General features: G+C 46.8%; 2 protein-coding genes, 2 long non-coding RNA genes and 2 gene segments (V, D, J or C); 5 read left to right on the top strand and 1 right to left on the bottom strand.

The window, feature by feature from the left end:
* Window positions 1–11,168: 11,168 nt before the first annotated feature.
* LOC119567280 lies at window positions 11,169–12,094 on the top strand. Its single transcript, XR_005227227.2, has 2 exons — window positions 11,169–11,320; window positions 11,809–12,094. It is a non-coding gene; the product is annotated as an uncharacterized LOC119567280 (long non-coding RNA).
* Window positions 12,095–38,823: 26,729 nt separating this feature from the next.
* LOC102941070 (trypsin I-P1) lies at window positions 38,824–43,391 on the bottom strand. Its single transcript, XM_037911654.2, has 4 exons — window positions 42,775–43,391; window positions 41,238–41,481; window positions 40,161–40,297; window positions 38,824–39,058 (listed from the first exon to the last, which is right to left on the bottom strand). The coding sequence occupies exons 1-4, from the start codon at window positions 42,805–42,807 to the stop codon at window positions 38,861–38,863; spliced, it is 612 nt and encodes a 203-aa protein (XP_037767582.1). The 5' UTR covers window positions 42,808–43,391; the 3' UTR covers window positions 38,824–38,860.
* Window positions 43,392–65,212: 21,821 nt separating this feature from the next.
* Window positions 65,213–66,817, top strand: LOC114021505 (T cell receptor beta variable 11-2). Its single transcript, XM_027830875.3, has 2 exons — window positions 65,213–66,007; window positions 66,504–66,817. The coding sequence occupies exons 1-2, from the start codon at window positions 65,962–65,964 to the stop codon at window positions 66,815–66,817; spliced, it is 360 nt and encodes a 119-aa protein (XP_027686676.2). The 5' UTR covers window positions 65,213–65,961.
* A 12,168-nt stretch (window positions 66,818–78,985) lies between these two features.
* LOC119567278 lies at window positions 78,986–83,697 on the top strand. The gene is made up of 3 exons (XR_006290869.1): window positions 78,986–80,339; window positions 80,967–82,996; window positions 83,344–83,697. It is a non-coding gene; the product is annotated as an uncharacterized LOC119567278 (long non-coding RNA).
* A 4,395-nt stretch (window positions 83,698–88,092) lies between these two features.
* Window positions 88,093–89,149, top strand: LOC119565644. The segment is given in 2 exon segments: window positions 88,093–88,339; window positions 88,836–89,149. Coding segments are annotated over 2 exon segments (360 nt in total).
* Window positions 89,150–99,426: 10,277 nt separating this feature from the next.
* On the top strand, window positions 99,427–100,527 carry LOC114021500. The segment is given in 2 exon segments: window positions 99,427–99,562; window positions 100,208–100,527. Coding segments are annotated over 2 exon segments (351 nt in total).
* Window positions 100,528–108,006: the final 7,479 nt, after the last annotated feature.

The following is a 108,006-nucleotide window of genomic DNA, read 5'->3' as shown; positions in this document are numbered from 1 at the left end:
GCTATTGAGAAGCCATGGTTCCCAGATGAAGTGTCCGGAATATCTGGGTTGTCTCCAAAAGGTCTGTTAAGAACCCCAAGAACTGCCATATCAAAGCACTGGCTCATTCACACAGTTGGTTTCAAGGTTCGGGGGTTTCTCTCCATTTCCCTCTTTTTCCTTTCCCAATGACTTTCTCTCCTTTCTCTCTGTCTCAGTGCTCTCTGTTATTTTCCTTCCTCTTTTTCTTTATTCCTTCAGATTTATTCCCCTATCGAGTCACTGAGCCTATTCCACTCCCCTGCAATCACACGGTGGCCCTATATGACCTTCTCTCTTGGCTGCAGTGGCTGTGACAAGTGCCCTGGTGTGTTGTAGGGGGATGGCTGCTGTCTCTGGAGCTGAGTGCCTCTCCCATTCCCTCGTATCTGATCCTATACCCACTCCTTCTCATCTCCGGGGTATTCTGGGGCATCCCCTGCCTTCTGAAGAACACAGCATATTATTTCATCTTCTGTGACTGTCCGGCAGTGGGGATCATGCTGATATTAATTCAGATATGCAGTCAAACACATGTGACCCCCTCAGATAACTACACAATCGAGAGGTATGCGTGCATTCGGTGCCAGGCGCTCCTGGCCCTCAGACACCGTGTATGGGCTTTGGAGACCAGAGTGGCTGAACTGGAGGAACTGAAGGAGACAGAGGGAAACATAGATGATTATTTCCAGGACACAGTAGAACAGTCCCATCCCTGGTCTGACAGCCTCTGTGCTGTTGAGGAGGATGAAAGTCCCAGGGAAGGAGAGCATCTAACTGGAGCAGAGGGAAACAATCCCATAGTTGGGACCCTCTTTCCAGATGATGTTGTGGTATCCTTTTGCACTGAGGATACCATTCCGGGGGAGGGAACTCCAGTTATTGAGGAAGAGACAGGTATTACTAATGGATGATTTGATCACTAGAAACATAGATAACTGGGTTTGCGATGACCAGAAGAACCGCATGGTGACTTACCTGCCTGGTGCAAAGTTTGCAGATCTCTCGAGACATCTAGATAGATTTATGTGCAGTGCTCGGGAGGAGCCAGTGGTCGTGGTACACGTAGGTACCAAGAATATAGGGAAGGATAGGAGAGAGGTCCTGGAGGCCAAAATTTAGGTTGCTAGGTAAGAGATTGAAGTCCAGGACCTCCATGATGGCATTCTCTGAGATGCTCCCGTTCTACTCGCAGGGCCAGCTAGACAGGCAGAACTGCAGAGTCTCAATGTGTTGATGAGATGATGGTGTAGGGAGGATGGAAAATAATAAAATACAGACAGGGTCTGATCAGAAACAGTCAAATAAAAAAGAGTCCCATTCAATCACATCATGTAATAGCAGATAGCTAAAAGGAGACAAGTTTTTAAAGTGCTTATATACCAGTGCTAGAAGTCTAAATAATAAAATGGGTGAACTAGAGTGCCTCTTATTAAATGAGCATATTGATACAACAGGCATCACAGAAACTTGGTGGAATGAGGATAATCAATGCGATACAGTAATACCAGGGTACAAAATATATCAGAAGGACAGAACAGGTTCTGCTGGTGGCGGAGTGGCATTATAGGTGAAAGAAAGTGTAGAATCAAATGAAGTAAAAATCATAAATAAATCAAACTGTACCATAGAATCTCTATGGATAGAAATTCCATGCTCTAATAATAAAAATATAGCGGCTGGGATATATTACCGACCACCTGACCAGGATGGTGATAGTTTGAATAAAAATAGATTGAATAAAAAACTCAATAATAATAATGGAGGATTTCAATTATCCCATATTGAATGGGTACACGTCACCTCAGGATGGGATGCAGAGACAAAGTTTCTTGACACCTTAAATGACTGCTTCTTGAAGCAGCTGGTCCTGGAACCCACCAGAGGAGAGGCAATTCTTGATTTAGTCCTAAGTGGAGCACAGGATCTGGTCGAAGAGGTGAATGTAGCTGGACCGCTTTGTAATAGTGACCATAATAGAATTAAATTTAATATCCCTGTGGCAGGAAAAACACCACAGCGGCCCAACACTGTAGCATTTAATGTCAGAAAGGGGAACTACACAAAAATGTGGTTAATTGAGGAGGTTAATTAAACAGGAATTAAAAGGCACAGCGCCAAAAGTGAAATCTCTGGAAGCTGCTTGGAAACTTTTTAAAGACACCAAAATAGAGGCTCAACTTAAATGTGTACCCCAAATTAAAAAACATAGTAAGGGAACCAAAAAAGTGCCACCGTGGCTAAACAACAAAGTGAAAGAAGCAGTGAGAGGCAAAAAGGTATCCTTTAAAAGTGGAAGTTAAATTCTAGTGAGGAAAATAGAAAGAAGCATAAACACTGGCAACTGAAGTGTAAAAATACAAGTAGGAAGGCCAAAAAAGAATGTGAAGAACAGTTAGCCAAAGACTCAAAAAGTAATAGCAATTTTTTTTTGAAGTACATCAGAAGCAGGAAGCCTGCTAAACATCCAGTGGGGCCACTGGATGATCGAGGTGCTAAAGGAACACTCAAGGATGAGAAGGACTTTGCGGAGAAACTAAATGAACTCTTTGCATTAGTCTTCATGGCTGAGGATGTGAGGGAGATTCCCAAACCTGAGCCATTCTTTTTAGGTTACAGATCTGAGGAACTGTCCCAGATTGAGGTATCATTAGAGGAGGTTTTGGAACAAATTGATAAATTAAACAACAATAAGTCAGCAGCACCAGCTGGTATTCACCCAAGAGTTCTGAGGAACTCAAATGTAAAATTGCAGAACTATTACTGTAGTCTGTACTCTATCATTTAAATCAGCTTCTGTACCAGATGACTGGAAGATAGCTAATATGATGCCAATTTTTAAAAAGGGCTCCAGAGGTGATCCCAGCAATTACAGGCCTGTAAGGCTGACTTCAATAACCGGGCAAACTGGTTGAAACTATAATAAAGAACAATTTTGTCAGACATAGAGATGAACATAATTTGTTGAGGAAGAGTCAACATGGTTTTAGTAAAGGTAAATCATGCTTCACCAATCTACTAGAATTCTTTCAGGGGGTCAACAAGCATGTGGACCAAGGGGATCCAGTGGATATAGGGTACTTAGAATTTCAGAAAGCCTTTGACAAGCCTCATCAAATGCTCTTATGCAAAGTAAGCTGCCATGGGATAAGAGGGAAGGTGCTCTCATGGATTGGTAACTGGTTAAAAGATACGAAACAAAGGGTAGGTCAGTTTTCAGAATGCAGAGAGGTAAATAGTGGTGTCCCCCAGAGGTCTGTTCTGGGACAAATCCTATTCTACATATTCATAAATGATCTGGAAAAAGGGGTAAACAGTGAGGTGGCAAAATTTGCTGATGATACAAAATTACTAAAGATAGTTAAAAGAAAATGTATGTGTATGATAATGTGTATGATAATCAAGGTGGGCCATTTCCAGCACAAATCCAGGTTTGGTTGCTGGTGAGTATTCGTTTCAGGTTGGGGGGCTGTCTGTAGGCAAGGACTGCGTTTGTGGGGGTGGGGGGGGAAACCTGGATTTGTGCTGGAAATGGCCCACCTTGATTATCATACACATTGTAAGGAGAGTGATCACTTTAGATAAGCTATTACCAGCAGGAGAGTAGGGTGGGGGGAGAGAAAACCTTTTGTAGTGATAAACACCCATTTTTTCATGGTTTGTGTGTATAAAAACATCTCTGTATTTTCCACAGTATGCATCCGATGAAGTGAGCTGTAGCTCACGAAAGCTTATGCTCAAATAAATTGGTTAGTCTCAAAGGTGCCACAAGTACTCCTTTTCTTTTTGCGAATACAGACTAACATGGCTGTTACTCTGAAACCTGTAAAGATAGTTAAGACCAGGCAGACTGCAAAGAGTTATAAAAGGATTTCTCAAAACTGGATGACTGGGCAACCAAATGGCAGATGAAATGTAATGTTGATAAATGAAAAGTAATGCACACTGGAAAGCATAATCCCAACTATACATATAAAATGATGGAGTCTAAAATAGCTGTTACCACTCACGAAAGAGAACTTGGAGTCACTGTGGATAGTTCTCTGAAAACATCCACTCAATGTGCAGCGGCAGTCAAAAAAGTGAACAGAATGCTGGGAATAATTAAGAAAGGGATAGATAATAGAACAGAAAATATCATGTTCCCTCTATATAAATCCATGGTACGCCCACATCTTGCATACTGTGTGCAGATGTGGTCACCCCATCTCAAAAAAGAAATATTGGAATTGGAAAAGGTTCAGAAAAGAGCAACAAAAATGATTAGGGGTATGGAATGGATTCTGTATAAAGAAAGATTAATAAGACTGGGAGTTTTCAGCTTGGAAAAGAGATGGCTAAGGGGAGATATGATTGAGGTCTATAAAATCATGACTGGTGTAGAGAAAGTAGATAAGGAAGTGTTTACTACTTCTCATAACACAAGAACTAAAGGTCACCAAATGAAATGAATAGGCAGCAGGTTTAAAACAAATAAAAGGAAGTATGTCTTCACACAATGCACAGTCAACCTGTGGAACTACTTGCCAGAGGATGTTGTGAAGGCCAAGACCATAAAAGGGTTCAAAAAAGAGCTAGATAAATTCATGGAGGATAGGTCCATCAATGGCTATTAGCCAGAATGGGCAGGAAAGGTGCACCTAGCTTCTGTTTGCCAGAAGCTGGGAATGAGCAACAGGGGATGGATCACTTGATGATTACCTGTTCAGTTCATTCCCTCTGGGGCATCTGGCACTGGCCACTGTCAGAAGACTGGATAGTGGGCTAGATGAACCTTTGGTCTGACCCAGTAAGGCCATTCTTATATTCTTATGTTCCTCCCTCAGTATCTCTCCCTTATTTCTTTGTTCACACAGCCACTCCTCAGGGAGCAGGACAGTTATCCGAGGGGAGGAAGACTCCTGCTGCAAATGGCATAATGTGCTGGAGATGGGCCCCAACCACTAGCCGAGACTCAAATCAGCACATGAGTAGCAAATCCCCCCACCTTCCTGTGTCAGGTCTGCCTCTTTGAAAGACCCAAACTCCATCACTGAATCTGAACACAATGGAAGTTCCGGGAAGTTCCGATCCAAATGTAGATCCAAACTCTGCAGGATTGGTCCCATTTCTAGGTTAAACCAAGATGGAAGAACTATTTCTCATTTCATGTTGCACAACAAATTATGTTCATCACAGCAGTTAGCTCTGGGAATTAAGAACTGGGCCAAACAACATTTCACATCTCAGGCCCTGCTTACGTTAAGGAAGTACATACGGGAGTAACCAAGTTAAACATATTACAGTAAGATTTAACACTGTAACCCTTGTTTTGCATCAGCGCAGCACTCTGTATTAGGGATGTGCATCAGTGTCATTGCATCAGTGTAGCAACACCTCTGCAAATTGCCCTCATGAAGAGAGAGCCTAGGCCACAGGTGTGTGGAGCAGCAGCTACTGTTGTGATAGGGTGTGGAATGAGGTTAGACAGTTCACATAGTCACCTTCATTTAGCCCTGGTCTACACTACGAGTTGAGGTCGAATTTAGCAGCGTTAAATCAATTTAATCCTGCACCCGTCCACACGACGAAGCCCTTTTTTTTTACTTAAAGGGCTCTTAAAATTGATTTCCTTACTCCACCCCCGACAAGGGGATTAGCATTGAAATCGGCCTTGCTGGGTCGAATTTGGGGTACTGTGGACACAATTAGATGGTATTGGCCTCCAGGAGCTATCCCAGAGTGCTCCATTGTGACCGCTGTGGACATTACTCTCAACTCAGATGCACTGGCCAGGTAGACAGGAGAAGGTCGGCGAACTTTTCAATTTCAATTTCCTGTTTGGCCAGCGTGGCAAGCTGCAGATGACCATGCAGAGCTCATCAGCAGAGGTGACCATGCAGAGCTCATCAGCAGAGGTGACCATGATGGAGTCCCAGAATTGCAAAAGAGCTCCAGCATGGACCGAACAGGAGGTACGGGATCTGATCGCTGTATGGGGAGAGGAATCCGTGCTATCAGAACTCCGTTCCAGTTTTCGAAATGCCAAAACATTTATCAAAATCTCCCAGGGCATGAAGGACAGAGGCCATAACAGGGACCCGAAGCAGTGCTGCGTGAAACTTAAGGAGCTGAGGCAAGCCTACCAGAAAACAAGAGAGGCGAACGGCCGCTCCGGGTCAGAGCCCCAAACATGCCGCTTCTATGATGAGCTGCATGCCATTTTAGGGGGTTCAGCCACCACTACCCCAGCCGTGTTGTTTGACTCCTTCAATGGAAACGGAGGCAACACGGAAGCAGGTTTTGGGGACGAGGAAGATGATGATGATGAAGTTGTAGATAGCTCACAGCAAGCAAGCGGAGAAACTGGTTTTCCCAACAGCCAGGAACTGTTTCTCACCCTGGACCTGGAGCCAGTACCCCCCGAACCCACCCAAGGCTGCCTACCGGACCCGCCAGGCGGAGAAGGGACCTCTGGTGAGTGTACCTTTTAAAATACTATACATGGTTTAAAAGCAAGCATGTTTAATGATTAATTTGCCCTGGCATTTGCGGCTCTCCTGGATGTACTCCCAAAGCCTTTGCAAAAGGTTTCTGGGGAGGGCAGCCTTATTCCATCCACCATGGTAGGACACTTTACCACTCGAGGCCAGTAGCACGTACTCGGGAATCATTGTAGAACAAAGCATTGCAGTGTATGTTTGCTGGCATTCAAACAACATCTGTTCTTTATCTCTCTGTGTTATCCTCTGGAGAGTGATATCATTCATGGTCACCTGGTTGAAATAGGGTGCTTTTCTTAAGGGGACATTCAGAGGTGCTCTTTCCTGCTGGGCTATTTGCCTATGGCTGAACAGAAATGTTTCCCGCTGTTAGCCATGGGGAGGGGGGAGGTGCTAGCCATGCACTGGGGGGAGGCAAAATGCGACCTTGGAACGAAAGCACATGTGCTATGTATGTAATGTTAACAGCAAGGTTTACCATGAAAGAGTGTACCCATTGTTCTATAAAATGTGTCTTTTTAAATACCACTGTCCCTTTTTTTTTTCTCCACCAGCTGCATGTGTTTCAAGGATCACAAGATCTTCTCCTTCCCAGAGGTTAGCAAAGATCAGAAGGCGAAAAAAACACACTCGCGATTAAATGTTTTCTGAGCTCATGCTGTCCTCCCACACTGACAGAGCACAGACAAAAGCGTGGAGGCAAACAATCATAGAATCATAGAATATCAGGGTTGGAAGGGACCTCAGGAAGTCATCTAGTCCAACCCCCTGCTCGAAGCAGGACCAATCCCCAACTAAATCATCCCAGCCAGGGCTTTGTCAAGCCTGACCTGGCAGGAAAGTACAAAATGACCAGGAGGAGAGGTGGCAGGCTGAACAGAGTAAGTGGCGGGCTGAAGGGAGGGTTGAAGCTGAAAGGTGGCGGCAGCATGATGAGAGGAGGCAGGACTCAATGCTGAGGCTGCTGGAGGATCAAACTAATATGCTCCAGCATATGGTTGAGCTGCAGAAAAGGAAGCAGGAGCACAGACTGCCTCTACAGCCCCTGTGTAACCAACCGCCCTCCTCCCCAAGTTCCATAGTCTCCTCACCCAGACGCCCAAGAACGCAGTGGGGGGGCCTCCGGCCACCCAGCCACTCCACCCCAGAGGATTGCCCAAGAAACAGAAGGCTGGCATTCAATAAGTTTTAAAGTTTTAAACTTTTGAAGTGTTGTGTCACCTTGTCCTTTCCTCCTCCGCCACCCCTCCTGAGCTCCCTTGGTAGTTATCCCCCTATTTGTGTGATGAATTAATAAAGAATGCATGAATGTGAAGCAACAATGACTTTATTGCCTCTGCAAGCGGTGGTCGAAGGGAGGAGGGGAGGGTGGTTAGTTTAAAGGGAAGTAGAGTGAACCAAGGGGTGGGGGGTTTCATCAAGGAGAAACAAACAGAAATTTCATGCCATAGCCTGTCCAGTCATGAAACTGGTTTTCAAAGCTTCTCTGATGCGCACCGCGCCCTCCTGTGCTCTTCTAACCGCCCTGGTGTCTGGCTGTGTGTAACCAGAAGCCAGGCGATTTGCCTCAACCTCCCACCCCACCATGAACGTCTCCCTCTTACTCTCACAGATATTGTGGAGTGCACAGCAAGCAGTAATAAGAGTGGGAATATTGGATTGGCTGAGGTCTAACCGAGTCAGTAAACTGTGCCAGCGTGCTTTTAAATGTCCAAATGAACATTCTACCACCATTCTGCACTTGCTCAGCCTGTAGTTGAACAGCTCCTGACTACTGTCCAGGCTGCCTGCGTACGGCTTCATGAGCCATGGCATTAAGGGGTAGGCTGGGTCCCCAAGGATAACTATAGGCATTTCAACATCCCCAACAGTTATTTTCTGGTCTGGGAATAAAGTCCCTTCCTGCAGCTTTTGAAACAGACCAGAGTTCCTGAAGATGCGAGCGTCATGTACCTTTCCCGGCCATCCCACGTTGATGTTGGTGAAACGTCCCTTGTGATCCACCAGTGCTTGCAGCACTTTTGAAAAGTACCCCTTGCGGTTTATGTACTCACCGGCTTGGTGCTCCGGTGCCAAGATAGGGATATGGGTTCCGTCTATGGCCCCACCACAGTTTGGGAATCCCATTGCAGCAAAGCCATCCATTATGACCTGCACATTTCCCAGGGTCACTACCCTTGATATCAGCAGATTTTTGATTGTGTTGGCTACTTGCATCACAGCAGCCCCCACAGTAGATTTGCCCTCTCCAAATTGATTCCCGACTGACCGGTAGCTGTCTGGCGTTGCAAGCTTCCACAGGGCTATTGCCACTCGCTTCTCAACTGTGAGGGCTGCTCTCATCTTGTGTCTCAGGGCAGGGGAAAGCAAGTCACAAAGTTCCATGAAAGTGCCCTTATGCATGCTAAAGTTTCGCAGCCACTGGGAATTGTCCCAGACCAGCAACACTATGCGGTCCCACCAGTCAGTGCTTGTTTCCCGAGCCCAGAATCGGCGTTCCAGCACATTAACCTGCCCCATTAGCACCATGATGGCCACATTGCCAGGGCCCGTGCTTTGAGAGAAGTCTATGTCCATGTCCTCATCACTCTCATCACCACGCTGACGTCGCCTACTCGCCCGGTTTCACTTTGCCAGGTTCTGGTGCTGCATATACTGCTGGATAATGCGTGTGGTGTTTAATGTGCTCCTAATTGCCAAAGTGATCTGAGCGGGCTCCATGCTTGCCGTGGTATGACGTCTGCACAGAAAAAAGGCGCAGAACGATTGTCTGCCTTTGCCCTGACGGAGGGAGGGGTGACTGATGACATAGCTTACAGGGTTGGCTTACAGGGAATTAAAATCAACAAAGGGGGTGGCTTTGCAAGAAACTGAATGGCCCCCTCAAGGATAGAACTCAAAACCTCAAGGATAGAACTCAAAACTGGGTTTAGCAGGCCTTTGATTTCACAGCGGGAGGGAGGAGAAAATGAATACAAAACAAATCTGGTCTATTTCTTGTTTTGAGCCACTTCATCTATCTTTATACATCTTGCTGGCAGCAGACTGTGCAGTACGACCGCTAGCCATCATCATCTCCTGGGTGCTCGGCAGAAGACGGTGCAGTATGACTGCTGGCCACCATCTTCTGCTGGCTGCTGATTAAAAGACAGTACACTGCCGGTAGGACTCAATCACCATGAGACAAAACTTAAAAGGGAAATCACCTGGCTGAGTCACTCCCATGTTTGCCCAGGCACCCCTGACCTCATTGAGGTCGGTTAAAAGAGCACCCAGGACTATGTTGACGACGGCTACGAGTCATGCTGCACTGTCTGCTGCCAAAAGGCAATAAACTGCTGCTGTGTAGCAATGCAGTACCACGTCTGACAGCACCCAGGAGACATACAGTGACGGTGAGCTGAGCAGGCTCCATGCTTGCCGTGGTATGGCGTCTGCACAGGTAACTCAAGAAAAAAGGCGCAAAACAATTGTCTGCCCTTGATTTCATGGAAGGAGGGAGGGAATGGGGGCCTGATGATATGTACCCAGAACCACCCACGACAATGTTTTAGCCCCATCAGGCACTGGGATTTCTACCCAGAATTTAAATGGGTGGCGGAGACTGCGGGAACTGTGGGATAGCTACCCACAGTGCAATGCTCCAGAAGTCGACGGTTGCCTCGGTCCTGTGGACACACTCCGCCGACTACATGCACTTAGAGCATTTGTGTGGGGACACACAAAATCAACTGTATAAAAATGCTTTCTACAAAACCGACTTCTATAAATTCGACCTAATTTCGTAGTGTAGACATATCCTTAGCAATGCAAGGCTTGGAATATTGCTATGATCAGAGAGCTCCCTCACAGGCACACACAGGACACCAGTCAGGTGTGCTCTCCCCTATCTCCCTCACCCTCTCATCAGCTCTGCCAGCCAGTCGCTAGAGGGAGCCATGATCACATGCATTAACCCATGTGTTACACTGACATGCCCCAGACTTCTTAGTATCCTCATCACTTGATGAATAATTTGCTCAGAGTAATAACCTTGAACGAGCTAGGTTTTTATTTAGGGATTCTGGGAAACTGACTGGAATAGCTATTCCAGAATAGCTCCCCGTGAGAAGACTCTTATTCCAGGATAGCTATTGCCCTTCAAATTCACACTCTACTTTATTCTGGAATAACTTCTGACAAAACCTTACAGATGATCTTCTTCTTCGTGCTTTATCCTAATTTCCAGGAAACAGACCGAAGGACTCTAGTACTAACACACATTCATAGAGAGATAATATAAACCTATTCTTCTGATTATCACAAGACTGTATTAAGCAATAAATATAATTCACATTCTGTCCTTCTGTGAATAATCCTGCCTCAGTACCTGAAACCCATTAAGCCTCATGGGGTCACTCTAGTCACCTGTCAGGAGCTCCTGTCCATATCTTCTAGGATATGTTGTGCTACATGGCACAAGTCCTCTCCTGTGATAGCATCTTCTCCCTCATCATTCCTGAGGAGAAATTCTCATCTCTGTGTTAGTGGCAAGAAGGCATCATACAGGCAAAGGGGACAAGACAACAGTCTCCAAGGGATTCATGAAACTGGCTTTCCAGGAAGCAGAGAGAGAAGAAGATATAGACAGCCATAACTCTCTCCATAAAGGGACACCACTTTGTTTCTCCTCCCACTGAGGAGCATATTTGCTCTTCAGCTCGCTTTCAACTTGAGGTGCAGAGAGGAGGAAACCCACAGTGTGGTGGAGACAAAGCAGAGGAAAGTTACTAGCATGTGGCAATATCTCGTGCTCTCAGCACTGCTCCTCTGGGTCCCAGGTACAGTCTGAGTGACCAAAGGAATGGGGTGGGGCAGGTAGGCCCAGAGTCCCAAGTTGATCCCAAGTTGAGGGACACATTCTCGTCACTGAGACAGGTATGAGGGGATATTTGGAGACCATGTCTCATCTGCTTTGAGATGCTGGGAGGAATGGAGAGAATCACCAAGGACCAGAGATTTAAGAGTTAAAATACACCCACCTGAGACTGTCAGAACCAAGAGTGAATCCCAGATGGGAGACTCCTAATGCACGTAAAGTCAATTCAGTCCACAGGGAAGGCAAATCTCAGCCAAGAATATTGCACAAAGATCCCTGTTTGTTTGCACAGGCAAGGTCTTTTCCATTTTCTGTCTTTTTCTCCTTCTCATTTTTCTCTCTGTGTTTCTCTCTTTCAAACTTTTTTTCTCTCCCTCCCCCACCTCCCCATTTTCTGCATTCACGCGTCCCTCATATTTCTGTCAAGTTTTTTTAATGCTTCTTTTCCAGGTATGGGGTCAGCCTATGTGGAGCAGCAGCCCTTTCTCACAGGGGCTCAGGAGAATCCGAAAACCCTGCAGTGTACATTGAAACAAACCAGCTGCAACTGGATGTACTGGTATAGGCGACGGGAAGGCAGGGAGCTGGAGGGACTCTTCAGCTCTCTAGCAAGTGGATCTGGCACCAACTTCACAGCTGAGCCCATGACAGCCCTGAGGAACAACACAAAATGGGACCTAACATGGAGAAGCCTTTCACTGTCAGACTCGGCTGTGTATTACTGTGCGTGCAACACTGCACAGTGACACAGAGCCCTGAGACAGCCAGCAAAAACCCAGAGAGATGGGAGGAAACGGAGTGCACACAGCTATGAATCAGAAGGTTATTGCAGGGCCATGGTTCCTAGTCAAATTGTCTAGGATACATACGGTGTCTCCAGATGGGCTGTAAAGATCCCCAAGAACTGCCATGCCATACATCTCAGGTTATGGCTCTTTCTCTCTCCTGCCCTCCTTTTTCTTTCCAAATGATTTTCTCTTAGTCCCTGTCCTCTCTACTATTCTTTCTTTCTTTCTTTCTTTCTTTCTTTCTTTCTTTCTTTCTTTCTTTCTTTCTTTCTTTCTTTCTTTCTTTCTTTTCCCCAATCCAATCATTAAGCCCATTCCCACTCCCCTGCAATGCTATCCCGTTCTGGCCCTCCCTGACCTCCTGTCCTGGCTACAGTGGCTGAGACAAGTGCTCTAGTGTGTTGCAGGGGGGTGGCTGCAGTCTGTGGAGCTGCCTTCGCATCTCCATGGGTTTCTGGGTGTCCCCTCTCTTCCGATGGACAGTATGTATGACTTCATATATTAGAAGAGACAGGCACTGGAAGGGATGCTGGAAGTCCTCTTCATTCCCTAAGAGGTGCAGACAACACATCACATATGACCCCAGATAACTACACAATCAAGAGGAACACAACAAAGCCCTTCATCCTTGTGATTCCCAGTTGCACTTACATCACATAGCCCTGTGTTGCTGGGCCTGCAGCCGAGGAGGGCAGTGAATAAGAGCTCCAGAGAGGTGCAGCAAAAGGAAATGGAGAGAAAGAGAGGGATAGGTATCTACATAGAGAGAGAGCAGCTCCCCATCCCAGTCCCTGGTGGGTGTCTTTTCCTCCTGCTTGTCATCACTGTGGAGGGAGAGGAACAGATTTGGTGGCACCCTTCTTCTATGCCCTAATGAGGCCTCTGTCCATCTAACAAATCTGCAATGTGACCAGCAGCAAATGAGAGTGGTGTCAGTGGAGAGGAAGTTCCATATAAGGGAGAGCGAGTGTTGAAACTGAGCCTGCAAGGGTATTTTCATCAAGAGCTTCAGGGGACCCTGACACATCAGACTGTCAGTGTCACAGTCACCAGCTCATAGACAGACACAGTGAGCGTGGAGGGTGGCTGGCTAAAGGCAGTGCCATCCTGAACTCCAGTGGAGTTAAGATCCCTTAACAATTGAGCTGAATCAGAAGTTTAAGAAAAGAAATGGTCAGCTGACTTGGGGATGAGTGCGCACAAACACCACTGCTGTGTACCGCATATGAGAGAACTGCCTATAGTGTTATTTATGCTATAGCAGTCCGTCCTTGTGAGCTCAGTAACGGTGTCTTCCTGTTGGGGTCCCAGGGCATGGCCACTAGGTAAGTCGAGGGGATGGAAGGCCATGAGTGTCGAGGAAGTCTCTTTGCTCAACCCCCCTTCACAGAATTCAGTCCTGGCTGGTCTGAGAAAGCCCTTGTACTCCCAAAGTAATGCTGCAGCTGCTGATAGAGTTGTTTTGTGTAGGTTTTGCTGGCGCCATGTTAGGATAATGGCAGGAATCAGCTACAAGGCCAAAGCCGCTTATTTGCCTCATTAATCGCAAGGCTAAGCAGGCTGTGCTGTTGTTTTGAATTGCTAAAATGCTCGTTAAAGGTTGCCGGAAAAAGTATTGTTGTAACCCATATAAGGCAAAGCAGTTTTACTTGGCTGATGTGTAATGCAATAGAGATAAGGAGTATAAAGGTATGTGACCCTGCCTGCTCAATGTGCAGGATTTGAGATTCTATTCTCCCTGTACCTTCTTTGGAGCTCCAAATAAACATTTCTGCTTCTCCACCCCGTTGTGTTTATTGGGTGACGCACACGGGGCAACGAACCCCTGCTGTTGCTTGCCTCCGGCACTGGGTGCCGGCAACATTCCCATTGGTGCACACGGTGTTGCAAATTCAGTGAATAGTTGCAGACAATATTAGATCTCAAGACGCTAGGCCACAGGTGTGTGGAGCAGCAGCTATAGTTGTGACAGAGCGTAGGGTGTTGCTGGAGAGTTCAAAGTCTCACCGTCACAGAGAAATGTCGAGATAACTCGGAACTGGAAGGCTGCTGTGATCAGAAAGTTGCTGAGAGCAGGCACGGTGCTGTCAGGTGAATGTAAAGTTATTAATGAAGGCATTTATTTGTTTAACACCAGTTCTTCTTGTGTGCATGTGGAGAATAACACAGCAGATTCCAGTCCAGCTCTGGTAGAGAACGAAGCGATTCCTAGCTGCTGACTGTTCAGATCTTGTGTGATATGAATGGGCAGATCTCAGGGGCATGAAAAATGTGATAAGCCCATACAACAAACTCGAAGGTATGCTGTGTGATCTCTCTGTAGCTTGCATGTTTAGTGGGAGTCTGGAGAGAAGAGTGAGGAGGAGAGAAAAAACTGCTTGGCTCTCTTGGTGGCTCTTTCCTCCAGCTCCTAGTTCTGTTACTGAACTGAAAACAAACACCCAAAATGCCCCTACTCCTCCACACAAATACCCCCACAGTAGCAATTAGGATCATACACACAGCTGTGTATGGGTCGTATCTCCTGCTAACATGTATTACAGTGATTCAGCTGCTGTCTCACTGAATATTCTCACTCTGCCTCCCCCCCCCGCCCCGAACAAAACTCACTCTCTCTCTCTCATCACTTCCTGTCTCACAGTTTCTGCCAGCTCTGCCAGAGGTTGGAAGTTCTGATTCAGGCTCAGGCTGTGTGTGTCTATGCAGCTGTCTCAGAGAGATCCGCAGCCAGACGTGCAGGTACCCAATGGTTCCCTCTTTGCTCTTCATGGTTGTCCCGTCCCCTTGGGGTAAGTGAGCACCATTGAAATCCATTAAATTAACCAACAGCTCATAAACGCGTGTACAGATCTGTTTGCTCTTATCAGAGACAGTAGAGATGGGACAGTTTATAGAGGGCATTTTTTCCATTTCACACAGTCCCCAGCTCCTGTGGTGTGGTTTCCAATGTTATATTTTCTAAGGATGTCTGCAGTGAGGTTATAAAATGAAGGCGGTAATCAATCTTCCACCCCGTGGTAGACCCCTCACCTTTGGAAATGTTTCCTGATCTCTAGCCAGAAATCCCATTAAACCCTCATCTAATTTAATTTCCATTTCCTTACAGGATGGGCCGTCCGTCAACCCCCAGACACAGTGGTCAGTCAGGGACAGCCACTCACACTGAACTGCTCTCTATCAACAACCCAAATCACGACCATGTACTGGTACAAGCAGGCTGTGGGGAAGGACGCAAAGCTGCAGCTGGTGATGTTTTCTACAGAAGGTTCCAGTGCAAATGTTGAGAAGCCATTTGAAGGTCACTTCCAGAGCAGTGGGATAAAAAACAATGTCCTGTCTCTGTCTGCAGAGAGAGCCCAGGTGCAAGACTCAGGCATATATTACTGTGCTAAGCAAGATCACACAGTGACTCAACTGCCGAAAGTTCTTAGTATAAACCTCCCGGCAAAGGGAAAGGACTTCCCTTCCCCCACACGCACACACACCTTTGCATCTTGTATCAGAAACACTCCTTCCTGCTCTAACAGCTTCATCTCTACTCCACTCACTTCCCTCTCTATCCTCCTCACTTGTCTCCTTTCTCCTGTTTTTCAGCACCTCTCCTCTATCCCTCCTTATCTCTTCTACATCTTCCTCTATTTTCCTGTTCCTCTCTCCTTCTCATCTCTCTTCACCCTCACTGAGTTCTTTCGTCCTTCCTTTCTCTATTCGATTCTCTTACTTTTCATGTCGCTTCTCTCCTTTTCCCTCAGTTTACTCATTGTTTTCTCCTTACTCCCCTCTCCCTTTTCTGTTCCGTAATTTCTTCTTTCATTCCCTCCTCTCTTCCTCCTCCCTTCAATGGGATGAAATTGATCAATCGGAGTCATTTCAGGCTGGATGTAGGACATAATTTCTCCCTTCTGTGCTCTTCTGCTTTCTCCCCTCGCTGCTCATTCCTCTCATTTCCCCTCTTTTACCCCTTTCCTCTCTTCACCTCGCCGTTCTCATTCCCCACTTTTCTTTTTTCTCCTTTGCACATTAAGGCCCTGGTTGGAACAACTGCACACCCCTAAGGCCACTGTTCCTCAGAGCACAATTCCAGCCCCAGGGACAGCACCACCAATTTCTGCCCTGCTGAGAGCCATAGCTCAGTAGGCACAGGAGATAGCTGTAATGTCAAAAACTGCTACAAGACATAATTTGCTGCTTGGCTTGCACTGAGCAAGCACATATGGACTAAGCATGCTCAGTAACATATTTTGAAGCCATTGCCCTTTTTCTGCCTTCACTTGTAAGTAAAATCTGCTGCCTGCTGTTTACAGGGGTTAAAAGGGGGCAAAGAGGGGCAAATTGGAGCAGGGGGAAAGGCAAAGTCTGTGCAGGAGGCAGAAACGGACTGTGCAGGGGGCTCAAACAGCTGGAGGGAGGGGCAGGAGAGAGGTGAGGGGAAAAATCAGGGAGTGGGGTAGGAGCTGGGGTTAAGCCCAGGGGTGAGGCACTGCTAGGATTGCCAGGCATCTGGTTTTCAACTGGAACACCTGGTCAAAAAGGGACCCTGGCAGCTCCAGTTGGCATTGTCGACTGGGCCGTTAAAAGCCTGGTCAGCGGCGCAGCGGGGGCCCGGGGCTAAGGCAGTCTCCCTGCCTGCCCTAGTTCCACGCAGCTCCTGAAAGTGACCACCAGGTCCCTGCAGCCCCTAGCTCCACAGCTTACATTGGCCGGGAACCGCAACCAATGGGAGCTGCGGGGGTGGCGCTTTTGGGTGTGAGGGCAGCGCACAGAGCCTCCCTGGCTGCCCATGCATCTAGGGGCTGCAGGGACCGGGCAGCTGCTTCCTGGGAGCTGTGGTAAGCGCTGCTGGGACCCTGTACCCCATGCCCCCTCCCACACTCCAAACCTCTGCCCCAGCCCAGAGTCCCCTCCCACACTCCAAACCCCTCAGCCCGAGCCCGGATTCTCCTTCTGCACCCCCAAACCTTCATCCCCGGCCCCACCCCAGAGCCCGCCCCCCCCCCAGCTGGAGTCCTCATCCCCCTCCCGTACCCTGACCCCCTGCCACAGCCCGGAGACCTCTCCTGCACCCCAAAACCCTCATCCCCGGTCCCATCCCAGAGCCCACACCCCCAGCTGGAGTCCTCATCCCCCTCCTGCACTCTGACCCCCTGCCCCAGACAGGTGAAAGTGAGTGGGGGGAGGGGAGAGCAAGCGATGGAGGGAGGGAGCATGGAGTGAGTAGGGGCAGGGCCTTGGAGAAGGGATGGGGCAGGGGCAGGGATTCGGGGAAGGGGTGGGGCAGGGCAGGGCTGTTTGGGTTGTGCAATTAGAAAGTTGGCAATCCTAGGCACTACCAGGTGGTGGCAGAGGGCAAAGCCCTGGCACAAGGAGGCACAGAGTTACCATGGTGGGATGAGCCACCTTCCATGTTTACAGATATAGGGTGGAGGGCAGAGGAGCTTTTTTATTTCCCCTCTCACAAGACAGTACGTCTCAGCACCTGCTTCCCAGGGTTGGGTCCTTAAAGACATCCTAGTGCCTAGACACAGCAGCTCTTCCCTTTCTGATATAATGTCCTGAGGCGCTAAAGGAGACCTGATTCAATGAAATATTTTACGCCCCCTTCCCAAAAAAACCTGTGTGTCACACATTTTGAGTATTTTAAAGATTCCCTTATCAATTTATACACCTGCATAAAGTCTCCTAGCAGTTCACAAATTTGTCTTTGCTGCTGCTGTGATTCCCTGAATTGCACTCCCTTTCTTGCAATCCATTTTAAAAATCGTCTTGCTCCTTGTTTACTTTTTAAAATATTTATTGATTATTCTTATTAGTTTTAGCACTTCCACTTTACCTTTGTCAACATTGTGCAGAGGTCACATGGCATGGCTGGTATGTAGAACTTGGTTCCAAAGTATTCACTAAGGGAAGTATACTATCTCATAATAAAGGCAAAAATCTACTGTAATTTTTACTGAACATAAGAATGGCCTTACTGGGTCAGACCAATGGCCCATCTAGCCCAGTGTCCTGTCTGCCGACAGTGGCCAGTGCCAGGTGCCCCAGAGGGAATGAACAGCACAGGCAGTCATCAAGTGATCCCCTGTCGCCCACTCCCAGCTTCTGGCAGTCAGAGGCTAGGGACACCTAGAACATGGGATCATTGCTCGTTCTGGTGGGGAGGGACTCAGGTACTTGGCAGGAACTTGGACGTCCAAGCAGCCCTAGTTAGGGGTGGCCTGCTTGCTCCAATCTGGGGAAGGTTCTAGAAAAGATGGGCTAAAAAAGCATCCTTCTACCTTCTTCTTTCCAGGCTCTCAACTTGTTGGAACATTTGCATTATGTTAACTGGACTTGAACTGAAAGACTATGAACTTCAGAAGACAGACATAATTGATAGAGAATTACATCATTTTGCATTTTACATTTTGCAGCCCTCAGTGAGAAGAGGCTTTTGGAAATTGGAAGAGAATGGAGATGAGCTGCGGGTAAAGAGAAGGGAGAAATTACCTCTTTTCAAGAAAGACGTGGTGGAAAACTTCCAGTTCCAGTTCAAGCGGAGCCCCAAGGGCTGATTCCTGCATGGGTGGCTAAGTTAAGTGCTTTGCTAGAGAAGCATCAAGAAGTCTTTTCTAAGCATGAGGTGACTAATTTGGATGACTGGGTTTTAGGAGAAATATTTTGGTTTTCTTGGAATTGTACAGCTGGAATATAAATGAGTAATAGAGAAGTTTAATTGTAATGTACATTTCAGTCAAGAAAAAAATGTTAACTCTGTATCTAAAAATATGTTTAGATGCTTGTTTTTGAAAAAAAGTTGAAATGTAAAGTAAGCTATTTTTACAATATATTATACTACAATAATAAAGTTTCCAAATTTTGAAAAATATCTCTTTTTATTTGTGTCCACATTTAAAATAGAGATTACAAAATTCTAGTAAATTGTGACAGGAACAATCCAGTCTGTCACCACTAGCTACCCCTGGAGCAGAGGGCAAGAAAGGGGAGAGGTAGCAAATTGTGATGGATGGGCATATTTGCCACCTCTCACCTTTCTCATACTCTGCTCCAGGGGTAACAAATTGTGACATGTGGTTGACTTCCTGTCAAGAGTGTGTTACACTGGACCAAAGGATGGGAAAGATGGAGAGGTAGAAAATTGGGACAGGGCAGAAAAAGAACATCCATAGAGGCCAGTAACTGCTACTGGTAGCAAAATATGTCAGTAGCGGTTTTTGACATTACTTTTGCAGAGGAAACTTGTACATACCTGAGCAGCTACGACTAAGGCTACATTTATGTCACAGAGGTCATGGAAGTCATGGAATCTGTGACTTCCAGAGACCTCTGTGACATTTCTGCTGGAGCCCTTGGAGCTGCAGGACTGGAGCTGGCAGCCAGCGGGGCCCCAGCAGGGTTCCAATGAGAGGCAACAGCCTCTTCAGGATCCCCCTGCAAGGTTCAGTGACAGCCTCCTCAGGGGGCCCTCCTACAGGTTCCAGCAAAGGGCAACAGCCTTGCATGGGGTGGGGGCGTGGCAGGGACTCCACAGCTCCCAGCCACCATGATGGTGGGGGAAACAATGGAGCCACCGCCACAAAAGTCATGGACAGGTCACAGCTTCTGTGAACTTTTATCTATTGCCTGTGATCTGTCCATGACTTTTACTAAAAATAACCACGACAAAATCTTAGCCTCAGCTATGACATATCTCTTGCGGCAGGGGGCAGTGGTGTACAGGTGCACAAGCCAAAGTACAAAATGGGTTCAACCATCAAAATAACCCCTATACTCCTGCTGAGACTGGCTTGCTTATGGGGACCAGGAATGGAGCCCACAGCCTTTCACCCCCAGGTCACAGATTTCACCCAGGCTGGGAGTTATTGAAAGTTGTTTCTATCAATGGCTGTTTGGTAGCCTGTGAGAAAGGAGTTTGGTGACCTCTTGCTTTTTCTGTTAGAGCAGGTGTTCCCATCACTCAAATCACCAGCACAAACACTGCCCCATTAGCAGTCTCAATATGCTGTCATATGCTGAATGGGTCATGGAGAGATTTCTGTGAATTGAGGGAGAGCAGAGGAATAGCAGGGGGAGTAAAAGGAACTACTGAGACTTGTAAAGGTATGGGGGTGGGGGGCATCAGGCTGGGAAGCAGCATCCTGGTAGTTCCTACTGCCATTCTTTTGGCAGTTCCTTGGCAGCTGGTGCCCTGTGGACCACCCCCCCCCCCCTCGGCAGCTAGTGCCTGGCACCCTGTGCCCCCACCTTCCTTGACAGCTGGTGTGCTGAGCACCAATGTCCACCTGCCCTGCACCCAGGCTGGTGCCCTGACCCATCCCCTACCTGACCCTGACTGCTGGTGCACATGCTCCTGCTCCTTCATAGAATCATAGAATCATAGAATATCAGGGTTGGAAGGGACCTCAGGAGGTCATCTAGTCCAACCCCCTGCTCAAAGCAGGACCGATCCCCAACTAAATCATCCCAGCCAGGGCTTTATCAAGCCTGACCTTAAAAATATCTAAGGAAGGAGATTCTACCACCTCCCTGGGTAACGCATTCCAGTGTTTCACCACCCTCCTAGTGAAAAAGTTTTTCCTAATATCCAACCTAAATCTCCCCCACTGCAACTTGAGACCATTACTCCTTGTTCTGTCATCAGCTACCACTGAGAACAGTCTAGAGCCATTCTCTTTGGAACCCCCTTTCAGGTAGTTGAAAGCAGCTATCAAATCCCCCCTCATTCTTCTCTTCTGCAGACTAAACAATCCCAGTTCCCTCAGCCTCTCCTCATAAGTCATGTGTTCCAGTCCCCTAATCATTTTTGTTGCCCTCCGCTGGACTCTTTCCAATTTTTCCACATCCTTCTTGTAGTGTGGGGCCCAAAACTGGACACAGTACTCCAGATGAGGCCTCACCAATGTCGAATAGAGGGGAACGATCACGTCCCTCGATCTGCTGGCAATGCCCCTACTTATACATCCCAAAATGCCATTGGCCTTCTTGGCAACAAGGGCACACTCTTGACTCATATCCAGCTTCTCGTCCACTGTAATCCCTAGGTCCTTTTCTGCAGAACTGCTGCCGAGCCATTCGGTCCCTAGTCTGTAGCGGTGCATGGGATTCTTCCGTCCTAAGTGCAGGACTCTGCATTGTCCTTGTTGAACCTCATCAGATTTCTTTTGGCCCAAGCCTCTAATTTGTCTAGGTCCCTCTGTATCCTATCCCTACCCTCCAGCGTATCTACCTCTCCTCCCAGTTTAGTGTCATCTGCAAACTTGCTGAGGGTGCAATCCACACCATCCTCCAGATCATTAATGAAGATATTGAACAAAACTGGCCCCAGGACCGAGCCTTGGGGCACTCCACTTGATACTGGCTGCCAACTAGACATGGAGCCACTGATCACTACCCATTGAGCCCTGCAATCTGGCCAACTTTCTATCCACCTTATAGTCCATTCGTCCAGCCCATACTTCTTTAACTTGCTGGCAAGAATGCTGTAGGACACCGTGTCAAAAGCTTTGCTAAAGTCAAGGAACAACATGTCCACCACTTTCCCCTCATCCACAGAGCCAATTATTCGTCATAGAAGGCAATTAGATTAGTCAGGCATGACTTGCCCTTGGTGAATCCATGCTGACTGTTCCTGATCACTTTCCTCTCCTCTAAGTGCTTCAGAATTGATTCCTTGAGGACCTGTTCCATGATTTTTCCAGGGACTGAGGTGAGGCTGACTGGCCTGTAGTTCCCCGGATCCTCCTTCTTCCCTTTTTTAAAGATGGGCACTATATTAGCCTTTCTCCAGTCATCCGGGACTTCCCCCGATCGCCATGAGTTTTCAAAGATAATGGCCAATGGCTCTGCAATCACATCCACCAACTCCTTTAGCACTCTCGGATGCAGCGCATCCGGTCCCATGGACTTGTGCTCGTCCAGCTTTTCTAAATAGTCCCGAACCACTTCTTTCTCCACAGAGGGCTGGTCACCTCCTCCCCATGCTGAGCTGCCCAGTGCAGCAGTCTGGGAGCTGACCTTGTTTGTGAAGACAGAGGCAAAAAAAGCATTGAGTACATTAGCTTTTTCCACATCCCCTGTCACTAGGTTGCCTCCCTCATTCAGTAAGGGGCCCACACTTTCCTTGACTTTCTTCTTTTTGCTAACATACCGGAAGAAACCCTTCTTGTTACTCTAAACATCTCTTGCTAGCTGCAACTCCAGGTGTGATTTGGCCTTCCTAATTTCACTCCTGCATCCCCGAGCAATAATTTTATACTCTTCCCTGGTCATTTGTCCAATCTTCCACTTCTTGTAAGCTGCTTTTTTGTGCTTAAGATCAGCAAGGATTTCACTGTTAAGCCAAGCTGGTTGCCTGCCATATTTACTGTTCTTTCTACACATCGGGATGGTTTGTCCCTGTAACCTCAATAAGGATTCTTTAAAATACAGCCAGTTCTCCTGGACTCCTTTCCCCCTCATGTTATTCTCCCAGGGGATCCTGCCCATCAGTTCCCTGAGGGAGTCAAAGTCTGCTTTTCTGAAGTCTAGGGTCCGTATTCTGCAGCTCTCCTTTCTTCCCTGTGTCAGGATCCTGAACTCGACCGTCTCATGGTCACTGCCTCCCAGGTTCCCATCCATTTTAGCTTCCCCTACTAATTCTTCCTGGTTTGTGAGCAGCAGGTCAAGAAGAGCTCTTCCCCTAGTTGGTTCCTCCAGCACTTGCACCAGGAAATTGTCCCCTACACTTTCCAAAAACTTCCTGGATTGTCTGTGCACCTCTGTATTGCTCTCCCAGCAGATATCAGGATGATTGAAGTCTTCCATGAGAACCAAGGCCTGTGATCTAGTAACTTCTGTGAGTTGCTGGAAGAAAGCCTCGTCCATCTCATCACCCTGGTCCGGTGGTCTATAGCAGTCTCCCACCATGACATCACCCTTGTTGCTCACACTTCTAAACTTAATCCAGAGACTCTCAGGTTTTTCTGCAGTTTCATACTTGAGCTCTGAGCAGTCATACTGCTCCCTTACATACAGTGCAACTCCTCCACCTTTTCTGCCCTGCCTGTCCTTCCTGAACAGTTTATATCCATCCATCCATGACAGTACTCCAGTCATGTGAGTTATCCCACCAAGTCTCTGTTATTCCAATCACATCATAATTCCTTGACTGTGCCAGGACTTCCAGTTCTCCCTGCTTCTTTCCCAGGCTTCTTGCATTTGTGTATAGGCACTTAAGATAACTAGCTGATCATTCTGCTTTCTCAGTATGATGGAGGAGTCCTTCCTTCTTTTGCTTCCTCCTGGTATCCCACTTCCCCACTTACCTCAGGGCTTCGGTCTCCTTCCCCTGGTGAACCCAGTTTAAAGCCCTTCTCACTAGGTTAGCCAGCCTGCTTGCGAAGATGCTCTTCCCTCTCTTTGTTAGGTGGAGCCCGTCTCTGCCTAGCACTCCTCCTTCTTGGAACACCATCCCATGGTCAAAGAATCCAAAGCCTTCTCTCCGACACCACCTGCGTAGCCATTCATTGACTTCCACGATTCGACGGTCTCTATCCAGGCCTTTTCCTTCCACAGGGAGGATGGACGAGAACACCACTTGCGCCTCAAACTCCTTTATCCTTCTTCCCAGAGCCACGTAGTCTGCAGTGATCCGCTCAAGGTCATTTTTGGCAGTATCATTGGTGCCCACGTGGAGAAGCAGGAAGGGGTAGCGATCCGAGGGCTTGATGAGTCTCGGCAGTCTCTCCGTCACATCATGAATCCTAGCTCCTGGCAAGCAGCAGACTTCTCGGTTTTCCCGGTCGGGGCAGCAGATAGATGACTCAGTCCCGCTGAGGAGAGAGTCCCCGACCACCACCACCCACCTCCTTCTCTTGGGAGCGGTGGTCATGGAACCCCCAACCCTAGGACAGTGCATCTCATGCGTTCCAATCGGAGGAGTCTCCTTCAGTTCCCTTCCCTCAGATGTCTCATCTAGTCCACTCTCCGCATTCGTACCTGTGGAGAGAACATGAAAACGGTTACTTACCTGTATCTGCGTTGCTGGTACATGGACGCTCCCCTTTCTTCTTCTGGAGGTCACATGCTGCCAAATTTCTTCCCCGTCCTCCTGTCCCCGCTGTGCAGCCTGCTCTGAATCTTCAGAACGTTTTGCCTGTAGAAGCATATCCTGACGTCTGTCCAGGAAATCTTCAGTTTCTCTTATGCAACGCAGGGTCGATACCTGTTGCTCCAGACCTTGAACTTTCTCTTCCAATATGGAGACCAGCTTGCACTTTGTACAGAGAAAGTTGCTTCTGTCCTGTGGAAGAAAGACAAACATGGCACATCCATGTAGGTCACAACTGCTGAACACCCCCCATCCATATTACCTTCCTTCTACAAGCTTCCTCAGGAGTTGTAGTAACTACTCAGAGAAGCCGGCAAGGTGTAAGCCTAAGCGGGCTCTCCCCAGGCGAACTCCCAGGCAAACTCCCTCTGTTAGCCGCTCTGCTGTTCGCTGCTCAGCTGGTTCGCACCTGACTGGCTTTTTATACAGTTTCATTCATAGATTCATAGATATTTAGGTCAGAAGGGACCATTATGATCATCTAGTCTGACCTCCTGCACAACGCAGGCCACAGAATTTCACCCACCACTCCCACAAAAAAACCTCACACCTATATCTGTGCTATTGAAGTCCTCAAATTGTAGTTTAAAGACCTCAAGGAGCAGAGAATCCTCCAGCAAGTGATCCGTGCCCCATGCTACAGAGGAAGGCGAAAAACCTCCAGGGCCTTCCAATCTGCCCAGGAGGAAAATTCCTTCCCGACCCCAAATATGGCGATCAGCTAAACCCTGAGCATATGGGCAAGATTCATCAGCCAGATACTACAGAAAATTCTTTCCCGGGTAACTTGGATCTTACCCCATCTAAAACCCATCACAGGCCATTGGGCCTATTTACCATGAATATTTAATTACCAAAGCCATGTTATCCCATCATACCATCTCCTCCATAAACTTATCGAGTTTAATCTTAAAGCAAGATAGATCTTTTGCCCCCACTACTTCCCTCGGAAGGCTATTCCAAAACTTCACTCCTCTGATGGTTAGAAACCTTCGTCTAATTTCTAATCTAAATTTCCTAGTGGCCAGTTTATATCCATTTGTTCTTGTGTCCACATTGGTACTGAGTTTAAATAATTCCTCTCCCTCTCTGGTATTTATCCCTCTGATATATTTATAGAGAGCAATCATATCTCCCCTCAACCTTCTTTTAGTTAGGCTAAACAAGCCAAGCTCCCTGAGTCTCCTTTCATAAGACAAGTTTTCCATTCCTCGGATCATCCTAGTAGCCCTTCTCTGTACCTGTTCCAGTTTGAATTCATCCTTCTTAAACATGGGAGACCAGAACTGCACACAGTACTCCAGGTGAGGTCTCACCAGTGCCTTATATAACGGGACATGCAGTGGCTGGAAGGCAGGAAAAGGCTGGACCGGGACTCCTCCCTGGTACCTGGTGGCCAGCCTGGTCTTGTGTGCCATGAAAGCCATTCCAGCCTGATCTCCTGGTCCAGCTCTCATCTCTGCTCTTCATCATGCATGCACGTGGGGAAGAAGCATAATGGGGGTCCCGTTCTTGCCGCTGTGAGATACTGGGGGGGGGGGAGTGGAAAACATCGTGTGTGTGTGTGTGTAAATATAGATTTCCCCACAAGGGGCAGAGCAGACTGCAACAACTATGGCGGGATATCTTTGCTCAGCATGGTCGGCAAAGTGCTTGCAATGGTCCTGTTGAAAATACTCCAAGTCCTTGCTGAGAGAGTCTATCCTGAGAGCCAATGTGGGTTCAGATCTGGATGCTCCATGACTGATATGTCCTTCACATTATACTAGTTGCAAGAAAAAAAGCCATGAACAACAGGCACCTATGTATGTAGCATTTGTTGACCTACAAAAGGTCTTCAACATGGTTAGTGTAGGAATGGCATCTATAAAGTCGTGTTGAAAACTGGCTCACCACAAAAGGTGCTCTCCCTATTCAAAAAGTTCCACAAGGGAGTGAAGGCAACATCCAGTATGAAAATGAAACATCATCCGACTTTAGGATTGATACTGGTATGAAGCAAGGCTGCATCTTAGTGCCCAGTGGCTTTGGCATCTTCTTCTCTGCTCTTTTTAAGTATGCCTTTGGAAATGATCAATCTGGCATACTAACTGAATCGAGGATGGACGGCAGCTTAACATCAGACAATTCCAGAGCAGAAGGCATGTTACCCAGCTCACTATTCAGGATCTGCTTTTTGCAGATGATGCTTCATTCATCTCTAATTCACCTGATGAACTTCAGGTCATGATGAACAAGTTTTCCAGTGCATGCACCAAGTTTTGCATAGTAATCAGTACGAAGAAAACAGTTGTCATGTCACAAGGTACCAATATTCCACCTAAAATCTATGTCAATAATGAAGTTCTGGACAACATGGATCACTTCTGATATTTTGACTCAATTATCACCAGCTCACTTAATCTTGATAGGGAAGTTAATGCTAGAATCGGCAAAGCTTCTGTTCCCTTTGGCAAACTTACTTCACGTATTTGGAACAACAAGTTGCTAACCCTGAACACAAAGGTGTCTTGTTTATCCAGCTTGTGTCCTTAGTACCCTTCTTTAGAGTTGTGAAAGCTGGGTTACATACTCCAAGCAGGACCAGAGATTGAACAGTTTCCACCTCCACTGCCTTAGAAAAATCCTTGTTACTTGGGACCAACAGATCACCAATAATGAGATCCTTGAGAGAACTGGCCTACAGTCTATGGAGACTTTGCTGAATGTTCACAGTCTTCGCTGGTTGGGACACGTGGAACACATGCCTCAAGACTGTCTGCCAAAGGCTGTGCACTATGGCCAACCTGGCTGCTATGCAGAGGAAGGCCAAACCTCCGATACAATGACAAGGTCAAGCAAGGCCTCAAGAAATGCAGCACTCCCACTGACCACTGGGAAAATGCTGCACACAATCATTCAGTTTGGAGAAGCTGGGTTAAGACTGGTGCAGTCACCATGGAGAGCCATCAGAGAGCCAGGCTGAGGGTCACAAGCGAGCGGGGAAGCAGAGCTTCAACTTCCATCTGGCGAGTGGGCAGGTGGGAAGGTTTGCCACTCATGCATCGGGCTCTTTTCCCATACCATTGCTGAGCCCTACTGATGGACTGACTTTGTCGCGTCTCATTGCATCTGTCAAGAGGTTGGAGAGCCATGAGCAATAGGTGGTGTTAGTATTGTACACTCAAGTGATGGCACTCTTCCCTCATCCATACTGTGCTGCAGGGAGTGTTGAGGGAGAGTCAGGAGGGGGAGCTCTTGCCTCAGAGTCAGCATTGACCCTGTATTCTAGCATGATACTAGTGAGTGCAATGCTATAGGGGCTACTACTTTCAGATAAGACATAAAACCAAAGCTCTGAGCATTCAGAGTCATAAGAAATCCCACAGCACCTTTCATAACCAGAGGGGGATTAGCCCTGGAGAGCTGGATATATTCCAACTCAGATAGGTCCCTTTTACCACTGTATGATGCCTGCTGTATGTGGCAAAGTCAGGCTGGATGGCTGCCGGAGGGTCTGGGAAAACAGGTATGTTAGCCCAATAATGCTAAAGGCCCTTTTTCCTACAAGCTGGTAAGGGTTACTGTTAGGATATAGATATTCAGGCCTGTCTGTAAAGGCCTGTACTCTAAGAATGTAGGTATATGTTTAGCATTTAGCTAGTAATAGAGGTATACAAGAAAGAATCTGTGTAAGGGCCTTCTGTCACTGTGACAGTCTGAGGCCCTGTTCTTAGGCCAATGCCTTTGGCTAAGCAGCAGAGGCAGCCATACGCTGGGAAGCGAACGGTCACATCCTCGCATCCCAAACTAGTCAATATGGGGCTGTTAGGAAGGTGATCCGATCTATCACCTCCAGAGAAAGGGAAGAGCCTAGAAGATGTAAAAGGAAATTTAGGTTGATAGTTTTCTGTCTGATAAGAACTCACTTATCAATAGACACAGCTGGGAAACCCTTATGTCTTTATAGATGTAGTTGTGAAATCCTCACTTCTGTATTGTTTTGTCATTATAGTTCCCACTTTGCTATTGTTTATTTGTATGGTCTCTGTCTCGTTCTGTGATTGTTTATGTCTGCTGTGTAATTAATTTTGCTGGGTGTAAACTAATTAAGGTGGTGGGATATAATTGGTTAACTAATCATGTTACAATATGTTAGGATTGGTTAGTTAAATTTCAGTAGAATGATTGGTTAAGGTATAGCTAAGAATATTACTATATAAATTAGGGGCAAACAGGAAGTAAGTTGGGATTCGAAAATAAGGAAAAAGGAACTTGGATTTAAACTTGCTGGAAATTCACCCCAATAAACATTGAATTGTTTGCTCTCTGTTCATGCGAGAAGGACCAGGGAAGTGGGAGAGTGAAGGAATAAGCTCTCTAACATCTTGGTGCCGGGACTTGGGTACATCGCATCAGATAAGTGAGTGGCAGCCTGTAAGTCCCTCTCCCCAACAGCCCGCACAGCTACTTGGAGGGGGTATGGTGAACTCTCATGATGGTAGTTGCGGGTCCTGGAAAGCTGGGGTAACGGATTTTTCGAACAAATGGATAAGGAAGAATCAGGGCCCATACCTGGTGCAGGGGTTCACCTGGGATGAGATTGAGAAGGAGATGGGAGAGGTTTTGGGAGACCACAAGGGAAAGGAGTGTAGGAGAAAGGGAATGGTATTATAAGGTTTGTGTGCTGGGATGGCATACTGGGTAAAAAGGGAAGCTGATCTCCTCCAACACATTAAGGATTTGGAGGGGATTGTGGATCAGCAACAGATTTTAACAGAAAAATCCATGTTAGCAGTAGAGGTAGCAGATTTGAAGGCACGGGATGCTGCACAGACAGAGGAGTCTTGTGAGGCAATCCGGAGAGAGAGGGACGAACTGCTGGGGAGAGTAGGAGACTTAGAGGAGGAATTGTATCATTGTAAACAAGGGGGCAATGGACTTGGGGACCCCAAACCATCCGCCCCACTAATGGAACTGAAGGAGACACCTCCACCACCCTACCCTGAAAAAACACTGTACCCACCACTGCCAGTGGACGTTGTAAGCCGGCGATCCACAGTTACAGCTCCTGAGAAAGAGGCTACCTGGGAGGAACTGCAGGAGACAGGAATAGTGGCCCCGGTTGCGGGGTGGGGGAACTATGGCCCACAAGTAGTAGAACAGGCAGAAATCTGCCCCTTGTCCCTGAAGGACCGGGAGGCAGTACTGGGCCGTTTGGGAAAGGTACCCCGGAATGATTGGGATCAGTTTGTGCTGTGGCTAGTGGAGGTGGGCAGGGAGATGGAGGGTCTAACTCGTGAGGACCAAGTGATCTTATGGCGTAGTCTTTTGGAATGAGGTACCTTGGGAATCAATGTGGCAGGAGTGGCACACCCATTTCTAATCCCCGGACAGGTGGCAAAACAGTTGTTTGGGGTGTACTCTCGTACTGCGGGGATGAATAAGATGAAGTGAATCCCTGGGGAAACAGGGCGGGATACACTTAATCTCATACAGGCATGGGCACGGTGCTGGGTGGATCCCCTGGACGGTCCATGGGTGATGCCCCAGTCAGGGGCACCGGGACCTGGTGGGGGTGTGGAGCAGGGTAGGGGTGTGGAATTGCTGGAGAAATGGTTGGAGCTGAGCGATCCGCAGTTCATGGGGCATTTAAGGTTGCAGCATCCTGAACTTGCTCCGAATCAGCTACCCCAGTTTCTGGAACAGGCAGATGTGTGGAGGCAGATGCGTCAGGGGGAAGAGCCAGTCCATGCTATTATTGGGGGGGATCAATACAAGGTGGAAAGGGGTGGGTCAGCCTGGAGAGGAGGAGGTAGAGGGAGAGTTCGTGGCTTTGGGAGGGTAGTCAGGGACAAGCGGGCAGCTATAGAGCAACAGATCCAGAGACTGCAGGCTAAACTGACTACCCAGGATCTTACCAGATCAGGAGGAAAGTGGCCCCGGAGGCCAAGGGACTGGGACTGCCTGAAATGCCAGACACACAATTTTGCATGGAGACAAGAATGTGTTCGGTGCCAGGACCCCCGGTCCCCCTGTGAACCAGTGGGAGGAACAGAGGTGGGTGCTGCAACTTAGAGGTGCCCTGGGAGGCGTCCTGTCCATGCTCTCAGTTTAGGACGGGATGCATCTGGTCGCCCCACGCTCCGGGGGCAACCGAAGGGAGTCCCATGAGGGATTTTTTGATAGACACTGGAGCAGCCATCAGTTTAACCACATGGGGGCAGGGGAGACCCTCAGAAGGGACTGTGACAATTGTAGGGGCAACGGGAGGGGAGACACAGTTAACCCTGAGGCGGGGACAAATCAAAGGGATCTGGGGGGAAGGGGAGATTATGTGGGGTTGTAATGATATGCTTAATCTGTTGGGGGCAGGAGATTTATACAAACTGGGACTTGTACTGGGTTTAGCCAATTGGGTGTGTTTACCGAGGCAAATGCAGGATGGTCAGAGCTATACCATTCCCATGGGGATAGCCACTATGACTATTAAAGTGGCACATGTCCTCCCACCACCCCCAGCTGGGTGGGAACACATCCCTGTGTGGGCTAAGGATAACCTGGATTGTGGTAGGGGCAGCATGGAGGTACTGATGGAGGGAGGGGACCCTCCCCCACAGAAACAGTATCCTATTCCTCGGGAGGCATTGGTAGAGGTGGGGGCAACTATTGGGGGATTGGAACAGAGGGGACTGATTAGAGCAGTTGCATCCCCTTGTAATGCTGCTGTGTGGCCAGTGAGAAAGCCTAATGGTACCTGGTGCCTCTCTGTGGATTACAGGGCACTAAATGCTCTGGCCAATTTGCCAGCCTCAGTGGTGGCAGCGAACCCTGAAATGTTGGCCCATATTGGACCCCAATTCCAAATTTTCACTGTTTTGGACATAGCTAATGGGTTTTGGTCTCTGCCACTAGCTACCTCGTGTCAGTATAAAACTGCATTCACGTGGGAGGGCCGATAATTCTGCTGGACAGTCCTACCCCAGGGATATAGGGACTCCCCTGCAATTTTTCACAGATACATGAGACAGGCTCTGGAGGGGGTGAATTCAGCAAGGTGCATACAATAGACGACCTGTTGCTAATGTCAGGGACAGAGGAAGAAGACAGGGAACTAACCGAGCAGGTCCTGCAAGCTTTGGCAAGAGCAGGATTGAAGGTCAGTGGGAAAAAGGCTCAGATGAGACTCAGATAGGAAGGGAAATTGATAAGGGACGGGTGCAACTGATCCAGTCCCTGCCACTGCCTACGGATGTTAAAAGCTTGCAAAGTTTTCTGGGTCTAACTGGATTTTGCAGGGATTTTGTGGCCAATTATGCAGAAATAGCCCAGCCTCTATTTGACCTAACCCGAGCCTCAACTTGGGAATGGTCAGAAGAGTGTACTGAGGCAGTAAGAAAAGGAGTACTTGTGGCACCTTAGAGACTAACAAATTTATTTGAGCATAAGCTTTCATGAGCTACAGCTCACTTCATCGGATGCAATGAGAATGCTAAAGGAAAATCTGGCCAGTGCTCCAGTGCTGGCCTCCCTGGATGGGGAGAAATTCTTTTATCTGTACCCTTTGGTATCAGACACTACCATTGGTTGTGCATTAACACAGGAGTATGGAGCAAAGGACCGACCTGTGGCCTTTGCCTCTCGACTTTTGAGTGCTGTGGAACTGAAGTATGGATGGTGTGAAAAGGTGCTGTTGTGCTCCTACTGGGGGATAGGGAAATTCAAATACCTTACAGGAATGCAGAAAGTAATAGTCCGATCTCATCATGACCCCCTGTGGCTTTTACACAGGCACACTATCTCACAGGGACAAGTGAGTGGGCAGCGTATTGCTAAATGGTTGCTGGCTCTATAGGCAGAAAACATTAAAGCAGAGGTGTTAAAGGAACCCATAGTCTGGGTAGCTGGATTACATCTGGCTGGCACCCCACACCAATGTGAAGCCAGCCCAGGTAAAACCCAACATCAGGTGTTTCGGGCGGCTAACCCCAATCAGGTAAAGGAGGGGACACTGGTATGGTTTTTGGATGGAAGTTGTAGGTATCAAGGGGGACAGAAAACTGCAGGCTTAGCTGTTGTGGGAATCAGAGGCAATGAGACAGTCAGCACCATTGGTTTCTCACTAGAAGCAAAGTCAGCTCAGGAGGCAGAACTGGCAACCTTGCTAACAGCTTTAAATGAAGTGGATCCCAAATTTGAGCCAGGATGTTGGGTGGTGGTAGATTCAGATTATGTATTTCGTGGTGTCACATTAATGCTGAGATGGTGGGCAGATAATCATTTCAGGGCAACAGACAGCTCCACAATTAAGCATGCTACCTGGTGGAAGTGAGTGGAGGAACTCAGTCACTGTTTTACACGGATCAATGTGGTAAAGGTAAAGGCACACAAGAAAACAGGATCCCTAAGCAAAGGAAATAATCTGGCTGATGTAGAGGCCAGGCGGGCTGCAACAGAGGCACCCCCATGGCCCTGGGAGCCAGAAGAGAGTGTGCCTGTAGCAGTGTTAACAAGAAGCGGGGTGGATACAGATCGGGGAGGGCAAATTCGAGAGTTGCAAGCATCTGACCCAAGACTGGAAGGCATCATGAAATTTGGGGACAGGCATGTGCCAAAGGTGGAACTAATGGAAGGGATTTGGTGTGTCTTAACAACTGAGGGACCAGTAATGTTGTGCCCTCAGGGAAGTCAGACAGCTTTCTTAAGCTGGGTGCATGGAAGCTTGGCAGGGGGACACCCCGGGTTTGAGGAGGCACTGGGAACTTTAAAAAGGTTGTGCTGGTGGCCAGGAATGGCAGCTGATTTAAAATCACATCTGGAACGTTGTTTGGACTGTGCCAGGCACAGCCCACCTCACAAGATGTTAAGGGGAGAATTAATGAGACAAGCCCCAAGGGGACTGTCATAAATATAAAGGGAAGGGTAAACACCTTTAAAATCCCTCCTGGCCAGAGGAAAAATCCTTTCACCTGTAAAGGGTTAAGAAGCTAGGATAACCTCGCTGGCACCTGACCAAAATGACCAATGAGAAGACAAGATACTTTCAAAAGCTGGGAGGAGGGAGAAAAACAAAGGGTCTGTGTCTGTCTGTGTGATGCTTTTGCCAGGGACAGAACAGGAATGGAGTCTTAGAACTTAGTAAGTAATCTAGCTAGATATGTGTTAGATTATGATTTCTTTAAATGGCTGAGAAATTAAGTTGTGCTGAATAGCATGAATATTCCTGTCTGTGTGTCTTTTTTGGTAACTTAAGGTCTTGCCTAGAGGGATTCTCTATGTTTTGAATCTAATTACCCTGTAAGGTATTTACCATCCTGATTTTACAGAGGTGATTCTTTTTACTGTTTCTTCTATTAAAATGTTTTCTTTTCAAGACTTGAATGCTTTTTTCATTGTTCTAAGATCCAAGGGTTTGGGTCTATGGTCACCTATGCAAATTGGTGAGGATTTTTACCAAACCTTCCCCAGGAAGTGGGGTGCAAGGGTTGGGAGGATTTGGGGGGGAAAGACGTTTCCAAACAATGTTTTCCCAATAAACCCAGATAAACATTTGGTGGTGGCAGTGGAAGTCAAAGGGCAAAGGGTAAAATAGTTTGTACCTTGGGGAAGTTTTAACCTAAGCTGGTAAAAGTAAGCTTAGGAGGTTTTCATGCAGGTCCCCACATATGTACCCTAGAGTTCAGAGTGGGGAAGGAACCTTGACAGGGACCATGGGAAAGAATACAAATTGACAACACAGGACCCCTACCACCAGATCACAGGAAAAACCGATTCATGTTGGTAGTAGTGGATGCTTTCAGCAGGTGGGTGGAAGCTTTCCCCACAAAGTATCAAACTGCCCGGGTAACTGCTGAAATACTGGTAAATGAGGTATTCACTGGCTGGGGGGTCCCAAATGTGATTGACTCAGACCAAGGAGTTGCTTTTCGGTCAGATCTGTTAGGGGAGCTATCAGCCCTCACAGGAATCACACAGTTGTTCCATATTGCTTATCACCACAGGCTGCGGGGCAGGTGGAACGCATGAACCACACCATTAAAAGTGACCTAAGAAAGGGAGTGGAAATGGGAGGGAAAAACTGGTCACAGTTACTGGCCCTTGTCTTAATGAGAATAAGGGCCCGAGAATCAAAGGGCACAGGATTTTCTCCATATGAAGCTCTCATGGGAAGGCCCATGGAACGGTGGGAAAATCTAGTTACCCCAGTACCTGGGGAAGTCACTATACACGGCTTAACACAAGAATGGATTTTAACTCTAATCGAACATGTAAAACAAGTACAGCAGGTGGTGGCCTGGTGAGACGAGCAAGGAGCAGTAAGAGTTAAAGCATGGTATGACCTGCCTGGGGAGCGTAATCTACCCATGGTGGGAGATCTAGTGATGTACAAGATTCCAGATCAACACCATCCATTCCCAGCTCCTAAATGAAAGGGCCCCTATCTTGTCCTTGACCAATTAGGGCCCAGGTCTGCTATTAATGGGTACAGAGAATGGAGGACGGGAGTGGGTTCACTGCACGCAAATAAAAAGGTACAAACAGGGGATTGGGAAAGGGGATGTGTAAATTTTGTTATGTGTGTATTACATGTTAATTCAAAAAGGAGAAAAGGATGAAAATTCCCTGGCCCTGGATGGAACAATTACTAGTGCTAATCACAATTGTCACATTTACAAATTCTATTCAGATCCCATGATGTGAAGTGTCAAAAGGAGGAAACACATGGACGGCTACACATGCAGCCTGTGGTAATAAAGCTAATGAAGACTATGAGAATCTCCCCATAGAAAGATGTACCACTAATACTCCAACAGGAATTTGGCAGTGTCGGTATATGGTTTATGGATTAGATGGGGGAATCACAACCAGGTGGAGAATATCAAATTTATCAGGAAATATCGCATGGTACTCCCTGGGTACTGCCATGATTAACGATATTGAAAAACACAGTTACCCAACTATGTGGTTTGTTACAGAGGGTCCAAAGAATATAACCCTCTGGTCTCCTGGAGCAAATGAACCCTCTTGGGAAAATAGGGTCCCACATTTAGGGTGTGATGTTACCATATGTAACCACAATGGTACTTTCATGGAAGATAATACCCGAAGGTGTGATTGTTATGTACATGCTACATTAGGCGTAAAATCCCCTTTGGGATGCTGGATGTATGATGAATTAACCATTTTACAGAATGTAACCCTACAGGTGATATGGATGCCAAGTTGGAAGAATCCAAATTTAAAGTGGCCACAGCCTGGAGCCGAGAATATTCCCCGACGAGCAAATGTATGGGAGCCATTGTTGGAGCAGGTGCAGCCAGCACTTTTTAACGTGTCCTTTCACTCTGTTACATGGGTGGTACGCCCCAAGGAATGGTGGGTGGACCAAATCCATCCTAATTGTAGTATGTACATAAAAGGATTGAAACAACAATTCAAGCGGTGGGTGAGGGGACACACCTGGAATCGTCGACGGAAAAGGGGATTGTGGGCAGCGGAGAACATTATACTGGGTACATGGAATCTGCGGGACGAGTGGGTAACCGAACAATTAGTAAGCCAAAATACGAAATTTCAACAATAAATTAATGAATTAATGGCACAGCAACTATCAGCAGTTGCCACAGGGCAGAGGACAGCAGTGGAGGTAAACTTGCAGTTAACTCATTGGGCAGGGGACCTGGTGACATGGGTAGGGGATGGCTTCAGAAGACTAACATGGGGAGAAGTGTGCGTAGGTATTCAAAATGCTCAGTTAATAATGTTAATGGATATTATGAGAGATGCTTGGTCAAAACAATGGCCTTCAGTATTAAATTGGGAGGCTAGCCCATATTTATCCACAATTGCAAAAACATACCCATCTACCTGGAAAATAACATCACCAACCTGTGGGGGCAGTTCTTGTGTAATTGTTACTATGATACCATGGGAAGGAAATGCAAATAAGGTGGTTCCCTTGAACCCTATGGGAGTAAGTAGGGAAGGGGGAGCGCGTTGGGAGCCACTAGGAAATAGGTGGGGGTGGAATGGGGTAAATTGGACTGTCATCACATTAAGCAGTTGTATATCCAGAGGAGGAATATGGATGTGCCCCTCTCCTGTGACTATGGAGGAGCAGGATCAATGGCCTATTGCAAAGGGGGGGCATTTAGGGGTAATGTATATGGGGTACGGTGTATTCTGTTGGGAATGTATGCAATCCTGCAATATAACACTAGGAGGCAAAATCCTTCCAGTATATGACCAAATTATGAACTTCTATACGCTGCCACCTGGACTATGGTGCACCAATGGATCAGTGGACTTAATCGTTGTAAACAATCGAACCGGCACCTACTACCCCATACCGTACCAAGTAGTTGAATTGGTTTGGACAATACCAAATTTCACTGTGGATATTCAATGGACACACAATAAGGACAAAAGTACACAAAGATTACAAGAGCAACTTGCTGCAAGCGCCAACAGTTGGACACACTTACAATACATACTACAGGATGGCGCTGACAAAATTTTAACCTTATCAAAGGAGGAGAAGCAGTGTTTTTGGTGGTGGCCAGGATGTTGGACCATACTGCAATGGTCAGGACTCTCGGTGTTGCTGTGGATTATCATAGCAACTGGTGTATTGTTAACTATATGTGTGTTACACTGCATATGGAAACGATCAAGGGGGGCACAACCCCCTAGAGAACAGCCACTAATTATAACCTATAAGTAATGTAGTAAGCCCCCCCACCAGTGTACTAGACAATCCGGACCCAACCTTCTCGGGCCCACTATACTGGGAAGTCTGGAACACTAATTGGAATAGGTGTAGTATGCCCATACGAGAGAAGGTGCAGGGCGTGGTACTACACAAGGGGCAGTGGGACAGATGGAGCATCGACACCTTCCACCTTGATGCCTGGCCTTACCAGAAAGTGTGTCGCCATATGTCCTATGCTTTTCCAGGGATACCTGGGCAGGAGGATCCCAAAAGAAAAAGAAAAAAAAAGGGGTGGAGTGTTAGGATATAGATATTCAGGCCTGCCTGTAAAGGCCTATACTCTAAGAATGTAGGTATATGTTTATCATTTAGCTAGAAATAGAGGTATACAAGAAAGAATCTGTGTAAGGGCCTTCTGTCACTGTGACAGTCTGAGGCCCTGTTCTTAGGCCAATGCCTTTGGCTAAGCAGCAGAGGCAGCCATACGCTGGGAAGCGAACGGTCACATCCTCGCATCCCAAACTAGTCAATATGGGGCTGTTAGGAAGGTGATCCGATCTATCACCTCCAGAGAAAGGGAAGAGCCTAGAAGATGTAAAAGGAAATTTAGGTTGATAGTTTTCTGTCTGATAAGAACTCACTTATCAATAGACACAGCTGGGAAACCCTTATGTCTTTATAGATGTAGTTGTGAAATCCTCACTTCTGTATTGTTTTGTCATTATAGTTCCCACTTTGCTATTGTTTATTTGCATGGTCTCTGTCTTGTTCTGTGATTGTTTCTGTCTGCTGTATAATTAATTTTGCTGGGTATAAACTAATTAAGGTGGTGGGATATAATTGGTTAGCGGATTGGTTAGTTAAATTTCAGTAGAATGATTGGTTAAGGTATAGCTAAGAATATTACTATATAAATTAGGGGCAAAACAGGAAGCAAGTTGGGATTCGAAAATAAGGAAAAAGGAACTTGGATTTAAACTTGCTGGAAGTTCACCCCAATAAACATCGAATTGTTTGCACCTTCGGACTTCGGGTATTGTTGCTCTCTGTTCATGCGAGAAGGACCAGGGAAGTGGGAGAATGAAGGAATAAGCTTTCTAACAGTTACTTCAGGTCAATTAGGGACAGCTGAGTCCAATTAAGGGCTGCCTGAAACCTGTTAAAATCTCTCTCCTGGTGCTGGTGCTGGTGCTGGTGCTGGTGGGTGGGGGGACAAACTGCTGCAAGGCCGGAGGCAGCAGGAAGATAGGCTTCTCCAGTGTGAGAGACTGCGCTCCTCCCCATAGGGGAGACACCCAAAATCCAGTGCTTGTTTAGGGGAAGGACTGACACCTCGAGGCCAGCGACAGGACAACCCCTTCCCACAGTGAGGGGGCCAGGGAAAGATATTCCCCTTTTGTTTTGATGCGTTCTAGACTTTTCCCTTTTGTTTGGCAGAGGAGCACTCCTCAGGCCTGCTCTGAGGCCTACCGGGAAGGCTCTGAGAAACAAACCCTGAACAGGGAAGACAGACACGCTCTAGAGTGGGGGCTGATTTACCCCAGGCCCTGTCCCTGCCAGAGGAGGGAGCGCTAAGTCTGGTGAAGAAGAAGGGGTGCCTTGCCACATCTATTTTCACTTGGATAAAGTTTTCTTCTTCAGCTGTTCTCTTAACAGTTGTGCCGCATTAATTTGACTGAGTGCTGTTAAACTGCTTCTGCATTCCACTCCAGAAGTGGTTGCACTTCAATACTGGCTGAGTGAATCCTAGAAATACAGACTATAAAGTGTTTTGAGACCCTTCCATCTGGAAGGCACTGCAAAAATATGTGATTACTTTTGTTTTCAGTAAGGTTACCTGTTCCCATGCAGTATACCTAAGCAGAAAAATAGCCAAAGAACATTTATACAAACACAATGTTGCATCAAACTCTATTTATTCCATCGAGTTGGAAAGTCTCATATATGGCTGAGGAAATGGGGTGTGCATGTCACATGGCATGAGAGCATCTCAGTAGCGATGGTATTTTGGATCCAGGAGACATAGCTGCACACTTTAGTGTAGACCCCGGGGTAGCCTTTCTGTGCACAACCAATTCCCCAGGAGACAATCCCCTGGAATCTCCCATTGCAGACTACTGGGCCACCGGAATCCCCCTGCAACAAAGATTGTGAAATGGTGTTTAGCAGGCATTACAATCAAGAGGGGATTCTGCCTTTTTGACAAAGCAACAGAGATACTAAGTCCTTTTGGTGGCTTATGAGAAAGTCTAGTAATGAGAGGGGCAGTTTGATAGTGCTGATCTCATGTCAGCCTTGATATCACATTTTAAGTGAAAGGTGCTAGATGAAAACCCCACAGGATGGGAATGCTCTGTTTATTCAGAGGGGAAGTATGGCACAGACAGCTTCACACAAATCCACCCTGTCTCATATTAATGTGCTGTGGCCTGGAGACACCATATCTAAGTGCCAAAAGGGAATTTGTTTTTCATGGGTTAGAGACAAAGGACAATCTGCAGGTTACAGGTACTTGGCTGGGATTCAGGAGAAGTGAGTAGTGCTCATGTCTGCCAGGAACTTCACAAGTCATCCACATACTGATTTGCAAGCTCCCATTGACCCCAAGATAAATTGAGCTGAAAATTGGGCTATCGAATCATCCTGTGTTTCAGTGTCCCATCAGTACATATGAATTCTGAGGATCAGTCCATTCATGTGTTCTGTCGGGCTTGAATATACATGATGATACGTCCCTCAGAACAACCCACAGAGCCAACATTTCTAAAGTGGGCATTGATTTGGATATCTCCACTTTGGGGACCTACCTCAAGACACCTTGATACTGATTTTAACATATGTTAAGCCATCTGCATCTATTAAGGGCTTGAGTTGGAGCAGCAGGTGTTCACCGCCTCTGAAATCCAGGGCCAAGGAGTCTCAAGTCTGGCATCAAAAAACGGAGGCATTCAAAATCCATGACTAACACTGAAAATTTTAGTCTAACTAAATAAAAATCAGTCCTTGGCCTCTGCTGAGACTGCCAAGAATGAGGCCAAGAAGCACCACTAAAAATGGTTCATTATGAGGTGAGGACAACTTTCCAAATAGGAAACAGACCAAGAGTCAGCACCATATCAGCCACCAACAGATTTCAGTCCTTCAGGCAATAACTAACCATGTGTGATGCCTATTTTGCAGAGGGTTGAGTGGGGGTGGAGGGTAGAGACAAGTGAGAGGTGTGGGGGAGCTATTTTACCTGACAGGAATTTTTGCCCCCCTCCAGGTATCCGATACAGATCAGGTTACTGGTGATTTGTCCTGGATAGGCACCGCTGCACTTGCTGGAGGACAGGACAGGAGCTTTCAGGCACTGCAGGAGGTCAGGGTAGTTAGCTACAAGAAATGGGAGACAAATTAATAATGGAAATCCTTGAATTCACTGTGAAATTACAGCTGCCCTTTCAGTAACTGGAACAGTGCCCTCTCTCTAAGTAGCATTTCTATCCCCTTGGCTTTTTCTCCAGCAGCTCCCAGCTTTCCCACAGGATCGTTATCATTGCATAGGGATTCCCTTCCTCCAGAGGGATCAGAATCCACAACTGGGGATTTGTTCAGCCTGATCCATTGCACAGTTAATCTCTGGATTCCAGAAAATCGGCAGCCAACTGGACTTAGAAAAGAGCATCCCAAAGATCAGAGGAAACCAGTGGCTGGAAAAGACCAGTTGGATCACTCTGAGCCAGCTTCTGCACTGGAGTCATGGGTGATGTGTAGCCTATGGATCAGTAGCCAGATACCCTAAGTGGATTTGGCTCATTCTGTCCATCCCTGTTCCTGCTCCCTAGGCTAGTGCAGGAGTTATATTGTAAAAATGGAGTTCTAATGTAATAAACTTAAATTTGAAATAAAATATTTTCCTCCATCCTTAGAGGTGTGGATAACCCATTGAGTTCACTGATCTCAGGGGTAACTGTGAGTGCTCAGCAACTCTCAGGATCTGGCCCATTGAATGCCCCAAATAATGGGGATGGAGGACTTCCTCCTGAATATCATAAAAAAACGTGTTTGATGCTTCAGCCTGCCCCATGCCAATAACAAAGAACAAGAGAAAATCAAGGATATTAGAAGAGAACATATTTAAATCAGATAAAAGGCCCCTGCTCTCCACAGGCTTTTCCCTTTGAGCCATAATTCCCCACATGGGCTCTCTCTTCAAACCACCTCCCCTACAAGTGCTCTCCCTTCCCCATACTCTCTTCCCTGGGGCCCACCACTGGGTCAATAAATGTCTCCAGTGTCCTAGAGAAGCTCTACACTCCCAAAGAGCACTTACTGCCACTGCTGAGGGTGTTGCCCCAGCCAGAGATCAGGCACTGGGTGCCAGTGACCACACAGCTGGTCGGCAGGGCAATTGTGTTGATGTAGGGGTTGAGGGTAGCTGCACTGGCCAGCTTGATGAGCATGATGTCATTGTCCAGCATCTGGGGGCTGTAATTCTGGTGACGGATGACTTTGGCTGCATTAATGAACTGTTCAGTGCCTTCCCTGACTGCCAGGTTGTGTTCTCCAAGCCTCACCTGGATAGAGCTGAAAAAGAGGACGGAATAACAGCATCCTCACCAGCACTGTCACCATCTTTATTCATCATCATTATCATAACAACCCTCACCATCACTATGGATATTACCACAACTACAGTTGAGGTCAACACCAGCACTAAGGTCTCTGTTGCTCTAGTTCAGTGGGTAGCTCTCTGGCGTCGAGTTCACACACCAGGATTTAGCTTAGTACCCAATCCACAGTGCAGGGAAGTCCTGGGAGTACTGCTTTGGCTGAAGCACAACATGGGGAGCGGGGAGAGGAGACCTGAGTGATATTCTGGTTGGCCTACGCCCCTCTACACATGTCACAGAACTAGTGATGGTCAGTTAGGGTGACCAGATGAAACAGACAAAATATCAGGATACATGGGGGAAGCAAAAACAAACAAACAAACAAAAAACACTGGAGCGGCCAAAGCCGCAATATCGGGACGCGGGACAAAGAACTAAAAATCAGGCCAGTCCGGATTTTATCGGGACGTCTGGTCACCCTATGGTCAACACGCGGGATGCCCATTTTGCTCTGCTTTGCTATTCATTCATTCATTCTTTGTAAGTCCATCATTCCACTTTTTGCAACTTTGCTTCATGATCCAACTCCCACAAAGCCAGTTTCCTCCCTAAGGCAAAAAAGAGACTTCCAGAAACTACTAGACCACTGTAGGGCACTTTGATCTGGAGGGGTGATTCCAAGCTCAGGGAGACATTCTTGTGCTAGCTCTAATTGAGCAAGCATGCTAAAAGTAAGAGTGAAGCCATGGTGGTGCAAGTTGTGGGAGGTACTAGCAGCCCCAAGTATGTGCCTGTGGGCTCGGATGGGTAAGTGCTTGGGGGTGGCTAACCCTTCCTACCACTCACACTGCTACAGCCTCACTCTATTTTCAGCATGTACATCTCCTTGAGTTGGGAATCACGCCTCCAGCTCAAAGTGTAGACATATCCATTGATGGTCACCATGACAGGTGCCTCATGCTAGGGAAGATTCAGTACTAATGCAGAAAAAAGGTCACCCAGTACCGAATCATCACCTCATGCAGCAGGGCAATTGTGCCAGGATGCTGGAGCACTGCAGTCAGTACTGACACAGAAACCAGAGCCTCTCCTGAGCCTCTCCAGAGCCTCTCTCCACTTCTTGAAGGACTGAGGCATTCCTTGACAGTCTCTCCTGACCCATGCTTAGTTAATCAGATGTGACACTCTCAGAGCCAACAGGGGCATTAGGGCTGCAGGGGAAGCAGTAGTTTAACAGCACAAATATTTTCTACTCACGATTTGTAGCAGTGAGTGGCTGAGACGACCCATCTGCTGTTAATGAGGGCACCTCCACAGAAATGGTACCCGATGTTCAGGGATGCCTGGTAGAGCAAAGAGTTCTTTGGGCAGGTGTAGCCTCCCACGATCTTGTCATCATCAGTGTCATCAATGGGGAAGGCAAATGGGTGAAAGAGGAAGAAATAAATTAATATCCATCATGGGGATCATGGAGCCAGTCTGGATGAGGGGATTGGGAATGGGATATGAAACCTCTCACTTGTAGGACGCTGACTTTGCTTCAAGCTCAAGCTGGTGATGGCCAAAAGGTCTCCACAGCTGATGGCTCTTTGTTGGTTGCTCTATGAAATCAGGCTGTGGGACTCAGTCAGTCCAGCTTCCAGTGCCATGTGTCCATATTACAATGAAACACTTTGACAATTAGCCCGTGGCTGATAGTCTCAGCAGGGAGGTCAGGATGTATGCATGTTTGGAGGTCAAGGAATATTGCACTAGTGTTGCCTTGACAATTTCGGAGATAAAACGGGACTTCACCCTCCAGCACTACAGAACCTGGCCCTTTTCATCACATCTAAACTTCACTGTAAAGTACAATAAAAAATGAACTTACCAGCTGCTCCCAGAAAGGCTACAACCAGGATGTATTTCATGGTGTCATAAATATAAAGGGAAGGGTAAACACCTTTAAAATCCCTCCTGGCCAGAGGAAAAACCGTTTCACCTGTAAAGGGTTAAGAAGCTAGGATAACCTCACTGGCACCTGACCACAATGACCAATGAGAAGACAAGATACTTTCAAAGCTGGAGGGGGGGAGAAACAAAGGGTCTGGGTCTGTCTGTGTGATGCTTTTGCCGGGGACAGAACAGGAATGGAGTCTTAGAACTTAGTAAGTAATCTAGCTAGATATGTGTTAGATTCTGATTTCTTTAAATGGCTGAGAAAATAAGATGTGGTGAAAGGAATGGATATTCCTGTTTTTGTGTCTTTTTGTAACTTAAGGTTTTGCCTAGAGGGATTGACAGAACAAGGAGTAATGGTCTCAAGTTGCAGTGGGGGAGATTTAGGTTGGATATTAGGAAAAACTTTTTCACTAGGAGGGTGGTGAAACACTGGAATGTGTTACCTAGGGAGGTGGTGGAATCTCCTTCCCTAGAAGTTTTTAAGGTCAGGCTTGACAAAGCCCTGGCTGGGATGATTTAGTCGGGGATCGGTCCTGCTTTGAGCAGGGGGTTGGACTAGATGACCTCCTGAGGTCCCTTCCAACCCTGAGATTCTATGATTCTATGATTCTATGATTCTCTATGTTTTGAATCTAATTACCCTGTAAGGTATTTACCATCCTGATTTTACAGAGGCGATTCTTTTTTACTTTTTCTTCTATTAAAATTCTTCTTTTAAGAACCTGAATGCTTTTTTCATTGTTCTTAAGATCCAAGGGTTTGGGTCTGTGGTCACCTATGCAAATTGGTGAGGATTTTTATCAAACCTTCCCCAGAAAAAAGGGGGTAAGTTTTGGGAGGATTTTGGGGGGAAAGACATTTCCAAACGAACTGTTTCCTAATAATAATAATACCTGTGTTAGACGTTTGGTGGTGGCAGCGAAAGTCCAAGGGCAAAGGGTAAAACAGTTTGTACCTTGGGGAAGTTTTAACCTAAGCTGGTAAAAGTAAGTTTAGGAGGTTTTCATGCAGGTTCCCACATCTGTACCTAGCGTTCAGAGTGGGGAAGGAACCTTGAGGTCTTCCTATGGATTTCAACACAACTCTGTAGACTAGAGGAGGGAATTGCTGGGTATTTATCTTCCTGAACTGGCCTTATCTCCAGCCCAAGGATTTCACCAAAGGAAAATACACAATGGAAAGTTTGAAAACCCAAATTTAGGCGTTTATCAGTCACAGGTAGCAAAAAAGTAAAAAAACAAAAACAAAAAAACCCAGAGTTAATCATAAACTTTTCCTCAATTGCACAGCTATTTTTAAAATGATTAAAAAAGTCAGCCTTCAATTTAAAAATAAAATGGGAGCTTTGGACAATTCTTCTTTGATTTTATTCCAGGTTTTGTTAGTGCACTATTTACCCAGATCAAAGCTCGAAACCTTTTGAGATTCATCTGCCTTTCTAGAATGTACATTTTCTTTCCAGTAGTTAAAATTTCTCCATGTGGGGTTTAAGATCCTATAAATCAGAGTTGGAGAAGACCTTTTATTAGGTTGTCTCTTGTCCATGTCCTCTTCCTGGTCAATGCAGGTTTATTTTTATATAGTAGAACCTCAGATTTATGAACACCAGAGTTACAAACTGACTGGTCAACCACACATCTCATTTGGAACCAGAAGCACTCAATCAGGCAGCAGAGACAAATAAAAAAGCAAATACTATACAGTACTGTGTTAAATGTAAGCTATTTTAAAAAAAGGGAAAGTTTAAAAAAAAGATTTGACAAGATAACAGTTTTTGTGCTTGTTTCATTTAAATTAAGATGGTCAAAAGCAGCATTTTTTCTTCTGTATAGTAAAGTTTAAAGCTGTATTAAATCAATGTTCAGTTGTAAACTTTTGAAAGAGCCATAACATTTTGTTCAGAGTTACGAACATTTCAGAGTTACGAACAGCCTCCATTCCCAAGGTGTTCGTAACTCTGAAGTTCTATTCTAATATACTGTCCCTGTGGTGGTGGTGGTGATTTTCCCACTTCTAATGGTAAATGACCCAAATTATGGGGCTTTCACAACTTCACTTGGGAGACAATGCTTCACTCTAATAAATCTCCCTGGACTCATCAATCTAGCCAAGTACTGCATCTCAGGTTTGTTTGTTTTTTGTTTTGTTTTGTTTAATTTTGGCATGTTCCATAGAAATGTAACATTCCAATAAAAATATAGAACTCCCAATACAATAATGATAGTGATAAATTAATGAATGAGTAGGGAAGGTCAATCAGGTCCACCACACAGCACAGAAGGGAAACTGAAGGCAATGCCTTTTAAATTGATAAAAGGTATTTTTAAAATAATTAACTTGTGGAACTTTCTATTGCAATGTATTCTTGAAACACATGGGTTAGGGCCCAGTGCTGCCACCTTAATACCCTTTGAGTAATATCTTACTATGTGAGTAGTCCCATTGATATCAGTGGGAGCTGCTGCACTTTTGAAAACCAGGTCACTAATCTAGATGCCTAAGTATGGATTTGGAAGGTTAACGTTTGTGACCATTTTTGAAAATCTTGGTCAGTGTATAACTTGAGACTCAGCATGTGCTTAAATGGATTTAGTAGGGTGTATAGGTAATAATAAGACCCCCAAATCCCTGACTGAGGTGAGAGCTCATTTCTGCAAGGACACTGGCCACCAAAGATGAAAGTGTTTGTTCACGCAGCTGCCAACTATACTGAGTTAGTGTCTGACTACCATGGGATGACAACAGGTGGTTGTTGGCTCAGGATAATCCCAGGTGGTTGTATACCTGGCCACACTGAATTTTCATAGGACACTGATAGTTCTGCTTTACTCTTAGTCTTCTAGTCAGCGCTGAGAGACCTGGTCTGGGGAAGGTATTTGGGAGGGAGGGGAGTTTACGTTGGAATATTCATAAGCCCCTAAAGTGAGTTAGGAGCACAACTTCATTGTCCAGATGGATGGCTGGTCCAAGATGAGCTCATCCTATGTTTTGGATTAATTGTGTAAGGTTGTAAATTTGTACCTCTGCAAGGGGTTCCCTATGGGCACTTTTTAAATCTAAACAAACAGAAAAGGATGAGAAGATTTTATTAAAAAAGAAAAGGTTCTGTATCGACAGTAGCCATGATAAAAATTACCTGAGCCATCTAATCTCATGCTGCAAGGTCCATGCTCATCATCAGGCAGGGCAGGTGCTGAGGCAGTTGGGAAAGGAAAGTATAATATTGTCCAGTTTGATCCATTTGGGAGGCTTTATTCCCTTCCCACTGAAACAAGAGGCATTGGCACAGGAACAGGATGCTGGAAGAGATGGAAAACTGCTCTGTTTCAGTGAGGCTCTTATTTTGTATTGGGTGTCTCCTGCACTAAAGAACTGCTCCAGTAGAAAAGGTGTTGGGGGAACTGGGAAGGAGGAAGCTATTTGTGTACATTGAACCAAACTCACCCTTGGTGTAGGTTCAACTTCTTTGACTTGGATAAGTTTTGCTCCTTGTGGCTGAAGCCTTACCTTATACTGGTTTGAAATCAGCCAAATATCCCTTCAGATCAGTCTGCCTTGATAACTCCTTAGAGTATCTTTATAAATGCTCAAGTGAATCACTCCTCTTCCTTCTGGCCTGCGTTCTAACTTTCCTCATTTTGAGACTGTGCTTCTCCAATCAACTCTTTGGGGTCTCCTACAGAGATCCGAATCAGTAGAGTGAAATTATATTTGTTCTTTCTTTGTTATTGTTTTTTTTTTAATCTAAAGTAAAAAAAAAAATCACTCATATTGAAATTGGACTGGACTTTGTGAACTGGAAAAATTTAACTCCAAGGGCTGTATATCCAGCAACTCTCAAGAACACTAAAATTCCTTATTAGAGTAGAGATGGAAGGGTATATCCCATTCTGCATTCTCTTTGTCCTAGTGTCTTCTCTTGCAGAAGAATTTTAGGTCAGTTTCAAATTGGCATTTATATAGTCTTGGAAAAATTTGATTTTTAATATAATTTTGATGGATAATATTGGTGTTTATTTTAAAGCATATTTAATGATTTTTACTGATTTAAATTGTTACAGTTGTGGAAAATTATGGCGGGGTCAGACAATAATATTTTAATGAGAGTTGATGCTGAGATTCAAACATTAATGCTTTCTACTCATTAAAACACAAACTGTCAAGATCACATGTCAAAACATACAGTGTAAATATCCTAAATCAAACTCTAATATATTCTCAAGCAGCATGTTTCTCACTTTGCCTATCTGTAACTTTTAATTATTATCACCTTGTCAATCGGTCCCTCAGCCCTCATCTAGGTTGCGCTGATCACCACACATCTTACCCTTGCCTTCCTTCTCCATGTACGACCATCCCATGTCTTTTCATGATGAAATCTTCCCATCTCTTTGGAGGTCAGCTGAGTGGTTGTTTCAGTTCCTGTGGGTACCACTCAGCGACAGGTGGCAGTCCATTGATTGTCAGTGAGCCTTGCTATATGCCCAGCACACCACATTTTACTATACCTGCTTTCAACAACGACAACCTGCATGCCTCTCTGCTGTCTGATCACTTCATTGGAGACTTGGTTGCGGATTGAAATCCCCAGAATTCTTCTTTCCATCGCCCTCTCCATGACAGACAGTTGCTGCTCCTCTAGCTTCATCAGCGCCCATGTTTTGCTGCCATACAACGTTGCCAGCAGTGCTGTTGAGTTGAAGAGGTTGGCGTGTGTTGCCTTTGATTTTTCCTTGGAAGACATCCTTGATAGAATTGAATGCACACTAACCAGCTTTCTTTCTCTGTGAGAGTTCACCTTCCTGATTGTGGCAAATGTTAATTTTTTTGGCCCAAATAGATGTATTGCTTGACTTCGTCCATTTGTTCTCCCTTGACTGTTATCTGGGCTTTTGGCAAGGCATCAGACAGCATAAATTTCGTTTTGGAGCCAGTTCATTTTCAGTCCGTCTTAGCTGTTTTTGTGTCGAGTTCTTGCAGCATTTTCTGTAATTTGATAGTATTTTTGGCAATCAGTACAATATTGTCCACAAATCTGAGATGGTTTAATTGCTATTCTTTGATGCTGATTCCATCCCTACAGTTCATCTGCCTCATTACCATTTTGAGGCAGGCTGTGAAAAGTTTTGATAAAACTGTGTCTCCTTGTTTCACACCTTTTTTAACTGGGATGCAAAGGGGAGTATCAAACAGAGTTATGTCTGTAGTACAGGCTGAATTTGCTGCCTTTAGTAGTTTAATGTAGTTTGTGTCAATGCCCTGCTTTGCAAGAGCTTTCAACATGGCATTGATCTCTATGCTGTCAAATGCTTTTTCATAGTCGACGAAGGCAATGCATAAAGGAAATAGCTAGTTTATAGTGAAAACATTGTCCATTGTGCTGAAATTCCTTTGAAAACCTGCCTGCTCTCTTGGCTGCTGCTCGTCCACACTCTGTGAGAGTCAGTTTGTTATTATTTTGGTGAACAGCTTGTAGACGTCTGAGAACAGGCATATTGGATGATACTTCTCTGGATCTTCATGATAGCCCTTCTTGTACATCAAAATGGTGTTGGGCTTCTTCCAGCTAGATGGTATCTTCTGCATTTCCAAGTAATGGCTAAACCTCTGAGCAAGGGTTTCCCAGAGGTCTTGCCATCCAGCTCTTATCATTTCAGTTATCAGTCCATCTTTTCCTGGGACTTTTCCTTCCTTCATTTGGTAAAATGCATGTCAAACTTTGCTGACAAGGACTAGGAGTACATGCTTATTGGCCTGTTGAAGTGTTACTGGCACATTTATCTGGCACACAAACAGTTCGGTGTAGCAATCTTTGTAGACGCTTCCATCTCTGTTCTGTCAATTATTGCTTTTCCAGCCTTGTTCTTCAGTGTCATTATTGTTGACCTGTATAGCATCAGTTTCCTTTTTCATTTTTTGAGGCTTCTGCGATCTTCAGCCATCTTTAAGAGCCTTTAATTTTGGTACTTCTCAAAGTCCTCCTTTAGTCTTCTTCTTATCAACTTGCAGAGGAGGAAGTACTCAAGTTTGTCACCATCATAAGTGGGCTTATGTACCAACTGTGGTAAGGTTGTGTGAAGAGACAGAGGTCAGGCCACTGACAGAAGTGAGGAGAGAGCAGTACAAACATAAGGTCAGTGAGGTGATTAGACCAGTCCATGGAGGCTTTTAAAATCAAAGAAGGAGTTTTGGAACTGGATCCTGAAATGCACATAGACCAGGTGAGTGTGTTCCATCCTCTATGGCCCTCATTCACCCTGTCCCCTCCACTCTCCTTTGCATGTCTTTGTAGTGGGGTGATGGTGATGCAGAAGGAGAAGTTTATAGCTACCCAGAATGGGAGCAAAGCAAGAATCCCAAGTGACAGCGCCTACTATACTGTCCGGTGGTATCAGGAGAAAAGTGCAGAAAGGCAGCTTCAGTTTGTAGCCACTTCCATAGGTGGGAATGCAGGAGAACTAGAAGAAAAGTTCAAAACCTGATACAACTTGATGTAGACAGCAACACTGACAACCTCAGCATAGGGATGGTTGAAGACACTGCAGTGTATTTCTGTACAGCTAGTAAAGCAAAATGAGAACTTTGTGCCTCACATTTGTGCAATAACCCACCAGTGCTGTTCACCCCATGTCCCTCACAACCCACACACCTCGGGCCCAGCCACACACAGAAATGGTGTGACGGGAGAAAGAGATGTCACTTAGCACTCAACAACAGTGAGAGGTACCTAGTCACCAGTCATGGAAGCCAAGCCCTTTAGTTAGCCAGAGGCAGAGCAGTGCAAGCTTCCTTTCCCCACACACATACCCTCACATGAATGTTCTGCTTAGTCGCTGCTCTGAGGGCACCACAGCTACAAGGAGAGTGTCATCTGCCAGGGAGTCAGTGTAGTCCAATGGACACATCTACCACTGACTTGCCCTATGACCTTGGGCAGGTCACTTACCCTCCCTGTGCCTCCGATTCCCCTTGTAAAACAGAACAAATGATGCTCACCTACCTTTGGAAAGTGCTTAGAGATGAAATCTGGTAAGTGTTCATTAGCAGTGACAGTAGGAGTAAATTTAGTCTATGGGACATTCAGTCTTTGGCCAACTAGTGAAAAGGACTCCACTTTATGGACACCTGTCCCATCTGGAACTGGGCTGAGAGCCAGCAAATGGTTTCACACAGTCTGACAGACTGTAATGATGTAAGTGACAACTGACATGGGTGCAGGTAGAAATTAGTGACTTAGAGGTGAAAGGTTCTGTAAACCTTTCTCAGTCTGTCTGCCCCCAAAGATCTTTGCCCCAGTATGTGCCTGCCTTGCATCACAGCCATCAGCAGCTCCTCCAAACACTACCACAGGGACATACCATTGGAACAGCTTTGCTATATTCCAGGAAATAAATAATGCCAAGAGTAATGTAACAGGGTCGCTTGCTTCTGAAGGGCTGGAGAAACTGGAGCTAGTCACCCCTGTCTACTGAATGAGCCACAACCAAGGAGATCGGATGATTTCCCTGTAAAGAGCAGAAGGACACTGCAGGGAACGGGGATGCTCAGGAAAGTTGTGGCAGAGACTGAGGAAAGGCTGCTGCAGGGAAAACTCTGAAATATGGGGAGTTGCCCCAGGCAGGGGTGAAAGTGGGCCGGTATGGCATACCGGTAAGAAGTCGGTAGTGTCCTGTATGCAGCCCCTTCTCTGTCGGCAGCCCTGCTGGTAGGGATCTTATCGGCAGGGCCGCCAATAGGGGAGGCAAAAGGGTCAATGTCGTTAAAGTGCTGCCACAGTGCCTTTTGTGTGTTGTGTGTTGTTCATTCTTATACCCCAGCCCCTTTTGCTGGAAAAATTCTTGCCGGATCATGGGGTCAAACTGTTCCGTGGTGTACGTGAGCTGCCAACTGTCCTTCAGGTGAATTGTAAATTTCTTGCTTACAGCTCCCGTGCTGGTAAATCTCTGATTAAGCAGTTAATAGTTTCTCAACATCTGTGCTCAGTCCTTTTGTTGTCTCTGAAGAGCTAGTCTGTGGGTGTTCCCCGGAACCATTTTAGTAACAATACAAGTAAAATCTCACAGTTTCATATGTAGTGTCGTTACTCACATAATAATAGTACAGTGATGTTCATTGGATTGAGTTTTCAAATGATATCTCACAAGGCATACTTTGTATAAAATATAATATAATCATATACAAGTGGTGAATATGGTATACAGGGTTTTACATGGGGTACATGATGTCACGCAAAGGTTGTCCCCTACAACCAGTCCTTCTATGAGCTCTTCACTGTGATGCTGGCAGACCAGGTTCCAGCTCAAGCCAACACCCATAGGCCTCAGTGAACACTTACAAATGCATAGCTGGAAACCAATCTGGCTCACCTGTGCATTAGAATTGCTAAAATAGGTATTAGATTTATAAGGATGTGTTTAGTGTTTAGACTTTATGAAATGGGGCTTGTATGATGCTGCATGTATTAATCTTACTTATAATATCTGTATCCCATGTTGTAAGATAATATTTAAGTGCTCTCTAACTATAAAATTGTTTCTAAAACTCTAAGCCCCTTGTGATACAGCATGGCCAGAGGGCAGCAGAAGAGTGTTTGTTTTTTTTTTTGGAAGCAAAAAAGAATTTTATTTGTGTAACACTTACAAAGAATCACCAGAAAGGATAAAGCAAAACTATGCAACAAAACAAAAGCAAACACAAGGTATAACACAGCAGCCTTCAGGAGGGAGAAGTGTTCAGGCTAGCCTGGGCCCAGAGCGGGGGGGCTTCCTCGACACTCGTGGTCTTCCACCCTCCTGAGTTACCTGGTGGCCTAGAGAGGGGGGGCTTCCTCGACACTCATGGTCTTCCACCCCCTCGAGTTACCTAGTGCCACGCCCAGTGTCACCGATTATTCTTCTCCTGAGAGTGCCCGACAAGCAGGAGAGTGTTAGAAGGGAGCCTTATTCCCTGTAGAGGGAAGAAAGTTTGCTATAAATTAATTAAAGCACCTGAAGCCAATTAAAGCACCTGAAGCCAGTCACATGATAAACCCCCCCCTGCTTCAATCAGACAAAAGGAGGAGTTGAAGCAGAGTGGATTGGTGTTGGAGCAGAGAGCAGTTTGGAGGAGTTGAAGCAGAGTGGATTTGTGTTGGAGTAGAGAGCAGTTTGGAGGGAAGCAGAGGACAGTTTGGAGAAGTGCTGTGGTGGGCTAAGAAGACTAAGACCCTACATAAAGGGACACCTGGTTTGTGCAGAGGGAGGGCAGGAAGCCCCACAAGCTGAAGACCAGGAGAGGGAAGTAGCCCAGGGGAAGGAACCACCAGTTCTAGTGGTTTACCGCCATCCCTAGGGCCCCTGGGCTGGGACCCGGAGTAGAGGGCGGACCCGGGTCCCTCCCTCTCCACTCCCCTCCTCTAGGACACTAGTGGGGCAGGTTAATACCCCAGTTCAGGGGCAAGAAACTGTGCTCTGAACCCCCACCCAAGAAGAGAAAGAGCGAGACCCATCATAGTAGTGCCGGCAGTTTGCCACACCCATACACTCAGGAAAGAAGCATTATCAAGTGTGAAATATTAGTTTACCACAACAGGTGAAACTCCTCTCCAACAAAAGAAGGCCTACAGGCACCTGACAAACCTCTGTGGAACATCAGTGAACAAAAGACTTTGTTGACTGCTTCCCTCTTGCTCATGAAGAGGGGGCGTGCACAAGCACTCATCCCATCACAGCTTGAATGACGCGGGAAGGGAATAAAAATCCATTTAGAGAAGGAATTGTTATCACTGTGCTTCCTGGAATTTGGAGAGGGCAATATTTCTAAGCATAAGCAAGGGATCTCCAAGCTGCTTAGCTTGAGTTAGTGCTAAAGGACACAGAATGTTTGCATAATACAGCAGCTTCTATTACCTTTTGGAACCTAAGACTGTAACTCATTTGTGCATGTATGTTTACCTGCTTTAATCTTGTAAATAACTTTCATTTCTTAGTTAATAAATCTTTGGTTAGTGAATATAAGATTGGCTACAAGTGTTGTCTTCAGTATAAAATCTAAAGTGCAATTGGTCTGGTTTAAGTGACTGGTCTTTTGGGACTGGGAGTAACCTGAATATTGTTGCGATTTTTGGTGTAAGGGACCATCTATCACAAAGGCAGGCTTGCCTGGGTGTCAAGATAAACTGGAGTGCCCAAGTGTGACTCCATGTTAATGGTATTATAGTGCTCAAGGAGTTCACAATTCTTACTTCAGCACCTCAGCATCCTGTGAAGAAAAAGAGATAAAACACATGATACAGAGACAGTGAAACACATGGCTCTGTGAAAAACGTCCAGAACCATGTACTGTAAACACAGGGATGGGGATTCACGTCTCAGCCAATGATTTACTTACTACCCTGAGACAAATGGCCATGTACCAAAGTATGTGCATCCCCATCTCTGCCTCACTGAGCAGGGACACTCCCTTGCATTGGGTTTTACACCGCTCTGCTCTGTAGGGCTGATTCCTCCTAAAATAGACGGGATCAGTTTGTGGTTTGTCTCCAGGCTCCTACACCCACAAATGCAGCAGCTATGCCAAAAGGGCCTCTGCATGTTCCTCCCCCTGCTCTTGAGACCAGTGATATGGATTCCCAGCAGAGAGACAGATCAGATGTGAGGCGATGTGCCAGTGTGACATAAATACAGGGGTGACTTCACAGTGACAGGCCTAAATGATCATCTGAGCAGGGAGAACAAGGACTGAATTGGGCACATGGCTCTGGTTCCCCTGCTTAGGGGCTTCTTAAACAAAGTCTACACCCTTAGCCCTAAGATAATTTAAAACCTTCCCATTCTGGTTCTATTTACTCAGTCCTCTGGGTACACATTGGCCCTGCAGGCCCCAACCCTTGTTCAGTATCTCTTTTTGCTTTGGTAGGGAGTTCCCAGACCTCCTCCCCAGAGCTGAGTCCCAGATCAATCACCACTCCCAGCCTGGCTGGACCTCAGACCTCTCCAAACTGCCTTGGTGCCTCCTAGCTGGGGGCAGGGGTGAAAGTAATATTAAATTCTTACCGGTACGGGGGCTGGCTCTGGCCCCCAGAAGGGGCAGGACCTCAGGAGGAAGGGGTGGGACTTGGGGGTCAGCCTCCACCAGCCAGCCCATCTACACTGCCTGGCCCCCACCGCCTAGGGCTCCGGCAGTGATTTAAAAGGGTCTGGGGCACCAGCTGCTGCTGCAGTAGTGACAGATTTAGCAGCAGGGGAGCTGTAAGGAAGAAATTTACAATTCACCTGAAGGACAGTTGGCAGCTCACGTACGCCATGGAACTGCCTGACCCCATGATCCAGCAAGAACTTTTACAGCACAAGGGGCTGGGGTATAAGAATGAACAACACACAACACACAGCTTACTTCTCCTCCCACATCTCCACTCATGGCAGCAAGATTGTTTGAAAGACAAAAAACCATCATTGAACTGGGGGGAGTGGACCTAACTGGAAGGCTTTCAAGGGAGCATGGACTGCTGAAAGTTTTTGAGTGAGAGATACCTTTTTGCTTTCAAATCTTATTTAACTTGGTAAAGCTTAGGAATTAGAGTGCAATTTTATCTCTTTTTTTCTTTTGTAACCAATTCTGACCTTTATGCCTTACCACTTGTAAATCACTTAAAATCTATTTTTCTCTAGTAAATAAAGTTGTTTTATTGTTTTGTCTAAACCAGTGTGTTTTAATTGATGAGCTGGGGAATCTCTACTCAGATTAGCAAGGACTGGTGCATAATCATTACCCTTTGATGGATTGACAAACTATTTATGAGCTTGTATAGTCCAGTAGGCCACTGGACGGTACAAGACACACATTTCTGGGTGCAAGGCTGGGGCTAGGGAATTTGTGGGTGTTGCCCTGTATGTAATCCATGAGTGGCTGGGAGAGTATTCATGTATTTAGCTGGGTGTGACTTTGTAGGCTAGTGGCTGTGTGTGAGCAGAGCCTGGAGGGGTTTGATGTTCACCAGCAAAGCAGTGTAAAAAGCACCCTGGGCTGGAGAGTTAAGGGGACACAGTAGTTCAACAGTGCAGCTTGTGTCCTGGGGAATATCACACTTGGTTTGAGTGATTATGAGCTAATACAATTTAAACTAAAAGGACGGATTAAGGGAAGCAGTTAGGGAAGTGTACTGAACTGAAGAACTCTGGATATAAATTTGAAGGATGCTTGGAATTACTTTAAATCAAAGTGGCAGAAGTTCTCTGAAGCCAGCATCCCAAGCAAGGGGAAAAATTCACAGGGAGTTGCAAACCAAACTGGATGAACAACTATTTCAAACAGGTTGTTAAGAGAAAGCATAAAGCCTACAATGAATGGAAGATGGGATGGATCTCAAGGACAGCTACATCTTGGAAGTCAGAAAGTTTAGGGGAAAAGAATTGCCCTAAGCCAAGCAGAACTGGAACTTGCATATGTAGCCCCCCTCCTGTTCACTGGCCCAGGATGAGGTTGTTCAAGATAGGGAAACCTGCCTTGCGGCTTTTTACACAACTTTAGGAAACTGGGCCTGAGGCTCCTCTGTGTGCTCTGTGTTGTGTGTCAGTGTGTGCTTGCTTCAGACCAGTGGTGTAAGTAAGCGGGTACGGTCAAGTACACCATACTATTAAGACATTTATTGCCAATACACTCTACTGGAAAGACAGATTTTCTGAACCGCAGGGCTCTCCTGGGAACTGCAGGGGGAAAAGGGGCAGAGTGTAGGGCCATGGAGATGGAACCCATCTCACCTGGTCTATGTGCATTTCAGGATCCAGTTCCAAAATTCCCTGCTTGATTTTAAACTCCTCCACGGACAGGTCTAATCACCTCACTGACCTTGTGTTTGTACTGCTCCCTCCTCACTTCTATCGTGCATTGACTTCACTGGGCTCCTTTCACCCATTTTCACTCTCTGCCTCTCTCTCTTTCTGGGAGCATGAAACTGGCTTTTATTTCCTAACACAGGTGAGTCTCTCTGAACCCGAGTTAATTTTAAAGACACAGACTGAGTGTCAGTAACACCTGCTAATGTTGATGCCTGCAGCAGAATTTGCACAAACACTCCTATTTACCCACCAGCACTCAAATGATGAGTAATCATTCTCCTGATACATGCAGCTCCTTCCAATAGTTCCCTTGCTCTGCTTTATTTCCAAAGAGCTCCCTATAATGTTCTCTTCACTGTTTGCCTGAAGTCTGAGCACCACTGAACTACAGGATCCATATCAGGCAATGCTAGACAGATGCCAATAAACACTGAAATCCCCACAGTGCCTCCCGGTCTCGAGAACTTCACAGCTGACTGTAGATTGTTCATCTAGCAATCTCCAAAATGCAGTTACACAATTGCAGGTAGGGAGGTGAAGGAAGATAATTTCTACAGGGAGGGGATGGAGAAACAGAAGGAAGTGAAATATCTAGGCAGGAAGATCTCAAGGAAAGCAAAGAAAGATATCTCAGTGGGAAAATTTGTTCAAATGTACTCAAAGAGAAGCCTGAGTGACAATGAATCAATATATAAAAAACTACTAACAAATTTAAAACTAATTTATTAAACAACTGTGTATTTCCATTTATGTTTTGACTGTATTTTTTTAAAGTATCCCTGGCTATCCAATGTGTTCCATAGATTCTGAGAAAACTGGAAACATTTCCATGGCACTGCTGATGAGCCACTGAGACTGTAATACACTCAGCATATGGTTCAGTCTTCCAAGAAAGGTAGTGAAGAATAACTTCTACTAACATGGGAAGCAAGCAAAATGAAATTACATGAGTTGGGATTCACCCAGGAGCTGGGGTTAACACCCCTGCAACTCTTGTAAAAAGTGCTGAAGAATTTTTTGTTACTATGAGTGCGGAGGAGATCAGTTTTATATTTCATCTGGAAGAATATACATCATTCATCATGAAGGTTTTCCCCCTCCTTAGGTCTTCAAAGGTGAAATCATAGCAGGGGGAGGGGCTCTGACCTCCTCATCACTTCCTGTCACCTTCATAAGAACCAAGAGGTAAAAAGAGAAGAATAAAATTCGCTGGTAAAAATATTGAGATTCCTGCTACTTCTGGTGCCTGGTAAGAACCTAGAAATCCTGCCCAAGCCCTACAAAAAACAGAGTCCATCCAGGTGCACAGGCAGAGCACAACTTCCCTAGAGATATGTACAAACTTCCCTCCTCACTGGATCTCAGAGCCTCCTGCCTGAGTCCAGCCTGAGTCCAAATGTCTACACAATGATTTTTTAGCCCTGCAGGCTGAGACCCGCAAGCCTAAGTCAGCTGGCCCTGGCCAGCTGCGGGTCTTTTATTGAAGTGTAGCTGCTGAGAGGCTAAAAGCATACCTGACTTCAAAGAATCAAAACCACAGAGGAATTGTTCATTTCCATGGGAAACAGACTTTTTTGCTGCTGAATGGAACAGACACTGGCATTTGAAGTGAAAGGCCTCTAGTGAAAATCTGTGTTGTGGTTCGCTTTGTGTTTGAAATAATAAACTGTGTCATGAGGAAAAGGCCTAAAAGAAACTGAGACATGGCATTAGACTTTCCTGACTGGGAAAAACAGGCCAGCATGCCTCCAGTTGCATACAAATATTGCAGTGTGCGATACCAGGGACGACCACTGGGGGTCAAGTATTAGAATGGCCTTCTCTCTCTGTGTCCCTCCTTGAGAATGTATGTGTGTGTGTCTTTGCATATGTGCATGCAACTGTTTTTACTATTGTAACGATCAAGTGACTGTATGAATCCTAGTTTATGTTAACTATGGGCAAGGTGCTCATAACACTTCCTAGTAAAGCTCCCTGTCACAGAAGCAGAATTGTTCACACTGACGCTTAAGTTTGATCTTGGCACTAGAATAATATATTTTTATTTTTTATTACAGAAGCACATATAGGCCTCAACCAAGATCAAGGCCTCACTGTGCCAAGCCCTGTACAACCCCATAATAAGAGTCTGGTACCTGTCTGAAAAGTTCAACATCTAAACAGAAAAGACAGACAAAGGGTTGGGGGAGAAACAGAGGCACAGATAGGGGGACTGTCCTCCTTGGCCTCCTTCTCCTCCCATGGCTGGGAATGGGCAGGAGCACTTGGCCCAAACTCCTCCACATCCCAGACTATCTTGTAGAGCTGGTAGAAAGGATACCATGAGAGGGAATAGGCATATAGCACATTCTCTACATGGTACAGTCTGGTGGGTTAGTCTGCAACTGGCATCCAATATCCTCTGTGGCTTCGAGAATGGGAATGGGATAATCCTTCCTGGTTCCCATCAGCTGGTGAATCTAATAAGATCAGACTTTCTATCACGGCAATTGCGGTGCTCCAGCTCCTAGCCAGGACACATCGGTGCTGAGGCCACCGCAGAAGCAGGGGAAAACTCCAGTGAGAACAAGAGTTAACAAAAACTTTTTGAGACATAATAGTTTTGGGTCTATTCTTATTATATCCACATCTTGGCTCTAGAGCTAACCATAGTGGTCTATTGGGGTGTGCAACTGTCTCTTCAAGGAAGCCCCATTACTTGAGACATTGAACACCGGGCCGGACAAAGCATTGCTCTATAGTCTGCAAGGGCCTTTCCCAGCTCTGGCTTTTCTGATTGGTTTGCTTCTTTTCTACCGTCTACTCAGTTTGTGATTTCACCAGGCAGTAATTTGCAGGAAGTAAATCATGGGTTCAGCACCAGGCAGCTGCTAGAAGAAACTAGGACTGATGGAGAATTTAGGTTTCAACAGGTGATGTCACTAACAAGGGCCATGTGGGCGGCTGCTTGTGGGGCTGTGCAAGATGTATCCGCGAGCAGAAAATCGGATGTGTTCTCTAACTGCCCATTTCCATTTGAAGTACTGGAATGCGTTACCTAGGGACGTGGTGGAATCTCCTTCCTTTGAGGTTTTTAAGGTCAGGCTTGAGAAAGCCTTGGCTGGGATGATTTAGTTGGTGTTGGTCCTGCTTTGAGAAGGAGGTTGGACTAGACGACCTCCTGAGATCCCTTCCAACCCTGATATTCTATGATTCTATTTGTCTTAGGCAGGGATTTTCAAACTGGGGGTCGAGACCCCTCAAGGGGTCGTGAGGTTATTACCTGGGGTGTCGTGAGCTGTCACCTGGCACCCGCAAACCCCGCTTTGTCTCCAGCTTTTATAATGGTGTCAAATATATTTAAAAATATTTTTAATTTATTAGAGGGGTTGCACTCAGAGGCTTGCAAAGTGAAAGGGGTCACCAGTACAAAAGTTTGAGAACCACTGGTGTTAGGTGACTCAAATGTTCCAAAGTTTAGGATCTCAAAGGTGAATACGGAAACCAGCTACAAATGTTTGTAAGGTCTGAACACCAAGGAGGGAGAGGAATTATTTTGGATGGCACACTGGGGACATAATTTGGAGGGAATGAGATTAAATTGGACAGAAGGGAAAAATTTAGTCTAATCAGGAAACATTTTCTCAGATTGAGGTCTTACAGGGCTGTGGAATAATGTACTCCAGGAAAATGGTGGAAGCCACATAATTTAAAAGTAGGAGTAGATAAAGTCCAATAAAATATACTGTTGCGAAAAATCCTGTTCTGTCTTGGGGTGGGATGAGCAAGATATGAATTTTCCCCAACTCTAATTTCTACGACTTTAGTTCGTGTCTTACAATGCACAGGATGGGCTGGAAAAAACAGCTGTGTTTTCCTGGATAGACTCCAAGTGGCTCATATTACGGCCATTGGGGTATTTTCTAAAGTTCTGGAAATAACAGTGCTTCGTTGTTTTCCATTTCTAGTTGTCACAGTAAAAAAAGCTTTTCTTTTACTGGTGTATCTTGGTGTCAGCAAAAGGTACGAGATATGACAGCTCCCTAATCTTTACCAGAGGACACATGCATTTGTTTGCTTCAGTTGAGATTTGATGAGATCTCAACACATTTCTCCTCCACCTCTCTGGAAAAGTCTCTCTCTCTCTCTCTCGTACAACACCCAAACAATTTGTCAGACACATAGGTATAATTCAATAGATATATTAATGGACAATCCTGCAGCCCTCCTCCTGTATTTATATTCCTGGCATATAGCTGATCATCAATTGAATGACTGAACATTTTTAAAAAGAACAATAAAGAATAAGGATGAAGAATAATAAGAGTGAGAAAAAAAGTAAATAGTACTATTCACACACAAAAACTCCTGCTTCCATACACCTAAGCATGCGGCTATTTATTTAACAACATGTATTCATCATAGCAACCCCCCAACCAGACTAAAGCTCTTCCGCTTGAATGTTCATTTATAGCAAATAAGTTGCAGAAAGATGGTTAAACCGAAGAGCCATTCAAAATATTGGATGAATGAATATTCATAAATACTGTTTTGTCTGCATTTGATGAGCTCATTCACAGAGATGGATAGGTAGATAGATAGATAGATTAGACAGATTAGATTAGATCGATCATTTTCATACCTATATAAATTCCTACCCCAAATGATTTCACAACAATCTGCAAACTCTGAATACAGGGAACATTCCCCCACTTCTGGACAGGAACCGGCCTGCCATTCTGGCCAGTACAGTACATGACATTAGCATAGGATGGGAAATCAAATTGAATACTTTATAGCAGGGGTGATTTTGAGAACACACAAAAACCTTTAACCTTGTTGGAATTCTCAGTCCAGGTCTGTTGGAGGCAAACACTGCAGTAGATAGAAGGCTCTGGGATCTTTAACTACCATTAATGCTCAGGTCTTAGTTTTAAAGGCTCATTGGGAAGACTGTAATATAGAGGTAAATATCTGAGACAAAGTGTCATTTCCTTCTTCCCTGACACACTTTTCAAAGACAACTGGCAGCAATGGGAGGGGTATTGCACTCCTCTCACTTCCTGTTGCCTTAGCACAGTGGTTCTCAAACTGTGGGTTGAGACCCCAAAGTGGGTCGCAACCTCATTTTAATGGGGTCACCAGGGTTGGTGTTAGACTTGCTGGGGCCCAGGGCCAAAGCCAAGGACTGAGCACCACTGTCTGGGGCCAAAGCCCAAGGGCTTCAGCCCTGGGCGGCAGGGCTCAGGTTACAGCCCCCTCTCCCCTGAGCTGAAGCCCTTGGGGTTTGACTTTGGCCCCCAGGGGTGGCGGGGATCAGGCTTCAGTCCCCCCTCCTGCAGTCTTGTAGTAATTTTTGTTATCAAAAGGGGGTTCGTGGTACAATGAAGTTTGATAACCCCTGTCTTAGCAAAATCCAAGTGCTATAAGAACGAATCCTGTAACATTTGTTGGTAGAAATGTTGAAAATTCTTCTCCTTCTGATGCCTGGGAATAACCCAGAACTCCCAACTCCGTACTGCGGCATGGCTGAGCACAGACAGGGGTGGTGTTGGGCAGAGGACCCTTTGGTGCCTGGCTAATGTATCTCTGCTCCTTTCCCCCTCGCTCAACAGGTGCTGGGGTTGGAGACCTCATCTCGTAGTGGCCAAGAGCAGCAATCCAGAAACCAGGGAAGGCTGTGACCATGAGCTGTTACTAGAACAACACTGCCTGCACAAACATGTTTGGTACCAGCAATCCCAGGAAGCAGTGGCAGATTAACCACTGGGCTGACGGGGTCTATGCCCAGGAGCTCCGTGCCCCAGCCCTGCTCCCCAGCATGTTTCGGGCCCAGCAGCAGGACAGAGCAGCTTTTCCCCTGCACTCTGGGTCCAGCCTCAGCAGCTGGAGGCCACCTCCTGGGTTCTAGTGTTGGCCTGTTTCCTCTACAGCTCTACAGACAATCCAGGAAGTTTTTGGAAAGTGTAGGGGACAATTTCCTGGTGCAAGTGCTGGAGGAACCAACTAGGGGCAGAGCTCTTCTTGACCTGCTGCTCACAAACCAGGAAGAATTAGTAGGGGAAGCTAAAATGGATGGGAACCTGGGAGGCAGTGACCATGAGATGGTCGAGTTCAGGATCCTGATACAGGTAAGAAAGGAGAGCAGCAGAATACGGACCCTGGACTTCAGAAAAGCAGACTTTGACTCCCTCAGGGAACTGATGGGCAGGATCCCCTGGGAGAATAACATGAGGGGGAAAGGAGTCCAGGAGAGCTGGCTGTATTTTAAAGAATCCTTATTGAGGTTACAGGGACAAACCATCCTGATGTGTAGAAAGCATAATAAATATGGCAGGCGACCAGCTTGGCTTAACAGTGAAATCCTTGCTGATCTTAAACACAAAAAAGCAGCTTACAAGAAGTGGAAGATTGGACAAATGACCAGGGAAGAGTATAAAAATATTGCTCGGACATGCATGAATGAAATCAGGAAGGCCAAATCACACCTGGAGTTGCAGCTAGTAAGAGATGTTAAGAGTAACAAGAAGGGTTTCTTCCGGTATGTTAGCAAAAAGAAGAAAGTCAAGGAAAGTGTGGGCCCCTTACTGAATGAGGGAGGCAACCTAGTGACAGGGGATGTGGAAAAAGCTAATGTACTCAATGCTTTTTTTGCCTCTGTCTTCACGAACAAGGTCAGCTCCCAGAGTACTGCACTGGGCAGCACAGCAATGGGGAGGAGGTGACCAGCCCACTGTGGAGAAAGAAGTGGTTCGGGACTATTTAGAAAAGCTGGACGAGCACAAGTCCATGGGACCGGATGCGCTGCATCCGAGAGTGCTAAAGGAGTTGGCAGATGTGATTGCAGAGCCATTGGCCATTATCTTTGAAAACTCATGGCGATCGGGGGAAGTCCCGGATGACTGGAGAAAGGCTAATGTAGTGCCCATCTTTAAAAAAGGGAAGAAGGAGGATCCTGGGAACTACAGGCCAGTCAGCCTCACCTCAGTCCCTGGAAAAATCATGGAGCAGGTCCTCAAGGAATCTATTCTGAAGCACTTAGAGGAGAGGAAAGTGATCAGGAACAGTCAGCATGGATTCACCAAGGGTAAGTCATGCCTGACTAATCTAATTGCCTTCTATGATGAGATAACTGGATCTGTGGATGAGGGGAAAGCGGTGGACGTGTTCTTCCTTGACTTTAGCAAAGCTTTTGGCATGGTCTCCCACAGTATTCTTGCCAGCAAGTTAAAGAAGTATGGGCTGGATGAATGGACTATAAGGTGGATAGAAAATTGGCTAGATTGTCGGGCTCAACGGGTAGTGATCAATGGCTCCATGTCTAGTTGGCAGCCGGTATCAAGTGGAGTGCCCCAAGGGTCGGTCCTGGGGCTGGTTTTGTTCAATATCTTCATAAATGATCTGGAGGATGGTGTGGATTGCACCCTCAGCAAGTTTGCAGATGACACTAAACTGGGAGGAGAGGTAGATACGCTGGAGGGTAGGGATAGGATACAGAGGGACCTAGACAAATTAGAGGCTTGGGCCAAAAGAAATCTGATGAGGTTCAACAAGGACAAGTGCAGAGTCCTGCACTTGGGATGGAAGAATCCCATGCACCGCTACAGACTAGGGACCGAATGGCTCGGCAGCAGTTCTGCAGAAAAGGACCTAGGGGTGACGGTGGACGAGAAGCTGGATATGAGTCAACAGTTTGCCCTTATTGCCAAGAAGGCCAATGGCATTTTGGGATTTATATGTAGGGGCATTGCCAGCAGATCGAGGGACGTGATCGTTCCCCTCTATTTGACATTGGTGAGGCCTCATGTGGAGTACTATGTCCGGTTTTGGGCCCCACACTGCAAGAAGGATGTGGAAAAATTGGAAAGAGTCCAGCGGAGGGCAACAAAAATGATTAGGGGACTGGAACACATGACTTATGAGGAGAGGCTGAGGGAACTGGGATTGTTTAGTCTGCGGAAGAGAAGAATGAGGGGGGATTTGATAGCTGCTTTCAACTACCTGAAAGGGGGTTCCAAAGAGGATGGATCTAGACTGTTCTCAGTGGTAGCAGATCACAGAACAAGAAGTAACGGTCTCAAGTTGCAGTGGGGGAGGTTTAGGTTGGATATTAGGAAAAACTTTTTCACTAGGAGGGTGGTGAAACACTGGAATGCGTTACCTAGGGAGGTGGTGGAATCTCCTTCCTTAGATATTTTTAAGGTCAGGCTTGACAAAGCCCTGGCTGGGATGATTTAGTCGGGGACTGGTCCTGCTTTGAGCAGGGGGTTGGACTAGATGACCTCCTGAGGTCCCTTCCAACCCTGATATTCTATGATTCTATGAATGCTGCCTGGGCCCATGGTGGTCGGAGGGGAGAAAGAGCTTCTCCGATCTTGGGGCCACAGTGGAGAGAGTGAGAGAGATGCTGACTAATCAACCTGTACCTGAGATCACAGACTTATGGCCTTCATAACTATGAACAACAGCAGCATTGGCAGTGACACTAGCTATGGAGTCGCATCTAGGCACACAGATACCCCTGAGATTGGTGCTAGACCGAGAGTAACAACTAACAGGGGCATCAGTCCTCCTGCATAAACTGTTCAGGACCTGGGGACAGAAATAATATTAATATTTAACAAATAATTGCTCCTCCACAAACCTGCGTCTCCACTCCATGTACAGTATTGTGCAAAGAGGTTAGTTATGGGGGAGTTAACATCTTCCTTTAAGCACTGACAGCTCTCACAGATAGTCCACTCTCTCTTTGCCTGTGCTGCTGGAATTTAACTAACTCCCCATTGCCTACAGTGCGTTGAATTCCCGGGAAAGGAGAAGAAGATAGTAGCTAGACTATCAGAATGGTCTAATGTTAGCCTTCCCCACTCTGGCCACTTGAGGGCAGTGTAGAGCTAACAAACCAAAGCATCCAAGAGCAAAACCAGAAAAAGAGTCAACAATCTTCCTGACTTGAGTCTATAGCTTCACCCCTGTAACATACAGCCAATTATCAAGTGTGGAGGAGAATATCTGAACACAGGAGAGATGGGGAGAGTCAGAGGGGAGGGTGTCCTTGTCTGAGAGTTTGCAGATGCAAAGATTATTTAAAGCACCAACATTTCTGTGGTGTCACCCATCTTCCTGACAGATCCTAAAGCATGCTGCATTCTAACAGTAGGAAATTCTCACCCACCACTGAAATGTAGCCAAGACAGGGATGGAATATGGCAGCTGTCCTTTGCCAGTACTGCTATAGTGTCATGTGACTTTTCCCTTTGGAACTGCCAGGGGGATCTAGAGAGGCAGAAAGAGATCAAGATTTGGCCAGGACACTGACTGAGCAGGAAACAGACATATCCCAGAATGCTCACTGTCAGGATCACAAAACTCTAATGTAAAAATATTTTCACTGATCAATGTGAAGCAGCAACAGGCTTTGTGTAGAGGGAGAGGGGTCTAAGTCACACATTTTGCATCAGAATGTCTAACCACCACAATTCCGACGTGTGCAGATCTGGGCTTGGAATTTTATCCATAATGGAATGAGAAGCAGTTGCACACTTCAGATCCACATCTGGACCCTGCTTTACTACCTCTCATATTTGCACTGCCTCATGATCATCAGTTCTGCTCCCTTTTGTGGTTTTACAGAGCTCCGCCTGCTAAAGGCACACAGAACTTTGTTCAATGGAAATGATCACTCTGGCTTGTCTTTGCTGCAGACGCAATGTGGAGGGCATTGTGTGTCTTCCTTGGCTTCCAGCTGCTGGCAGGTAAGAAACTGTCTTTGATAAATGTTTTGACTCCAGGATGGTACAGCTTTACTTTAGCGTCTGAGATGAGAAGCAGAATGTGGGGAGGAGGGTGTTTGCTGTAGATGATGGAAGCTTCACAGGAGAATGCTCCAATACCAAACTGACAAGAACGGGTGAAGGGACAAAGGGAGGAAACCTTTGCTAGATGAATGGCGGAAGCAGGGAGGAATACGGAGGAGCTGCTTCCAGATGGCAGGAACTGGGCAGGAGTGGGCTTATGTACTGACTGTGGTAAGGTTGTGGGAAGAGACTGAGGTCAGGCCATTGATAGAAGTGAGGAGAGAGCAATACAAACATAAGGTCAGTGAGGGGATTAGACCTCACTCTCCATGGAGGCATTGGAAATCAAAGGAGGAGTTTTGGAACTGGATCCTGAAATACACAGAGACCAGGTGAGGTGTGTTCCACCCTCCATAGCCCTCATTCACCCTGTCCCCTCCACTCTCCTTTGCAGATCTTTGCAGTGGGGTGACAGTGACACAGAAGGAGAAGTTTATAGCCATCCAGAATGGGAGCAAGGGAAGTATCCCATGTGAACATGATGACAGCTCTTACAGTACTGTCCTGTGGTATCAGCAGAAGGCTACAGAAAGGCAGCTGCAGTTAGTAGCCATCTCCGTAGGTGTGGATTCATCAGACATGGAAAAAGAGTTCAAAAACAGATACAGTGTGACACGGCTGGCAACGCTGAACTCCTCCCTGACAATCAACCCGGGGATGGTTGAAGACACTGCAGTGTATTTCTGTGCAGCTAGTAAAGCACAGTGAGAGCTTCGTGCCTCACAGCTGTTCAATAACCTGCCAGTGCTGCTCATCCCTTGCAACCGACACACCTCAGGCCCAGCCACACACAAAAATGGTGTGACAGGGGACAGAGATGTCACTTAGCACTTAACAACGGTGAGGGGTACCTAGTCACTAGCCGTGGAAGTCAAGCCCTTTAGTTAGCCAGAGGCAGAGCAGTGCAAGCTTCCTTTCCCCACACACATACCCCCTCATGAACGTGCTGCTTAGTCGCTGGTCTGAGGGCACCACAGCTACAAGGGAGAGTGTCATTTGCCAGGGTGGTCAGTCCAATGGACAGGGACTCCAGACACCGGAGCTCTGCTCCCACATCTACCACTGACTTGCCCCATGACCTTTGGCAGGTCACTTACCCTCCCTGTGCCTCCGATTCCCCTTGTAAAACAGAACAAATGATGCTCACCTGCCTTTGGAAAGTGCTTGGAGATGAAATTTGATAAGTGTTCAATAGCAGTGACAGTAGGACTAAATTCAGTCTATGGGACATACAGTCTTTGGCCAACTAAAGAAAGAGACTCTGCTTTATGGATACCTGTTGCAGCTGGAACTGGGCTGAGAGCCAGCAAATGGTTTCACACAGTCTGACAGACTTTAATGACTTAAGTGATGACTGAGTTGGGACTGTTGTTAAGTGCTGTGGAATGTTGTTACTGCCAGTGGTGAGCTGGAGCCGGTTCGCACCGGTTCATGCGAACCGGTTATTCAATTTTGAAGCAGTTTTAGAACCGGTTGTTAACCCACTTCCCTGCAGGGGGCGCTGAGGCTTTGATGGGCCCCGGCTGGGAAGTGATGTAATTCCTCCTCCGGCCGCCAGGGGCGCTGCGCTGCGGGAGCCATGTGGGCTGCCGCCTGGCCCTGAATACGAGCCCTGATGCTGCTACTGTTCCCCCGAATCCTGGCCCTGGGGCTCCCGCTGCTGCCTGGTGGGTCCCCGGCTGCTCTGCTGGGCCTGGGCTGCGTCCTGCTGCTCGGGCTGCTCCGAGCCACTCTCCCCGTGACTACCCACCACCCTGCCCGCAGCCAGCCCCTGTCTCCAGCCACCCGCGCACCCTCTGCCCTGCCTCCAGCCACCCCCTGCCCACAGCCAGCCCCTGCCGCACCCCCTGCCCTGCCCGCAGCCACCCCCTATCTGCAGCCACCCCTGCACCCCCTGCCTGCAACCAGCCCCCGTCTCTAGCCACCCCCGTGCCCCCTACCTGCCGCCACCCCCGCCGCACCCCCTGCCCGCAGCCACCCCCTATCTGCAGCCACCCCTGCACCCCCTGCCTGCAACCAGCCCCCGTCTCTAGCCACCCCCGTGCCCCCTACCTGCCGCCACCCCCGCCGCACCCCCTGCCCGCAGCCACCCCCTATCTGCAGCCACCCCTGCACACCCTGCCTGCAACCAGCCCCCGTCTCTAGCCACCCCCGTGCCCCCTACCTGCCACCACCCCCTGCCGCACCCCCTGCCCGCAGCCAGCCCCCATCTCCAGCCACCCCCTGCCCTACCTCCAGCCACCCCCGCACCATCTGCCCACAGCCAGCCCCTGCCGCACCTCCTGCCCTGCCCGCAGCCAGCCCCCATATCCAGCCACCCCCTGCCCTGCCTCCAGCCACCCCCGCATCGTCTACCCGCAGCCAGCCCCTGCCACACCTCCTGCCCTGCCCGCAGCCAGCCCCTGTCTCCAGCCACCGCCGCACCCTCTGCCCGCAGCCAGCCCCACACCCCCTTGCCTCCAGCCACCCCCGCACCCCGTGCCTGCAGCCAGCCCCTGTCTCCAGCCACCCCCTGCCCTGCCTGCAGCCAGCCCCTGCCACACCCCCTGCCCTGCCTGCAGTCAGCCTCTGCCGCACCCCCGGCACCCCCTGCCCGCAGCCAGCCCCTGTCTCCAGCCACCCCAGCACCCCCTGCCCTGCCTGCAGCCAGCCCCTGGCGCACCCCCTGCCCTGCCCGCACCATCCCCTGCCACACCCCGTGCCTGCAGCTAGCCTCTGTCTCCAGCCACCCCTGCACCTCCTGCCTGCAGCCAGCCCCTGCTGCACCCCCTGCCCTGCCCACAGCCAGCCCCTGTCTCCAGCTTCTGCCGCACCCCCTGCCCTGCCCGCAGCCAGCCCCTACCTCCAGTCAGCCCCTGCCCTGTCTCCAGCCAGCCCCATACCCCCTTGCCTCCAGCCAACCCCGCACCCTCCTGTCTCCAGCCAGCTCCGCACCCCCTGCCCTGCCCGCAGTCAGCCCTGCACCTCCTGCCTCCAGCTAGCCCTGCCCCACACCCCTGTCTGCAGCTGGCTCCACATCCACTGGTGCCCTGCAGTTCCCAGGGCAGTAACCCTGCACACCTGCTTCAATGAGGGGGGCAGGGAGCAGCTGAGACCCACACATGTGCACACCCTGGGGTGACCAGACAGCAAGTGTGAAAAATCAGGACACGAGATGGGGGGTAATAGGAGCCTATATAAGAAAAAGACCCCAGAATCGGGACTGTCCCTATAAAATCGGGACATCTGGTCACCCAAGCACACCCCCAGGGAAACAGAGCTCATTTCTAGTTCAGGCCCATCTTTTTAAAAAAGAACTTTAGGCAGGGTTAACATACACCCGTATTTTCCCAGATGGGTCAGGCTTTTTGATTCTTAAATCACCGTCTGGGAGGAATTTTAAAAATTCCTCCTGGGGAAATAGGGACTTATGGTAACCCTGTTGGTACAAAAAATACATACTGGGGCACATCCCTTACATCAGAACTTTTTATAGGGAACCGGTTGATAGGATTTTGGCAGCTCATCACTGGTTACTGCTGCTGTGTTATTAGTTCTTGGAGCTCTGATGTCAGCTGCACTACCAGACAGTGGAGCATGTTGATTCAGCAGACCCTGATGTTACTCATGAAGAAAGACCACAGGCTTTGTTTGGTGGCAAAGGCACTCGGCCACATTTATTGTTGATACTCGTGCCCCATAGGAGCTACAGGTACACTAACACTTGTATGCCCATGACAATGGTATCATCTCCTTCAGCACACCAGGACAATGTCCCCTTGGCTGGACAAAGGTGCCCCTGCTATAACTTCTCCTTTCATACATTGATACAAGCAAGCTATGTATTACACTTCTGATCCTTTTTGTACCTGCTAGTTCAAACAAAACATCCTTATCCATTATCCTGTCATCCCATGTCTTAAGAATGTGTTTAAATATTTACTTGAGAACTCTGGGTTTTCTTGTACCATCCTCTCCAGTCAGGAGAGGTTAGCCTTTCCTTACTTACTTGGCTTAGCTTACTTAGTTAGCCAATGTTGTTATTTTGCCAAGGCCAGGCCTGCTCTGGTTCACCACCTTTAGATCATACTGTTAGTTATGCCTATGGCTCCAACAAGGCCTCCAACAGGGCAGGTAGGAACTGGTGAGCTAGAGGAAAGGTTCTGTAAACCATTCTCAGCATCTCTTGCCCAAAGCATCTTTGCCCCATTATATGCCTGCCTTGCATCCCAGCCATCGGCAGCTCCTCCAAACCCCACCATAGGGATACAGCAGTGGAATGACTTTGTTAGATTCCAGGAAATAAATAATGCCAAGAACAATGTAAAAGGGTCACTTGCCTCTGAAGGACTGGGGAGACTGGAGCTAGCCACCTCTGGCTACTGAATGAGCTACAACCAAGGAGATCAGATGATTACCCTGTAAAGAGTGACAGAACACTGCAGGGAACTGAGGGTGCTCAGGAAGCTGCAGCAGAGACTGAGGAAAGGCTCCTGCAGGGAAGACCCTGAGATCAGGGGAGTTGCCGCAAGTTAGGAGGGCTGGGAGTAGCCTGCTATGACTGGAGGAAGACCCTGACACCAGGGCAGTTTGGAGAAGACTGAGATCCAGCCAGGCTGGGAGTGGTGATTGATTTGGTGATCTCCCAGCTCTGGGGAGGAGGGCTGGTGATTCCCTACCAAAGCAAAGAGAGACACTGAACAGGGGTTGGGGCCTGAAGGGCCAGTGTGTACCCAGAGGACTGCATAAATTGGACCCCAGGAGGAGAATGTTTTAAATTACCTTAGGGCTCGGGGTGTGGACTTTGTTTAAGAAGTCCCTGAAGCGGGGGAACCAGAGCCATGGTGCCCAATTCAGTCCTTGTGCTCTCTGCTCAGATGATCATTTACGCCTGTCACTGTGAAGTCACCCCTGTATTTATGTCACATAGACCCACTGACTTGCAGGGGATCTGTCTCTTTGCAGGGAAACCAGATCACTGCTTGTGAGGGCAGGGAGGAAGGTGCGCAGGCCCCTCTGGCACAGCCGCTGCATCTGTGAGTGTAGGAGCCTGGAGACAAATCACAAACGGATCCTGTCTATTGTCTCCAGGGAGCAACCAGCCCTACAGAGCAGAGCTGTGTAAAACCCAATGCAAGGGAATGTCCCTGCTCAGTGAGACAGAGATGGGGATGCACATACTTTGGTACATGGCCATTTGTTTCATGGTAGCAAGTAAGTCATTGGCTGAGACATGAATCTCCATCCCCGTGTTTACAGGACACGGCTCTGGACTTTCTTACAGAGCCATGTGCTTCACTGTCTCTGTAGTGTAGTTTTATCTCTTTTTCTCACAAGATGCTCAGGTGCTCGGATCAACCAAACCCAGAGTCTGATCCTGTAGAAGGGACACTGAACCCAGCTCACATGTGAACAAACCTCTGGGCACAATTACATGTTCTGGTACAGACAGACTCTGGGACAGGGCCTGCAGCTGCTCATTTCCTTCTATGACAACAAACTAAGAGATAAAGGCAACATCACTGATCGATTCCAAGCTAAAAGGCCGCAGACTGAGCTCCTTCCCTTGGACATCTGACCCATGGGGCCAGAGGACTCGACTGTGTATTTCTGTTCCAGCAGTCTAGACACAGGGCTTCAGAATCACCTCTTCCCCCTGCAAAAACCTCCTCTGCCTGCTATTGCAGCTCCCTTCCCAGAGATGAGATTCCCCCTGCATCTCTGCCCACAACCGATGCAGGAAGAGGGAAGAGCACAGGAAAAAGTCATAGTCTATTTCTGCTCTGAATTCCACTTATGGGAACTAGGGGGATTGAGGCCCAACCTCTGGGTAAGAGGAAATGGGATAAGAATGCTCTGGGAGAGCCACTCTCTCCTGGGAGAGCCACCAAGAAAACACAAACTCCCAGTGTTGCCAAACCCAGAGGTTCAAACATCATCAGTCAGAACCCAAAAGATCATGAGCTTTTTAATATATGTTTTATTATATTTTGGTCTGTTTGATTATTGACCTTTCTCTTCCCCTCCTTCCACCCCTTCCCCCAGCATATCTGTCACTGTTAATGTTACAAAAGTTCCCAAATTCAATACAGTGATTTTGGACCTAGCTGCAGGAGCTCCCACCCCATATCTGCCTCTTCCCTTACCAGCAATCAGTTCTGCCCCCCAAGTCCCCATGGACTTTGTCCCCACATCAGTTCTTCTCCTCCCCCCACCCAGTGTCACTTCTGCCTCTCCTCGGTTCTTCCCTCTTCTCCCAGGCATTGGAGGGGGCGCTGCAACATAGTCCCCTCTCCCCCTTCCCTGTCTGAGTGCTGAAGGGAAGAGAGAGGTGGGGGAAGCAACACGGGAGCCGCACCATTGTGCACCGGAGAGTAGGAGGGCTTAAAGGGTGGAGCCATCCTGACTTGCTGGGATCTTTTCAGCTCCCTTCCCCTTCCTCACCTCTATTAAGAAGGTTGTCGGCACCTGAGGGGAATGGAGAGAGCTTTGCCTTCTTCCTGGAGCGTCTCTGATTGTCTGCCCTTCTACAGAAGGTGGGGCAGTGGGCAAGGCAGTGAATCAGAGGGGGATTTCCCCCCAGGCAGGGCTGAAATTTGCTAGAGAGTTGCAGCTTCCCCATCATCACAGACTGGCTGCAGCCCTGGTCTAAACCCCATCACTGGTGAAGAAATCATGAGAGCTGGTAACACTGGCAGCATGAGGGTTTAGAACCCACAACCTCCAGTTTCAAAACTCTGGCCTCAGCCAAGTGATTGGACAGACCAGACCATCCTGCCCTTCCAGCAATAGGGGGTGTCACATACAGATAAACAGCCCACTGAGGCACATGGTCCCCAACAGCAAATCTCTCTCTCTCTCCTGGGACAAGTGAGTTTCAGATGCTCCTGCATCACTTCCCGGGCACTGTTCCTAGTATTCCAGAAGAAGAGACTCTCACTGCAGAGTAGTAAGGGGAGGCAAAGAGCAGCCACATGTCTTTGTCCCAGGAGCCATGTGCCCTCGAACCTTCCATCTGTGCTGATTGCACAGGGACATTTGTCTTGTGGGGAGCAACCTTCGTCCTTCTCACTTCTCTCCATTCCTGTCAGCACCCTCCTTTGCCCATCCCGCTTCCTTTTCTGTTCTCATGTACCCTCCCAGATCCCTCTTTTATAACTCTGGTGGGCTGTCTACATAGAATTTGAAATTCCCCAAACCATTTCTTAAGAAGTTACAGGATAACCCTGTGCCCTGGCTGAAATTCCCTCGCAGCAAAGTAGCTTCTAAAGCCTGGGGCTGCTGTGAGCTGATGCTCAATACAAGGGCACCTGCACTTGTCTATGAAGTCTCTTCACTAGAATGCCTCCCATATGGTCTAGTGGTTAGGATTCCTGGTTTTCACCCAAGCAGCCCAGGTTCAACATAGGGGAGGGATAGCTCAGTGGTTTGAGCATTAGCCTTTTAAACCCAGGGCTGTGAGTTCAATCCTTGAGGGGGCCATTTAGGGATCTGGGGCAAAAATTGGGAATTGGTCCTGCTTGAAGCAGGGAGTTGGACTAGGTGACCTCCTGAGGTCCCTTCCAACCCTGATATTCTATGAACATATATTGTGCTTATTCCACAAACAGCTTATCTCAACAATGGTTTCCATCCCACAGATGGGAATCAAGTTCACTTCCCCCAAAGGTACTGGAGGATGAGCCTTGATCTCCCTACAAGGCATGCCAGGGTCTCATGTGCAGGAGCTAATGGCAACCTTGACATAATAGGTCTTCCCTACTATACATTTTGTAATAAATGGTGTGTGTGTATCTATACGTATAGACAAAAAGAAAAGGAGTGCTTGTGGCACCTTAGAGACTAACCAATTTATTTGAGCATAAGCTTTCGTGAGCTACAGCTCACTTCATCGGAAGCTTATGCTCAAATAAATTGGTTAGTCTCTAAGGTGCCACAAGTACTCCTTTTCTTTTTGCGAATACAGACTAACACGGCTGTTACTCTGAAACCTATACGTATAGATAGATACATACACACATAACTATCTGTCATCCACATGCCATGTTAATGAATAGACAGATGAAATCTACACTCAACTATATAGTATTTGAGAGCGTACTGTACTCATCAGCCTTTCTCTAGTACTGATGGATGAGAAGCAGATAATCTCATTCACACACAAACCATTCCTGCTCAGGTACAGCTCAGCATGTGATTATATATGTAACTGCATGTACTCAATGTAACCACGCCTAGCCCCCTCCCTGGCAACCACTGAAACAGACAAAAGCTCTTAAGAACATAAGAACGACCATATTATGTCAGCCCAATGGTTCATCTAGCCCAGTACCCTCTCTTCTGACAGTGGCCATGCCAGATATTTCAAAGGGAATGAATAGAACAGGGCAATTATCAAGTGATCCATCCCCTGTCATCCAGTCCCAGCATCTGGAATTCAGAAGCTTAGGGGCACCCAGAGCATCAGATTGCATCCCTGTCCATCCTGGCTAGTAGCCATTGATGGACCTTTCCTTCATGAACTTACCTAATTCTTTTTTGAATCCAGTTATAGTTTTGTCTTTCACATGATATCCCCTGGTAACGAGTTCCACAGGTTGACTGCACTTTGTGAAGAAGTACTTTCTTTTATTTGTTTTGAACCTGCTGCATATTAATTGCATTGGGTGACCTGGGTTCCTGGGTTCTGTAAAGGGGTAAAGAACACTTTATTTACTTTCTCCCCACCATTCATGATTTTATAGGTTTCTAACATATTCCCCCTTAGCTGTCTCTTTTCCAAGCTGAATACTCCAAGTCCTTTTAATATCTCCTCAGATGGAAGCTGTTCCTTATCTTGAATAATTTTTGTTGCCTTTCTCTGCATCCTTTTTTCATTTCTAATATATGTATTTTGAGATGGTGTGACCAGAACTGCATGCAGTATTCAAGATACCGTGGGTTTATAAAGTGCCATTATAATATTTACTGTCTTATTATCTATCCCTTTCCTAATGGTTCCTAACATTCTATTAGCTTGTTAGACTGCTGCTGCATATTGAGCAGATGTTTTTCAGAGAGCTATCCACAATGACTCCAAGATCTCTTTCTTGAGTGGTAACAGCTCATTTAGACCCCATCATTGTATACACATAGTTGGGATTATTACTTTGTGTGACGAAGGGCAGATTTTCCCTTGTTATGTTGTATGTGAGTCTTACTGTTGAGCCTATGTGAGTTTTACTGTTTTGCGTGAATACTGTGTGTGCCTCAGTTTCCCTGTGTGCTGCACCAATGCCTCGGTGGTGGGAATAGGGCTATGTGACTTTGGCTGAGACCTCTGGGACAGTTGAGGCTACTCCAGCTGCCTGCACGTATGCTATGACCGGTGCCCTTTGTAACCTGAGACCCAGGAGGGGGATGCAACCTGGTAACTCTTTGCCCAGGAAGTGAGACAAAGACAAGGAGAAGGAGCAACGGGGGTTGCTGGAAGCTGGCAGTCTGCTTGGGGGAACTGGAAGACGGGAAGTTCAGGGCTTCTGGCCCAGGACTCCCCAAGATGGACTTGGCTGAATGTCACTGATTTCTGTGCTAACAAGTTCTGTTCTATGCTGTATTCCTGTTGACTAAAAACCTTCCATTTTACGCTGCCTGAGAGTCACGTCTGACTGAGGTATTGGGATGCAGGGCCCTCTGGCTTCCCCAGGAGCCCTGCCCTGGCGGACTTACTGTGGGAAGCGCACGGTGTGGAAGAGGATGCTGAATGCTCCAAGGTGAGATCCAGGAAGGTCAAAGCTGTGTAAGCATCTTGCCCTGGCAACAGTATGCTCAGAGAGAGGAGGCATGCTACACCAGAGTCCTGACTGGCTTGATATGGAGTAGTTCCAGAGCATCGCCCAGTGACTACATGACACTTTGCATTAATCAACATTGAATTTCATCTGCCATTTTGCTGCCCAGTCACCCAGTTTTGTGAGATACCTTTGTAACTCCTCTAGTCTGCTTTGGACTTAACTATTTTGAGTAATTTTATATCATCTGCAAACTTTACCCCTCACTGAGTGTTCTGACTGAGTGTTCTCTGACAGCAAATAAGTTTCAGAAATGGTTAAACTAAAGAGCTATTCAGAATAGTGGGTAAATTAATATTCACGAATACTGTTTTGGCTGCATTAGACCAGCTCATTCATAGATAGATAGATAGATACATACATACATGCATACACTCTATGTATGCATGTTAGTGTGCAAACAAGTTCATTGTGGGGGACACGACACCTTCTCAGCACAGGGCAATGTCACAGATGGTCCACCCCATGTTCACCTGTGCTGCTGGCATTTAACTAACTCCCCAGTAACTACAGTGGATTCCCAGGAAAGCAGAAGAAGAAAGGAAACAGGCTATCAGAAATATTTTCTATTAGCCTTCCTGGTAATGGCCACTGGAGGGGGATCAGAGACATGGGAAACCAAAGAGAAACACCTGAGAAGACTTAAATGAGATGTCAGAGGGCAGTGAGAAGGGTGACACATGTGGAATGATGTCATCAGGAGTGAGACCAAGATCTGGAGTGTCAGAGAGAAGTTGCAAGAAAGGAGGCTGAGATGGTATGGGCATCTACTAAGGATGGATGAAGGAAATCATGTTAGGGAGGCACTTGAGACTAGAGTTCGTGGGTGGAGAACAAGAGGATGGCCAAGAAAATGGTGGTGGACTGTGTATGGTAGGATAGAGTGGGCAGGGAGTGAGCCTTCCACCAGCAAGCCAGGAAAAGACTGATCCAGCGACCTGACCCCAGCTAGCTGGGAAAAGAGAAGAAAAGAAGAAGAGGAAGAGCAAGAATTGGTCTGTAATCCAGTGTTTAGGGCATTCACTTGGGGGGTTAAAGATCCCCGTTCAAATCCCTTCTCGCTACCATTCAGAGGGGAGGCTTGACATAGGGTGTCTTCCATATCCCAGGTGAGTACCTAACCACTGGCCAGTTATGAAGGAGGTTGTCCTCCTCCAGCCATTTGTGTGGAGATAGGCAGCCTCAGAGCACATCTACCAGATTGGGCCCGCAGACAAGATAGGCAGCTAGATACCTGTCTTACCCCAGTTCATGGATCATTCTAGAGCTCAGACGTATGGGTGAGGCGGCAGTGTGCACACCCAGAGGCAGAAAAATAGATGCCAGGGGAACTTTTACTCTCAAAACTTTAGGCATTTACAGGGTTAAGCAGCAGCCAAGCAGGAGTTTTGTGCATTGCAATAGTGTCTAAATCTAGGATTTAGGTGCCTAGGTATCCAGGCCTTTTTGCCTGAAACTATCTGATAAAACTCTGGAATAAGCAATACATTCCTTCAAGTCAATCTGCCTTGATAACTCCTCATATTGTCTTTATAGACTCTCGTGTGCCTCTGCCTTCTCCCTTTGGTTTTAACTTTCCTCTTTTAGAGAATATGATTCTCCAACCAATTCCTTCCAGTCTCCCTCTGAGATCTGAATCAGAGAAGTGACTTTATATTTGACTTCATATTTGTTCATTGGTTTTTGTTTTGTAAAATAATCAAAAGAGCGTTAGACTAGATTTTGTGACCTGGAAAAATCTAACCCCAAATGCTGTCAGTCCAATAAATTTCAAGACCATTAAAATTCCCTAAAAGAATAAATGGATCAGAACTCAGGTTCTATAGATGAAAAGGTCCAGATCCCATTCTGCACTATCCTTGACCCATTTTGATGTCTTGCAGAAACATTTTAGGTCAGTTTCAAAGTGGCATTTATAATGTAACCCTTCTTCCAGGTGGAGCTGGCAGCAACCAGGATATCTAGGGTTTCCTTTTCACCAGTACCTAGGGGTTTCTTTTCAACAGTACAATACAGAACCAGCTCAAGCCCCACCCAGTAACCTGGGAAAATTACACACCACCCATGGGTGCCTCTGAGAGGCAATAATTCCCCACTCGCAAGCACTGAGTCTGAGTATAGAAAATAAACTTTTAATGAAAGGAGGGAAGTTACCTGACATTGATTAGGGAAAATGTGACGAGCAGGATTCATAAGCATAAAACTGTGAGCAGGACGCCCACCCCAGAGTGCGTGGGGCAGAGTTTCCCCTAATGTTCTTGAGTTCTAGAACCAACAGTTCCTTTTTTCGTGTCTCCCTTGGCTCCCTCTCCATACCCTATGCACAGTGGTTGTCCTTGGTGAGTTAGGAGTACAACCCAGGGTTCAGAGGTGCATTTTGTGAGTTCACCTCCCATCCAGGGAAGAATGCACTTTGCTTGCTCTGCCATCTGAGCACTTGCTCTGGATGGCTGGCCTGCCAGCCACTGTTCCTCATCACCTGGCTGCCCGCCAGCCTCTGTCCCACTCCACTGGCTGCCCCACCAGCCGCTCGTTCCAATCTGCTGGCTGCCCCACCAGCTGCCTGCTTCCTCCGGCTGTTCCCAGTAGCCACCTGCCTCTCTGCTGTGACCTCTGCAGGTCAGTCTCTTAAGATTCTAACCAACGCTTAGTGATTGTCAGCGCTTAGTAATTTTTAGCTCTTAGTGATTGTCAGCTCTTAGTTGGGGAACCTGAAGCAGGCTGGGAGGAAATGCCATCCTACCATGCTCTACTGAGCATTAAAATAACAAAAGACTCCTAATAAAACCTATTTAGCTCAATCTTTGAACAGTAGGGAGGAACAGGTTAAACCAGACCAGGGACCCTTAGGGAGAACCCACACCTCCTAGCTGGGATACTTGTCCCCACCCCATTACCACAGGGCTCTGGCATTTGAGCCCCTGGCTTAGTGAGTTCCTTTCAGCTGAGGGTGACCCCCTCATTCATGACAGGTTAAGCACAGTTCTGCTCCCCTTTACTCATACAATAAAGATAACAACATTGATAACAACATTTCACTACCCCTGCATTCAATATTAAAGTGATTTGTAACCCAACACAAGCCAAAGTTGATCACTTTGAGCAACACCGCTCTGTCTGCTGGATATCTAAGCAGAGTAGGTTTCTTCACGTAAATACAGTCTGCACCTGAAGTCTCTCCCCATCCCCAACTAGCTGTCAGGGGAGAGCTCATTCAGACCCTGCTTACAATACCACAACAATATTTCAAGGTGCAATGCCAAGGAAAAGCATTAGAGGTCAAGTGATAGACTGGGTAGACATAGACTGGGTGTCAGTAACACCTGCTGATGATGATACCTGCAGCAGAATTTGCACAAACACCCATAGTTAGCCATCAGCACTAAAACAACCTTCTCATGTATACAAGTTCTCCTGACATACCCAGCTATATCCAGTAGTGCCCTTGCTCTGCTTTATTTCCAAAGAGCTTCCTATAGTGTTCTCTTCCCTCTGAGCCTGAAGTCTCAACACCACTGAACTACAGAATCCATCTCAGGCAATGCTAGACAGATACTAATAAACAGTGAAATCCCCACAACGCCTCCCAGCCTTGAGAACTCCACAGCTGACTGTAGATTGTTCATCTAGCGATCTCCAAAAAGCAGTTACACATAGGATTTGGATTTTCTCACCTTTGCAGGTAGGGAGGTGAAGGAAGATAATTGCTACAGGGAGGGGATGGGGAAACAGAAGGAAGTGAAAGATCTAGGCAGGAAGATCTCAAGAAAAATAAAGAAAGATCTCTCAGTGGGAGGGGAGTATTTGTTCAAATGTACTCAAAGAGAAGCCTGAGTGACAATGAATCAATATATAAAAAACTACTAATGAATTTAAAACTAAATTACTAAATAACTGGGTGTTACCATTTGAGTTTTGATTGAATTTGTTTTAAAAATATCCCTGGATTTCCAAAATATTCCACAGATTCTGAGGAGAAAATTGTGGAAAACAAGAAACATTTCCATAGCCCTGGTACTGCAACAATAGAATTTCAATACGCTCAGCACAAGGCCGAGTCTTTCAGGAATGGAAGGAAAGAATAACTTCTACTACACTCCTGGGGGCAGAATGCAATAACATGAGTTAGAATTTGCTTGGGAGCCAGGGTTAATACCTCTGAATCTCTTCTATAAAGTGCTGAAGAAATGTTTGTGACCATGACTGCTCAGAAGACCAGTTTTGGATGTCATCTAGAAGAACATTATACACCATTCCAATTTCTCCCCTACCCGGTTTTCACAGGGGAAGTCATAGGAGGGGGAGGGGCTCTGGCCTCCTCATCACTTCCTGTCACCTTCATAAAAACCAAGAGGTAAACAAGAGAGAAGAATAAAATTCACTGGCAAAAATGTTGAGATTGCTGCTGCTTCTGGTGCCTGGTAAGAACCTAGAAATTCTCCCCCAAGCCTGGTGCACAGGCGGAGCACAGCTTCCCTACAGATATGCATAGGCCGGGAGATCAATGAGGATGTTTGCAGTGTTCTGGGAACCTGATGTAGAAGAGACATCAACAAACTAGAGAGAGCTCTGAGAATATCAGTGAAAGTGTTGGGGGCACCTAGGGACTACCTATTGAAGAAGGGTTAATGGAATTTAATCTGTACAGCTCAGCCAAACTGCTAGTGAGACGAGAACTAGGTACTATGACACAACTATTTGGAGGGTTACATGTCTGTCAAGGAGGAAGAAGAATTGTTTTGGGTGGGACAAGGTGATGTAACTAGGGGTAAATGGGGTGAAACTGTGTAAAAGCGGGAAATGTCTGTCTAGAACCCACGAAAACCTTCCTAAAATGAGGCTGTGCTAGGCTGTGCAACAGTCTCCTAAGGGAAGAGGAAGAAAAACCATGGATTTGGTACTTGGAAACTGGTCTGATGAGTCCATGGAGATGATGCTATAGGGAGCAATCCTACATTGGCTGAGGGAGTGGCAGGCATTTTTAATGTGGTTTCTTTGGACTTTTCATTGCTAATTTCTAGGGCTTTGGCTCTGTTTCTCTCACACAGGCTCTGGACTGGGAGTTCTCATCTCTCAGTTCCCTAGAACTGCAACCCAGAGACCTGGAGAAACCATGAAGATAACGTGTGTCCAGAATGAAACCAGCTACTCTTACATGTACTGGTACAAGCAGCTCCAGGGAGATGGTCCAAGGTTAATAGCCCAAAGTGTGGATATGTCTAGTACCACTCATGAGAAGGGGTATAATGCATCCAAGTTTCCAATCACTAGACCCAATACCAAGATTTCTTCCATGAGCATTGTGGATCTGAGAACCCAGGATTCAGCCAACTACTTCTGTGCTGCCAGTGAGCACACAGTGCTGTGAGGAGATCAGCAACTCATTCAGAAACTTGCCCCATAAATGAGAGAGAGCTGACAACAATGGGAGAGAGAGAGAAAGAGAGAGAGATGCTGACAGGCCAAAGCACACCTGACTTCAAAACCACAGAGGCATTGTTCGTTTCCCATAAAAACGGATATTTTGCAGCTGTCAGTGGCATGCCAAGTAAAAGGCCTACTGTAGCCCGTATTGTTCAGACGAACAGCTTTGTTTTGTGTTATTTTCTGAGTTTTCTGTTTTAATTAATAAACTTAAAAAAGACCTGAAAGATATTTAGGCGTTAGTCGCTCCTAGACTTTCAGGCCAGCATTTCTACAAACCAATAAAATATTGTTGAGTACAATGCTAGGGGCCACCACCCGGGATTAATCGTGAAGTATGATGGGCTCCGCTCTCTTTCTCTCTTTGTGAATGTGTCTGTGTTTGTGCATGCAACTGTTTTTCACTTTTGTAAGGTTCAAGTGACTCTATGAATCCTAGTTTATGTTACCTATGGATTGGAGGCCAGTAACATTTCCTGGTAAATCTCCCTGTCGCAGAAGCACAATTGTTCACACTGACATCCAAGTTTGATCTTGGCACTAAAATCATTTATTCTTATTTTTTTATTACAGAAACACATAAAGGCCTCAAGAGCAAGGCCCCACTGTGCCAGGCCTTGTACAAACCCATAGCAAGAGACTGGTCCCTGCTTTACAAGCTCAAAATCTGAACAGACAAGACAGACAAAGGGTGAGGGGAGAAACAGAAGCCCAGAGAGGGGGACTGGCCTGCATGGCTTCCTTCTCCTCCCACAGCTGAGAGGGGGCAGGAGTCCTTGACACAACCTCCTCCATATCCCTGACTATCTTGGAGAGCTGGTAGAAAGGATACAGTGAGAGGGAACAGGAATATGGCACTTTCTCTATCATGAGAGTAGGAGGCTCTCTACATGGTACGGTCTCGTGGGTTATTCTGGGACGGGCATCCAATATCCTCTTTGGCTTGGAGAATGGGAATGGGACAGTCGTTCTTGGTTCCCATCAGCTGGTGAATATAATAAGATCAGACTTTCTCTCATGCCAGTTACAGTGCTCCAGCTCCCAGCCAGAAGACACAAGTTCTGAGGCCACCGCAGAAATAGGAGAAAACTGCTGTAAGAAAAATAATTAATGAAACCTTTTTGAGACCTAATAGGAAGTTTGGGTTAATTCTTACATCTTTGGTCTAGAGCTAACCATAGTAGTCTATTGGAGTGTGCAACTGTCTCCCCAAGGGATGTGGTGGGGGCCCCATTACTTGAGACATCAAACACTGGGCCGGACAAAGCGTTACTCAATAGTCTGTAAGGGCTTTTCCCGGCTCTGTCTTCTCTGATTCATTTACTTCTTTTCTGCAGTCTAGAAAGTTTGTGATTTCACCAGGCAATAATTTGCAGTAACTAAATCATGGGTTCAGCACTAGGCAGCTGCTAGAAGAAACTAGGACTGATGGAGGAAGGTGAATTTAGGTTTCAACAGGTGATGTCACTAACAAGGGCCAGGTGAGTGGCTGCTTGTGGGGCTGTGCAAGATGCATCCCTGAGCAGAAAATCTGACGTGTTCTCTAACTGCCCGTTTCATTTTGTCTTAGGTGACTCAAATGTTCAAAAGTTTAGGATCTCAAGGGTGAATATGAAAACCAGCTACAGGCATCTGAAGGATCTGAACACCTAGGGTAAAGAGGAATTACTTTGGAGGGATACAAAGGGGCCATAACTTGGAGGGAATGAGATTAAATTGGACGGAAAGGAAAAATTTAGGCTAGACAATTAGGAAACATTTCCTCAGATTGAGGTCTTAATGGGCTGTGGAATAAAGTACCCCAGGGAGATGGTGGAAGCCCTATAATTTAAAAGTAGTAGATAAAGTCCAAGAAAATATACTGTTGGGAAAAACCCTGTTCTGTCTTGGGGTGGGATTAGCAGGATATGAGTTTTCCCCAACTCTAATTTCTACGATTTTAGTACGTGTCTAACAATGCACAGGATGGGCTGGAAAAAAATGTTTCCTTTTCTTTTCTAGACTATAAGTGGCTCATGTTACAGCCATCGGGGTGTTTTCTCCATTGTAAAGTTCTGGAAATAACAATGCTCCATTATTTTTCATCGTCAGTTGTCATGGTAAATACACAATAACAAAAAGCTTTTCTTTTACTGGTGAATCTTAGTGCCAGGGAAAGGTGCTAGACATGACAGCTCCCAGAAACTGAACCATAATCTTTAACCAGAGCATACATACATCCCTTTGCTTCCATTGACATTTGATGAGACCTCAACACAGTTCTCCTTCACCTCTCTGGAAATGGCTCTCTCTCCTACAACATGCAAACAGTATGTCAGACACGTGTATAATTAAATAAACATATTAGTGAACTGTAATTGAGCTGCCTCCTGTATTTGTAATTATGGCTCATAACGGTTACTCAGATAGCATGACTGAACATTGTTAAATAGAACACACACAAACTGCTTATTGCAGTGGTTCTCAAAGCCGGTCGGCCGCTTGTTCAGGGAAAGCCCCTGGCAGGCCGGACCGGTTTGTTTACCTTTTGCGTCTGCAGGTTCGGCCGATCATGGCTTCCACTGGCCGCAGTTCACTGCTGCAGGCTAATGGGGGATGCGGGAAGTGGTGCGAGCCAAGGGACATACTGGCCTCCCTTCCCGCAGCCCCCATTGACCTGGAGCTGCGAACCGCGGCCAGTGGGAGCCACGATTCGCAGAACCTGTGGATGCGGCAGGTAAACAAACCGGTCTGGCCCGCCAGGGGCTTTCCCTGAACAAGCGGCGGACTGGCTTTGAGAACCACTGGCTTATTGCATAAACCTAAGCGTGCGACTATGTATGTAACTGCATTTATTCAGCACAGCCACCACAAAACACTGATACAAACTAAAGCTCTTCTGCCTGAATGTTCACTGATCACTAAAAAGTAGCACAAAAATGGTTAAACCAAAGAGGCATTCAGAAGACTGGATGAATGAATATTCATGAATATTGTTTTCGCTTCATTTGACCAGCTCATTCACACTTAGATAGATAGACAGAATGTGCATCACTTTCATACCCATATGAATTCCTATCCCAAAGGATCTTCTACATGTAAGCAGACTCAGGATGAGCTCCACCCTGACATCTGGTGGTGAGGTGTGGCAAGTTGTGGAAAAGAACTTCAGGGGCTGATCTCATTTGCATAGGCACACCCACCCCGCCCACCATGAGCCCATAGCTGCCCAAATGGTCACTTTGGCTGCTGTGGGATCCCCAGTGTCTCTGTTATTGGGGCAGGAAGATTAAATTGTTATTACCCTGATTATGGGAATCAAGGACAGTGGAACTGCACTTGGCCTTTTGTTATGATGGACGGACTCGCCATCAACTAAGTAGCACTCGCTAGGCAAGGGACATGGGTTCCAAAACTCTGTGACTTGAGAGAGGTTGGGGACAGGTATTAATACTTGGTGTTATGCTTGCTCACCCACCCCGGTGAGTGCTAATTGTACTTCCTCCTCTCTCCACTGTGGAATATCAGAGCTAATTTTGATTCTATTAGGAGTCTAGTTACAGGCTGCTGAGCTGAATTCCCTTTGGGCTAATGGTGTACTAGCACTGAGGTTCCCCTACTACAAGCTAAAATCACAAAAGAGCTAAAATTACTAAGAGCTGAAATAACTGAGTGTTGTGTTAAGCAGTGGGGGAGCCTGAAGATATATGGTAGAGCAGTTTGCGAGACGGCGAGTGGAGTGGCTGGTGGAGCAGAGCAGTTTGTTGGATGCCTAGAGCAGCCCATAGGGTGGCTGGCAGAGCGGAGTCCTGTGGAGAGGTGGGGCCATCAGCTTTGGACCACGTAAGGTGCCCCTTACCTCCCTCCCCCCCCCCCCCCGCCCCCCAATCTCCACCCAGGTTGGGAGGTAAAACTCTGCAGATAAACTTTTGAACTCTGGGGCTGCCCTGACCAGGGACAGAGACTTTTGGGTCGTTGGACTTTTGGGACTTTGGGTGATTTGGGTTGCTGGGCTCAAGAACCAAAGGGAAAGGACATGCCCCAATTTGCTTGGGGTGGGTTTTTTGCTCATGGGTTGTGTTATGAATCCTCTTTGTGGTGTTTCCCCAACATAATGCCACATTGTTTCTCTCTGTTATTAAAACACTTTCTGCTACACTCAGACTATGTGCTTGCGAGAGGGGAAGTATTGCCTCTTGGAGGCGCCCAGTGGGGGTGGTATATATTTGTCCCAGGTCACCGGATGGGGGCTCGAGCCGATTTTGCATTGTGTTATTGGAATGGAACCCCTAGATACTGAACCCGGCCCTTGTTGCTGCCAACTCTGACAGGCAGAAGGGTTACATACAGGCTCTGAATACTGGAACCATTCACTCACTTCTTGGGGAGGAACAGGCCTGCCATTCTGGCAAGTACAATAAATGACTTTGGCATAGGATGGGAAATCACGTTGAATACTGTATAGCATGAAATTGCAGGGGTGATTTTGAGAACACACCAAAACTTTTAACCCTGTTGGAATTGTCCAGGAGTCTGCTGGAGGCAAACACGGCAGTAGATAGAATGCTCTGGGATCTTTAACCACCATGAATGCTCAGGCCTTGGGTTAAAAGGCTGATTGGGAAGTCTGTAATGTAGAGGTAAATATCTGAGACAGTGTCATTTCTTTCTTCCCTGACACACTTTTCAGAGCCAAGTGGCAGCAGTGGGAGGGGTATTGCACTCCTCTCACTTCCTGTTGCCTTAGCAAAATTCAAGTGCTACAAGAACCAATCCTGTCACATTTGTTGCTAGAGATGTTGAAAATTCTTCTCCTTCTGATGCCTGGTAAGAAGCCAAAACTCCCAACCTGCAATGGGGATACAGCAGCATGGCTGGGCACAGACAGGGGTGGCATTGGACAGAGGCCCCTTTTGTGCCGGGCTAATGTATCTCTGCTCCTTGCCCCCTTGTTCACAGAGGTGCTGAGGCTGAAGACTTCATCTCGCAGTGGCCAAGAGCAGTAATCGAGGAACCAGGGGAAGCTGTGAACACGAGCTGTTACCAGAACAACAATGCCCACACAAACATGTTTGGTACCAGCAACCCCAGAGAGAATGTCTGAAGATAATAGCCATTATTTATACTGCATCAAATCCCTTTTATGAGAAAGACTTGGATGAGAGCAAGTTCCCAGTCAGCAGAGAACACAAAAGGCTATCTGCCATGACTGTGAAGAATATGAGAATGGGGGGATAGCTCAGTGGTTTGAGCATTGGTCTACTAAACCCAGGGTTGTGAGTTCAATCCTTGAGAGGGCCATTTAGGGATCTGGGCCAAAAATTGGGGATTAGTCCTGCTTTTGAGCAGGGGGTTGGACTAGATGACCTCCTGAGGTCCCTTCTAACCTTGATATTCTATGACAGCCGGGGATGCAGCTACCTATTTCTGTGCTGCCAGTGAGCACACACAGCTGTGAGCGGATCAGTGACTCAAGCAAAAACTTGCCCTCACCTGAGTGAGAGAGATGCTGAGAGATGCACCTGAGCTCACACTTCAAAACTATAAACAACAGCAGCATTGACACTGACACTAATTATGGAACTGAATCTAGGCACTCAGATACCCGTGAGATTGGTGCTAGACAGAGAGTAACAACTAACAGGGGCATCAGTCCTCCTGCATAAACTGTTCAGGACCTGAGGACAGAAATAATATTAATATTTAACAAATAATTGCTCCTCCACACACCTGTGTCTCTGTTCCATGTACAGTATTGTGCAAAGAGGTTGGTTATGGGGGAGTTAACATCTTCCTTTAAGCACTGGTTACTCTCACAGACACTCCACCCTATCTCTGCCTGTGCTGCTGGAATTTAACTCCCCATTGCCTACAGTGCGTTGAATTCCCGGGAAAGGAGAAGAGAGTAGCTAGATTTCAGAGAAGCAGCATTGTTAGTCTGTATCCGCAAACAGAACAGGAGTATTTGTGGCACCTTAGAAACTAACAAATTTATTTGAGCATAAGCTTTCGTGAGCTACAGCTCACTTTATGCTCAAATAAATTTGTTAGTCTCTAAGGAGTCACAAGTCCTCCTTTTCTGTTTGCAGAGTAGCTAGACTATCAGAATGGTCTAATATTAGCCTTCCCCACTCTGGCCACTTGAGGGCAGTGTAGAGCTAACAAAACAAAACATCCAAAAGCAAAACCAGAAGAAGAGTCAACAATCTTCCTGACTGAGTCTATAGCTTCACCCCTGTAATATACAGTCAATTATCAAGTGTGGAGGAGAATATCTGAACACAGGAGAGATGGGGAGAGTCAGAGGGGAGGGTGTCCATGTCTGAGAGTTTGCAGATGCAGAGATTATTTAAAGCACCAACATTTCTCTGGTGTCACCCATCTTCCTGACAGATCCTAAAGCATGCTGCATTCTAACAGTAGGAAATTCTCACCCACCACTGAAATATAGCCAAGACAGGGATGGAATATGGCAGCTGTCCTTTGCCAGTACTGCTACAGTGTCATGTGACTTTTCCCTTTGGAACTGCCAGGGGGATCTAGAGAGGCAGAAAGAGATCAAGATTTGGCCAGGACACTGACTGAGCAGGAAACAGACATATCCCAGAATGCTCACTGTCAGGATCACACAACCCTAATGTAAAAATATTTTCACTGATCAATGTGAAGCAGCAACAGGCTTTGTGTAGAGGGAGAGGGGCCTAAGTCACACATTTTGCATCAGAATGTCTAACCACCACAATTCCGACGTGTGCAGATCTGGGCTTGGAGTTTTATCCATAATGGAATGAGAGGCAGCTGCACACTTCAGATCCACATCTGGACCCTGCTTTACTACCTCTCATATTTGCACTGCCTCATGATCATCAGTTCTGCTCCCTTTTGTGGTTTTACAGAGCTCCGCCTGCTAAAGGCACACAGAACTTTGTTCAATGGAAATGATCACTCTGGCTTGTCTTTGCTGCAGACGCAATGTGGAGGGCATTGTGTGTCTTCCTTGGCTTCCAGCTGCTGGCAGGTAAGAAACTGTCTTTGATAAATGTTTTGACTCCAGGATGGTACAGCTTTACTTTAGCATCTGAGATGAGAAGCAGAATGTGGGGAGGAGGGTGTTTGCTGCAGATGATGGAAGCTTCATAGGAGAAGGCTCCAGTACCAAACTGACAAGAACGTGTGAAGGGACAAAGGGAGGAAACCTTTGCTAGATGAATGGCGGAAGCAGGGAGGAATACGGAGGAGCTGCTTCCAGATGGCAGGAACTGGGCAGGAGTGGGCTTATGTACTGACTGTGGTAAGGTTGTGGGAAGAGACTGAGGTCAGGCCATTGATAGAAGTGAGGAGAGAGCAATACAAATATAAAGTCAGTGAGGTGATTAAACCTCATTCTCCATGGAGGTGCTGAAAATCAAAGGAGGAATTTTGGAACTGGATCCTGAAATGCACAGAGACCAGGTGAGGTGTGTTCCACCCTCCATAGCCCTCATTCACCCTGTCCCCTCCACTCTCCTTTGCAGGTCTTTGCAGTGGGGTGACAGTGACACAGAAGGAGAAGTTTATAGCCATCCAGAATGGGAGCAAGGGAAGTATCCCATGTGAACATGATGACAGCTCTTACACTACTGTCCTGTGGTATCAGCAGAAGGCTACAGAAAGGCAGCTGCAGTTAGTAGCCATCTCCGTAGGTGTGGATTCATCAGACATGGAAAAAGAGTTCAAAAACAGATACAGTGTGACACGGCTGGCAACGCTGAACACCTCCCTGACAATCAACCCCGGGATGGTTGAAGACACTGCAGTGTATTTCTGTGCAGCTAGTAAAGCACAGTGAGAGCTTCGTGCCTCACAGCTGTTCAATAACCCGCCAGTGCTGCTCATCCCTCGCAACCGACACACCTCAGGCCCAGCCACACACAAAAATGTGGTGACAGGGGACAGAGATGTCACTTAGTACTTAACAATGGTGAGGGGTACCTAGTCACTAGCCGTGGAAGCCAAGCCCTTTAGTTAGCCAGAGGCAGAGCAGTGCAAGCTTCCTTTCCCCACACACATACCCCCACATGAACGTGCTGCTTAGTCGCTGCTCTGAGGGCACCACAGCTACAAGGGACAGTGTCATTTGCCAGGGTGGTCAGTCCAATGGACAGGGACTCCAGACACCGGGGCTCTGCTCCCACATCTACCACTGACTTGCCCCATGACCTTGAGCAGGTCACTTACCCTCCCCGTGCCTCCGATTCTCCTTGTAAAACAGAACAAACGATGCTCACCTGCCTTTGGAAAGTGCTTGGAGATGAAATCTGATAAGTGTTCATTAGCAGTGACAGTAGGAGTAAATTCAGTCTATGGGACTCTGCTTTACTGACACCTGTCCCAGCTGGAATGGGGCTGAGAGCCATCAAATGGTTTCACACAGTCTGACAGACTGTAATAACTTGAATCATGATTTATGTGGGTACAGGTAGGAACTGGTGAGCTAGAGGTGAAAGGTTCTGTAAACCATTCTCAACCTCTCTGCCCCCAAGGATCTTTGCCCCAGTATGTGCCCACCCTGCATAGCATCCACTGGTAGCTCCTCCACAGGGAAACACCAGTGGAAGAACTTGAATAGATTCCAGGAAATAAATAATGCCAAGAACAATGTAACTGGGTTGCTTGACCCAAAAGGAGTAGAGAGCCTGGAGCTAGCCATCACTAGCTACTGAATGATCCATACCTGGGAGATCAGGTGACTTCCCTGTAAAGAGTGGCAGGACACTGCAGGGCACTGGATGTGCTCAGGAAGCTGTGGCAGAGACTGAGGAAAGGCTCCTTCAGGGAAGACCGTGAGATCAGGGCAGTTGCCCCAGCTAGGAGGGCTGGGAGTAGCCTGCTGTGGCAGGAGGAAGACCCTGAAACTTGGGCAGTTTGGAGAAGTCTGAGGTCCAGTCAGGCTGGGAGTGGTGATTGACTTGGTGATCTCTCAGTGCTGGGGACTCCCTACCAAGCACAGAGACACTGAACAGGGGTTGGGGCCTGAAGGGCCAGTGTGTACCCAGAGGACTGAATAAATTGGACCCCAGGAGGGGAATGTTTTAAATTACCTTAGGACTTGGGGTGTGGACTTTGTTTAAGAAGCCCCTGAAGCGGGGGAACGAGAGCCATTGTGCACAATTCAGTTCTTGTGCTCTCTGCTCAGATGATCATTTAGGCCTGTCACTGTGAAGTCACCCCTGTGTTTATGTCACATAGACCCACTGACTTGCAGGGGATCTGTCTCTTTGCAGGGAAACCAAATCACTGCTCGCAAGGGCAGGGAGGAAGGTGCACAGGTCCCTCTGGCACAGCTGCTGCATCTGTGAGTGTAGGAGCCTGGAGACAAATCACAAATGGATCCAGTCTATTGTCTCCAGGGGTAGGGGAGCAACGAGCCCGACAGAGCAGAGCTGTGTAAAACCCAATGCAAGGGAATGTCCCTGCTCAGTGAGACAGAGATGGGGATGCACATACTTTGGTACATGGCCATTTGTTTCATGGTAGCAAGTAAGTCATTGGCTGAGACATGAATCTCCATCCCCGTGTTTACAGGACACGGCTCTGGACATTTCTCACAGAGCCGTGTGTTTCACTGTCTCTGTAACGTGTGTTTTATCTCTTTTTCTCACAAGATGCTCAGGTGCTCGGATCAACCAAACCAGAGTCTGATGTCATAGAAGGGACACCAAGCCTAGCTCACATGTGAACAAACCTCTGGGCACAATTACATGTTCTGGTACAGACAGACTCTGGGACAGGGCCTGCAGCTGCTCATTTTCTCCTATGACAAAGAACTAACAGACAAAGGCAATGTCACTGATTGATTCCAAGCTAAAAGGCCGCAGACTGAGCTCCTTCACTTGGACATTGCACCCATGGAGCCAGAGGACTCAGCTGTGTATTTCTGTTTCAGCAGTCTAGACACAGCGCTTCAGAGTCACCTCTTCCCCCTGTAAAAATCTCCTCCTCCTGCTACTGCATCTCCCTTCCCAGAGAGGAGATTCTCCCTGGATCTCTGCTCACAACTGATGCAGGAAGAGGGAAGAGCACAGGAGAAAGTCATAGTCTATTTCCACTCTGTATTCCACCTATGAGAATGAGGGGAATGAGGCCCACACCTCTGGGTAAGAGGAAATGGGTTAGGAGTGCTCCCCTGGAAGAGCCACCGAGAAAACACAAACTCCCTGCTGTGAGTTCTACAATAAAGTCTGGGCTGATGGCAGAGCAAGGCCTAGCCAGAGTCTTCAGAGGTATTAATGTGCCAAGGGGTCTGCTTCAGGGTGTCTTGGTACATGTATAGCATTCATAGGAGTCCATATATGTTTGGACCTCAGCCTGCTTGTAAACTCATGAGAAAAAACAGGCAACAAGGAAGGAGGTCTTCTGGTGGCCAAGTGACCTGCCAACTGAGCATCACAGAGCAGCCATAGCACCTCCAGTCAGAGGCATATATGAGTACTCATTGAAATACATTGTCCGAGGGGTCCTCAAACTTCATTGCTCCATGGCCGCCTTCTCACAACAAAACTTACTCCATGACCCCAGGACGGGGGACCGAAGCCTGAGCCCACCCGAGTCCTGTCACCCCAGATGGGGGAGAGGGGGACAAAGCCAAAGCCCAAGGGCTTTAGCCCCAGGCGGGGGGCCTGTAACCTGAGCCCTGCCACCCAGGGCTAAAGCCCTTGGCCTTCAGCTTCAGCCCTGGGTTGTGGGGCTTCGGATCAGTTTTGGCCCTTGGCAGTGGGGCTCAGGCTTTGGCCCTGGGCAGTGGAGCTTGGGGTTTGGCTTCAGCCCCAGTACCCACCAAGTGTAACACCAGTCTTGGTGACCCCATTAAAATGCGGTCATGACCACTTTGAGGTCCCGACCCACAGTTTGAGAACCGCTGATCTAGACTATCAGGAATGTTCATTCCCTCTAGGACACCTGGCATTGGCCACTGTCAGAAGACAGGATACTGGAATAGATGGACCTTTGGTCTGACCCAGTATGGCCATTCTTATGTTCTTATGTAAATATCTTCTATTAGCCTTCCTGGTGATGGTCACTGGAGGGGGATCAGAGACGTGGGCAATCAAAGAGAAGCACTTGAGAAGACTTGAAGCCATTTAAATGAGATGTCTGAGGCCAGTGAGAGAGGGTGACAATGCTTGACCACATGCAGAAAGGTGTCTTCAGGAGTGAGACCTGCAGTATTAGAGAGAAGTTGCAGAAAAGGAGGCTGCAATGGTATGGGCATGTTAGGGAGGCACTAAAGACTAGAGTTCATGGGTGGAGAACAAGAGGATGGCCAAGAAAATGGTGGATAGACTATATATGGGAGTATGGAGTGGGCATGGGACGAGCACTGGACAGGGAAGCCTGGAAAAGACTGATCCAGCAACATGTGACCAGCTAGCCAGAAAAAGGGGAAGAAGAGACAAGAGAACGAGAATTGGTCTGTTGTCCAGTGTTTAGGGCACTCACCTGGGGGGTTAAAGATCCCTGTTCAGATCCCTTCCCCGCATCCGACAGAGGGGAGACTTGACCTTGGTGTGTCTTCGAAATCCCAGTTGAGTACCTTAATCACTGGCCAAAGGTTATGAAGGAGGTTGTCGTTCTCCTCCTTCCAACCCAATCATTTTGTGTGAAGCTAGGCATCCTCAGAACACGCCTACTGGCTCAGGCCCTGCAGGAGTGACAGGTGGCCAAACACCTATCTTACCCTGGATCATTCTGGGCCTTAGGTGTTTAGGCACCTAAAGCGAGGCAGAAGTGGGTATGCCCAGAGGCAGAGAAACATAGGCACCTAGGGAAGGTTTACTCTGAAAACGTAGGTGCCAAGTGAGTTTAGGGATAGGCAGCAGCCAAGAAAGAGTTTTGTGCATCACAGTAGTACCTAAAAATGGGAGTTAGGCACCCAATTCCCAGATTTAGGTGTCTATGTACCTTTGTGGATCCAGTCCTTTGTGCTCAAAACACTACCTGATAAAGGTTTGGAATCAGCTAAATACTCCTTCAGGTTAGTCTGCCTTGTTAACCCCTTATATTGTCTTTATGAACTCCCAAGTGCATCACTCTTCTTCCTTGTCCCTCGTGTTTCAACTTCTGTTTTTTACAGAATGTGCTTCTTCAAAAAAGTCTTCATGTCTGCCTCTGAGATCTGAATCAGGAAAGTCACTTTATATTTCATCTTTCTTTGTTTCTCTTTTTCTTAGACTAAAGTAAAATAATCGCTTAGATTGAAAGAGCATTGAACTGGATTTTATGAACTGGAAAAACTTTACCCCAAGGACTGTCAATGCAGTAACTTTAAAGTAACTAACAGAGCATTAAAATTCCCTAAAACAATAAATGGATCAGAACCTAGGTGTGACCGGGGGTGTCCGGGGCAGCCCTCACTGGAAATGTCAAGGTCAGGGCAGGCTGCAAAAGGGAGAGCAGATACTCCCCAAACTGGTGGGTAACACTGAAGTGAAACCTCCCAACCAGTCGCAAACTGTGCTTCTGATCCCCCACACCGGTTATCAAGAAGCAAAAAAAAAAAACCCCAAAAAACCGCAAAGCCCCCTTTATTGCATTCCAGTCTCTGGCTCCCAATCAGCACCTACGTCCAGTACAGTGAGAAGTTATTTTAAACTCTGCTGACATATACAAAATATTCTTCTGACCCCAAAGGGTCAGCCAAGTCACCAGGTCAGTATAGGTTAGGATCTTACTCAAAATACCATGCTGCCAGCCAATCCTTTAGTATCTAAAACTAAAGATATATTATAAAGAAAGAACAAGAGAGGTGTTAAGTGGTAAAGCAGTCACATACATACAAAGACTTCAAAATCCATATATCAAGTTCCTAGCACTACTGATGAGTTTGCTGGCTTGAAAGTCCCTCTGGAATGCATCCATGGCTTGGATGGGTCATTCAGTCCTTTGTTCGGAGCTTCAGTTTGTAGCAAAGTTCCTCCAGAGGTAAGAAGCAGGACTGAAGACAAAATGGAGAAGATGCAGCTGCCTTTTATAGTCTCTTGCCATGCGGCCTGAGCTTCCTTTGTTTCAAACACAAGCTGCCCAGCACATGGCCTGAAAACCTTAGAGTCCTGTCCATAGGCATGCCCCTGCATGCCTTGCTGAGTCATAAGTTGTATCTGCCTTCTCTTAATGGGTCAGTTGTATAATTGATGGTTCTCAATGGGCCATCAATCAGGCAAGGCAGTGCTGTTGCCGAACAATCTGGGGCTGACACCCAGAAGCATAGCACAAGTTTGAAATATGGACATACATATCTATAACTCATAATACAAAGGTGATATAAACACATAAGTGAGATTATTATATCTGGCAAATTATAACATTTTCGCAGATACATTACATGGCATACCTGAAATAACTCATTACAATTTTACAATATTAATATTCATAATATCTTCGCGTGTCCCCCAGATTCCATACAGCATCACACTAGGTCCTAGAGATGAAAAGCTCCAGATCCCATTCTGCAGATTTCTTGGCCCTTTCTAGTCTCTCACAGAAACATTTTAGGTCAGTTTCAAAGTGGAACTTATATCAAAACAGTATTTCAAGGTGCAATGCCAAGGAGAAGCACTAGAGGCCATACATTGACATCATTGGGCTCCTCTCCTCTGCTTTCATGCTCTGCCTCTCTCTGTGAGTGTGAAATTGTTTTTTATTTTCCAACACAGACAAGTTTCTCTGGTTCTTAGTGAATGTTATAGACACAGATTGGGTGTCAGTAACACCTGTTGATATTGATGCCTGTAGCAGAATTTGCACAAACACCCATATTTAGCCACAAGCACTAAAATGACATCCCCGTGGGTAAGAGTTCTCCTGATACATCCAGCTACTTCCAACAGTGCCCTTGTTCTGCTTTATTTCCCAAGGTCTCTCTAAAGTATTCTTTTCCCTTATTATCCAAAATCACCATAGAACTACAGGATCCATATCAGGCAATGATAGATAGATGCTAATAAACTATTTCTACAAATACTCCAAGCCACAAAAAACCCACAGCCGATAGTAAATTGTTCATTTGTAGGCTGTTCATTTAGTGATCATAGCCAAAGTGACTACAGTTGATGTCATCACACCAGACATTATCTAATGAAGTCCCCAATGTGACAGGTTCGGTCACAGAGAGCCCCTTGGGACTGTCACCCGATGTGCTGAAACTACCTCTGAGCCCATTTTCCTTGCCAGCTTGGGACTCCAGAACCCTGCCTTGTTGAGCCAGACATGCTAGCCTGCTGCAACACAGACCCAGGGTCTGAACCACGCCCCCAAAGCTGCAGACTTCACTGTTAACAGCTCAGCAAGTACTCCAGTCTCCAGCACCCAGACACCCAGGTCCCAATGGGTCCAAACCCCAAATAAATCTGTTTTACTCTGTATAAAGCGTCTTCAGGGTAAACTCATAAATTGTCCCACCTCTATAACATTGATGGAGAGATATGCACAGTTGTTTGCTCCCCCAGGTATTAATTACTTACTCTGGGTTAATTAATAAACAAAAGTGATTTTATTAAGTATAAAAAGTAGGATTTAAGTGGTTTCAAGTAATCACATACAGAATAAAGTAAGTTAACAAGCAAAATAAAACCAAACACGCTTCTCTGTAAACAAGACAGAGGGGGAGGGATAGCTCAGTGGTTTGAGCATTAGCCTGCTAAACCCAGTGTTGTGAGTTCAATCCTTGAGGGGGCCATTTAGGGATCTGGGGCAAAAATTGGGGATTGGTCCTGCTCTGAGCAGGGGGTTGGACTAGATGACCTCCTGAGGTCCCTTCCAACCCTGATTTTCTATGACTTCTCTGTAAGCAAGACAGCATCATTGATGTAATCTTGGTTGGCAAACTCTTCTTGACCAAACTTGATTCTGACATGTAGAGCAGCAAGTCCTAATATCTAGTCAATAGCTCAACAGAACAGCGCCAGGGCAAGATTTCATCCCTGCTGCACACTTGAGGTTGTGTAGAAACATGGTAAAAGCTGTGAACACACGTGCTCTCTCACACCAGTACTGGTGGGAAGATCATGCACCAGATTTAGCAGAGCATGTGGAATACCAGCTCCTTTCAGTGCAAGCCAAAGTGCTGACCTGTCTACCAAATCAAAAGCAGCTTTGATGTCAAGATATACTATGTGAAGCTGGTGGTTAAATTCTCACTGTGGCTCATCCAGAAGCTGAAGGGTAAGGGCAGCATCCATTGTTGACTGCCCTGCAGTGAAACCTGATTGCTGTGGACAACGGTATCTGTTAAGGAGCAGCTGCATCCTACTAAGAAGAAATGTAAGCAAAGACATTTCCAGGGATGGATAACAATGAGATTGGCCTGTAGTTGCCACACGTGGTGTAGGATGCTTTGCCCTTGCACAGGGACACTATGATGCCATCTTTCCATTCTGCTGGTACTTTGCCTGATGCCCACGCTCGTTGAACAGTTGACGCAGGCTGATGTTCATATTTCCAAGGCACCTATGAGCAGTTCAGGTGGAATACCAACATGTCCATTCTGTAACTTTTGGATGACCTTTCATAATTCCTCGAATGACAGGGGATTAGTGTTCACCCCTGGGTCTGCAACTCTGTGGTTCACCAGGTCACATAGCTCTAGACAGTCATTAACAGGGCTGTGGGTCAGTGTGCTTTCATAATGTGTTTTCCATCTGTCCAGAACCTCATCTGTCAATGAGCAGGCAGAACTATCTGGTTTCATAAGGTGGATGATAGAAGACTGTTTATGGCTGCCAGCCAGGTGCATAATGGCACTGTAGGCAGGATGAAGATTATTGTTTTTCAGGCTATCTGCTTTGTCAGCAAGGGAGCTGACATAGATCTCACAGTCAAATTTCGCCATGACCTGGAAAATGCCTTTCAGATATTTACATTCTTGGACATCTCCTTGCTTATGTGCTTCTGCCATTTTTGCTAATATATCAAAGGCCTCTTCAGAAAGCTGAGGTTTCTTGCATAACCATGTGAAGATGATTGTTGCAGTGGCAGCATATGATGTAGCGTTATGTACACCGCTCCAGACAATCTCCACATCATCTGAGAGGGTACCAAAGGTATGTCTGTGACCCTTGATGGCTTGTGTGTATTTCATGGCTTCAACAAGATCCTCAGAAAGACGTTGGTCATTGTACTGTTCTTGGACATCTGGCTTGTGAGGAGTTGGAAGAAAATAGTGAAAGCTGAGTGACAACTAGTCTATGGTCTGAGTTGGCTTGTGCTTCTGAAAACCCAGTGAGATTTTACTATGGAAGGATTTCTGATGAGGATGTGGTCAATTTCCTTCATGGCACATCCACTGTTTGAAATCCAGGTCCAGCAATCGTTGTTAAGGTGCCTAAATGAGGAGCCCATAACAAACAAGGCCTCGGCGGCACACAATGTCAAACACCGGGTTTCATACCCAGTTCAATCACAGTCAGTCATGGCACTGAAATCTTTGAGCACTAGCAATGTGTCCTGTGGCAGAGTTGACTGGATTTTTGCTGCTAGCTGGTGGTAGAAAGCATGCTTTTCTGCAAGTGATGCATCTTCTATTGGTCCATAAGCCAAAATGACAGTAAGTGTCCATAATGATATTGGAGCCTACCATACCATAAGTGTGGAGAGATGGGGTTCCATGTGATTAAACTCTGTGCTAAAGGTTGTCTAATAACAAGTGCCATACCTTGGGTTTGCAGTGGACCACCAGTGTGAAGGAAGGCTGCTCCTTCCACAGTAACTAGATGTGTCAGACAGGCCTCTGTGATGCCAGTGATTGTGATCTCATAATGGGTGAGTTCTTTGGCAAGAGCTGTCTTGTACCCAGTCCCTTTCTGTGTTAGCACATTCCACATGGCAACATGGAACACACTTACAGGAAGTTGGTTTTGGGGCTGTGCTTTCTTTAAGTGGGGTTTGGGTCACACCTGTCCTATGTGTGCAGAGTATGCTTCTCCTCTTGGAGTTGGTAATAACAGGGGCTTTAACCCTGGTGTAGTTGCAATCTGTTATGGCTGGTTGCCCTGTCATTTCACTTTGCCTCCTTGGCACTGGAGAGACATAGAGGGGTTTGTAGAGGATAGATAGATGCTAATACACATTGACATTCCAGACTGTGATGATGGGAGAAGCTCCAACCCTCTGGCAAATTTCAGCCCTTCCTGGGGAGAAAGCCCCCTCTGATTGGCTGACTTCCCCAGTGCCCTGCCTCCTGGGGAAGGGCAGCCAAACACAGCTTCTGCAGGAAGCAGACAAAGAGCCTCTTGCCACCAGCAGCCAACACCTTTGGGAACAAAGGTGGGAACAAAGAGACCAGCAGCTCAGTGTGGTATCACCCCTGCCTCCCCACCCATGAACAATGGGATGGCTCCTCTGATCTTTCCCCCTTCCTGTCTCTTCCCTGCAGCACCCAGTCCCAAGAACCCCACAGCTGATTGTAGATTGTTCATCTACTGAACACCAAAATGCAGTTACATGACAGATTTGGATTCTCTCTCTCTTGCAGGAAGGGAGGAGATGGGAGAAGATTTCCATAGTGAGGGGATGGGGAGACTGAGGGAAGTGAAAGAGCTAGGCAGAAAGATCTCAAGGAAGGTAAAAAAAGATCTCTGGGTGAAAGGGGCATATGTGTTAAAACATTCTGAAAGAGAAGCCAGAATGAAAGTGAATCGTATAAAAATCTACTAATGAATTTAAAATGAATTTACTGAACAACTGGATGTTACCATTTGTGTTTTGATTGAATTTGTTTTCAAAGTATCCCCATTTTCCAAAATATTCCACAGATTCTGAGGAGAAAATTCTAGAAAACTAGAAACATTTCCATGGCCCTGGTGATGCACCAATAAAACTGTAATATATTCAGCACATGGCTCAGTCTTTTAGGAAAGAAAGTGCAGAATAACATCTTCTACACTGCTGGAGGACAGAATGGAATACCATGAGATGGGATTTGCCCAGGAACCAGGGTAATGCTTCTCTTGTCTAAAGTGCTGAAGGATCTTTTCTGACCGCAAATACTCAGGAAATCAGTTTTATATCTCATTTATAAGAACTTTATTCATCATTCATTATACAGGTTTCTCTCCTCCCCAGGTTTTCAAAGGGAAGCCAGAGGCGAAGGAGGGACTCTGGTCTCCTCACCACTTCCTGTCACCTTCATAAAAACCAAGAAGTAAAAAAAGAGAAGAATAAAATTCATTGGCAAAAATGCTGAGTTTTCTGCTGCTTCTGGTGCCTGGTAAGAACCCAGAAATTCTGCCCTGACCCCTACGAAAGACGGGATCCAGCCAGATGTTCAAGAAGAGCACAGCTTCCCTACAGATACGTACAGGCCAGGACATCAATATGGATCTTTCCAGAGTTCTGGGAATTGGATGCAGAAGAGATGTCAACAAACTGGAGGGAGTTCTGAGAGTATCAGTGAAAGTGTTGGGGGCACCTAGGGACTATCCATTGAAGAAGGGTTAATGAAATTAAACATATTCAGCTCAGCCAAACTGCTAGTGAGAAGAGAACTAGGTACTATGACAACACTATTTGGAGTGTTACATATCAAGGAGGAAGGAGAATTGTTTTGGGTAGGAAAAGGTGATGTAACTAGAGGTAAATGGGGTGAAACTGTGTAAAAGGGGGAAACGTTAGTCTAGAAACTAGGAAACGCTTCCTAACAATGAGGATGGACTAGGCTGTGCAATAGTCTCCCAAGGGAAGAGGCAGAAACACTGCCGCTGAAATAATTAGAGCCTGAATTGGTGATGCCATGGAGATTATGCTATAGGAGCAATCCTACATTGGCTGGGGGAGTGGCAGGCATTTTTAATGTGGTTTCTTTGGACTTTTCATTGCTAATTTCTAGGGCTTTGGCTCTGTTTCTCTCACACAGGCTCTGGACTGGGAGTTCTCATCTCTCAGTTCCCTAGAACTGCAACCCAGAGACCTGGAGAAACCATGAAGATAACGTGTGTCCAGAATGAAACCAGCTACTCTTACATGTACTGGTACAAGCAGTTCCAGGGAGATGGTCCAAGGTTAATAGCCCAAAGTGTGGATGGGTCCAATGCTACTTATGAGGAGGAGTCTAATGCACCCAAGTTTCCAATCACTAGACCCAATACCAGGATCTCTTCCATGAGCATTGTGGATCTGAGAACCCAGGATTCAGCCAGCTACTTCTGTGCTGCCACTGAGTACACAGTGCTGTGAGGAGATCAGCAACTCAATCAGAAACCTTACCCCTAAATGAGAGAGAGCTGACAATAATGGAAGAGAGAAAGAGAGAGAGAGAGAGATGATGCTGACAGGCCAAAGCACACCTGGCTTCAAACCCACAGAGGCATTGTTGGCTTCCCAGAGAAACAGACTTTTTGCAGCAGACACAGGCATGCAAAGTGAAAGACCTCTGGGCACTTGTAGCCTGTATTGTTCAGGGGAACAGCTTAGTTTTTTGTTACTTTGTGAGTTTTGTGTTTCAATTACTATAAATATTATAACAGGGTTCAAAGAAGAACTAGACAAATTCATGGAGGATAGGTCCATCAATGGCTATTAGCCAGGATGGGCAGGGATGGTGTCCCTAGACTCTGTTTGCCAGAAGCTGGGAATGGGTGACGGGATGGATCACTTGATGATGGGGACAGACTGGCTAAGCAGCAGTTCTGCAGAAAAGGACCTTGGGATTACAGTGGATGAGAAGATGGATATGAGTCAACAGTGTGCCCTTGTTGCCAAGAAGGCTAATAGCATATCCTGGGCTGCATTAGTAGGAGCATTGCCAGCAGATCAAGGGAAGTGATTATTCCCCTCTATTCAACATTGGTGAGGCCACATCTGGAGTATTGCGTCCAGGTTTGGGCCCCCACCACAGAAAGGATGTGGACAAATTGGAGAGAGCTCAGTGGAGGGCAATAAAAATGATTAGGGGGCTGGGGCACGTGACTTATAAGGAGAGGCTGAGGGAACTGGGCTTATTTAGTCTGCAGAACAGAAGAGTGAGGGGGGGTTGATAGCAGCCTTCAACTACCTGAAACAGGGTTCCAAAGAGGATGGAGCTCAGCTGTTCTCAGTGGTGGCAGATGACAGAACAAGGAGCAATGGTCTCAAGTTGCAGTGTGGGAGGTTTAGGTTGGATATTAGGAAACACTATTTCACTAGGAGGGTGGTGAAGCCCTGGAATGGCTTACTAGGGAAGTGCTGGACTCTCCATCCTTAGAGGTTTTTAAGACCTGGATTGACAAAGCTCTGGCTGGGATGATTTAGTTGGGGATTGGTCCTGCTTTGAGCAGGGGTTGGACTAGATGCATCCGATGAAGTGAGCTGTAGCTCAGGAAAGCTTATGCTCAAATAAATTTGTTAGTCTCTAAGGTGCCACAAGTACTCCTTTTCTTTTTATGAGGGGGAAAGTAGTCCAGGAGAGCTGGCTGTATTTTAAAGAACCTTATGGAGGTTACAGGGACAAACCATCCCAATGTGTAGAAAGAATAGCAAATATGGCAGGCAACCAACTTGGCTTAATGGTGAAATCCTTGCTGATCTTAAATACAAAAAAGAAGCTTATAAGAAGAGGAAGCTTGGACAAATGACCAGGGAGGAGTATAAAAATTTTGCTCAGGCATGCAGGAGTGAAATCAGGAAGGCCAAATCACACTTAGAGTTGCAGCTAGCAAGAGATGTTAAGAGTAACAAGAAGGGTTTCTTCGGGTATGTTAGCAATAAGAAGAAAGTCAAGGAAAGTGTGGGCCCCTTACTGAATGAGGGAGGCAACCTAGTGAAAGAGGATGTGGAAAAAGCTAATGTACTCAATGCTTTTTTTGCCGCTGTCTTCACGAACAAGGTCAGCTCCCAGACTGCTGCACTGGGCAGCACAGCATGGGGAGGAGGTGACCAGCCCTCTGTGGAGAAAGAAGTGGTTCGGGACTATTTAGAAAAGCTGGACGAGCACAAGTCCATGGGGCCGGATGCGCTGCATCCGAGAGTGCTAAAGGAGTTGGCGGATGTGATTGCAGAGCCATTGGCCATTATCTTTGAAAACTCATGGCGATCGGGGGAGGTCCCAGATGACTGGAAAAAGGCTAATGTAGTGCCCATCTTTAAAAAAGGGAAGAAGGAGGATCCTGGGAACTACAGGCCAGTCAGCCTCACCTCAGTCCCTGGAAAAATCATGGAGCAGGTCCTCAAGGAATCAATTCTGAAGCACTTAGAGGAGAGGAAAGTGATCAGGAACAGTCAGCATGGATTCACCAAGGGCAAGTCATGCCTGACTAATCTAATTGCCTTCTATGATGAGATAACCGGCTCTGTGGATGAAGGGAAAGCAGTGGACGTGTTGTTCCTTGAATTTAGCAAAACTTTTGACACAGTCTCCCATAGTATTCTTAACAGCAAGTTAAAGAAGTATGGGCTGGATGAATGGACTATAAGGTGGATAGAAAGCTGGCTAGATTGTCGGGCTCAACCGGTAGTGATCAATGACTCCATGTCTAGTTGGCAGCTGGTATCAAGTGGAGTGCCCCAAGGGTTGGTCCTGGGGCCGGTTTTTTTCAATATCTTCATTAATGATCTGGAGGATGGTGTGGATTGCACCCTCAGCAAGTTTGCAGATGACACTAAACTGGGAGGAGAGGTAGATATGCTGGAGGGTAGGGATAGGAACCTAGACAAATTAGAGGCTTGGGCCAAAAGAAATCTGATTAGGTTCAACACGGACAAGTGCAGAGTCCTGCACTTAGGACAGAATAATCCCATGCACAGTTACAGACTAGGGACCGAGTTGTAGTAACTACTCAGAGAAGCCGGCAAGATGTAAGGCTAAGCGGGCTCTCCCCAGGTGAACTCCCAGGCTAACTCCCTCTGTTAGCCGCTCTGCTGTTCGCTGCTCAGCTGGTTTGCACCTGACTGGCTTTTTATACAGTTTCATTCCTTTTTATACAGTCAGGACCACTCAAGGCTCACCTGGAACAAGGCACTCCCAATTCACACTTTTCAAACCACCAATCAAGCACACGGTCAAACTGTCCCCACAACAGACACTCAGATACTCACCAACACAACCTCCTTAATGCAGCCCTTAGCGTACCTCCTCTCAGGCAGATCCCAGGCAAACTCCCTCTGTTAGCCGCTCTGCTGTTCGCTGCTCGCTGACATTCTGGCAAGTACAATACGTGACTTTGGCATAGGATGGGAAATCAAGTTGAATACTGTATAGTATGAAATTGCAGGGGTGATTTTGAGAACACACCAAAACTTTTAACCCTGTTGGAATTGTCCAGGGGTCTGCTGGAGGCAAACACGGCAGTAGATAGAATGCTCTGGGATCTTTAACCACCATGAATGCTCAGGCCTTGGGTTAAAAGGCTGATTGGGAAGTCTGTAATATAGAGGTAAATATCTGAGACAGTGTCATTTCTTTCCTCCCTGACACACTTTTCAGAGCCAAGTGGCAGCAGTGGGAGGGGTATTGCACTCCTCTCACTTCCTGTTGCCTTAGCAAAATTCAAGTGCTACAAGAACCAATCCTGTCACATTTGTTGCTAGAGATGTTGAAAATTCTTCTCCTTCTGATGCCTGGTAAGAAGCCAGAACTCCCAACCTGCAATGGGCATATTGCAGGATGGCTGTGCACAGACTGGGGTGGTGTTGGGCAGAGGACCCTTTGGTGCCTGACTAATGAATCTCTGCTCCTTTCCCCCTCGCTCACACCGGTGCTGGGGTTGGAGACAGTGGCCAAGAGCAGCAATCCAGAAACCAGGGGAGGCTGTGACCATGAGCTGTTACCAGAACGACACTGCCCGGACAAACATGCTCTGGTACCAGCAAACCCAGGGAGAAGGTCTGAAGTTATTAGCCATTACTTATATTGGGTCAAGTCCCTCTTATGAGAAAGACTTCGATGAGAGCAAGTTCATGATCAGCAGAGAACAACAGAAGCTGTCTGTCATGACTGTGAAGAAAGTGACCGCCAGGGATGCAGCCACCTATTTCTGTGCTGCTAGTGAGCACACACTGCTGTGAGCGGATCAGTGACTCAAGCAAAAACTTGCCCTCCCCTTAACGAGACAGTTCAGAGGGGCATGGCGGGGGGGGGGGGGGGGGGGGGGAGTGTATGAGAAAGATGCAAGAGATCAACTTGCAGCTGAGATCAATGACTCACAGCCTTCAAAACTAGGAACAATAGCAGCCTTGATAGTGACTCTAGCTATGGATCTGCATCTAAGCACTCAAATAGCACTGAGATTGGTGCTAGACAGACAGAGAGTAACAGTTATCAGGGCCATTGATGCTCCTACTCAGGGCATAAGCTGTTCAGGACCTGGGGGCTGAAATAATATTTAATGAATTATTGTCCCTCCACACAAACATGTCTCCATTTCATATATAGTATTGGGTGGGCGGGGGGAGAGATAGCTCAGTGGTTTGAACATTGGCCTGCTAAACCCAGGGTTTTGAGGTCAATCATTGAGGGGGCCATTTAGGGATCTGGGGCAAAAATTGGGGATTGGTCCTGCTTTGAGCAGGGGGTTGGACTAGATGACCTCCTGAGGTCCCTTCCAACCCTGATATTCTATGATTCTATTGTGCAAAGTGGTTAGTTATGGGGGCCTAACATCTTCTTTTAAGCACTAGCCACTCTCACAGACAGTGCACCCTGTCTTTGCCTGCACTGCTGGCATTTAACCAACTCCCCAGTGGGTACAATGCTCTGGATTTCCAGGAAAGGAGAAGAAGAAAGAAGCTAGACTGCCAGAACTGTCTTCTATTAACCTTCTTGGCTATGGCCACTGGAGGGCAACATAGTGCTAACAAAACAAAGCAGCAAAGAGCAAAACCAGAGAAAGAGTCAACAATCTTCCTGGCTATGTCTATTTTGTCTCTAGCTTCACCCGTGTAACACACAGCCAATGACCTGGTTTGGGTGAGAATGTCTGGACACAGGAGAGATGGGGAGAGTCATAGAGTAGGGTGTCCTTGACTTATTGTAAACCTCAAGCATTTGCAGATGCAAATTACTAAAAACTCTCACATTTCTCTGGCACCTGTGCATTCTAATTAGGAAATTGTCACCTATCACCAAAATGTAGCCAATACAGGGATAGAACATGGCAGCTGTCCTTTGCCAGTAATGCTACAAACAGGGTCATGTGACTTCTCCCACTGGAACTGCAAAGGGGATTTAAAGAGGCAGAAAGAAATCACCACTTGGCCAGCACACTGACGGAGCAGAAAACTGACATTTCCCAGAATGCTCACGGTCAAGACCATGAAATCCTAATGTCGAAATATTGACACTCTTCAATGTGAAGCATCAGCAGGCTTTCTGTCATGGGAGATGGGCTCAAGGTGCACACTTTGCATATGAATGTCTAACCACTACAATTCTGGGGTGTGCGGATCAGGGTTTTAAGTTCTATCATAAATGGAACACAACATGGCTGCCAACTTGTTCTGGATGCTTCGCCCCCTCCAATAAGTGCTCTGCCTCATGATCACCAATTCCTCCCCTTGAGTGGTTTTACAGAGCTCCTCCTCCTGAAAGGCATGCTGCGCCTTGTTCAATTATTGAGAATCATCACTCTGTCTTGTCTTTGCTGCAGACGCCATGTGGAGGGCATTGGGTGTCTCCCTTGGCTTCCAGCTGCTGGCCGGTAAGAAACTGTCTCTGATATACTTTGCTGACTCCAAGATGGTGCAGTTTTACTTTCTTTAGCATCTGAAATCAGATGCAGCATTAGCGGGAACATGTTTGCTGAATATGAGAGAAATCACAGAAGAGAAGGCTCTATTACCAAATTGGCAAGAGTGTGTAGGACAAAGTGAAGGGGCCTTTGCTAGATGAGTGGAGGAAACTAGAAAGGACCACTTCCAGATGGCAGGAAGTGCACGGGAGAGGGCTTATGTACTGACTGTGGTAAGGTTGTGTGAAGAGAGACCATTGATAGAAGTGAAGAGGAAGCAGAACAAACACAAGGTCAGTGAGGTGATTAGACCAGTCTGTGGAGGGGTTGAAAATAGGGTGAACAGACAGCAAGTGTGAAAAATCGGGATGGGGGTGGGGGGTAATAGGAGCCTATATAAGAAAAAGACCCAAAAATTGGGACTGTCCCTGTAAAGTCGGGACATCTGGTCACCCTAGTTGAAAATAAAGGCAAGAGTTTTGAAGGTGAATCCTGAAATGCACAGAGACCAAGTGAGGTGTGTTCCATCCTCCCTGGCCTTCATTCACCCTGTCCCCTCCACTCTCCTTTGCAGGTCTTTGCAATGGGGTGATGGTGACACAGAAGGAGAAGTTTATAGCCATCCAGAATGGGAGCAAGGGAAGTTTCCCATGTGAACATGATGACAGCTCCTACTATACTGTCCTGTGGTATCAGTGAAAGAAGGATTCAGAAAGGCAGTTGCAATTGGTAGCCTTCTCTGTAGATGGGAATCCAGCAGTAATAGAAGATCAGTTCCAAACCAGATACAGTGTGGCACAGCCAGCAACGCTGAACACGTCCCTGACGATCAATCTGGGGATGGTTAAAGACACTGCAGTGTATTTCTGTGCAGCAAGTAAAGCAAAGTGAGAACTTTGTGCCTCACACCTGTGCAATAACTCGCCAGTGCTGCTCACCTCATGTACTTTCCTACACATATACCTCAGGCCCAACTACACACAGAAATGGTGTGACAGTGGACAGAGATGTCACTTAGGGTATGTCACCAGAGCAAAAAAAAAACCTACAGGAGCTAACAGTGTAGACATTAGGGTGTGAAACCCCATGATGCAGGAGCATCTCGAAGCCTGATCTCCAGCCCAACATCCATTAGTTTTAGTCATGCAGAATGACCAGGACAGGGGGAGAGGGGCAGCCGCCCAGGGTGTAAAGCTGGTGGGGGAGTAAAAATGGGGCTGCCCAGTGGTATCAGCCAGAGCCCAGGGTGCTCAGCGCCCTGTACCCGGCAAGCTTGTGGGTCCATTCACCACAGTGAAGCAGGCTCTCCCTGGCAGTAGGACAGATAGGCAGGCAGGTCTTTGAGTCCCATCTGGTGGGAAGGGCAGAAGGCTGGTTTCAAGCGAGCTATGGGCAACCACTGGAGGTAGGAGACCAGCTGCATAGAGTGCCTGCGGGGGAAAGTGCAGGGTTAGGGGAGAAGGGGGTGCAGGAGGGGAGTGCAGGGTTCACTGAGAAGGGGGCAAAGGAGGGAATGCAGATGTAATCAGAGTCTGAATGAGCTCTCCCCTGACATCTAGTGGTGAGCTGTGGAAAAAGACTTCAGGAGCTGATCTCCTTTGCACGGGCACACCCACCCTGCCTAGGTGATCAGTACGATGGGATTGCTTGCCCAAATGATCACTTTTGGCTGGTGTGGAATCCCCAGTCTCCTTGTTACTGGGGCAGGAGTAATAAAGCGTTGTTATCCTTGTTGTGTGAATCAAGGACAGCAGAACTGTACTTGACATTTCCTGACTGAGGGACTCACCCTCAACTCACAGCACTCACTAGTCAGGGGATAGGGGTTCCAAAGTCCAGTAAGTTGAGTGAAGGTAGGGATGAGTGATTGTACATGGTAGCATAGGCCTTGCCCAAGGGTACTAGACACCATTAGACACTCTTTTTCCACTGTGTCATAATAAAACTAATTTAGACTTAGTTAAGGGTCTTGTTATGTGCTGCAGAGCTGAAATCACTGGCACCTAGATAAGGG

This window comes from Chelonia mydas, chromosome 1 (assembly GCF_015237465.2).
Source record: "Chelonia mydas isolate rCheMyd1 chromosome 1, rCheMyd1.pri.v2, whole genome shotgun sequence".
Lineage (NCBI taxonomy): Eukaryota > Metazoa > Chordata > Testudines > Cheloniidae > Chelonia > Chelonia mydas.
The sequence above is the reverse complement of the archived record's forward strand: the minus strand, read 5'-3'. Positions and strand labels throughout refer to the sequence as shown.

What these genes read in the sequence shown, in the direction of transcription:
- LOC102941070 (XM_037911654.2), bottom strand. Translation starts at nt 42,807, where the DNA reads ATGGGTCGTCTCAGCCACTCACTGCTACAAATC. An exon ending in CAACACCCTCAGCAGTGGCA is followed by an intron (nt 40,298 to 41,237) that starts GTAAGTGCTCTT and finishes CATTTCTTGTAG; the next exon opens with CTAACTACCCTGACCTCCTG. An exon ending in GGGGCAAAAATTCCTGTCAG is followed by an intron (nt 39,059 to 40,160) that starts GTAAAATAGCTC and finishes TCTTTGTTGCAG; the next exon opens with GGGGATTCCGGTGGCCCAGT.
- LOC114021505 (XM_027830875.3), top strand. Translation starts at nt 65,962, where the DNA reads ATGTGGAGGGCATTGTGTGTCTTCCTTGGCTTCCAGCTGCTGGCAG. An exon ending in TGGCTTCCAGCTGCTGGCAG is followed by an intron (nt 66,008 to 66,503) that starts GTAAGAAACTGT and finishes TCTCCTTTGCAG; the next exon opens with ATCTTTGCAGTGGGGTGACA.